Source organism: Phragmites australis, chromosome 16 (assembly GCF_958298935.1).
Source record: "Phragmites australis chromosome 16, lpPhrAust1.1, whole genome shotgun sequence".
NCBI classification, from domain to species: Eukaryota; Viridiplantae; Streptophyta; class Magnoliopsida; order Poales; family Poaceae; genus Phragmites; species Phragmites australis.
This window is the reverse complement of record NC_084936.1, coordinates 614835-754776: the sequence shown is the minus strand read 5'-3', so window position 1 is coordinate 754776 and position 139942 is coordinate 614835. Positions and strand designations below refer to the sequence as shown.

The following is a 139942-nucleotide window of genomic DNA, read 5'->3' as shown; positions in this document are numbered from 1 at the left end:
AAAAAAATTAGTACAATACAATGATATATAGATAAAGTAGTTACAGAAAGTAAATTATTATCACGTCCCAAAAATGTTAATTACATAATTAAGCATGCGTAATCCTTATCGCATGTATTTATGCGTATTCATCTATCGAAAACTAGTTAAACATGTTCTAAATACCTTGAAGATGGTTTAGAGAACCTTGGAGACTCCCTAAACACTTTGGAGAAGGAAGAGAATATAAGGAGGATGGTGAGGGGAGACTTAGGAAAATTTTAGCAAAATAACTTCCTCGTGGTCTGACCGGGGTCACCCACGGTCTAACCGTCAGTTGTGCTGCCATGGGGTTGCCACATGGATTTCCCCGCGGTCCGACCGTAGCTATCCGTGGTCTGACTGCCAGCATATAAAGGCTTTGGTTAAGTGGTCAATCGCCTCCCTCTCTCTCTCTCACTCTCTCATTAGCTCTCACACACACATCGACTTAATGATTAATTAGAATAATGTTTAGATGGTTCCTCACAATTATCATCACCTTCAGTACCACCAGCTTTGTCGAGGGTAAATATCTGACAGTGATTCCGGGGTATGCTGGACAGTGGGTGCGTGAACCATATTTCAGAAACTGGGCGTGTCTATATGTAGGCAATGGGTTCGGAGACACAAGGGGTTATACAGGTTTGGGTTTCCCGGAGAATAACAGCCCTACGTCTTATGTTTGTGTTATTGTAGATCTCAATTAGTTACAGATGATGTTCTAGCTGGTTGTTCGTAGCCCTCTCCTCCTTGAATGGGGTCCTCATCCCTTTATATAGTAGATCTCAATTAGTTACAGATGAGGACTTACATGTGGGCCCTACAACATGGCCTCTGCTTGTTCTAATATCTAACTCAAATCATCATTATGGAGGATCAGGCATGCCCACCTGCCCGGTTGGCATAGTATGCCATACCGTCGTGCGCTGTCGTGACCAGACCTGAAGAGTCCTCATTCGTAGCATTTAATGCGACGAGATGGATCGATACCCTTCTGCACCGTTATTGTCCACTTGCATATCCACACCGTTCCCAATAACGTCCTACCTACCACCCGGCATTGCGCCAGCATGCGAAGCCTCACCTCGTAGCCTTTTATCTCTACGGGATGGGACAATACTACCTCCCTTGTACCACCCATGACTTTATCCATTGGAGCCGGCGCCTGGTGACGAAATGCATTTGAGCGCATTCCAGCAACGGCGCCTCGGATGGGTGTATCAAATCTGGCCCTGTGACTAGTGGGGCTAGTCACGGGAGGTCTTGTCCTAGCCACATTAATCCTATCTTAGTCGCCCGAATGACCAGTTTTCCAAAAGTGTGTTCCCCTGTTGCTTACACCCTTTGTGGGATCCGTTTAGTTAAGGTACTTCTTTACTTAATACGCTGACAGTAGCCCCCAAACTTTCCCGTGACTGCGGCCTGGCCTGATCTCACCATTTGGGCCTCAGGCAAAACATAGTTTGCCCAGGGAGTGGTCATTGACGTCGTCTGTTCACAAAGTTTAGCTTTGAGCTCTGCATCACGTGGGGAGGGTTTTAAATGTCCAAGGGGAAGAGAGAGAGAGAGAGAGAGAGAGAGAGAGAGTGTCGTTGGCTGTCGTTGGTCCTGAAGGACTCTTGGTTCCCTCTGCGTACCCCCTCGGGTTTCGAGCAATTTGAATTTTGTGGGTTGTGGTGCTGTGCGGTCCTTTAAAGGATGGATGTTAGAGGGTTCTTCGAGTCATCCCCTTGTCTTCCTTCTTATCCTCAAGCTTTTTGCGCCAAGAACCCAGGTCCTCATCTCGTCCTGTATTCGACTTCATCGTGTAGGCAGACCCTGAGGCCATGGCACATTCCCCTCCTTCATAGCTGGGGAGGTTGATGATTTTGGATGAACCGGCGGAGGGAGATTTACCTTCCACCCAGGATCCTCCTGCCGCGGTGCTTCCGGACGAGGCTTTTGTCATGGTCACAATCGCAAGATCGAAGCTAATACTTGCCCAATTGGCGCCCGCGACAAGCTTACGCCGTTCTACAGAAAGCCATCCTCTGCAGGGCCGTCCCGCTCTCCTGCCCGGGCGGTTCCCCCGACTGATGTCATCGATATTTCTGATGATGAGGAGGGGATCAATTTGGACCTTCTGGAGAAGGAGATCAATGAAGAGGAAGAGTGGGAGAAGCGGAAGGGGGGTCTTCAGGGCGCTACGATGGTCTTTATATGCCAACATCGCATTAATTACTAGAGTTAGAGAGGATAGGGTAGGTAAGTATTGGGATAGTTAGCCCGATCGGGTGTAACTAGTCGGCTTGTAACCTATCCTCCTCATGAATGAAAGTTATTGGGGTCATACGGTGTTCATCTTTGTTCTGGCCCCCTCCTAGGCCCTTGCCGATGGCCGAAGGATCCTAAGGGAGTCCCGCGGCTTCTTGGGCTGATTGGCTCAGGCCATTGTTTGGAGGCTTCCCTCCTGTGTTTGAAGTGATGAGTTGCCCCTGCTTGCCTCATCTCACTCGTCAGTCAAGTTCTGTGCATGTAGAGTGGGTCGTAGCCTGACAGGTTGTGGGTGGCGACCAGTGCTCAGCCTGAGCAAGGGCTGGTGGTCCTATCACCGCGTTTCAGGCCGCCTTGTTTTGTGGCACCCCTGGTCGCTAGGTTCGGTAGTGGTCGTTTTAAGCACGGTCGCGTATCGCTGTTGGGGGGCCAATCTACAAGGGCCCTATTACGAATAGGGAGGTCCTGCAAAATAGGGAGTCTTATTCATTTTTATTTTGAGAACTTACAGGTCATATTCCACGCTCATCTAGAAGGTCCTACAAAATAGAGAAACAAGCCCGTTTTCGAGCGACCATATACCCATAACCTACGCAACAGGGTGATATTTCAGGAGTTGTGTAGTTCAAGGCCGTTCTCCATGGCTAACCTGACCGCTCCAAGTTGGGTGATATCGACCACTTTGTAGAGTCCCTTCCATTTGGGGGAGAGTTTACTCTGACCGGCCTTATTCTGAATTTGCTTGAGGACGAGGTCGCCTACGGCCAGTGTTCGTTGTCGCACCTTCCGGTCGTGGTAGCGTCTGAGGCTCTGCTGATATCGGGCAGTTCGAATTAGAGCTCGGTCGTGGAACTCTTCGATCAGGTTTATGTCGTCCTCTCGTCGTGCCACCTGGTCGACGTCCGAGTAGTTGCTGACTTGGGTTGACTGGAGGGCGATTTTAGAGGGGAGCATGGCTTTCACGCCAAAGACCAAGAAGAAAGGGGTTTCGGCTGTGGCCCGGCTAGGGGTTGTTCGTAGCAACCGGAGTACTGCGGGGAGCTCGTCTACCCAACGTCTCAAATAGCTCATAAGCCGGTCGAACACCCGGGTTTTGAGACCTTACAGTATCATCCTGTTTGCCCTCTCGACTTGTCCATTGCTTTAGGGGTGAGCCACAGACGCTTAGCAAACCTTGGTCCCGATTTTATTGTAGTAGTCTTGGAAAGCACTACTGGTGAATTGAGTTCTGTTGTTCGTGGTTATACGGTTCGGACTACCAAACCGCACTACCAGCTCCCATATGAACTTAATCGCCGCTATGGCGGTGATCTTTCTAACGGGTTCAGCCTTAATCCACTCAGTGAACTTGTCGATTGCTACGAACAGGAACTCAAAACCACATGAAGTTTTAGAGAACGATCCCACGATATCGAGCTCCTAGACAGCGAACGGCCAAAAGAGTGGTATGGTTTGCAGTACCTGGACAGGCAGGTTGGTATTTTGGCCGTGGTACTGACACGACTAACACCGTTTCACCAGCTCGCGGGCATCCTGAAGAGCAGTGAGACAATAAAATCCATTTGATGTCCATGCCGTACACAGAGACGAGAATTAGTACCTATATTTATGTAATCTAGTTAATTTCTAGGATCTTTTTCAGATCAAGGTTGTAATCACTGTCATTACTTAAATATAATCATCGTTCTGTTCCGTAGAAAGCTTAAAAGTAGCATAAAACAATTAATTTGGATCGAGTAGAGTAGAACATCACGGCACAAGTGGCTTTTAGAAACGTGTGCTCAAACCGCGTGGCATTCTTAATCCATTTCCCCTATTAGATTATTCCATTACATTGATCCATTCCTGGCTTTGCTTGCTTAATTGCTTTCTTCTCCTCCGTTTTGTTGCCCGGTCGTCAATCCCCCTCTCTCCCCAATTGCTTAACGACACGCCCTCGCCTCCTCCTCGCTTCGCATCCCCCTCCCCACTGCTCCACCTCCCCATCCGAGGCACGATTGCTTCCTTCGCCGCAGCTTTCCAGTCCGTCCTCCGCGCCATTTTTTTCCTTCTCTCCAGGTATTGTCCCGGTGTTTCTTCTTTTCTTTTCTTTTCTTTTCCTTGGCGCATTCTTCAGCCTGTGCCGCGAGTGATTGATGAAGAAAGGAGTGTCCTTTTCTTGTTTCTTGACGCCGGATTCAGGTTTGGCGATGGGGGCGGATGTTGTATCGGGTTAGGGTGGGGTGGAACTGGGTGGATGCTGACTGTGGCCTGCTGATTTGCAGTTCTTGATCCGTGATTCCGCCGTTGTCCGCCGAGGTGTCAGTCGCCGGCGAGAAGAGAACTGGCCTTGATTGCCGCCGGATTCAGCCGCGATTTGTCGTTGCGCCAGCTCTGGATTGTGTGACAGACAAGGGCCCTGATTCCTATGCTGTTGAATTGGGGCAAGTTGCTGTTGCCTTGTTGGTGTCGGCAACAAAGGCGGGTGGGTTGATCCGGAGACTTTGATGAATCCTCGCCGATCCAAGTCAGTCAAGCTCGTGTCGGCGCGCGCCAACAAGCCCCTTGAGGTGGATATCGCCGAGGAGGACCCGCGGATGAGCTCGTCGGCCGACAACACAGTCTACTGCTGCATTGCCAAGGGGAGGAAGGTCATCTACTGCTACAACAGCAAGGATGGCGATCCGCAGATGGAGTCCACGGCCGCGCTCTGCCTGGAGAACGCGCCCTCGCACCACCGGCATTACATCCACACCTCGGGGTCAAGGAGCTTCGGCTACTTGATGGCTGACGGGCACACGTTCTTCGCGATCATTGACCCGAGTGTCGGGAATGTGGGTGCCTTGCAATTCCTGGAGCGCATGCGAGATGTATTCAGGAATGCGAATAGGAATGGCTTCCATGACTCGCTGGTACCAGCAGTCCAGAGGCTGGTGGCTTCGCTGGAGAAGATGCCCCGTGCCGCGTTCGTCCTCGAGGAAAGTGCAGACAGGGGAGGATCAAATGACAGTTCCACCTGCACGTCGTCGAAGGTGCCTTTGCTGGGGAAGAGTGGGAGCAGGAAGGAGAAGAGAAAGGCGAAGGATAAAGCGATGCCAGCTGGGGATGGCGATGATGAGCATCATGGGACTAGGGGGGTGAGAATAGATATGCCAACAGAGGAGGTCGGCGGCATGTCGTTGGAGCGGAGTTCAAGCCAATCCAGACTGCGACGGCAGCAGCCATCTCGGTCCTTGTGGATGCGCCATGTGAAGATCATCATCATTGTCGATGTCGTCATCTGCCTGGTGCTGTTTGCTGCTTGGCTGGCCATCTGCAAGGGTTTCCAGTGTGTTTCTGGGTGATGGCATGAGATCTTTGCATGAGTTGTATAGCTTTTGAGGAACTGAGAAGGCTTTGGATGTGGTGAGGTTTGATATCTTCCTTTTGAGAAAGGTAAATATAAGCTAAGTAGATGGCGAATGGAGAGATGGACCCGGTGAAAATTATGGTGGAAGCTAAATTACTAGACAACAATATGTTCACTGTCAGACAATGAAAATGGAGGCTTGATGTCATGGGCATGTACATATGCTTCACCTCTTGTACATGAGAAATTGGTAGGGTTTTTCATAAATTTTGTGCCCACGTGATCCTGGTGTATTAAAGTTTACAAATCTTGTGTAATTTATGATTCCTTTGGTACTATTTGTGCAGATGATATACCTTGCTGCAGTATATGCCTCAAAAACATGTCTTCATGTTGCCCTTTGCGGCTTTTCTGTAGATTTCTGCTCTCATGGAAAATTTAGTCGAGCTTTTGCAAAGTTGTGGTTCTGAACTTCTGATACAATGGATATTTTCACGCCTTATATATGTTTATACCAAAAGAATGCTTGTTGTTGGATGAGACAGCTTTGTATGAAGAAGATTTCTGCAAGAATGCTCGTGAATTTGTTATTTCTCACAGTGTTTTTTTCTAGATTGTTAGCTTCCAGGAATGAAGATAGCATTGTGCTCCGCAGTTGTGGAGAGTTCAATTAAATGCATCAGACTGCCTTCATGCTGCATCACAAGCAGCTCTTTTGTCTGCATTTTATCTGAATGGCGGGTTCCCTTCTTAGATTATCCATTGGGAGAAAGAATAGATTGGTTTGCCTTCACTACTGCGGTGTTCGCTTGTAATAGCATCCATATGGAGCTCAATATTGGAAGGAGTTTGATCATGTGATGATATCCTCCGCTCTATCAGTAGTGCATGGCAAATTGCAGTATCTGCAGGCTCAGTGTTCTTTGGCGAGGCTCGAAAACTACAGTACTGCAGGGGTTTCAAATCCATTGTACCAGCTGCGATTGCATTCGTCTCTTTGTAGTTGTCGCACCACCATGATTGGTGAAGCTTGGAAAGTGATGAGTAGTCCTCGTGTGCCTACAATCTTGACATGATCGTCTTGCTTTTCCATGAGATCCTGATACGATTGATATGAACAGCATTTCCCGGACATGGTGTCGTTGGGCTCAACCGTGTGGAGTAGAACCTGAACCTGCAGCATTAGCGTGTAATTACCACCTCAAAAAATCCTGGAACAATTAACCAACTAGCACTAATGCTTTCTTCAAGAACTCATCCAAGCGCCGCGCTTCCGGAGCTGCAGAACGTAGTGGCATCGGTCTGACGACGGCCATGCAGTGAAGAGTGAACCCTGCTCTGCTGCTCATGTCGTCAGTGGACGGCCAAGGCTGCAAGAGGCGACCGACGGCTGGAAAACGACGCCGGCGTGCGGCTCCTTCGACGACACCCTGATCGGCAGGAGCCGTAGGGCACCATAAATCGCATCCCATACGCTAAACTCTATCTACTGCATACCACCACGAACACCAGCAACAGCTAGATGTAAACTGGAAAGAGATATTAGCATGTAACTGGAAGAGATGTTTTCTGATCACTTTTCTTTTCTTTTCTTCTTTTTCATGTAACTGGAAGAGTCGAAGAGTGGAGGAGTGATCAGAAAGCGAAAGCAAAAGTAAAGAAAAGGGAGTCGACCTCCATCAGAATGGGTTGGGCTGAAATAGTAGGAGAGAGCTAGGCCTCCATTCCAGCCGAAGCACAGCAAACTCGAGCCTGTCCTCTTTTTCTCCCCTTTTCGCCCTACATGTCATCGAAAGCCTATACTGGATCTCAAAAAACAAAGCCTATACTATATACACTCCTTTTCCGTATGATCTTGGTGCTTTGTCCGAGTAACTACTCCATTTGTTAGGATATACTGCATGCACCCACAAATAAGATATGTTTTAGCATTTATTCATGTAGCCAAACTATTTTGAATTTGATGTCAGGTAACTTCATATGTAGTTCCTAGGGCGGTAGATATATCCGTGGTCAGAGTCAGATACTAAGATTGTACTTTGGAGACCGCGCCCATATCTGACCATATGTAGTTCTTTTGTGTCTGGAGGGTTTAGCTAGGAACCAATTTCTCTGTTTAGAATTCGGATATACATTTTTATAGCAGGAAAGGATACTGGCAAATTTCAATATTTCTCGGAGTTGTGAAATTTATGCACTCCATTCCTCTGCAAGACTGCAAGGATATTCCTGACCGAACGCACCAGGAGAGACGGAATGCGAGTGTATTGTATTGCTTTAGAGAGATGTATGACGCCATTGAAATATGGGTTGTCTCTACTCCATTGATCTGCATAGTATACTACTACTTTAGCTAGCGTTGCTTAATCATCAAAGACAGCATGAACTGTCATGTTCCAATTCGTCCAAGACAAGAGTGTATGGATTAATGGATAGTCTGCTCAAATTTTAACATTGTTATTCTGCGGTTACACGTAGGCAACATGCGCACTGCCCACAGGTCACCTTGAGCACCCTCGCACCATCCAACCAACTAGTGAAAAACTCAAACCCTGAGCACCCTCGCACCAGAATACAGATTGGTGAAGTTAGAGGGAAACAGTAATCTGCGAGAGGATAAACAGTATTTTGCAGTTGGATACTGTAGCGAGTATTGTAGCAAGTGCGCTGTTCATAGTGGCATCAAATCATAGTATTTGATCAAACAATTCGAGTTACAACTCATAATATCATGAATTTCACAAGAGCGCACACCACTAAGTGAGTTACAATTGTATTTGATCAAACACTTCGAGTTACAACTCATGATATCATGAATTTCACAAGAGCGCACACCCCTAATTTTGATCCTAAAACTGGTGAGTTACGATGTCCCAAACAAGGAGTTGCGATTTGTCGTTAATTCACACTTTCTATTGCCATTATTTCATTACGAATGACCAGTTCATAACTAGCACTATAAATACGTCTTTGCCCAATGATTTTACACCAAAGGACATAAGTATGATCTTAATTATTGGGTTGAGGATTGTGATTTACTCATTGTCGGATTGTAATCATGTACTTCTAAACATAGATCGTAATTCATTATTTCTTTGATCGTTGTTACATACTTGTGATCATAATTGGACAGGGGTGAGCAGAGGTGAACTACTTCTTCATAGCAGATATGATCATATGACATAATTATAGTTTCCTGAATCTTCATTAAAACTCATCTGGTCGTAATAGACTGTAACTCATAGCGACACGATCTTAATTACAAAAATTCTGATCAAAATATTCTAAAACTTCGCCCAAACATAGCATTTATAGATCTTGTTTTGTAAGCATATTTTTCTAACAATATACTTAAAATGGATCGACAATTCGATTGGCTACTCTCAACTTGTTGGATTAGTGGGCAACAGGGCAATTGTTAGTTGGCTGGCTGCTTGATTTGGTGCATGCAGGAGGTGGAAAAGAGGTCGGGTGCATGCGCGCATGTGAAATGTGTACGACTAGATCCCGTAATCTTCAAGTTTGCTTGATCCAACATGCGGATCATCATGCCATTTTACTACTAGAAACAAACGCATGCAAAGTGGTTAAGAATCTCTTCACCTTTTTTCCTGTATTTATTCTTTTAAAACAAACACCTTTTTTCTTTTCTTGTACAGTTAGAATATATAAATTCCTCACAAACACGCACATCTCTCTCTCTCTCTCCTGCTGTATATGCATAGCATAATTCCTTTGTCTCTACGTGCTTTTTTGTCCTGGTGAGAAGAGTTGTTCTTGCAGAGAAAAGCAGACAATGACATGCACTGTGATTATCACTTATCAACAGCTTTTCAGCTCAGAGGGAAAGCTGCAAAATGGCAATTCAGATCCAGATTCTTGTAATCGAGTTGTCCTCTTCACATGATTGAACTTATTGACAAAGAGTCCTATACTCCTATGCAGTTTGCCTTTATACATGATGGGTTTTTACAAGGCTAGTAAAGAGTGGTTAAACAAAATTGAAAAAAAGTGTGCTACGTTTTTTACGGGATAATACTCCACAACAAAAAAAGATATCATATTGTGAATTGGGAATCAGTTACAACTCCAGTTGAATATGGTGGTTTAGAGGTAAAAGACTTGGAAGCTTTTAATTTTGCTTTACTAGAAAAATGGGGCTTTAAATTTCAGAACAATGATGGGGGAGACATGTGGACAGAAATCTTACAAAGTAAATATGTTAAGACTAAGAATGTAAATGTTTTTCAAATCCCCCATAGAAGCGGTGTTGAACAGTTACCTTGTCTGGCTTTGGTTTGTACTAATATACTGGTTAACAGGATGGTATATTGAAATGACGGGAGAACAGAACCTAGGTATCCTGAGGTGGAATGATACCCCAAAAAAATTATACTGAAAAACCATGATGCAGTTTTTTCCCAGTAAAATAAATTATACGGAAACAAAATAAAATGCTGCAATTTTTTAGAGTGTTAAGAATTTTTTTTTGAAAGCCGCAAAGTGGACGGTTATATTAGAAGAAGAAGCAATGGTTCTTACAACATCACAAACGAGAAAAAACTCGTCGGATGGACTAAGGAAAAGAAAAGGAAGCTAAACAACGGCATCTAAAACGGTCGGTTGGGAAACAACACAGACCGTAAGACCGTAAAACCACACCACCGCATCAGGCACCAAGGCACTAATATAGCCCACTGCATGTCATCGTTGCCAAGCTCGTTGTTAAAGCAATGTAGTAGCTCTGACTTCACCACAATTACCAAGACCACCTAGCTAAAACTAAGCTCAAAAAGTAACGTCGGGATACGATGGAACATAGCAACAACCCACCAACTAGCTAAACTAGGTCTATGAGGGCAAGACCTGCGCCGATTGAGCAACGCCATGCACAAAGCCGAAAGCCACCAAGACGCGGGGAAGGATCGCCAAGGTGACGCCTCCAAGGAGACCACGACGTCAGGAATGTCGCCATCGCCCGTCCGGAAGACCAACCTGAGTTTTCACCTAAGAATCCCCCAGAGCAGCAAGGGCAAGGAGAACTACGACAACGCCTCCAACAAGAGGAGTGTCGCCCTAAGACGGCACCGTCGTTGGCACCGGCAACAAGCCGCGCAAGACTTTCACTCAGCACCCTACACCACACGAGCCACGAGGAGCGAACCCCACGCAACCGAACCACATACGCCTCAAAGTGACAGGACACTATGTTGCCGCCCTCACGGCCCTCCGCCACGGCGATCCATGGCAACACACGCCAACACAGCTGCCCTTCACCGAAACCGGACGCCGTCATGCGAGACCAGCCGCCTTCGAGCCACCATGCCCTGCAGCACCACCACTCCTCAACCGAGCCCGTCGCCGTTGGCCGGCACCGCCACCATGCCTTTGCAATACCACTCACCGCCGTTCGCCACCACGCCACACCATACCACAACTTGTCTTGCCGCCTCGAGCCGCTGAGCACAGATTTGGACGCCGCCTTGCGCCCATTGTGGCCATCGCATAGGATCCCATCCGGCGACGCCCCTTCTAGCTGCTTGACTCCCCACGGACTCCGATCGACTCCCCTCCGGCGTCGCAGCGGCTGAGAGTGCTAAGAATTATAAGATGGTGAGTCCGGGAGATGCAGACCTGAATCGATCGAGTTTCTAAATCAGCATCTTCCAAGGGAATACAGGAGTATCAGAATACGGCAGTTGGTACCAGGATGATTGATTACTGGAAGGAGGAGCCTTGATTAGACAAATAGTCAAGTGAATCTCAGCCCATTTGATCATTATAAAAGTTCATCCAAGTTGAAAGATAAGCAGACGAAAGCAACATATATGCCGGCAAATATAAGCAAAAAGGGGGAAAAGAATAGAAAAGAGAGAAAAGGAGCTGGATGCATTGACAGTTAAAGATGTACACAGCACTGCCTCGATGTGTCTAGTATCTTGAGAATTCAGAGCAAGAAACGAGCAGGAAGCTACAGCAAAGCTGAAGGGGATATTATAACAATCATGCATGCATTTGTTTTCATCAGGAAAGTTAGAATTAAATTAAATAAACCAGATTGGATTACGACGTGGAAACGCGTTGCAGCTGCAGAATGGCTCTGATCTTCTCTTGGAGATGCGAATCCCTTTACAAGGGATCGTGTATTCGTGTGTCGCCAAAGCAGGAGGCCCATCGAGAATATCTTATGCACTGCATGGCTGCCTTCTTGTCGGTCAGGTTCGCCCTTTCTGTCGGGGTCACAACTGATCAGACTGTTTTGCAGTTCGTCCAGGATTCGCAACAACTGCTATGCTGCTAGTGATTTTTTCAGGAAGAAGGAAAAAATTGCATGATCGTTTGCTGTATATATTGATCTTACAGCCATCGATTCCTGTAATTTCTTCTCCCGCGCGCTATATAACAAGAATATTTAGAGTTCTCGCATGAAATGTACTTTTCTATTTATGTGAAATTCCCTCATCCAAACAGTGAAGAAATGACAACATATTCTGTTTGCCAACTATCGAGAAACCTAATTACTATACTAATTACTATAATGGCAATCTGGTTGCCAACTATTGAGCACCTAATTACTATACTAATCATCATTCTGCCATGGTGTTTTTCTGGTGGCTCCAAAGAACGGTGCGCAGGTTGTTAGTAGTTGAAGCGGCTGCTGTCGTCAGTTCAAGTCTCCGCTGACAAAAGGGATCGATAAAACAAATTGAACACCAAGGGAAGGACATCCTCTAAGTATTTCATTAAAATTATGTCATGCCTCGAACTCGAATTGAGTGAAATCTCCGTTAGCATCGTAAGAGGTTTGGTGACAACAGGGATCGATCATGTTCATAGATGTTGCCATCACCAACATCGCCATCAGAAGATTTATTATTTATTACTACTGCTAATTGCTGCTGAGGCTTCAGTAATAGTTAAGACAACACATGATGGCTATGTCTATTGAGAATGCATAGAGATTTTTAACACACAAAAAAGTACTTGTATTTCTTACCAGACGTGCCGTTACATCCGCGCTCAACTTATGATGGGTTAGGTTAGCTATACTTTGATGATTCGATTATGTTTGGTAGCAGAAGAAGCAGGAGTAGTAGTATAATACCAGTTTCTCTTGATGTCGTGTTGCTTTCTCATTAGCTACTAATTAAGCCACACTCTACAAATTTGGGACGTCCATTGCTCAAACCGAAGAGTCCTCTCTGGCAAGCCGAGGGGATCCAGCGCTTACTCGGTTGGTAGAAGGTGCCATCGAGCATCATTCTTATCTGGGCTTAAACCTGGGTGGCTACCTCCTATTTGTTTGATAAAAGAAGAATAAGCCGTGCTATTGCACATGTAGCTGTGTTTCTATTTGTTCCTCTAATAATCAACACCTTATATTTTTCTTAATTAACACGGCAAATGTTTAGGGAGTCATGGCTTGACATGGCATGTGCTACTTCCAACCTAGTAGAAACTTAGGAGTTGACAACACCTGATCGCACCCCAAAAAGGCAGGAAAATTGAACACAGCAGGTGATTTTTTTTAAAAGAAGAAGAAGAAGAAGGACCTGATGACTATCAAAGTCGAGTCATCTCTAGTATTCAAGCTTGTACAAAGACAGGACAAAATCACACATGTAGAGTAACTGCAGTCCTCGCACACCTGCATTTCATATCCTGCAGCACCATACTATTTCATCGCCATTTCAACGAATTTATGGGGGATTCCCTAAAAAAAACGAATTTATGGGGATGTTGAACGGAACGACGAGATAAAGAATTGCAAAGGACGACAAGGGCAAACAAAACGAATTAACTTCAACAGCGCTTCCTGATCCGTTCAACAGGTGGCGCTATTTTTTTCGCAAATCATAGGTGCAATCACAGTCAAATCAGGCTAGAGGAAATTCTGGAGCTCAAAAGTCAGACAAACACCTACCGACTTTTGCAGCTAATAACAATTGTGCGAATTATACCTGCTTATAATAAAAATGAGAAAGGCAGGGCCTGGATCTGAAAAAGGCAGACCAGGAATGAAAGAAAAACCAGAGGAAAAGAAGACAAAATAAGTATTGTTTCAGGGACCGAAAAGAAGCTGCCACTTTCATCTTTATCTACAGGATGGAGAAGACAAGGACAGGGTGGTGGTCAAAGGGCAGACTAAACAAGACAATCAGTGAAGGAGTACATATAAAATAGACGAAGTAAATAACAAAAAAGAAACTCTATTTCTTTCCTTTTTGTTTCTCTACTGAACAGAAGACAACAAGAGTAGAGAGAGCCAGAGAGGTGTACAACTAGTCTACACAATACACGCTAGCATAAGGATCAGACACAATTCCCTAGAAACCGCCCAAAAGCTTCCTGCTTCGGCTTTGGCCTTGTGATTATTATTATTATTGGCTCCCAAAGATTTTCTTTTCTTTTCTTTTCATCATTCAGAAGGAGCAGAGAGAAATAAATTCCCTTGGCGAGATTCTTGTGGAGATGAGTTAGGTGTCAGGACCAGTCATAAATTCTGCCTGTTCTTCCAGATCTGTTCCGTGCTGTGCTTCGCTTTGCAACGGGAAGAAATTCTCTCGGCCCAGGACAGGGCGCTCTCCCTGCTTCGAGTAGGAGGTTGTGAGCTTCGGTTCTTGGGAGAAATCTCTGGTCTAGGCATGGGTCGTCGCCAGAGCCCAATCTCGCCGCTCAGAGTTTCTTGATTTGTTCAGAGTTTCCATTTCTCGCGCAGAAAGTTTGTTCCTTACAAAAGTTGATTCTTTTTTCTTCAGGATTTTGTGTTTGAGTCGTGTTGATTTCTCCTTGTGCGAGTCCACTTCTAGCGGTGAGCTTGTTCCTGAATCCCGTAGTGTTCAAAGCAGAAATCGAGTTCGTGCTTAAAAATCCTCATTTTCCTTGGTTTCTGGGCAGCACAATCACATCTCCGTTCTTACTTAAATCTCGCGACAGCTCACAGCTTTCCATACTCGTTTCCTGTCTCGATTTCCTCGTATCTTCCAGGTCGGCTCTTGCTCATCTTTCCCGATTTGTTCCTGAGAGTGAGAGCCTATAAAAATTCCACCTTTTCCTCTTTCCACTCCACGGGGTGCTGTTTTGCTTGGTGATTTCTTCTCGCAATGGGCAACGTGTTCGCGTGCATGCCGCACAAGGAGCACCGGGGCGCGGCCGCGGTGTCGCGCAGCAAGCGGATGGGGAGCGCGCGGTCGGCGCGCGGCGCGCCGAAGCTGACGCCGGCGGAGGAAGAGCTGCTGCACCGCCAGGCGCTGGCCATGGCCATCCACCAGCACCTCGACGCCGGCGGCTCCATGTCGCGCCGCATCGACGCCGGAGCCTCCCTGTCCCGCCGCATGGGGCCTGGCTCCACCAGCTCCCGCCGCCGCGGCGACCTGCCGGATTCTGTCACGAATGCCAAGACCGTAAGGCTCCTACCTACCCCCCCCCCCCCTCTTTCAGCTCCAATGTTCACATGCTTCCTTGTTTGATTCAACCTTGCGTTGTGTTCTTGCATAGCAAATCCGATCTTAGAATCAAAAAGTTTTCATTGTTAATGCTACCATTACAATTGTACATTTTTGTGCTGCGAAACTTCTGTAACTCATAGTATGGTCATTTGCAATGTGCGCTTAGGTGTAGTGCCTTAGTTTTTGATTGGTAAGAATTCTTGCTGGATAATTCCTAGTGATTGTTACGGTAGCATCTTGTCATAGGTTTTTCTTGATTGAGGTGTTTGGTCGGTAGCATTCTGTTCTTAATATAGCATATTGCTGTTACCGCTGGATCGCTAAGGTTTCTTGCATGGTCAGTGGCATTTGGACCGTGACACGACTGGCCTGGACGTATTGATTCATATCTAACTGCTCTATGTTGAACTATTGACTTAAATTTGGTTGTTAGTTGGATTGCTTGTGATTGGGTGAGTTCAACTATTTGCCTATGCTGTACGTTTTCGTTTGTTGAAGAGTTTGTCTTCTTTTGTACATGGAAACTGTCCTAACCTTTTGAATTTTTTCTTCGTAGCTTCATTGGTTAGGTAAAGTTTTAGTTTATAATCATTTGGAGTTCCTGTTAATAGTTCCTGTTAATAGTTGAATATTGGCTTCCAGATTCTTAGTTATGTTAGAACTCAGCAGTAGTTCTGTTGGTGAAACTATACCTCACTAAACGGAAACTGAGGTCTGCGTGCTCGCTTGCTGCTTCTCAGTGACTAATAATATATGGTTCTAGTTAATGTTTCATGTTTTCTTTACATACTTACTTCAAAAATGAAATGAATATGAGGGGATGTATTTGTTTATGTTTTGTGATGTCAGGCTATGGATTGTAAGCGATAGACTTAATACTACTCTGTGCTACAACATGGAACTTTGTCTCATTTTTTTAATAAAATGGGGCTGGGTGTCACCCTGTTATAATGTTATTCTGAAAGAGAGCTATAATGAAAAAATTGTTAGCCTTAGCAATGTCATGCTGTTTCTTTCTGTGGTAGTTTTCACTTTAGATAGTTTCAGTTTCCTTTCAACTCCGGCTATCTTGATATGCTAGACATGTCTTAGTTTTGTCTTTTACTTCACATGCTTTTCATCTAAACTTCTAAAGCATAAATAAAAAGATTCTAACATTCATGCACTTGTTAATCATCTAAACGTTGTGAATTATTTTGTATCCTATAGATTATTGTCTATGGTTCTATACCACTATATGTCGAAAGTTATCTTTGTCTACAACTGTTGATTCATACATAAGTACAAGACAGGGATACATTTTCATGTGGAAGCCTATATACCATCAGGACTACAAGACAATGCTAGCACCTCAACAGCAGCGTCATTAGTTCGACACCATATCCCCCTTTCGAATATTCTTCTCTCATCTATGACAGTGCTTACTATTTTCTTGTTTTAGTAGCATTAGACTTGAACTATTTGTCATTGGCCAACTTTTTTGGTTTCTGTTGGTACCAACCTTTAAATAGCAACAAGGAGGGAACCATACTTTATTTCTTTGTCCTTAGTCTTGTCACTTTGTCAGCATTCAAATTAAGAAAAGGTCCCACATTCTCATACACACATATGTTTTGTGGTTACCCAAAAAAGAGTCTTTTTAATGGTACTGCCGGTATATGCTTTCAGGCCCAAATTGTTCTGGAGAACTTGGAAACAAAGAAAATTGTCCTTGTTCATGGAGAAGGATTTGGTGCTTGGTGTTGGTACAAGACCATCTCTCACTTGGAGGAAGCTGGTCTTGATCCTGTTGCCTTAGACCTCACAGGTTCTGGCATAGACCATACTGATACAAACAGCATAGCTACATTAGCAGATTACTCCAAGCCATTAATCGATTACCTTGAAAAACTTCCTGAGAATGAGAAGGTGACTATTACATCTGCTGTTTTTATGTATATAATTTTTTGGACCAAAAAAAAAAAAAATCATGTCTCTGAGCCCTGTGTTCATACACTAATGCAGGTTATTCTGGTCGGCCATAGTTGTGGAGGTGCAAGCGTGTCATATGCATTAGAACGCTGCCCCAAAAAGATATCAAAGGCTGTATTTCTTACTGCTACCATGGTAAAGGATGGCCAGCGGCCCTTTGACGTGTTCTCAGAGGAAGTATGTGTTCTCTCTTTATATGTTTGCACTCCCATGTGCATATCGAATGTAAACTCACGTTAACCTGCATTTGACAGCTTCGTTCAGCAGATGTTTTCTTGCAAGAATCGCAGTTTTTACATTATGGAAATGGAAAGGACAAGCCTCCTACTGGTCTCATGTTTGATAAACAGCAGATCAAGGGGCTCTATTTCAACCAAACTCCTTCCAAGGTACGTTGTGTTCTACTATTGTATAATTTACCCCAAAAATTAATATTGTGTAGCCAGTTGAAAGGGTGCTGTATTCACTTCCATTCCAGTTTCTATTTTCGGTGGACTTGCTAACAAGTTTGCACACGCTAAATTGTAGGATATGGCATTAGCCGCTGTATCGATGCGGCCCATCCCTCTAGCCCCAATCATGGAGAAGCTCTCCCTTACCCCTGAAAACTACGGCACTGTCCGCCGCTACTTCATCCAGACGCTTGACGACCATATGCTCTCGCCTGATGCCCAAGAGAAGCTGGTCCGCGAGAACCCACCTGATGGCATCTTCAAGATAAAGGGCGGCGACCACTGCCCCTTCTTCTCGAAGCCGCAATCCCTCAACAAGATCTTGCTCGAGATCGCACAGATCCAGGCTCCGGTGACACTGTTCCCAGGCAAAGCAGGCGCAGAGGAAACTGCCGTCGCGAAATCATGACTGCATGTATATGAAATGAGTAGCACATAGGTTGCAAAAGGCGATGCCGGGTTTAATTGAAATCAGCTGTCAGATAATAATTTAGGAAGGTGAAATGTTCATTTCTTCTGTGATCAAGTATAGAGAATGAGATATTGTCAGATAGTTGCCTTTTACCTTGTGAATCAAATATGAAGTCAGAACAAATCTTACAGTCTGTGATGTGCATGGCTGCCGAGCTACTTGTCCAATGAGCAATTATGCAAGCATTCTGTGCTGTTCTAGTCTCCATAGAATGAGCAATGCGCAGCTTTACCCCTCCTGACAAGGGGATTTGGACAAGAAATTTTAGGATTTAGTTCAAATCTGAACTAAAGTTTGGAGATTTCATGCAAATAACCGGCATCCAACAAAGGCTCGAATTAACGGATATGTGATCGGCTACAGATATCTGATCGGTTTTACTAATAAAAATAAAAATAAAAATTAGAAGAAAAATTAACAGATAATCTTCTTATCTATTTTCGGATCTCATTTGAAATCGAACTGTGACATCGCATCCGACATATTTGTTCGGCGTCACTCCCATAAAGTATCCATATTTTTATATTTTAAATTCGTTATTTATTATTATATTTAAAATTTTGTTTTGGTCGTAATACACGGTCACTTTAACTAGTTTGTGAGTTTGATGCGTGAGATGGATGAATCATAAGGCTCAAATCTCAATCGCTCCCGTAGTCCCAAGATCTCCAATGGGCTGAGAGCCGGCCCGGCCCATGTGGAAGACGACTCAACTCGGCCCATAAAATGAAATCCCATCGAAGAGGAGGTGGAGGAGGAGGAGAGAGGAGTCGAATTGCTGGAAGGGAATCGAGTCGAGGAGAGAGGGAGAGAGGGCGGCGGAGGAGGAGGCATGGAGGACCTCAGCGTGGAGGAGCTCGCCTCCAATCTCTCCACCTACAAGGAACAGCTCCGTGAGGTCTCGTCTCTCCCCTCCCCCCCTCTCTCACCTCGATCTCGCCTGGCTCCTTCTCTCCTCCAATTTCCCTTCCCTCGTGCTTGGTGAATTTTCTCTCTCTCTCAGATTTGGTGCGTCCTCGCGAGTGAGGATTCGGGTGCGGTTGTGTGCCGTTTCCTGGATTTCGGATGATGTTTTGCTACTGATTAGGGTTGGACGTTGCCCGGATTCTGATTCTAGGGTTTAATGGATAATTAATTAATTAACGGGTTTAATTCATTGTCAAGGTTGATAACGTTAGAGTTATTTTGTATCTTTTATGGTTTTGTAAGATCATGCTTAGCCTACCTTTAGAGTTAGCAGCATATACGTTCAATTTTTTGCTTCCCATCTGTCCATACAGGTTAGGGGATTAATTCGACTGCATCACTGCTGTATATCTTGCGCAGCTCCACACTAGAAAAATGTGGTTGCAACTGGAGGTCATTCAGTATACACGTGATGCAGTTTGATTGCCGTGATGGCATGGATTATATAATAGTTCTTGTGAAGTATCAATACTAGTTAGGTGACTGAAAGATTCACTGGACCTTTGATGCATTACAATTTACATGTGCTTTATTTGGTGAAGAAGGCATCGTGTTTATGCCTATATGTTTCACCAATCAAAGCATGTGTTAATATGGTTAATGGCACGCGGAATGTGTATCGTGGTCTAGTTAGAGACTTCGTGATATGCATTTTAAACTTGAGTCTTTGTTGTTGCGCTCAGTATTTAACATTAGAACATAAAACATGCTTGCTCTTTTTTGAATCCTTTGTCTGCCATCTCATTCTTATTTTTGACTTTGTTGAATTTTTTCTTTTTGAGACAGGAGAGGAAACCCCCCTCCCAGCTTTCATATTAAAACTGATAAACATTCACTACAAAATCTTCCTACTGAGGTAAACTAGCAAACATCTAGAGGAAACTGAGACCGAACAAAATAGCTGCCTACTCTACTGACTATCAAGAACGACTACTACTTATATTTTCAGTTGATTTAGCTTAAGAAATGATCAGATATTTGTCAAGCAACTGCATTGCACCATTTTGTTCTCCTGAAACGTATATTTTTTTTGCACAATTTGACCCTTTCTAAACTATTTCTGAAAATGAATGCCAGCCTTGTGGGCCATGAGGGTGAACATCTCAGCACCAATGGACCTCACCCCAGTGGTGTTGACACGGAGCTAGGACTTAGCTGCATCGGCATGATTCTCACCAAAATCGGTGGAACCTCTAGCCTGGAGATGTTCACCCTCAGTTGGCACAGACCCGAGGGGTCAAAACTAGAACTAGTTTTGGCAAGGATCCATTTTCAGAAAAAGTTTTTTAGAAGGGTCAAATTGTGCAAAAAATACTCTGGAAACTACCAAGGATACGCTATGGCAGCATCACACTTTGCGAATGGAATTGTTGATATCCGATCAGTGATGAAGTTTGCGCTAGTGCAGATCAGCATCCCTATTTCTCACTGCAGTTTCAAGCTACTTACCTCTTTTTCTTTACCAAATTAATTTTACTGTGGACCATTTCTTGTTATTCATATTATAGCAATTCAATTCATGACTCTATGTACTTTGGGATGTGTCTTATGTCCATGCATTGCAGGTTAGGAAACTTATCAAGGAGAAAAAGGATGACCCTGGAATTTCTGAATATCTTGATATGGAAAAAGAGCTCCAAGAGGTGAGTTAAGTTGCTGGTTTTATCTTATGCTGTGATGTGCTCATGCTGTATCAGCTAACTGTCAGATACTGCTTCTGTTGCTTCGATGCTGTCAAGTTAATGATTATTAGAAAAGGATGCTTGATTTCTCTGATTTTGGTGCCTGTTGCTATCGATTCCCTTTCTCTTCTTTGTTACAAGGAGCCATGCCCAGCAAGGTAGCATGAAAAGGCAGCTTGCAACAGAGGATTTATTTTTGGGGAATTTAGATTTTGTTGTAATGTTGAAAGGTGAGAAGGTTGATTATAACAATGGTAGGGTCTGAGCAACCATATTAATAGTAGTGAACACTATGTACAAAGTTTCATGGCTTCAAAGTTGTCCATTACCCTTTATCTTGATTGATTGCAGGTTTGTGTCTCATGCTAGGGTACCTCCTCCCGATTTTGGGTGTCGATGCTGCTGTTCTAAGTTGGATCTCAAAATATGGGCATATGTAATAATACTGGGAGGTTGATTATGTTTATGATGCTGAATTTAATTTTCTGTGACCACTGCAGGTTATTACGTTAACTGAAGAGCTTTTGACAACTGCAAAGCAAAGTGAGAGTGCCCAGAATGATGCAGGTCTATCACTACCAAATTATTCGGCTGGACTGCAGTCAGAGGTAGTTTTATTCTTCATTACAAGGCTCTAGTTTCTTGTTGCAGGCAGCAATGCTGAACTTTACTGTTGTTAGCTGCATAAGACAAATACATGTCAATTATTCCGCACATGAGCAGAACATGCTGATGAATTACTCGTTTTGAAATAATCGGACTTGTTATCTTTCTAAGTGTTTCACTAACATATTCAGTCTTGTGGTAGGGACTGGACGACCTTTCGCTTTCCCATAAGTTTGAGGTTGGGACTAGAGTGCAAGCTGTGTGGAGTGAAGATGGAGAGTGGTAAGTTTCTTTGATATACCTATCTCTCGTTTGCAAAATATGATCTTTTGTTTATGTTTTGTACATTGCTCCATTGCAACATGTTTGATTAGCTGAATTGCCAGGTATACTGCAACAGTTGAAGCTTTGACACCAAATGGATATTATGTAGCCTATGACGAGTGGGGAAATAAGGAAGAGGTATGCTACTTTTTCACTAGCAGAAAACTTAATGGTTTCTCATATTACTCATGAGATGGAGTGATTTCTCATATTTTTCAAATGGCCAATATATATAGTCACCCCGAAGTTTGTCTCTAAAATATATGAGTGATTGTAGTTGTCCTGTGAACATGCGTCATTCTAGCTAAAGGCGTTTCTTATGGCATTCTAGTTTTATCTTCACCCTGTCTTATCTTTTGTTTTATAAAATTGCTACCCTTTCAGAATTCATGTATTTTTCTTGACTTCTGGTAGTATATTGTTGGTTCAAACTGTTGATTCCGCTGCCTTATAATAGGTGGACCCAGATAATGTTAGGCTGCTTGAGGAGGAAGCGGCTGATACTTTGCTACAAGCTGAAAAGGAAGCTGAAGCTACGAAAATGGCATTAAAAAGGAAAATTGAACAAGCAGCAACATCTGATTTTCAGACGCGTAGCTTGCCTACCAAACTTCGTATTGATCCAAATGATCCTGAGGATGTTGTAAGTGAATTCACTTTTTTCTCTGAGCATATTTACAATTGCAGTCAACCATTCAGCGTTCTTCTGATCATGCAATTTATACAAACAATGTGCTTTGCACTTCTGTTTTAATCTACATCTTGTTGGGTAATGTGTTCTGACTAATCTCTGTGTTTGCACTTTGCAGAAAGCTGCGAAACGTAAGAAAATACATGCTTTCAAATCAAAAGCCCGCTTTGAGCAACTTGAATTTGCACAAAACAAGCGGCAGAATGCATGGCAGCAGTTTCAAACAACCAAAGGGAAAACTAAAAAGGTACCATCCCTGCCCCCACCTTCTCTTAACTTGGCTAGGCACTCATCAATTAAGTTACGAGTCTGAATCCCAAGGTACCAGCATATTCTCAGCATGGTGCAGCAGAGCACCATACCACTAATCCAGAACTGTACTCCCTTTTCATTTGACAGAATGGGCTGAATTTTGGATTTCCCTTTCAGGTTGGGTTCTTTTCCGGTCGCAAAAAGGAGAGCATCTTCAAGTCACCAGATGATCACCGAGGTAAGGTGGGTGTCACTGGGAGCGGCAAAGGCCTGACCGATTTCCAGAGGAGGGAGAAGCATTTGCATCCCAAGGGTGGCTCTGCAGACACATTGGATGACGAGGAATAAATAAGTGTGTTACTTTGTTAGCTCGTGAGCTTATCACACATTGCCGTGTCTGGTGCTTATCGCCAGACGTACTCTCTATGCTTGTCGAAACTAGAAATCACACAGATATATCAACATTATTTCCCCCTCATGTTTGTGACGTTCTGTATGCTAACTGCCTACTGGTTTCCTCCGCTTGTGTTGTACAATGTGCATGCTCCACTTTTCCAAGCCATCTTCCACTGTCTGAATTCCCATCCTTTGAATGCTTATTTATTTTTATTTTTAACTGTAATTAGTTGAAAGAAATTGAAGTCAGGAAAGGGACGACACACAGTGCCGTGGCCGTGTATACTGAACTAGAGACTTGTTGCAGTTGAAATTCTTGACCTGAATCTTGAAGTCTGAACATTCATCATACTGGACTTGGGATGTCACTTGAACATGAAGGCACCGAATTCTGGAAAAAGCACCAGCTGCTGACACGGTTGTGTTCTTGCAACTCTCACTGATTCAAACAAATTGCCACATAAACATGTATGAAATTTGTGCATCTCGATGCCCAAATTTTCTAGAAATGCCGTCATCCCTGGAGCGTTTCTGCTCCTGCTGCTTCTCCTGAATTGCTTCTGTTTCTGAGCGGAGCTGATGATGCCGTCGTTGCCACTTTGTCAACCCCACAATTTTGGAAATGGAGAATCGAATCCACCAGTGTTTGTCATCCTGTTTACTTGTAGGATAATTACCTTCCCCTTTGTTTCTTCTTGGCCACTTGCTCTCAAGTCTTCAGTGTGTTTCTCTGACATCTAGAAGACAATAACCTGTAGCCAATCTACACTATTGTCAAACAAACAACTTGCAGTTTACTCGTAGTAGCCAAATCTTGCCATTCCTGAGCTTGATCACTAGCAGGCAACATCTAAAAGTTAATTGTCACACGTGCAACGCGTCGCCGTGATGCAGCCAAGCCAGCTCTTCCATAAAATTGATGACGCTGCGAATCGAAGAAAAAAGTGTTGTTCTTGTCTAAATTTGTCACATGATCCCCGTGAAAGGTTGAGGAGTTGGATGGTCAATTCCAGAGCCCGTGAAAAGAGGAAAGCTTTGCACCAGCACGACCTGCAAAACTGCACACTCACACACGTTTCTGAAAGATCCTTCTTTTTATTTTCAGTACTCTCATACCTCAACTCACATTCAGTTGACAAAAAAACCCTGCAATTGACTTGATACCAATAGCTAAGTAGGTTGACAATAAACTTCGATTCCTTGTCATAGATACATAAGTACGTAAGGATTAGTAGAAGTTGGAACATGAAGTGGTCAAAGGTGCAATGAGCTAAGAACTAACCATTGTCAGCATTTCCCTTGGTTTGGCTTATATTTCTAGCCACTAGCTATCAAACTTAATGTCTCTGCTTGCAAACGCTGCAAGAAATCTAGAATTAGTACAATGCTTCCACAAGCCGGCTACTACGAAACCTTAGCCCTTTTTTCTTTTGAGGCAAGGCTATTACCTACCCTTGAGATGTGGCCCTCTTAATAACCTGGAAAATCATGTTGAAACCTTCTCTTTAATTTCTCTATCGTCTTACGCCACCGACGCCCCTTTTCGCAGGTCACTCGGTAACTGAATTTTCGCTATCTTCTCCAGATTGGTCGCGACAGTTTAGTTTCATTCAGATTGTAATGTTGCTGTTAGTTTCTCTTCTAATATTGTTGTACTGCACATTTTCTTTTAACGTCGCCATCTTATAATGTTGTTGTACTACACATTTTCTCTTTTAATGTTGTTGTACTGCACATTTTCTAGAGCTGTAGTTCCCTTTGTTTTCCCTTGGATGATAAGCGAAACAAAGCATCGCATGTTCTCGACAGCCTTCTTTATCATTCATGATCATTCTACTGGTTTGGTAGAGATCGTGTGTGTGTGTTTGCAGAGTTGACACGACGAAAACTTGATCGACACATTGCTTAACTTTCTTTCCCCCAGCCGTCAAATCTTGTCATGATCTTCATTCACATCAGAAAGGGAGGCATCCGACAGCAGGTTAAAGAATTCCTTTCTGAGAAGAAATGCAAATCACGGAGAGCTTTCAGTAACTTCACCTGTGTAGAAAGGCATGATCTGTCAGAGGTTCAGAGCTGCTTTTCAGAAGCTTACATTAGCTTTGGTAAGTTTGCTGTGTGGTTAGCCGATCGCCGTTAACTGTTGCATGAGCTCACGGTCAGAATTCATATGACATTTGCAGCTACGTACCACTGATTGTCGTGGAGGCTTCGCAAACAAGCTGCCGGGACAAAAACCAGGGACTTGGCGGTCACCTAACTAGAGAGAGATGTTCCTCTCGAGAAAAAGAAAAAAAACTAGAGAGAGAGATTTATTTATCACCTCACCCCATAATATATCTGAAGCAACAAAGTCTTGTTTCCCATGAGGAAGTTGTGTTGTTATTATGGTGATTTCTTTCTGTTTAAGAAATATTCGGACAAACATGCATGGGATCTCGGTGCTGAATAAATGGAAAAAACTTTTCATTTTTCCTGAGGAAACAATACTTTTGTGCTGCAATTCAGAGAGATGAGATTTAGGAGAAATCGAAGTACACCTTAGCTTGTTGACAATTCAGTATGGTACCACAGGCATGATACAGCATCTTTTTTGTCCCGACAAATCAACGGAGGGCAAAGCGCCCACCTATCTATGATACAGCATCTTGAAATGTCAGTTTCAGTGTTTTATGTGCTGTAACTAATTGAACTCGTGTCATATACCTTTTCAGCACAAATGGATTGCAGAATTCGATGCGAAAGCTGCTGCAGCATCTGCTGCTTCTGAGCTTCTTCTTATACCTGTTGTTGGATATTGATTGGAATGACTTTACCATGCAAATTGCAAAGCATCTATTGATTAGGATCGATGTCTGAACTCTACGCCACCTCGATGGATCCAGTCGGCGCAGTCGTCTTCCTTCTGTCCTTGTCGCGCGGATGCTTGGATCGTTTCACGGTTCTTTCCCGGTGCAATCTGCAGCCTAGAATTTGTTGCATGTTCTTACTTATCTCAGCTCTGAACCATGCAACTTGCATGCAGTTGGCAACAAGCTAGGTGCAGGTCAGGACTCAGTCACGGTTACTATGGAAGTGTTGACCCTGTTAATTATATTCTTAATTATTTTTCTCAGTGTTCATTAATTCGCCACTACTGAATGAATCAGGCATAATGAACTAACCGGAGGTGCAAGTTAATTTCAAGACATGAGAATTTTTTATCTGGCCAGTACATCAAGTAATGTACACGCATGCTTGCAGCTTGCTCGATCAGAGTAGGCTAGCTCTGACGACATCAGTTGAACAAGTACGTACTGGCAGCTCTGATGTCAGAGTTCAGACTTGTGGCGCAATGCCAATGCATATGCATGGTCAAGTAATAATGAATTGAGTTAGTTATTTGTTCATCTTCCTTGGACTGACTCCATCCATACCATATGAACAGCATGCATGCGTACGCGGACGCGGCAAGGCAGCAGCGTGATCGACATCGTCAACGCGTACCACGACGTACGGCTTCATTTCGTTCAGATAAATCTCAGCTCAGGCCACGTGGGAACTGGCTGACTTATCGCATATGGATTATGGATGGCAGATCTCCCGCGCGTTTTCCGGGACGCCAAGTTTAATTTCAATCGGTTGCAGAATGAAGACAGGTAGGTCACTAGGAAGCTTGCTTGCCTTTTAGCTGTCTGGCTGGCAGCAAGGCTCTAGATAGAATGCTACTGCATACATAGCTTTTCCTGAAACTGACGCCCACTAGCACTGCTGCGTATTCATACTAAGAGACTCGGAGAGCAGCTAGCTACCTCAATTATTTTTTTGTTGGAAAAAATATTTAGCTCAATTTGTTTCTTGAAAAAATTAACCGGGGTACATTGATACCTGTCTCAATCCACCATCCTTATCTAGCATGATATTTGGAATGGAAATTATCTAAAAGTGTAACTTTCCAGACTGTATTCCTATGCCAAGCACAGAAACATCTCCATTGCTCAAATCAGGGAAGACAAACACAGCACAGTTACACTTTCATACACCGTTATCCATTCGGGCATTTGAGGAGCTTCACGTCTTACAGGAGAAAATAGCCTCTATTCAAAACAGCAATCACCGGGACGCTTGGGTTTATTGCTGGGGAAACTCTAATTATCATTCACAAAAGTTCTATGCTCTGCCATACAAATCTATTTCACCTGCGGCCCCGATTCTCTGGATCTGAAAGTCTAAATGCTCTAAGAAATTAAAAGTCTTCATGTGGCTGTGTTTCAAAGACAAACTCAATTCCAAAAACCTTTTAAGAAGGAAAAATATGAGAATTGAAGGCAATGATTACAATTGTGTTCTCTGCAACCAAGACGAGGAAGAAACTATGTTTCACTTATTTTTCAGATGCTCCTTCAATACACGGTATTGGTCTTCTATAGGCTTTTCTTGTGATCATTCGAGAGATTTCTTCAGCATGCTACATGAAGCTAAGAACACCTAACAGTATTCTTTCTTTTTGGAAATCTTCATGATTGTGTCATGGGAAATCTGAAGGCAAAGGAATATGAAACTCTTCAAGCATTTGACGTCGAGCTTCAACAATTGAAAAATAAACTTTATGGAAATAGTCAACCTACAACTTCATAGAATGAACTCCTATCAACGATTGATGAACCGTCGATCTTATGAACTTGCAGAAAAGATGGATGGTGCTTTGAGTAGACGAATCAAAGGAACACACAAAATGATTTTTATACAGGTGTGGGTCTCCCTTAGGATACTAGCTCTAAGTCCTATTTATCTTGTATTGATATCTGGGACTGTTAAAGGGGACACGTGGTTAGCTTAGATAGATCTAACCTAGTCGAGCGACTTCTAATGTAGTCGAAGAAGATCTAGCTGCGAAAGGCTTGATGGATGCAGAGCTTCTGCAGGCATGCGATAGCTTGTGTCTTGACTTCTAATGACCTCTCTTCCATAGGATCCCCAAGCTCTGTATATATAAGGGAGCATCATACGTCCTCTGGAGTCTTCCTTTCCATTCTTGGAGATAAACTTATCTGTTTACGAGATATACTGTTTCCATACGAGCAGTTTCGATTCATCCAGGGATCTCCTTCCCGGAGATAGAGATATGTCCCGAGAATAACTGAAAACACTGGGATATCCAGATATGGTAGTTACCTTAGGGTACTATCTGATCTATTTGTGGCAGAGGGAAAGCGTCCTTAGGGCAAGCTTTGTTGATATCAATGAAGTCCACACACATTCTCCACTTGTCATTTGATTTTTTTTTACCATGACAAGGTTGGCGAGCCACTCGGGGTGATCCACCTCTCAGATGAATCCTACCTTGGTGAGCCTTTCGATTTCCTATTTGATGGCTTTCTTTTGGCCAGGCGTGAACTGCCGGAGTTTCTGCTTGATTGGCTTTGCATTGGGCCAGATAGCTAGTTTGTGCTCAATCACCTCCCTGAGGATACTGGACATGTCAGACGGTTGTCATGCGAACACATCGGCATTTGATTGGAGGAATGTGGCGAGCATGAGTTCCTATTTAGGACTCAGGTTGGAGCCTATCCGAACGGTCTTAGAGGGCTCCGCCGGGTCCGAGGAACTGCTTTGACTTCGCCATGGGACTTTACGACCGCCTTAGGCCTCGAGTTTTTCATTTCCTTGTCGGGTTGATGCTGTGTAGTCATGTCTAGACTTCGCTTGCCGCAGCGTAGACCTACTTTTGGGTAGCCCCGGACAATAATAACTCCATCGGGTCATGGGATCTTCACGCATTGGTAAGCGTAGTACGCGATGGCCATGAGCATGGCCAAAGTCAGTCGTCCTAAGATTGCATTGTACGCCATCTTGAAGTCGACCACGTCGAACATAATCTTTTATGTTCGAAAGTTGTCATGCTTCCTAAAGGTAACAAAGAGCGATATCTGGTCGATGGGAGTGGCTAAGGATCTAGGTACTATACCATGGAAGACTTGCGCAACCAGCTTGATGGTAAATCGGGATATTTGCATCACTTCAAATGCGCTCGCAAAGAGGATATTCAAGGAACTCCCTCCGTCGATGAGCACTCGAAAAATCTTGCAGTTGTTTATCGTAGGCTCGACCACTATCGGGGAGCGACCTGGCCGTACAAAGTTCTCTAGGCAATCGTCTTGGCCGAAAGAAATCTCAACATTTGACCATTTCATGGCATGGTGACCCTTAGGGACGGCATCTAAGACTTCCCGGGCCATCGTTTTGTATTGCCGCTTGGATTCGTAGGGTGTGGAACCACCAAACATATGGTCCATGGTCCTCTCATTCGACTGGAAGAACATCGGATCCGAGTCATCCTCACTGCTGCTGGAGGTGGAGTCCCTGCTCTGGGCTACGACATGGGTCTTCTTTCTCTTGGCCATTTTCTCGATCTCCGCTTTGACTATCTTCTTTTAGAGATGGCACTCGTGGAGGCTATAGTTGTCGGTCTGGTGGAGATCGCACCAAGACTTACCGTCACATTCGTCGGAGCCTGTTATAAAGCTCCTGCCCTGGGATGAACCGTAGCGCTTGTTGGGATGGGTGTCGAGAAAATCTACAAAAACTTCGTCAGTTTTGGTTTTCTTGCCCTTACCTCCCTTAGTGTTCTTCTTGCACTTGATCTTAGCTGTGTCGCTGGCGAGCCCAGGTTGAGGGTGCTTGATGCTTTGTGCCTTCTCCTTCACGAAGAGGAGCGTCTCTTCGATCTTAGCGGACATATCGACAATCTTCATGAACTCTTTGACCATCTCAGGCTCCTTCCTAGCAACTTCTTCAACACATTATCGGTTCCTGACCCCTTGAGTGAACGCTTGGATGACGTCGTAGTCATTGATCTTGGGGATAGTGTTTCGGGTGTTGCTGAAGCGACAAACAAACTTGCGTAGTGTTTCTTTCTTTGTCTTCTCGCAATGGTAGAGATCATTTTTCGTGCCAGGGTGAACATCCGTACCCTGGAAGTTCGCTTTGAATACACCACAAAGTTGTTCCCACGAGTAGATTGTCTGACGATAAGTTGGTAAGCCATGTCCTTGTTGTCCCTTCAAGGGTTGTGGGGTGGTAATTCGCCATTACCTTCTCGTCCCCACTGGCCACTTGGATTGTCATGGTATAGATCTTGAGGAACTTAACTTCTCGATCGACCCAGGACAGAACCTTACAGGACAGTTCACGCTCCATAGATCTGGGGAGAAGGCTTGGCACCCGTTAATGGTACCTTGCTTGGTCCGGACGATCTCGTGTGTATTGTCCACGGGAGTCGGAGATCGGCCCCGGCTAAAGTTGTGTCGGGACGTCCTCCGATCAGATCATCGAGGGGTGGTTGATACCTCCTCAGGGTTCTTCGAGCGTCTCCGCTCATTGATGAACTCGCGCAAGTTGTTGATTAGATGACCTTTGACCGGCGAGGTTCTGCGGCGGTTAGTTACTCGGTTGCCTTCCCAGTTCATCTTGTTTCGTGGATTACGTCTATCTGAGTCTGATTCATCTCTAGAAGGGATGGTGTGAGACTTCCACCGATTAGCACTATTCCTAGCGGTGGCCAGATGAGAGTTCTTGACCTGAATGAGAACCTCCTTCGTCATGCCGGTCATCGAGTTCATTCAGCCCTTACCGGCGAGGGTTGTTAGATCTATAGTCGAAGGACGCATAAGAGCCTCTTGTAGAAGGAGGAGAATATACGCCGTTGCAGATCTATAACGCCGAGCCTCTTACTAATGGTTAGGAGATGATAAACCCTATGCTCTATTAGGGTTTTGGTCCTGAGGAGGTGTGGCCAATGGAAGCTGTTCGTCACCCGGACCCAGAGCGGGAGGGATATGAGAGTTTTTAGGATCTTCACCATGATTGACCAGATCGTCACCCCATCTCCAATGATGAAGACTTCTCAAGGGTAACCTCCACTAGAGGTAGAGTCCAAATCCATCATGGATTTTTCATCGGATTGCTCAAGGTAGCCATCTCAACAATCCATATTGTCAGAAGCTGTGGGGGTGGATCCTGACTTGTGATGAATAGCGCATTCGCGGTTGTCTTGGTAGTCGAGTGGTTTGAACTTGATGCCGTAGTCATTGGCGCATTGATCCATGAAGCAGCTTACCTCATCGCTAGAATCGTCGCCAGACAATTCTTCGTCAAAGTTTACCCGATCGATCACCGGTTCATCAGGGGAAGGGGTGAAGTTGTCATAGAACCCTTCATCTGAGAAACTGGTCCTCAATGCAGGCTTGGGCGAAGTCAACGGCATGTCGTGTGCAGAATCTTCAACGTCTATTGTCATGATCCCTACGGCCGGTGCCAGCTATCAACGATTGGTGAACCGCCAATCTTACAAACTTGTAGAACAAATGGGGGATGCATCTTGTTTGTCTTGTATTGATCTCAGTGACTGTTACAAAAGGGTGTGTGGCTAGCTTAGATAGATCTAACCTAGTCGGGCGGCTTCCTTACCTGTAGTCGAAGAAGATATAGCTGATGGATGCAGAGCTTCCACAAGTGTGTGATTAAGGGTGGCAACGGGGCGGGGCGGGTTCGGATGTAGAAACTGCCTCGTGAGGCTATCGGGTCGGGGGTCCGACCCGAGTCAGGTTTGGGTCTGGGTATGATTTTGCACCTGTGGGTGCCTAATAGGCCCCAAAATCCCAAGACTCGTTACCCATTTATCCCACGGGTGCCCACATGACACACGAAGCTGTGCGTCGAGCACCTGGAAACACATTTACACATTGCCTTCAGCTACTATGTTGACCACTCCATCTCCATGGTGCTCACCAGCCACATCTTCCCCTATCGCTGATCTGGAGATGCGACCATGGTGGCCACAGTGGCCATGGCGACAAATCTGCAGGAGGCGTGGCGTGGCCTCGGCGGCAAATTTGGACGGCGACAGCATGGCCATGGCGACGGATCTATAGGAGGCGCAACGCGTCCATGGCGGCGGATCTGCAGGAGGCGCAGTGCGGCCATGGTGCGTTAGCGTGGCCACGATGGTGGATCTGGATGGCCACGACACGTCCATGACAACGGATTTGGACAGCCATGGCGTGGCCATGGTGGTGGATCTGTAGGAGGCGCGGCACATCGGCACAGCGCCACGACACGACCACAGCAGCCACGGCGTGGAAACGGCAGCCGTCGCTCATTGATGGGGACATATTTGGAGGGGGCATGGAAACGGCGGCCGTCACTCGCCGTGGAGGCCTACACCTCTGCATCCACCTTCCTCCCCATGCGTGTGCCTTCCTCACCAGTCGCCGCGCGTCCACCTTCCTCGTTGTGCGTGCAGTGCACGCCTATGGCTTCAAGAACGTAGTCAGGGTTCAAGCTGCAGGTGGTCGGGCTACTCGTCGACATCGCCGCCTCCAGTGTGGAGTCTAAGCACTGTGTGAATAAAAATCATCAGGTTTCAGGTCCCTCGCCGGGGCCAGGGGTGGATTTGCACCCAGTTTAATCTTCAGGTTCGGGTTGGGTTTCGAGTTAGGTGCATTCTTACTCTACTCGGTCCGACCCGCCCTGTTGTCACCCCTACGTGTGATGGCTTGTGTCTTGACTTCTAATGACCTCTCTTTCGTAGGGTCCTTAGGCTCCGTATATATAAGGGGCGTCGTGCGTTCTCTGGAGTCTTCCTTCCCGTTCTTGAAGATAAACTTCTCTGTTTACGAGATATTCTGGGTGCCTACGAGCAGTTTACATTCATCTAGGGATCCCCTTCTCGGAGATAGATATATGCCCCGAGAATAACTGAAAACTCTGGGATATCCAGATATGATAGTTACCTACTAGTCATAGTCAACTCCACTCTTTCTTCTATGATTTCTTCTTGGCTCTCTTCCGTTGTATAGTGTTCCCCCTGTCTTTGGCTCCTTAGTTTTTTTAGGGTTCTACTTCTTCCTTCTTGAGTGCCCGACGTGTTGGGTTTTGTACAGTGCTTAGTTCTTGCCTTTAGTTGTTTATTAATTATATACAATAGTAGAGGCTTCCCTCACCAGTGGTGGATCTAGAGGCAAAAACTAGAGAGGCTTTCTTCTTCCTCCTCCTCCTTTTCCATCCTTTCTCTTCTTCTTACTTCTTTTCCTTCTCTTCTTCTCTTCTTTTCTCTTTCATGCCAAAAAAAATGAGAGGGGTGAGAATGAGGGCTTGGTGGGTTCCCAAGTGCACCGGAGGTAGGGGTTGAGCCCCAGCCCCCCAGTGGATTCGCCACAGTCCCCTACTATACTCCTTCCAAAAAAAATCTCAAGCATAACAGCATAAACCTGTAAATTAACTTTGTTACTGATGAGTCAATATACCTACCTATATATAAATCTACTAATACCTACTTCCATCCATGTCTAAATTAGATATTTCCTTGGATCAACCAATTCTATGCACTACATGTGAACCTGCAGAGAAGAGAGAGAGCAGGCCTGGGGAGAATGATGATGAGATCAAAGGCATGCATAGGCATGGCACTGATGGCAGCAGGTAAACGTTGTAATCAAGACTGCAGTGTCAAACAGTATTATAAGCAGCAGCAAATTTTGACATACATATGTACATGCTTATTCATCAGTCTACACTATGTACGGCCGACACGGTCTGGTCTCACCCATATGTATATACGGGTGTGTTTGGTTTCCTATCTCTTTCATTATGGTTCAGTCGATACGTGTAAAATCTTGGAAAAATAATTTGTTTAGTTATCTATATTTGTTGTTACAGTCTGATCTAGCAGGTGCAAAAATACAGTCTCATTTTAGCCCCGTAGTCTGGTCCGACAGATGCAAGCTCTGCATCCGCTCATACAGATGGATTCACTTATCAGTGTCACAAAATCATCTTCATAGGAGTAGATTCACTTATCAGTGTCACAAAATCATCTTCATAGGAGTAATCAATTACAATCTCAATTTTTGCTTCCGCTCATGTAACTTTATATTTAATCAAATAAATAGAAACTCAATTCAGACTGTGCAGACAGATACAACTCAATTACTGATGTGTGAGCAGTACGTTCAGTGGATAAGTGTACGCTTGTACTATTTGCATGCACCACACAATTGCTCGTACGTTGTTGTAATTAAAAAGATTTCATTCACTTGTCTGTCATCGATGGATGTCAATGTTCGATCGGCTTATCTACCGATTGCTGCCGAGTGCCAACCTAACGGTAGTTAAATTTCTCCTTTTCTTCTTCACGTACGTGCGTCCCACATACAACTCGAGAACAAATGGCTCAAAGCACTCGGACAAATCACTTGGGCTGCTGTGCAGGGGCGCCGCGGTGTGAGAGGCTTACCGAGATGCCTCTGACGGCGATGGCTTCCAATCCTGCAAGGGCGACGTCCTTTCGAGCAGTGGCGACATCAGATTTGGCAGTGGAAACCGCAAGCCACACACCAATGGGATCGGAGAACCAATGAGGTCCGTCTCCATCGTTGTCCTAGAGGGGTCGTCTCCTGTTCCCAGGGCCCCGGCCGACGATCGAGGAGCATCATATATCCTTTGGAGCCGCTCCTGCTAGGCCACAGGGACATGAACTCTAACGGCCTGCCAAACCTTGCTGGCGGCGGTTGGTTCCACAGCTAGAACTGCCTATGAGTAGAGCAAAGAGGAGGTCGAGGGTGATGGACGACGGCCGGCGGGGTGAGGATGGTCGGGACCGGAGCCACGCCATGGAGGAAGGGCAACCACCACAAAGGGGCAACAATTCACTTTGAGAACTTGATTTAGAGGCTAATAGGTAATAAAACTTGAAAGTAGATTCAAGAAGGAAATTTTACAAGACCTATCTTTTTAAAAGATCCATATGCTCAGCGTGACACGTGTTCTCTGCTTCTCTCCCTCGCACGCACAGTCATTGGACCAGGAGAAAAATGACGTGGATCAAAATCCTACGAGGAGTTTTCACCAAATAGTCTTATAAAATTTTCTTCTGATTCCCCGCTTCTTCTCACTGTTGATGAGATCGTCAAAGGGGAGAAAGGAGTGAGATCCCAAGTAACAGCACGGCGGAAACCCTAGCGGAGAGGAGGTTAGGGTCACGAGAGCGAGCGATCGGTCCGGAGATACACGGAGCTCCTCCGTTTGAGGTTTGATCTCCCTCTTTGTAGATACTGTCATACTGACATTGCAGTAGTTGGTGACCCAATTAACGAGGCGATCGACCGCCATCCACGGATGGAACCCTTCGTGCAACGAACTATTGTTAAGTCAATGATTAGTAGCAGCATTAACTGGATTAACCGGACGAGAACCTAGCTATATAGCTGATCACGGATCGAGGATGATACCGTGCATGCATGTACCGCTATCCTATAGTCTGGCCCACCAACCAGCCTCACGGGCTTGACAAATGACGCGATAACAGCAGGCAGACGCATCGATCAAGTCGTATTCATGTAATGGAGAATAGGATGGATAGCCTACCTACAGGCCACGAATAACATTACTTCTGCTGATTGTAAATGTGTAGTGTTTTAGATTTGTACATTAGAATTAAAGAAGTAGATCAAATTACCTTATTGCGTTTTTTTATATCATGTTGAGAAAAATGACTCTTTATTTGTAAGAGGAGTAGCGTTTACTAAGCAAGAGCAGAAAAAAAAGAGAAAAAATGTGCATAAAAGTTATAGGACGACTTACGTTTAATTAGATAAGAGTTAAGATCTAATACTAAAATGACTACACTTGCAATCGGATGGAATACTGATCAAGCAGTAGTGTCTTGCTTATTTGATCACGGTTCAGCCAAATTGATCTCATGCTTTTGAGAACTTCAGTTATAAATCCTACGCTGGTCGGCATCGGTTCTACCGCTTTCATTCAATGTAAATTATCATGCCTAGAAATAAATGTTACTTCAGCTATGCAACTTGCGCAAAAGCACTCCGAATTGCATGTGCCATATAGGATCACTTCTACACATAACAAGATTAAACTTTTGTCATCGTCGGATATAAAATCACTAAAACTGTGTAAAGCATAAACCCCCACTAGAGCCAGGTGCATATATCCGAGAAATGGCACTAAAATAACTCGATATATAGCATCCACCATAGATGAAAAAGGATTGTAGTTGAGAGTTTAAAACCAGAATCTGCAGATGTGAAACTGAAACAGACGCTTGTTGTAAAAGCCATGTGAAAGAAAGAAAGAAAGAAAGGAGAAGAAAGAAAGGAGAAGAAGAGTAGGACCAGAAGGTTCCAAATTCCGAAAGCACATAAAAGGGAGTGGCTACTAGGAAGAAGCTAAAAGAACCTTGTAAGTTGCTTGATACGACAAAATTCCCAATACGTGGCAACACTCACACTACCAGCTAGCTTGGCATCTATCTTGCCAAAGAACACAAATTAAAGCAACACTCGTTTTCTCTCTCTTTCCTCGTTTTGTTCTCTTGTGGTTGTTCTTATCTTGGTCTTCGTCAGTATGTATGGGCCATGTATCCAGAGAGAGAGAGAGAGAGAGAGAGAGAGAGAGAGAGAGAGAGAGATTGCATATATATGACTGGGAACCGCGTGGAGCAGAAAACGAAGGAACAGTTCAATTCTCCGATTACAGCTAGAGTTGACTTGCTCAAAGAGCCCTGAATCTGAGGAGCTGACCTTGCCAACAAGAATTATCAACAACAACCTGTTCTTTCCATCATCTTTTTTGTTTCCTTGTATTTGTTTGGAATTGGTCAAGTGTCGATGGAATCCGGCGCCTCGATCCTAATCCTGTTTTCATGCGCTGAAGCGACGGGTGCCATACCAGTTGGACTAAAAATGTCGGAAAATACGGGCAAGACCGCTTCCTATGCATCATGCATGCGTCTGTTTGGCGGCCTGCTGAATTATGTCTGCTTTGATCCTCTCTCTCTCTCTCTCTCTCTCTAGAGCGTTTGGTAAGCAGTTAGAGCCTTCACCAAATGGCTCTTGATATTTGTTACCAAGAATAATTGGTATCATGGAGCCTTGGTATTCAATTCCATGAGTAAACAAATTGCTACCTTCTAGTGGTATCTCCTAATTTGCTGTGTGGACTTTTATAGGCAGATTGGTAGACTATTACACTTGCAAAATCAACCATCTCGAATAGAGTGGACTCCTACTAAAACTAGTATGACAGAAACAAAAGGGGAAAAGGGTATTTTCCTGCCATTCTTTTTTAATTTTATGACTATTCAAAATGTTCTGGATATTAGTTGGAGGAGACAAGGAAAAGACATAATTATATCCATATGCACGATTCAACTAGTTGCTGGAAATGAGAAACAACAGCAAGCAAGGAGAAGGAGTATTGCCATACAAGACAGTTGTGAGAATCAAACAAAATCATTGTACATGTATTTGTATAACATCAGTTGGTTGGATCAAGTACAGTTGGTACATCTCCACAGCCCACAAGTCACAGCTTAGCTTCTCTAACCTACCAACCCCAAGAAAATGTAAACAAAAAATTAAGAATTAGCTCCTCTACTTACAGACCTTCCACTACTCAGATCTTACTCTTTGTCAAGCTCTACATATGTCAGATCTTGTCAAACACTGAGGTTTCTTTTTCTATCTTTACAAATCAAAACTTTAAATTGTATAACAATTAATATGAAACGCCGTTGGATAAAGAAGATTTTCTCTCTCTGTTTTTTCCTTTTAAAAATGTTTATGGACAGCAAGTCAGCAACTAATTAATCATATACCAACCACGAAGAAAAATGGAGAAAAAAAGATTTACATTGTTGAGTGGGACCTGCCATGCGTGACGGCTCGGCTCGAGCTGAAGCCGAAGCCGAGCTCGCGCGTGTGGAACGGGCTCGGGTCGTCGGACTCGGAGCGCGACAAGTCGGAGCCGCCGTGCCGGGAGCTGTGCTGCGCGCCGGCGGCAGCGGCGACGGACTCCTCGCAGAGTGTGACGGCCCACTCCAGCTCGGCGACGACCTCGGACATAATAGGCCGGGCGCGCCCCCGCCGCCGGACGCACTCAGAGGCAATCTTGGCGACGCGCGCCACCGCCTCGACCTCGTGGCCGCGCGGCGGGGGCACGCGGCCGTCGAGGATCTTGGTGATGTTGCCTGTGTCTACGGCTGGCACAGCGAACTCGATGACGTTCCGGGGCGATCCGCTGCCATCCTGGTTCGTCCGGTGGATGGCCTTCCTGCCGGTGACGAGCTCCAGCAGCACGACGCCGAAGCTGTACACGTCGCTCCGCTCGGTGAGCTCCTGCAGCCGGTAGTACTCCGGGTCCATGTACCCGACCGTGCCGGCCGTGGCCGACGTCGAGCACGCCGCGCCTCCGCTGGCGAGCGAGAGGCCGAAGTCGGAGACCTTGGCCGTCCATTCGTCGTCGAGGAGGATGTTGGACGGCTTGACGTCGCGGTGGATGATGGGCGGCACAGCGTAGCAATGCAGGTACTCAATGCCGCGCGCCGCGTCCAGCGCCACGCGGAGCCGCGCCTCCCACGACGCGAAGAGCGGGGAGTAGCCGGCGCCGTCGCGGCTGCCATGGAGGTGGTCGTGGAGCGCGCCGTGGGGCATGAACTCGAACACGAGGATGCGCTCGCCGCGCTCCTCGCAGAAGCCGAGGAGCTGTACCAGGTTGCGGTGGTTGACGCGCGACAGCAGTCGCAGCTCCGCCCGGAACGCGCACTCCGCGTCGAAGCGCCGCCGCCGCCGCCCGCCGCGCTCGGCCCTCTTTATGGCGACCTCGCGCCCGTCGGGGAGCTTCGCGCGGTACACCGACCCGAAGCTGCCGCTCCCGATCTTCCTCTCCTCCGCGAAGCCGTTCGTCAGGCGCGACAGATCCTTGAGCGTGAACTCCTCGCACCCGAGCGGCCGCGCCGGCCGCAGCGGCGAGACCAGCGGCGCCGGCATGATCATGTCCCCCGCGTCGCGGCACAGACGCCGCGACGAGGACTCCCCGAGCCGGACGGTGACGTGCACCTTCCTGTCCCACTTCCTGAACACCACGAGGTAGAACGCCGTCCCCACCGCCGCGAGCACCGCAGCGCCGATGCCGGCCGCACTGAGCGCGACCGCCAGGGCCTTCTTCTTCCCGCTATCGTCGTTGGCTGGCGGCGCCGAGTTCTTGGTCATCCCGTTGGCGATGACGATCCTCGACGCGTTCAACGGCAGCGAGCAGGGCTGGCACACCGCGAGCTCGTCGCTACCCACGCCGCCGCCGTTGCCGCAGAGAGCACCTGATCCCGGAATAATGTCGCAGGGGCAGCTCCCCTTGGGCGCGCAGGCGCCGGGCATGGTGTCGTTGTAAACGAGATGGCCGCCGTCGAATCGGTCGCTCTTCCCCCAGCACACGACGGAGTAGTTGCTCTTCATGATGCCGCAGACCGCATCGCCATCGGCCTCGACGGCCACGAAGTTCGTGCGCGCGTACTGCTCCGGCACCCGCACGGCGCCCCAGCACCGCACCGTGCCGTCGCCAGCTAGGATGCACGTCGTGTTGTGACCGAGCGCCATGGCCAACATATTGTCTGGCAGCTCGGCGGCCGGCACCGCTGGGACGCCGTCGCCCCAGCAGACAAAGCCGCCCTTCTCGTCCACCGCGCACGCGTGCCGGTGGCCGGCGGCAACGGTCTTGAAGGAAGCCGGTGTAGGAAGCGGCGACGGCGCCTTCATGCCGCCGTAGCAGCTCATGCCGGTGTCGTCGCCGGAGACGATGCCGCAGAGGAAGTCATGGCCGAGCGCGATGCGGGAAAAGTCGAGGCCTTTGGGGAGCTTGAGGTTCGGCCACTCCCAGCAGGCGGGGTCATGGTCGTCGGAGAGGCCGCAGACGTGGGGGCCGCCGGCGGAGAGCGCGCGGAGGGAGGGGCCCCAATAGAGGCGGCGGCCGACGGGGCTGGACCGGTTGGCGGCGGCCTCCTCAGAGAAGGACCACCAGCGCATGGCGGCGTGGCCGCCGGCGGGGGCCATGAGTCCGCAGAGGAAGTCGGTGCCGGCGGCGATGGCGTTGTAGGGGATGTCGGCGGAGGGGTATACGAATTGCTCGCCGCCGGGCAGCTTGGTGCAGTGCAGCTTGGAATTGGAACCGGAGTCCGCCTCATCGCCGGTGCGAACGAGCGCGCAGACGAGGGTAGCGTTGGGCGCGTGGGAGATGGCCACCGTGGAGAACTGCGGCGACGCCGAGCACACGTCGAGGACGCTGACGAGGAGGAGGAGAAGGATCGTTCTTGTCACAACGAGGAGGACAGGGCGGTGGCTGTCATGGGCATGGCGAGACATTGGCGTCCGGAGGGAGAAGACGACATGGGCGCGCGAGGCACCCGTTTCTTGCCTCCCAAACGATGGACGGCGGTAGCGGGACGCGAGGGGGAGAGAATCGGTCGGGAGGAGGGAGAAGGAAGGAGTGGGTGGAGAGGCGGTCGCTTTGGTTGCTGCTCTCTTTCCTTCTGTTTCTAACGCGTTTGCTTGGATTTTATAATAATTTAAAATTGTTCATGATGAGTTGAGGTTGAGGTTGTTCTCTTGTGTTCTGGACTTGGTTTCCTAGACTTGACTAGGTCCGTTGAAATTCAAGTGTCAATTGGAGAAGCTAGCTTAACTATAAAAAGGATGGAAGAGAGTGGTGATGGTGTGAATTTTTGGCTTACTCGATTTTCAGTGGTGGTACTCAATTTTCAACTATTCGTTCTTTTTTTTTGTTGCAATTTCAAACCTTTCATATAAAGTATGGAAACAATTCCAAATCAACTCGGATTTAGCTTAAGTGTACATAATGTTGAATTTAGATTTACTACACGTGTACATAATGTTGAATTTAGTTGTACTATGTACCAACTCGCCATACACTTGGTTTAAATTTACTATGACAGTCACTAAAGTTTTTCTTCCACAGGAAAAAAACAAACCTGCGTTAACAAGAATAATTCTTACAAATGGAAAATGTTGGAACTTACTCAGCCGCACTAAGCTCAAGTATTACCAGGGATGGTAATTGGACATGCGAGTCCAAGTACCCATAGGTTCTGCATCCGATAAGTTTAGATTTAGGTTTAGATTTTCATCCATAGGTTTAGCGAGTTGGGTTAGGCTTCGGTTTTCAGTTTCACCCGTGAGTGCCTACAGGTCGCGGAGTAGGCTTAGCCCAACTCAGCCCATCAAACGCACATGCCCGGCCTCCCCGTTGCCGCCCCTCCGCGGCCTCCTCGTGTAGCTTGGCTTCCAGCTCCGCGGTGGTCTCCTTCTTTATGTTGTTGAGCGCCGCCGCAATCTCAGCGCGCGCCACCTTCATGACAGCGTCTGCCTGCTCCTTGACGTTGTCGAGCTCGATGCGGACCTTGGAGTCCCGCTCACCCATGAACTTGCTCAGTGACGTGAAGTAGAGCTTGTCTGTCACCACCATCAGCAGCAGGGCAGGGAGGCCGAGCAGCAGGACAAGCTCTGGTGAGCGAGGCTTCCCGATCTGACAGGCACCCGACGGGTGCAAGTTTAGATCCTAAATTCCGTCTGTTTGTCATTTTGAGCTTTGGTTAGGTTGAGAATGTCTGGTTTAAGTCAGGCATGATTTTACTCCACCCAGCTCCGACTTGACCCATTGCTATCTCTAAGTATTACCTAGAGGTTTACTAATTCAATAAGGAAAAAACCAAGCGCTCACAAAAAGACATTCAATTTCACCTAGATATAACTTTGCTCTTCATTAGAAACAAAACTAGCACAATTTCACCAAATATGTATAAAGTGCGAAGCGTAAAGCGAAAAAAAATAAAGCAGAGGTTTTATCACCAATAGATCAGAGAAACAATACAGGATGTGCCACTTGCCCAGACATCATTCTTATCACAAATAATAATCGTAAGGCACCTCAGGGGAGTAGGTGACAGTTTTAGGACCGAGTAACTGATTGGAGAATGTGTTAAATATTCACTGCCAATATTCAATTCCGAATTATGAATTCGGATCGAACTTTTGTTTTGAGTTCTCAGGTCAGGTAGCAGTTGGGGACAAGAATTTGCCCGGGACACTAAACAAATCCTTCTTCAGATCATCCAATTATTATAGGGGTTTCAGTTCAGGCCAACCCTATGCCAGGGCGGCAAGCAAGGAAACAACATGTGGTTGTCACAAGAGGCCTGATACAAAAATGAAGTGTACACCAAGAGAATTCTGAAATCCATGTCGCGTAGATAGGCATCCCTCAACTAATGTCACACACCTACATTATACCAGATCCTGAGCTCAAAGAAAATTTTCTACACTAATCAGCTTTGTTCCAACCAGCTTCCATGTCTTCAGCGTACAGCTTTGCTAAAGTCAGAACGCTGCCTGGAGCTTCTCTTGCACGAAACCACTGCCAAGTAGCCAAACTGCAAAATTCCTACCGTTTCATTATCGCTGTCATCGCGGCATGTAGGGGGCTTTCCTTGAATAAAACTTGGCGTCGTCGACGGAACAAAGAATGGCGCCCCCTGAAAATGGAACTCTGGTCTCTGGGGAAAAGGCGCGCACACAGTTGCAAGAATGAGGGGTTCTCCTGCTGAATGGGATAGTCCTCCATTTCAACCTCTTGGCTGCTATCTATCTGTGCCTGTGATGAAATGACACAAAACCTGATCTTAGCCTTTTTCACAAATTCATAGGCATGCAACAGTGAATTTGCTGCCCACTAAGATGCCTGCTGGTAGTAGTTATTAAGATGTGGTGCGGGCAATAACAAAGAGAAACTGCACAAAGTGCAGTAAGCCACTGACAGGTGTACCGACAGGGCATGTGAGTGGGACCCAAACCAAATTGCCCTGGTGGCACAGGAGCAGTCATAGGACTAGATGATGAAATTAAGTCAGAATGTGAATCAATTGATCCCAACCACTACACGATATAACTTATAAAGAACCTTCCTGCCTCTGTTAATCCTAGCCATATAGTCAAATAATGGCATCATATACATGGAAACAAAACGCTGAAACTGCCCTAGCAGTCTGGTTACAGTTACCTTGTGGTGGTGACGCTCGACTTCGACTTCAGAGTAATCATTAGGCTGAGTGGGAGTATGTTCTTCCTGATTGTTCATATCTCTATACTCAACCCGTTCTTTTTCCTCAAAGTATTGTCTGGAGCCCTCGTCTTCATAGTCAGGATGTGGCAAACTAGACAGCTGGCCACTGGAAAATTTTCCAAGATATTCCATCTGAATATCTGAATCATTTGCTTCTGCTGTCTCTTTGTACACACCAGTTTTTGGTGGTTGCTCCTGACTAGAGGATGTATCATGACTACCAGGATTATTAGCGCCAGAGTTTCCCTGACATTCAAAGCATACATTAGTTCAAGGCGAAGATGGTCTGCATTCTGGAAAACAGTTTTACATTCTGAGAATAAGAACACCCCTAATATCTAGATTAAAAACACATCTATTCCATGATAAATCAATGGTGAGAAAAGCTTCGGCTGCGACACTTGGAACACTTATAAAAGATGTAATACACACCAAGCATCATCTCGATATAGTAAGAACTACTTTGATGTGAACAGACACAAAAATGCAGATAACACAGGAAGGGTAGCTCCATTGAACACAGTGTCATATGAGTCTATGGAAAGGGATCAAGGGCAGTAGAAAGATGGAGAAATAAAACTATTGCGCATTAGGCAACACCCCTGGCCCAAAAAACAACAAAAGAGAAGGCAAGCAGAGTGCAATAGCATGCGGACCAAGGATTTAGATGGCCATGCTAACCTCCATGTTGTTCTGGTCAGAAGTGTTACTATTCATGATAGCAGTTTCATTATCTACGACAGCCAATATTTCATCCCTTTCCTTCTTACGTCGTGTAACTTGACAAACAGCACATACACAGTCATTTTTGTGGCGATCATTCCTGCATTTCAAACACATCATGTAAGACCACAGAACAACATCTCTTGTAGTAACACAGAGAATCACAGAGGCAACTGCAAGGCTTACAGTGTTATTGCACTTTCGCCACAATAGGAACAATATTCAAAAGAGTTCCTGTGTTTCTAAGAGGAACAACTAAGGTAAATTGTAAATGTATGCTACTAATGTTGATTGGTGATGGTCCACCACTTGGCCAACCAAATAAGCATATTCATTTTAGCAAATACTAGCTCAATGCCCCAGCTCACACATTGCAAGAAAGGTAATGTTGGCTAAGTAACAATTAATTGACCCAATATCTGACATGTAAAAGGGATAGAATTGATAGCCCCTGAAGAGCTGCACCAATTCCAAAGAAAAGATATGCATAGTTCTCTTACGACCTTCGAATATTATAGCTCTCTCCTTTAAAAAAAAATAAAAAATAAAAAATAACATGCATAAGCATCCCAAAACCAAAACCAAAACCAAAATCCGATATCAACACTTGACATAAGACTAACAGTATAAGTTGTAAAATGTCAAATTGTTAATGTTGCAGAATTTCTAGTATATGCTCTAGTGGGCTGGATCATATCTTTTCCATATAGAATTCTTCATTCCAATCTCTTCCTATCAGCATAGGATTATTTCACAAATGTTCCACTTGATATGATCGCTGAAGTTGCATGGCATGTCAGATTCTTGATCACACAATAGTTTAGCCTCCAGAAAATATCAACACAATTTGAATGCAGCAGTAAGGCAAGATTGATAACATACCCTGGGCGTCGCCGTTTGTTCTTAGACTTGCTTTTTGAGTGTCCTTTGGCATCCTCATCGCCAGTGTTGTCATTGCCACCTACATAATATTTGAGTTATCAAATACTTAAACACATGTACATGTGGAGGTAAAGAAAAACTATAAATGACTCAAATTGAGTGCCAGCAATGTGTACAGGATTGTTTTCCGTAGCAATCAAATTTGGAAGGACAGTGGCGTAACAGCATTAGTAATTCATTATAGCTTTTAGGTTCCAAATTTTCCTGGCTACATATATAATAAATGTGTCTTATGAAACAATACGCCAATTTTTCTTTGTATATCTCACTGCACATCCAATCATTTTAAGATAAATCATAAATGTGCTATAATTGAATCAAGTATACTAAAAATTCTCCTTTGTTGCCTTTTTTCAGTTTACAGAGCTTACTACTTGAAACGGTAGCTGTTGAAAAAAGTCGGATTCAATTCAAATATTAAACAAACGCATGAATCAAGGACAAATGATAGCAGTCAGCTGTTCCACACTTACCACTCTCTGGTGCATCAGTATACAAACTTGCTGCCAACCAATTTTTCATGAAGGCCTTCTTCACCCGTTTCATAAGCTCGATTATGTAATCACCTTTACTGTTGTACTTGGTACAGTTATCCCATATAAATTGAACGTCCTTATAGACATCCTCTGAGTTCATATACTTGTTACCACGTTCTAAATCTTGACATATTGTGCCAAAATCCATAGGAGTGTTGATGATATCAAAATAATCCTACAAAGTTTGCTAAGTGTCAGGGGCAAGCAGGTGTAAGTTGGGACACAGACAAAGTGAAAGAAAAGGTAAGAAATATCTTCTCCAACAACAGTACATCTAGGAGCATAGAGTTAGGTTCTTGGGTTAAGACAAAGACCATGAAGACTGTTACAGAAATGAACATGACGAACGGCAGCTGAAGTGATCTACATTTGCAAACTACGATAGTTGTTTCCTACCCTCTTATCTATGTTCAAGATGTGAAAAAGTGCACTGGGATGCAGAACTATTGTTACAAGCAAGGTAATCCACCTGACGGTGTTTAGCCCCAAGAGTCATAGAATCAGGTAGATTTTCATTTTAGCTACAAAGAAGCCCTGTCATATTTATTGATAAAAATTTAATTACTAAGAATGGAAAAAATGTATTAGCCGAATATTTAGATGTTCGAATATAGAATTAGTGATACATGTAAGGCAGGCAACCACTGATAGACATAGTTACCCAAGAAAAGTAATTAATTGAATACGGTTTATGGATATTGTATCTGAATCCATCAGTGTAAGTGATAAATAATACATCAGAAGTTGTGAGGGGATGAGACAAGTGTAAAGGATTATTATTCAGTCATTAGGAAGGAATATAGTCCTTGGTGAAGCTTGCCGAAAGGTTCTGATCATTTCAAATGAGAGAAACCACCATGTGTCGCAGAAATACTCACAGGTATTCCTAATGCAACAGGGTCCACCGGGGTGTTGAACGGTTCAGCAGCGTCCATCTTCATGACTTTCTTGATAGCCTGAGAGCAAAAGACAAGTACACACAACTTTTAGCACAGCCTTAAAGTAGATTCAGATCTCTTTTAGGTGAAATTTAGAGGGTCAGAAGACCACATATAGTCATATGAAGTTAAGCCAAATTCCACTCACTTCAAGTGCAGCAGCCAGATCTTTCTCATCACGCTGACGTTCTGGAGTAGATTGCTTTTCCTCCAACTCCTGAGAGCTCCTTGGCTCCAATGTGTCCTCAATTTCTTTGTTTTCCGAGATAGTTTCCTGCTTGCTCGGAGGAGGCTCATCTATGGAATCAGCTTTCCTATCTGGGGTCTTATTTTCTACAGAAGATAATCCCGCAGACTTGATTTTGATGCCTCCTACTTTCCTCGCCCCCTTTTCCTTATCAGAACCACTCAACTCCGATGCTTTCCCGTCTGTTTGCTGCCCATCCGTTAATACAGTAGTCTTCTCCGCAGCAAATTCTTCTTTGATTACTTCAGGGACAGCAGCGCTTCCAGATTTGCCAGCATCGGCAGCAGGTGGTTGCACTTCCGAAGAACTCTGCTGCAGTGGTGGCTCTACCACTTTCGAAGATTTAAACTTCAATTTCACACGGCCGTACACAGCTCCCACTTTAGGCTTGGCGTATGGTATATCGGCAGGATTAACTGGTGCGGCAGCGCTGGGCTTCTGAGGTGGATCCGGAGGAGGCGGCGGTGGTGGTTCAGGCACTGCTACTACTGCAGAGGTAACAGGCGCATCATCCTCTGCCTGCTGTGCCGGGCTGTTTGCTGCTTCGGTGCTTGGACTGGACGGTGACTCCGACGAGGAGGCCTCCGCCACGGCGATCACCGGAGCAGTCTTCTTGCCTGGTTTGCGGACACGCTTGCGCTTCATCCTCCTGTCCTAACCTACCAGCAGCAGCCGAGATCGATCGACGAAGCGAAGGAATCCGCTGCAAATCGATGGGGGAGAAACGGGAACACTTCGGTTCAAATTGCGCGCAGAAGCTATAGAATCCCCGGAGCGAAACGAATTGGCTCGTGGAAAAATCCATCGATGCGAAGCAAGCTAGGGTTCCTTACCACCAGAGGAATTCAATCCCGTGTCCCGATGGATCTCCCCTCGGCGCCGGTCCAGCAGCAGCGGAGCGCGGTGGGCGGGCGCGGCGGTCGGGGAAGGGAACGAGGCCTCGGCGGACGGAGGCGGAGACGAAGACGGGGGGAGAGACAGAGAGAGAGAGAGAGAGAGAGAGAGAGAGAGCCCAAGCTCGGAGACGGACGGAGCCACCAGCGACCGCCTTGTACATTAGTAGTGGGCCTTGATGGGCCCTGATCAATGGGTTTCTGGGCCTCATGGGCTCCTGGCCTCGCTGCGGATGGGCCCTTAGTGGGCTGTTGACTTTGTCAGCTTTTCTGTGACTTTTGTCGACTGCCTGAATATTCTTAAAAAAAAGAAAAGAAAAGATATTTTTAAATAGAGGTTGCTTCTTGTCACACCAACATATATTTTTCGATCATGCAACATATACTTTTCGGTTGCGACAACATGTATTTTTCTAATCATGTAAACATATATTTTTCGGTCACTCCGACATACGTTTTTCAGTCACAACAATATATATATATTCTAGTTGCGACAACATATATTTTTCATTACGGAATTGGTTTTTCTGATAAGGAATAGAGGTTTCCAGTTTCTTAATTGGTATTTTCCGATCACTAGATGGGGATTTTTCGGTCATCAGACTTCTAGTCTTTGAGTGGTTATTTTCCGGTCGCAAGCTGATTTGGCGAGGTTGGGTTGGCTAGCACGTTAAATACTTATTTAAAGCCCTTGGTGTTAATATATATCCATCAGCATTAGCTAATTAATAATTCACCAAGCCTGGGTTACACAAGCAAAACTTCCTATGCTAACTGCACTGGCACTGGCACTAGCACCAGCAGCAGTGTATAAAGCTAGTTGCTCTTGTTCTGCGCCCGAGGGTCCTGTGCAATGTAGAGCCTCTTCACCGAGGCGATGAACAACCTGCAAGCAGCTCTCCCATGTTACCAATGTCCAGTTAGCAGAGAGATCTACAAGGAAGGACTTACTCCCACGGCACGTCGCCGACGAGCATCCGGTCGCCCTCGTTGTCCTCGTACAGGAGGATGTACGCCTTGGGGCCCTTCCTCGTCTCCGGCTGCTGCTGCTGCTGCTGCCGGTCGTCGTCGTCGTCATTTTTAGCTGTGATCCTCCAGTGGAAATCTGAAGAAGAAAACACGATCACACGGTCAGTTTCAGCTCACACGTATCGAGTATGATGAACAAGATCATGGAGTATTGGAGCTCGAAGTTCGATCCTGACCTGAGAGGAAGCCATGGAACATGCTCTGGAGCGCGCGGGACAGCGACCCGTACCCGCGGTGCGCCTGCAGGTCGACCTTCCTCCCGACGGCGCAGCCCTCCAGGTTCACCTTCACGAACATGGTCGCCGCCGGCCTCTTGCCGCCGCAATGGTCTTCGGAGCCTGGTTTCAACTCTGCCAAGTCTGCAGACTTCGCGGTGGACAGGTTCTTGCGGAACGCGCGCACCGGCGGCCATCCGACCGGTTGAGGTGGTGCGGCGGCGCGGCTGTCTCTGCACATTGTTGGCAAGACTTCAACTTGGTGAGCCAAAAATTCAGTTTTCTTTTCCTTTTTCTGAGACTACAAAATTTCAGTTCATGACAGCAACTCAGCATGTTACAAGGTCCTGTTCAGCATGTTGTTTTTACATGCAAGTTCTGTCTCTGAACATATGGTGCAGTGTTTTATTCCATTTAATCTGTTGACTCTGCTTCTATGCTATTCCAAAATAAGCTCCGAGTAGAAAACTGCGAACAATCATGTTCTGATGGCACAACTGCGAACAGAAAGTTATAAGTTGGTAGTAAACAGTAACCGATAACCGAACCTTGGGAGAGCACACTCATCAGGCCTCTGGTGAGCTTGCTCCAAGGCTGCCTTCTCTTGCCTGGCAGCAAGGCTCCAAGAGTCCACTCCAACACCAAGCCATGAACTAGTGCCATTGTCTGAAGAGATGCCGAGCCTGAGCTCGAGACCGTTCAGACCACTTCCCTGCAGCCTACCATCATCTGCCTGCTCCTGTTTCAGTTTCAGGCTTGGCGCAACCGATGCGCTATGCTTCATGGCTCTGCCAAGCTGCAGCTCTAGCACATACCACTAAGGGGTGAGTGTTTAGGAGAGAGGAGCTTGTGGGTCTTTATGCTGTTGGGGTGACTGTAATGGAATAATTAAAGGGGAGGCAGATGATGAGAAAGGCAGGTGGCTTTGTGGTAAGTACTGCTAAAGTGAGCTAGTGGGGGACTAACTAAAAGGACGAGCAATGATAGCCATACACAACTAAAAGTTAATCCTCTGAGGTTAATCACACAACTCCTAGCACCAATTGTGATCTGAACCTGCATGGATCATAAATTGTGGTGTTTGTTGATAGAAGAAGAGAAATACGGCATATTTCGGGTAAGTTTAAACGTGAAGGGACAAATGGAAACACGTGTCCACAACAGTTCATATACTGTCAGTGGGAGTTGAGTGCATGAAACTCAGAATTTTTTTTTCTAGCCGCGTATTTTTATATTAAGAAGAAGAAGGGTGTGCGGTACATGACGATCCTATCGGGTTACGGTTTCGACCACTGAACACAAGATGATTACACGAGAATAATGCAACAGGACGGTCCCAAAGCCAGCTCTAAACTAGATAACTGACACGAAACTACGCAGCCGCTCCTTGAGGATGGATAGATTCTTTGCCCCGACATCACACCAGCGGTCAATGTCATCCTGGATAAGGGCCACCAGAAAATTTGGCAGGCACTTTTACATAACTTTAACACTGAACATGAACATATGTCTCAAGATGCTTTCTTTTGCTCCATTGAATTAATATATATATAAGCTTTTATAGAGAGCTATTGAGCCTAAAATAATATTATTTGCTGCTTGTGTACTCCCAGCGTAGTGGATGTCTTGTTCGATCTTGAAAGAAAACTTTGAAATTAGATGTTAGTTCTTTATGCAGTGCAAAATACTGACATAGATGGTGATGTTACTGCGCATAGTTATCTAATTACAAATGAACTATGCACTACTTCCTTATGTATCAACATATTTTGGGATGCTAGTGTAACGTAGCTACCAGCGTATTAGTAAATTAACCACAGACAACCACAAAAGGCCGCAAATTTCAGGTAAGTTGAAACGCAAGGAGAAATGTTGGAGCGTGAGGAGGGCAAAGGGCGACACGTGTCCAGAGCAGCTCATATACTTTCAGTGAGAGTTTGAGTGCATGAAACTGATCAATCTGCAAGTGGTTCGTGTGGATGGACATCGATCTCCTTATCGTTTGCAAGAGTTGCTTGTGTGGTTTTGTCTGACCTTGTGGGGGGGACGGAGTGGCTATTGGAGCTCCAGCTGAAACTTCAGTCTTTTTTCCTGAAAGTGATGTTTGGAGCTCTGCTTTTCCCTTGTGCTGCAGAAAATTTGACAGGCACTTTTGGATCACTGTAACACCGAGCATAAACATGTGTCATAAGATGCTTTATTTCTTTTGCTCCATTGCATTATATGAACTTTAAGAGAGAGCTAGTGATCCTGAATTATATGTTCTGGGTTTCCAGTCCAGAAAACAATCCACGGAGTGGCTATTGTGAAGAATCTTTAATTCCATAGTTTTTATTCCATCTGTAGAGATATTACTGTTTGTGTTAGGATATGTGTTGAATATGTGTACAGAGTCAGTTACGGATATACTTTAGTTGTAATTGGGTGGAGTAGGAATAGAGTTATAGTCAGACTCTTATTTTCATGTCTATAAATATTGGATACCACCATTGTAATCACGGATTGATAGAAACAGAATATGGGGAGGAGCATTCGTAGTCATACCCCGAAAGTGAAAAGTCTTATGGTGAAGTATGATTGTTAGATTCTGCAAGTTCATATCATGCAACATTTAAAAAGGAGCATACTCTGAAGGTGACTTTGGTATTGCTCACTTGTGAGATGACATGAGTTATCGTATTATAGGAATCTGATTTCGCTTGAAATTCTGCATACAGAATATTGGTTGTATCAGGCAGTGCTAGATAAGAAGACCATGAAGGTGATGTAGGATGGTAAGATTGTGATGATATGTGAAAAGACGAGTGCTCATCGGTATAAGCTGAAGGACAGACTCATGGAGGTGGGAGCTGCAAATTCTGTGGAATTTATTCCTAGCAGTGAGGCATCCTTGTCGGGCTGTTTGAGGTGAGCAGTAGAGTTGGATTGATGAGCACACGGAGGTTTGCACATGACAACTTCAAGTTGACGTGCATATTCGTCTAAGGTGGAGTTTATTGGGATATGTGTCGAATATATGTACATGGTCGGTTACGGATATACTTAAGTTGTAATTGGATAGGATTAGGAATAGAGTTGTAGTCGGACTCCTATTTCCGAGCAGATAAAAATTAGGCATCACCATTATAACCGTTGATCGATGAAAACAGAATATAGGGAGGAACACTTGTAGTCATGTTCCGAGAATATAGGCAAGATGACCGAAACTCGTTAAAAAAATATCACACCTTAGTGTGTTGATCTTATACATAGCTTATCGATTCTAGTGATGTTTCCGCTAAAATCTAACAACTTGTATTTCCACCATAGTGAATGTCATCTTCTTGAAAACAAAAACTCCAAAATTAGATGGTAATTCTTTCCACAATGGGAGGTGTTGACATGCATAGAATGGGAGGTGTTGACATGCATAGATGTGATGTTACTGCACATACGTGGTTATCCGACAACAAATGAACTATGCACTAGTTCCTAATGTATCAGCATATTAGTCAACCAGGCAATTCTTACAGAGACCAAAGAAACCGTAAATTTTCCCAACCATCGAAATGTTAGTGCTTGTTGTGAGCCACAATGAAAAGCACATTTCTCACTACACCTTTTACTCAACTATAGGAATAAAGTAAAAGCCATTTACAAAGTAGTGAAATTGAATAACTAAACTTTAGGTAAAGAATTTTTGCATGATTCTTGAGTTGTACACGGCCTACAACTCTCACTAAACCAAAGACCTTTCTACATACATGAGACCTTTCTAAGATAACTAAGAGGGTCATTTGGTACCTTATAAATAAGCTAACAAATACATCTTGATTTTTTCTGCATGTAAAAAATACATTTTGATTTTCTAACCAAATATTTACCTTTTTATCAAACCCAACAATTTGGATTATCTATTGTTACTCAATTTGCTTTAGATAAACGAAGAAGCAAGTCATATGATTCCATGATGCCTACATATGCCTCAAAATCCACACTTGAAAAAAGGGACTCCTAATAATCAATCGAGTCGGACTATCTTCTACGTAACCTAGAAAAAAAATCACATTGTTCTTGATCCTCTCTATACAATGACAGCTCCTCACATACCATGTGAAGATAATGTCCAGCATCTATTCTTTACATGCAATACCAAAAAAGCTTTACTAAAAAGACGGTCATCTTTTCACCAATTAGATGCTCATAACACGGTGGTAAGTCCTCCAGTTGTGAGGCGATCAACCGGGGATCAAACCTCAGTTCTTGCAAAAAAAAAAAAAGCCTTTTGTTGTGTGTCACTTTCAATGTGGTCCTAGGCGGCTGTTGAGGGTAAATCCCTGACAATGATTCTAGAGTATGCTGGACAGTGGGTGCGTGATCGACGTCCCAGATGTGCCTATAGAATATGTGTGTTTGCTACTCAAGAACATCAGAGTTATCCAAGTTCAGCCTCTCGTGAGGTAATAGGTCTACATTCTATGTATTCTTCTTCATCCTCCTTTTTTATAGAAGACATTCCCTTTATATTGCAGGAGGGAGAAGTCTTACAAGTGGACCCAACCGGCAGATCCATACCTATCTTAAGAAACGATATAAACAATCATTACAAGCCTATATTCGTTGTGCCTGCCCTGGGTCTCTGTGACGGCCGTCCTGTCCATCGGTTGCACCCCCGTTTTTCACGCCCAAAGTGTCTGGCCTACCCTGTCCTGTTGCAGGCTTCGCACGTGCGCCTGCTGCATCCCCTGTCACGCCTGTGCGCCCGTCCCGTAACAATCAATATATGCGGGACGGGATAAGGTAACTTTGCGCCGACCATGCCATCTCAGCCGGAGTGGACTACCTAGGAAAGGAAAACGGCGTGAGTAGTGGTATTAAATGAGGTTTGACGGGCCTAGACGAGCACTTACTGGTCGCAGGGAACCCTGTGGAGACCCTGGTCGTGGTCGTGTTGGCGTCGGCTGGTCGCGCGGGGGTCATGGGTCAAAGAACGAAAGTGTGTACTGCCAAGGCTGACCGTCGCGAGCCATCCTGGTGGGAGACCCTATATTCTTTACCTAAAAAAAATCACATTGTTCTTGATCCTCTCTATACAATGACAGCTCCTCACATACCATGTTAACATAATGTCCAGTATCTATTATTTACATGAAATACTAGAAAAGCTTTACTAGAAAGATAGTCATATTTTCACCAATCAGCATGCTCATAACATGCTGATAAGTCACTCAGTTGTGAGGCGACCGACCAGAGATCGAACCTCAGTTCTTGCAAAAAAAGCCTTTTGTTGTGTGTTGCTTTCAATATGATCCTGGAGGGCTGTGAAGCCGCTTCCAGAGATGCCCTTGGGTGACCGGCCTTCGGGCCTTTTGCTCGACCTATAGCTGAGAACACCTTCGGGATGTCTCTCCCCTGGGTCGAGTTTTTTTATTTTCACCAATCAGCTTTACCAATTGCATGCATCTGCTTTAGCTGTAGAACATCTCTTAATCTCTATATATCAAGGATGCAGAGATCTAATCAATGCATCAATGCAAAGTGCAAGCCTATAAGGGTAGCTAGCCCTATGTAAGTTCCATTCCATCATGATTGGCCTCCCTAATTGCATGCGAAAGCGAGCGTATCATGATCCCTTGTTTACCCAAGAGTATCTTGTCCCATCAGAAAATCATGATAGAATAGTCACTGGAATAACAACACTTTAGCAAAGATTTCTTACTTAGTGCTTAAGGAGTAGGCAGTTTGGTAAGTGTTGCAGCAATATGTCCTGTCTGCTCTCTACATGCTATATATGCCATTTTCAGGACACAAAGTGGAATTTATCAGAAGCTTTTGTTGACTTGTGTTAAACACTGCCTAAGATTCAAGGTCAGCATGATACATGATGAGTCAGGCTCCTTTAATTGCTCCTGCTCCTGATTTGATTTCTCATATTTTTATAACTGTAATACAACAGAGGCAACCAATTATTGGAGAGAACATGAGAAGTTTCAGGCACTAATTGACAAGAGATACCTCACACATGTATAGATTGGTGGAGATGGGGGTTATGGTGACGCGACACCCCAAAAAATTTCAGTCGCAGACGAATCTCTCAGAGGAAGAAGTAACAGACAAATGTTCACGGTTCCTGGTCGTTATTTCACACTCCGACCATGGCCAAAAATCGTCTCCCCACGATCCAATTCACCACAAAAAGATCTAAAACAATTCACAGAGTTTGGGAGCAAAGTTTCAAGCCATCCTGAAAAATTCCATACTCAAATAAATCCGGTCTAGGGAGCAGTAAAAAAGTGAAATGGTGATGGCGCAGGGTCGTTGTCTGAAACTCTGATCACTCTTCAGTTCGTCTGAATTTGGTCAGGTTCGCCACTGCCCTTGAAAGATGGTTTGTGAGCACCAAGCATCCATCCAATATTTGAGCTCCATTTCTCACCTGAAAGTCCGTTTAATTCATGTGAGCCATGCAATGTAAGCTTCTTTCTTTCTTTCTTTCTTTCTTTCTTTCTTCCCCCCTAACACATGACATGAAGGGTCCAATCCAACTCTGAAACCTGCTCTTATAATTCAGGTTGAGTGACTACCACTGGTGGTGCAACTTGCTGTGTCGTCGATCGTATCTACCGAAATCTACGAAAAGGATTGAGCGGTTTTGCTCTTTCAATTCCACTGGTGCTACAGCATTGTTGCTGCACAATTTCTATGAACTGGTTGAGTGGTAGACGCGACTTTTCGAATGTCAACCTCAACCATGTTTGTTTCTATCCTGTTCTGCATATTTTTTCCCTAGATAAATACAGCTACCTTAATATTTAGATTAATTTGAGCCTTCACTTGATCCACCATTTCAAGAATAATTTGTCTAGGTAATAGTCTCATGCAGGTGCGAGTATGCAACCAATTTAAATCAAATAAATTACTGACACATGCCATGCTCATTTTTATCTTTTTTTTTTGCGATAAGCTTCATGGGTGGAGATTTGATCTTGATAAGATCCATTTTGCTAACTAACTCCTTATAAATATTGAGAAAAGTTAGTGGTAAAGTGACAGTAACTGAATCACGAACTGATCATTGAACAACCGAAAAACTGAAAATCTAACCAAGATCTTCCAGCCTTTCCAGTTCCCTTTTTTTCTCTTTTCCTAAAAGTCAATAGCTTTGCAAGTTTCAACTGCTCCTGTCCAATGCATGCACCTTCCAGCATGTACAACGACCTGCAATACTCGGAGGCGGCAGCCTTGTAGACAGACATCTACTGCCACTCAACCAATTGCTCATCACTGAAACAGAATAACGAGAACATAGAGAGATCATACATCGAGGGTTGACACAAGGTTCATGATGACTGAAACATCAGGATCTGAAAATGTTGCAGTTCAGATCATTAGGCAGGCCCAATAGTAGTAACTAGGTGGATTGGCGTGCTACGCTGCGCCCGTGGAGGTTCATTTGAATCTCAAAACACTGCTGGTCAGACCATTGGTGCATTAAACATCATTTATTTGAACCATAATCATTGAGAAATGAATTGGAAATTCGGTTAAAAAGAAAAAGCTCAAAAATCCGGTCTTTCGGCCCAAAAAACGCACGCCAGCCCACTTCTTTCCCTCGCGTGCTTGTCAGCTCGGGGAAACAGCACAGCGCACCCGGTCCATGTCTCACGAGCGCGGTCCAGTCCAACGTTCCGGCCCGACCAACACGGATCGCCGTCGTTTTCGCGAGATCAAAACCAGGCCTCCCTCCCCGGAACCCTAACTATATCTTCTCATTTTCCTATCTCCTCCGGTAAAAATGCGGCGGCTGAGAGCGTAAGTTGAAACGACAGTCGACCCTAAGTGAACTCCGGCGACATAGTGTAGCCGGCCGAGAGAGAGAGAGAGAGAGAGAGAGAGAGAGAGAGAGAGAGAGAGAGAGAGAGAGAGAGAGAGAGAGAGAGAGAGAAGCGGCGTTGACTCGGAACCTCATCGGTGTCGGCAGCGACTTGTGTGACGCGGTGGCGTGCGATGGAGGCGCGTGGGGCCTTGCAGCAGCCCCCACGTGGACGTGCTCGTGAAGCAAGGGGGGTCTTGTCGTCCGTTGGTGGGGCCCCTAGATCAGTTAGAGGCGAAGGAGAAGGTGGCGGAGGCCTCGGTTGGCCTCCGCACGTGAAGAAGGTCGGCGGGTGCCGCCAGAGTAGACCGTCAACACCGTCCCTCTTGACATCGACGTCGGAGTAGACCGGCGACGCTGCCATGCTTGACATCTCCCAGGCGGCCGTGGCGAGGGGCTCGTCCATTTCCTTGTCAGTCGCGATTGTTCGTCTCATTGGTACGTGATGGCCCCAAATCCTCGGGGCCAGATCCACTGCTGTGCGGCTTGTCGGAGCTGCGTGGACCACCACTGGCGCCGCCCATTGCGCGCCTCAAAGCTGCATGTGTTGGTGAGCCCCTCGTCGGCGCACTTGCAGGGACCAGTGGGGAGGTTGATGGGCTCGGGCCCCTGCGGGCTTTGGTGGGGGGCAGCTGTGGTGATGTCGGGGAACTCGGCGGTGGCTCCTGCGTCGAAATGAAGGATGGGGTCACGTTGACTTCTCGTCGGCGGTGGTGACGACCACCACACGGTGCGCCTCTTCTCGGGTGTCGTGCGGCATTCGCGTTCAATGCGGTGAGCAGCAGAGCAGATCCGTCAGGAGGGAGGAGGCAGAAGGGAGGAGGGATGGATCTGGCAAGATTCAACCAGTGGCAACCACGGGGAGATCCGGCCTCTCCATCGGTTTCTTTTTTTTTTAGCGCCGGCTATACGTGCCACGTGTAGCGCTGTGATTGGTGTACAGTAGCTACAATACTTGATGCCATGAGAGGCCGTCAATTCTTGGCCCTTTAATATATGTTACAGACTATAGTTGTACTACTCGCAAACAAATAATTATAGGCCGAAAAAGACAAAGAAAATAGTTGTGCTACTGCTCTCTGTAACCTGTTTCTGCTCCAAAAAAACAGCTCTGCTGATGGCTCTCCATGAAAGAAAGAAAGTAACAGTAGGTAAATTTTGTTGGTTTCAGTTCCATGCTCTGAGTCCTGGCACTAGTCAGATGAAAGAAAACCAATGTTTCCATTACCATTATGCAACTGATACATACAATTGTTAATCAGTTATTACAAACAATCAAGAATGCATACGGTTTTGCTTCAGGTTTCTTCGGTCAGTCAAAATAAGCTGGATAGGAAGCAAAGAACCATGTGGTGTTGTGTTTCTCCGGGTAAGAAACATGTGCTGTTTGATGAAGGAAAGGAAAGCAGAGCAAAGGGACCAATCCAAGATGAAGAGATGTTCACTTCAGGCAAGATGAAGTGAGAAATTTGTTTCTGATGGACTTTCTGTGTTGCCATGCGAATGGACTGTTGGTAATTGGGATTCAGATTCAGTTTTTTTATTCCCTTTTTCTACCTGACTACTGCAGATTGCAGTCTTCTGCAAACGCTGACCATGAGGAGTTGGAAATTGAATGGAATGCTAGGTAGAGATGGGCTGGGCTGGCTTGGCCCAGCCTGATCTGTCACAGGTCCAGGATTCAATTAAAGGAGGAAAAACATTTTTTTAAGAAACATATTGTTCACTGAACAAAACAGATAAAATTTATGAAACATGCCTAATAAAAATCAGTATCAGCACACCTTAAGCTTGTGAAACATGCCTACTTAATAGGAACTTTTTTGTCTTGCATTGTGCCTAACCAAATCAATGAAACAACGAAAACCATAAGCTCACCAGAAAAACAAACACCAGTACAGGAGAGAAGAAAACATGAGGCCCCAAAAATCTAAATTAAATTGATATTCCAAAAAATCTAAACAAATAATCAGAAAACACACATAAAAAGTCTTCCTTTATTTCCTGTCCACTGTCCCTCCTGCGTTTGCTGCTTCGCTTCGCCGGCGCCGCCCATGGCTTCCTCCATGGCCGCCGCCGCCTCCTACCTCTCCCCGCCGCCTGTGACGGCCGAGAGGCCAACGGCCCGCGGCTGCCTCCATTTCCCCAGCGCGCCCGCCAGCTCCCGCTTTCTCCGGCTCCACTCCGCCGGCGGCCGCTCGCCGGCCAATAGAAAACCGCGCTACTTGCGTAGAGCGGCCAAGGTCCGCCCTTTGCTCTGTATAAAGTTCGGTCAGTTTGCATTTTGTGGTGCAGGAGTTGCTAATTTTCTTGTATTACTAGTGATTTGGCCACAACAGTTACAAAGTTAGTCTTCCTTCTTCTTGGGTAGCTTTCTGTTAAAAAAGTTGGAATATCAAATCGTATTAGTCTAGTTTTACTACCTTGTTGGCAAACTATTTCTATTAGTTTAGTTCACTTTAGTAATTTTAGTCTAAATATCAATGCATCAGTCGAGTCTCCGTTCTCTATCAGATCATAGATCTCGATAACCCTAGCCATTCCATCTTCCTAACGCTTGGGACTTGCACAGCTATACGAATTTACCGAAATGTTCTTATTTGTTGGTTCTTTATTTCAGGTTGTGGTGGCAGCGATGGCTGATCCTCTAAAGGTCATGATAGCAGGGGCTCCGGCGTCCGGTAAGGGCACACAGTGTGAGCTCATCAAGGCCAAAGTATGTGATTTGTGAATTGAGATTATCCTTGGATACTATTTCAGTATTCTTTATAACGCTTGGTATCATACTCATGTGATATGCGTATGTTGTGTAATGAGGGCACTGATGTAGAGCTTAACAGTTGTAACGCTTGGGTGATAGATATAGACTGTTTTTCTTAATTGTACCAAGTAATTGACACTTATAAACTGTAAAATTGCAGTATGGTGTGGTGCACATCTCTGCTGGAGATTTGCTAAGGGCGGAGATCGCTGCTGGGACTGAGAATGGGAAGCGGGCCAAGGAATTCATGGAGAAGGGACAGCTGGTTCCCGATGATATCGTTGTTAATGTGGGTGCCATTTTTTGGGGTTCCATTGATGTGATTCAAAGTTATTTGGTAATGCTCCTGAAAACAAAGTTTGGGTTTCTGCCAGATGGTTAAGGAACGCCTTCTGCAACCAGATGCTCAGGAAAATGGTTGGTTATTGGATGGGTACCCAAGAAGCTATTCGCAGGCTATGGCACTGGAAACTCTTGGAATCCGACCTGATATTTTCATTCTATTAGATGTAAGTGCCCATTTAGATCAAACTATTAAGATGTAAGTAAAGTCATATGTTGCCTTAGGACTATTTGTCACCACTATTCTGTAGCACTAGTAGTATTGATTAGACTTCTTGGAACACTCCTTCCATGCCTTGAAACGGTGCTGTTGACTATCCTAAGGTTAATAAATAGGTTGAAAACAAAATGCTGCCAACTGTGACCAATACTACAGTTTTTCTACAGTAAGTTAACATAACAAAATTTAGAAATTCACCCTATTCAAAAGGGAAAAAAGAATTGCATTTAATGTATTTGTCATGCTTCTCCTGTTGCAATGAAATGTACTGTAACTTAGCAATTAGGCCTCAGAAATGGAGCATGTGTATTTTTAGTTCATTCTTTGTCAATTTAGGTTCCAGATGAAATTCTTGTTGAAAGGGTGGTTGGGAGACGGCTTGATCCTGTAACAGGGAGAATATATCATGTAAAGTATTCTCCACCAGAGAATGAAGAAATTGCTGCAAGGCTTACGCAACGATTTGATGATACAGAAGAAAAGGTACATGTCTCTACAGGTTATTGGTAAAGAGAAATGACAAACATAGTTGTGCATTTTTTTATTAGACAATATGAAAGTGCTTAGGAAGGTCTTAACAGTGTTACTTGAGCATGTCTTTCTTTGGTCTTTTAATAACTCAAAGAAGATTAACATACTTTATCATGTGCCTACGGGCTGTATCTATCATGCTTTGTGCATTTATGTTGAAATCCACTGAAACACTTGGCATTTTCCTTTGAAATGCCAAAACATGCAACATTGACGATGTAAATATTGTAAACTTGTAGTGGGCAAGGCCTTGAAATGTTGCTCGAGGGCTAATTTTAGCTGTCAGTGTGCTGTGATTCTTGTGATTACAAAGAATTTTAAATCGATGTGGTAGCAGTAGTTGCTAATATGGGGTGCTAGTTCTTTAACTGCATACTGTGATGATGGATCTTTATGCTGTTCTAGTTCTTCAACTGCATATTTCTCATCAACTGTTTATCTATTTATGTAGACTGAAAATCATGAACATGGTGTTAGAATCTACTTCTCACATGTGTTGCTTTTGTTGTTTTACAGGTTAAGCTGAGGTTGCAGACTCATTATCAAAATGTTGAGTCCTTGCTATCAATATATGAGGATGTTATAGTTAAAGTAAGCAGTCCATCTCTTTTAAATTGAAAATTCTCTTTCCCATTGGTTGTCTCAAGGCTGATATACTATTCTGCATGATGTTGTCTATATTTCATGAAGTTATCCTATCACAGATTAACCTGACGACATGAACAATTGCAAATAGTTATATTTTTTTTGACAAGAAGAAGAAAAACAAACCTGTCTGCTGAGAGAGCAAAGAAGTAAGGAAAGCTAAGCTGCAAATAGCTCTATTATTCTGATACTTAGATAGTTTGATGGAGTACCACTTACCATTGTTGATATTTGTCACTTAGACTCTGCACCACTCCTGTGTTTTTGTTGAACTGTTCTAGTTATTCTTGAGCCTATGTGTTGTTGAGTTCAACTACACATTCATTTTGCCTTTTATTTGATATGCGTTAGTACGGTATTCACTATCTAGTTTAATGTGCCATTATCAAATTTCGATGCAGTCACAGCCTCATAGGTAATATAAGCTTAATCGCTTCTAGCCATGTAGGACAAAAGTAACTGAAATTCGTCCATTGTCTGCTTCTCATGCTAAATTGTACCGTTGAATGATGATGATGTATTCAGTTACCTGTATCTCCCACTACTATACCTGCATATCGGTGTACTAACCTTCAAACTTTCTTTTTCAATGGCCTCGGTAATCTAGGTAAAAGGAGATGCCACAGTGGAAGGTGTGTTTGCCGAGATCGACAAGCTACTGAATTCTAGTGTGGACAAGAAAGAAGAAATGGTGGCCAGCGCGTGAGCGGGAAAAGACTCTGCGCTGGTAGACATGTTCATGTAAGCTGTCTGACATGATATATTTCTCCATCTGTCTGTGGTTGAAGCATGGGGGAATTTTGGTCCAAAGTGCCCCACTTCTTGTTGTAAGTGACAAGTCAATGAATCATTGGTAGGATGAACATTAGAAATCCTTTTATCATACGATGATGTACATGTGATATTCCTATCCTGTAAACATACAGATCCGCATTGAAAATATGGAAATTGCATTGTTTTTCATCCCAAATGAATTTGTTGTCTTAGTGTTCTCATTTTTTTTGTCTTAAGTTCTCTGTATGAGCAGCCTAATTACACCTACGGAGCCAATAAGCAACCTTAATCTCATCATAATTATGAGCCTCTTTGGAACACAGATTCTCGAAATGAACGAATACGAAAAACGTGGGATTGAAGTGTCCTGGCACTTGGAATACAACAGGAATTTAAAGCGTGGAAGAGTTTTAAAAAGAGGCTTTTGGATGCTACACATGAAAAGCGCTGGAATAATCCAGGACACGAAGGAAACAAAACATGAGGGATTTTTCCCTCCAAAATTCGTATGGAATCGCCTACTCCATAGGAGGCATTTCAAAGAAATTTGTGAGTGGAAATCCTTTGTTCCAGGAGACCTCGTAGGAAAATTTTCCTATAAGAATTGAACCCTCCAAAACTCCTCTACCTAAACGCATCAAAGTTTTTCTATACCATTGTATTTTTTTCCATAACCATGGTGTTGTCCAAATACTCTAAAATACTTTGTATCCAAACAACCCCTAGCATTTGTCCTCTTTTTTTTTCGAAAAAGAAACAAAATATTGAAGCAAATTGATATGTTTTCCCTAAGCATCAGTTTTCTAAGTCTTATGTAAGTGAATTGCATTTTTTTTCATCCACTTAAGCTTTTAAGATCAACTTGTAGACAACTACATGGCGTATGCAATTCGGCAGTATGAGAGTCCCGTCCAACTCACTAGCCCAATGCAACTCAATAGGAAAGTTTTCCTATAGGAATTGGATCCCGTTGAATAACGTTATCGGTGGATAGAACATCTCCTTCTCCGACTCTCCAACATAGTCCAATCTTGAAATAGAACACAATAACAAGAGACAAATCTAGTGGATACTTCTTTCTTTATTGCAATCAAGCTTGCAAATAGCAGAGATTTAGTGGCGATATGATAACTATAGCGTCAAAATAGTGGCTGGTGCCAAAAGAATGCAAGAATATCGCAATTCACGCTTTTTGCCGATTTATCGTTAATTATAGCGATATATCATCTTGGTACTCAGACTGATATATCATTGATATATGTCAAGTTGTGTTTGAGTCTGAATTTAGGCCATTTTGGCCCAATAGAGCTCAACCCAATAGTGATATATATAAAGGTGAAGTGCAATAAAAAACCCTAGCTGTCAAAAACTGAGCTAGCACCTGATCAAGTGGCTGAATTTGCACATGTGACACACGTCCAACAAGGAAAATTTCCTGTTCCAGCCAAGCAAAGAGAAGAAAGAAACTTATTCAAGTCGAGGAGGAAGAAGATATTGAGATGGAAATGAATATATTGAGATGGAGTCATCATGGACTCAGGGGAGTTCATCCTCTGAATCAGGAGGTGTTGAATCAGGACATAGATTGTAACTTAGATACTTGATTATTTAGTGCTTGCTATCTACCTTATTTGTGAGACTTTAAGCTGATGCATTGTTATATTGGTGAAGTTGAGCTTAAAAGGACAATAGACCATATTTGTCTACTTTTATTGATAATATTTTCTTTGCTACTATATGTCTCATACTTTATCAATATGCTTTGTGTGCTGATTAGCAAATATGACTACTCAAAATTATGGTAAAATAGGTAAATATTCATAATATATTTTAACCTTTATCGGTCGATATATCACTCTATAACGCTAAGCTTTGACTTATTCATTCAAGGATATATCTATTCTTCAGGAGAGGATTTCTTTTCTATGAGAGGCTCTTCTTGAGACTTTTAATATTCATTCAAGAATATATTCTACATTAGACTTCTTAATACTTGGTATGAGATTTAATTTCTATATGTTGCGGTTTATTATCTTCAGGAATTAGTAAGTCCTTCAAGGATCTCTTCATATGGATTTTTAAAATCTACTGATTAACTACATATTCTTTATTCATGCAATTTGCCAGAGATGTAACAGAACATAATTCATTCATAATAGAAGAGTATAAGTCTTTACAGAGACCTATGAGCCATAACCTTTCACCATATCACTATTTTCATAATTCTAGTTTTCCAGACTTTCTTTAGTAATTATAGTTCATCCTCAATTGCTTTCTTCATTGACCCCGCTACAAGTGACTTTGCCATAGACTTTGTTTCCGAATATGGGTTCTGGTAAGAGAAACATTAGCAATCATAGAGGTAGCATTGTCGATAACTATTCTTTTCTCCCATATTCTTAAATATTTCATCATTTCCCTAACAAAAGATACTTGGTTGTTTTGTCACCCTAACACTAAGATTGCACGCGCTTTATGTGCTGGGTTTTCTTTTTCATGATGATCCTCTTTCACGAGGTGTTGAACCTTCTTCATGAGGTATTTCTCTTTATGAGACTTGAGGAGTTTCTTCATGATTGATTTGACAAGTATGCGTTGATCTAGAACACACAAGGGTCCTCATAGATTTTAGATCAATGATTAACAAATCATGCTACCTAGGTGATATACCCTTAGGCGTCCCTGGGATATACCACACTTGGTATTTAATTTACTACAAGTAAATATAACTTTTAGTTTATAACTTCAAGTTACTCCTCTTTACTTTATTTCAAAATTATCTAGCATCATTTACTCTGCAGGAGCATTAGTTAAATTATTGTTTAACTTGACTTAGTGCGTGATTCTATTCCTGCTTCAAGCATTCTAGGAATGTTAATTGAAGATCATTTTCTAGCTTCTAGCTTCAATAAAAAATAATAAGGTATTCAAACAATACGGGCTTTCTCTCCCCCTAATGTTGATATTAGATCTTCTTTATTAGCATACTTCAAAATCTCCTATTATGAGCTATCTTCAAGTGGGGGCTTATAGATGTATGCTATCATGGTGAAATTATGTGGCAAATATTGGCGCATTTATTCAAATTCGGGGATTATTCATTATATGTAGTGAGGTAGATTTTACTAATGTAGTGGCATGAAAACTACATGTATTTTGGGATTGTGCAGTCAGGCATGTTCTTGCATTCCTGCTTAGTTAGGAATGTTCTCCCCTTGATCTCTGCACATCTTTAAGTCCACAAAATTATTCTATTATCTAGCTTCTTTTATTCTTTGCCCAAAAATTTATCCGATTACTCATATCATATACTTAAAATTAATTTGTATCATGAAACTATAGTTTTATAATTACGCAGTATCTAATCTGCATGCAATTTCTACTAGAATATTTAATTACTATAAATTCTAAGTTCCCTAAATGCCTTTCTGCATATATCATGAACCCTCACAAATACTATCAAATATAAATGTTTATCTGCCAACTGTATAAAGTCATATAATCTCCCAAATTCTCGGTAGTCTAGGCCTTTTGTTTTAATTGCTACTAAGATCCAACCCATTTTCAATTGGGAAGGTTCACTATTGGGCCAATTACAGATCAGCCTGCTCCCCCTGATATTTGCCTGCTCGGCCCGAGACTAATCCATTACGTATGCATGCAGTGCAAAACAAGCAATAGAGGATTATGGGAGTGGCACAGAGGCGACAAGCCAACACATTAATGAGAGTAGCAACAGACAAATAGTTCTGAGCTAACATCCATGTGAGAGAAGGGAATGTTGGTGTTTAAGCCAACATGGATGGCAACAGCAACACATAGAGCTACAAGCTTGCATGTGGGAAGTGTGGTGCAGAGATACAAACTCAGCTGAAAGGGGCGCAACTGAGACTTCAAATCCTCATATGTGCGCTCAAGAGAGGTTTAGGAAGGCTATGACTATTAGATGTTCTTTATCTACATTTTCTTATACCTCTAATGTCCTAAATTCCTCCCCCTTTTCACGCCAATCATTAAACTTTAATGCCAATCATTAAACTTCAATCATACTTCTTGAACAATCTTATTTGTCGTGAAACCCATATCTATTTGTACTATTCAGTATAAAACCATGTGGTCAAGGTGTAATTATATAAACTACAAGTCCCAGGGCTTAAGTATTCATAACTTGTTTTAAGAATTATACTTCTTTTCTTGGCTAAACTGATTCTTCTAAAATCAATCATAAAGCCAGTATATTCCATTTGTTCATGTGCTGCTAGGAAATTTAATTTCCCTTCTATCTACTTGGTAGTAGTGCACAATTTTTTTTAAATAACCTATATGGTTAATTGAGGCTCTTTAGTGGATAATATCATTGCAAGTGATTATGTTTAATAGGCAAGATAATGATTTATAATGTCCAACATATAGTTCATATTTATTTCATGCAAGATTAATAGATATACTACAGGTAAAAACTTTACAATGTTCTATATTAAAGCAATTCATAGATGAGAGATAGAAAAATAAGCTTTAAAATAGAACAAATTTATTTGAATTGAGAATATAAATGCTTCATTTTAGTCATCAAGCAAATAATATGATAATGGTTTGCTCTTCTAAGAGCTTACACAATCCACTTAATTCATTGCAGGAATTAAAAACTAAATGAATCACCACCACCACTAATACTACTAGATAGCTTATGATAAATTGGAAGACTACATTGAGTCCCCATGCACATCTTCATCATCAGAGATTACAATGGTTTCATCTTCAGAAATCTCCATAACTTCGTTTGCCTCTTCTTCAACAAGGTCATCATAGATATTTTCTTCTTCAAGATCCATGTCTAATAATCCTGTATTGATAGCTTCATGTTGTTTAGTGTAGTTGTGATATGCATTCACAAGTCTTCTAGGAGTTCAAAAAATGCGAGACATTGGTGATAGCCTGGATTGTATGTAGTGATGCTGCCTAAAAATTCTATTTCGGTCTCTGCGTGATCCAAAATAAGTGATCTTGATAGTTCTAAATACCTCTTGTATTCATTTGTCATGATCTTCTGATCCATGATATCTTCTATATGATTGATTGTAGACAGGGTCTTCGGAAGACAATACCAGATGCAAGAAAGTTGTTGTCCTTTACCTTCTCATCATAAATAATATCGCAACTCAAGGCTTTCCCCCTGTCTTATGTAGTAATCTGTACCGCGCAAGTGTTCTCCTTACCTTCTCTACGAACTTCTCTAGTAACTTATACTGTGCTGGTGTTCTCCTTGGCTTCTATACCAACAACTGGCTAGTTTGGTTGATTAGCAACACCATCATTATGTTTTCGCTCCAGATCACTGCCTGATGCCACACTTGCTTTCTTTGTCCTTACTGGAGAAACAAGGGGAGGCGGATCTGTACCGTATGGACTGTGGAAATCTATTGTCGTTTTATTAATTTTCTCAACTTTGACATTAAACACACTACCAGGAAGGAAAACAACAAAATTTAGTGTCACTTTAATGATCTCATCATCCTGAGTATACAAGGGACCATGTACAACATCTTTCCTTTGCCTGATCTGTGATGTTTCAATAGAATCTACATAATCAAGCATATAGGACTTTAGTTTTATCTACATGAATAAAATTATGCGTCCAGCAATCGTCACGCAGAACATTTATTCAAAATCTCAATCCTCCACATTGGAAGCTTTTTTCGGGAATCTCCATAAATTGTGAATTTAACAGATCGTTTGGAGTATAATTTGGGGACAAAGTCCAACGTATCAAGGAATATCCTTTCAGTGGATTGTGAAGCATCATCATGTAAGTACCATCCAACAAAACTACACCAAGGCCTGTATGATCAATTTCCTTATTAGACCAATGGAACATGTCCTACTCTGTTCATATCTCACGACTAAACGTGCATGACCAGATCAGTTGATAGAGAACACCAGAAAAAAAATTCTCCCCAACTTGGTACACATTGCAGTAAATTCGATGCCCTGGAATGACTCTGCCAAAGCAACACAAATAGACTTGAACCAAAGTATGTCTGCCAATCCCACTCATCTGCTCCTTTGTGATTAGTTGGACACATGTCTCAACCTTCCATCCTCTCATAGTAAAGAAGGAAAGCCTCGTACTTCAGAACTTCTAGAGAGACTTCTCTGATGTCACTTGGACGAAACCATGAGGAAGAGCAACTGCTCAATCGCTGGTGACTTCCAATTCAAGGAGTTTTTGACATGCTCAATGACACCAACTCAACCATAGGTTGACTTATCTTTGTCCTCAGAGCTGAAGATTAGAGAAATAAAAACAATCAAACCAAATGTAAGGCCATCTGGCATGCATTCTTGATGTTATATCGTCACAACTGAACATCATTAACAATAAGCCACTGTCAGATGAACAGGTATCATGCATCTCAAGTGACTAATAAGCGAATAATCCAAATTTTAAAAAATAAAATTTCACAATGATATTAGAAAATGATAGGTTTATTTATATCCATCTAAGATTGAAATCCTACCACTAGAACTATAGCAAATAATTAAAAATTTCAATACAAAAGGTCTCCAGGTTAGGCATTCCAAGGCACCTGCAAACAATAAAATATCGAGTCCACTCCGCTCGAGAAAAAAAGTCCCCTGAAGTTTAGTAAATACAGAAAAGGTTCTGTATTTTTGCAAAACACACCCTACTCTATTTCTTTACGTTGGCTGCTGTTCTGTTTGATTGTTCATGAGTCCCCTGGCCTCAGATACAAATACAACTTTACCAATTTTTTATCACATTATCTTTTTTTAGGTAAAGAGAGTTTTATTTCGTCATGCAAATGAAAATATCCTGACCTCTACACCATGATGTGCATTTGGCCAATTATTACAACTAATTCAGCTATGTTGTAGACTCAGTCTACCACATGAGCCACCAACACAAATAAAAGGTAGGAAATTTAACACAAAGAACATATCCTTTTTAAACACTTAATCTATTGCTAAACCTCCACCTAAATTTTGTGAAGATGTCCATTGTTGTAGTCTCCAACTGACGACATCCTGATTGCATTGTGGTACGGTTCTCCTCCTTTTGAAGCAACGACAAAAACCTGATCCAATATGTAGTCCTGTAGATAACTTGCATAGAAAAGTGTATATTTGTCTTATCAAAAATCATATCATTCTGGCTAAGTCACAGCGTCCAACAAATGGCAGCGGCTCCAACAAAAATTTGTCTCTTAAGCCTCTTCCCTAACCCATTTAGCCAGGATCCAAACATATTGGATACACTACTAGGAGGATGAAGGCCAAAAGTAACCTGAAATGTTCTTCTAATGAACTTAGCAAAATTGCAATGGAACAAAAGATGTTGAATTGTCTCATTATAGTTATGATAATCTCTTCAACGCATCCATTAGATTAATCGTATGATTATAGAGGGAGCACAATTTTTCGCATCCAAAAGAAATCAGTACCACATGATCATCTCTTCAACGTGGCATGACAACCATGCTTGCACCTCATGGTATTCTGGAGTGGATCTAGAAAAATCAGCTCTTGGTGTCACCGATATTCATATTATCGGTGGCAACATCTGGAAGCGTGGTCACTACCTGCAACTGGTATATGGTTTAGACAAATCTTGGTCAAAATTTGGAGTTTTGCCAAATCTTGATCAAATTTAATAAAAAAAAATCAAATATTATTTGTGCGCTTTGGGACAAAACCTAACTGCAGAGATGGTACATCGCATGAATTATCTAACATTACAATCTTTATGTGGAAAGGTAAGTTTTCTTGCATAAAAATCACAGGAAGAAGGAATGGACACTTGAATTTTGCTCGGCCAGTAATATCAACGGAGTATTCGATTCATGGAGCAATGGGGGTGGGGTCACCTTGTTTAGAGAACGAGCATTGATCGAGGGTCATTGGTGTCAGTTGACACCAGTGAGACTAAGCTGTAGATCCGCTTCCGCTCAGTGAGACTGATCCGCTCATTGCGACTAAATTTGTTTGAGTTCTTGATTATTTCACACTTTATCTTGTGCTACTTGAAGTCTTGAACTGTTGTAACAGTTCAAAGCTTCATGGGTTTTTTATTGTTATTTTTATTTCATTTTTTGGTTGTTCCTTCTGGATTTTGGTCACTCCTGGTGACTCAAGTGTGATCTTAGTAGAATCTGCATGAAAAAGTGCCGCAATATTGGAAGGTGTGAGAATGCAAGAAATGCCACACAACAAAGATTCTTATAAAAGTTTGTGTACATCTTTTGAGACTCAGACTGCATCTTGTAAATAGGGGAATGGACCACTAGCATTTGGTACTTTCATTATATGCTAGTTGGAAGTCTAATTGAATTGTGAAGGTCTCTTACATATGCCATAGGCAACAAATCTAAGAAAAGGTGTATTTGTCAATGCCTATGTGGCCCTTTCAGTAATTTTGAACGGCTAAGGATCTTTTATTTTACTTTTGTGCACAGGAAAAAATGAAACATGAGTGACTATGCATGCAGTCCTACTCTATAATTAATTATGATTTGAATATGAGAATGAACTGAATTTAAATGTTGGTCTGAGAAGAAACTGAAATTGAATGTTTTTTTTACAACCTAATTTGGAACCCTACCTATCCTAATCTGGCCTTTAATTGGTTGAAAAGAGACAAATGCATAGTAGGTCCCTAAACTTGTGTAGTTGTCTCACCTAGACCCCCGAATTTGCATTTTACTTTCTCTGCCCTTGAACTTGTGTGGTTGTCTCACTTAGCCCCCCAAACTTGTAGTTTACTTACTCGGCGCCTTAAACTTGAGTGATTGTCTCGCCTAACCCCCTGAACTTGCTTTCGTTTGGATGGCTAGGTGGGACAACTGTGCAATTTCAAGGGGCTAGGTGAGACAAGCATGCTGGTTCAAGGGACTGATGAAGTAAAGTACAAATTTAGGGTGCTAGGTGAGACAATCATGCAAGTTTGAGGGCCTGATGAAGTAAATTGCAAGTTCTAGGGCTAGGTGAGGGGCGTACAGTGCAATTTTCTCTGTTCAAAACTTGTTTCAGTGCATTGTGATTTGAGTTTGTTTATAGAAATATCACCTATCATATTTGCATATCTATGGAACACACAGGTCACTACTACAAACTCGCCGTAGCAGTGTATCACTGACTACCTAGTGGATATTCGATTTTTTTTCTCGAAGTGGGGTGGAGTTGATACTTTATTGTTTGTATGTGCCTTGAAAAGCCTAACTTGGAGACCTTTTTGTATTAAAATCTTTAATTATTTGCTATAGTTATAGTGGTAGGATTTCAATCTTAGATGGATATGAATAAACATATCATTTTCTAATATCATTGGAAAATAATTATAGGTCCTTTATATTTTAAAATTTGGATTATTTGCTTATTAGTCACTTGAGATGCATGATACCTGTTCATCTAACAGTGGTTTATTATTAACAATATTCAGTTGTGACGATATAACATCAAGAATGCATGCCAGATGGCCTTACATTTGGTTTAATTGTTTTTATTTCTCTAATCTTCAGCTTTGAGGACAAAGATAAGTCCACCTATGGTCTAGTTGGTGTCATTGAGCATGTCGAAAACTCCTTGGATTGTAAGTCACCAACGATTGATAAATTAAAAAGAAAAGGAAACAGGCTGGGCCGTACTTCTGAAAATTCAGAGAAAATTCCAGAAAAAAATCTGAAATTTTGCGGAAACCCCTTGGAATTTAGTAAATACCAAAAAGGTTCTGTATTTTTGCAAAACACACCCTGCTTTGTTTCTTTGTGTTGCCTACTGTTCTATTCGACTGTTTCATGAGTCCCCTCCCCTAGCCTCAGATACGAATACAACTGTACCAATTTTGTATTACAATGTCTATAAATGGTTAGGCAATCACCAAGTTTGAATCTAGAGATATGTGCAGTCTTATAGAAAAAGGGGAGAATTAGCTATGTTTATTTTAGGAAAAACGACAGTGAGCACTGCAATAGTTAAACATATATTTTCCCCCCTAAAACCATGAAATGTATGGTAATGATAAATTGTGGTATTTCATTGCCGTGGCAACGAAGACCACAAAGTTACATCTCAATAGGGTAATACACCCTCCGTTCAAAAATAAATGTATATTTTATCAAACTTTGTATATTTTTACCAACAATTAGTCAGGTTATAAGTATGCTTAGTGTATAAAACTTATACACCTAGATTAATGTATCAAAATGCTTTCCAAAACAAATAAGGATCACATGATCATCTCTTCAACGCATCCATTAGATTAACCGTATGATTATGAAGGGAGCACAGTTTATCGCATCCAAAAGAAATCAGGACCACATGATCATCTCTTCAACACAGCATGACAGTCATGCTTGCATCTCATGGTATTCTGGAGGGCGGATCTAGAAAAATTAGCTGTTGGTGTCACCGGTATTCATATTACTGGTGGCAACCTCCGAAAGCGTGGTCACTACTAGCAACTATTATATGGTTTAGACAAATCTTGGTTAAAATTTGAAGTTTTTGCCAAATTTTGTTCAAATTTAATAAAAAATCGAATATCATTTGTGCGCTTTGGGACAAAACCTAACTGCAGAGATGGTGCATCGTATGAATTACCTAACATTACAATCTTTATCTGGAAAGGCAAGTTTTGTTGCATAAAAATCACATGAAGAAGGAATGGCCACTTGGATTTTGCTCAGCCAGTTAAAAGGTAGAGCAAAATCAATGGAGTATTTGATTCATGGAGCAATGGGGTGGGTCACCTTCTTAAAAAATGAGCATTGATCGAGGGTTGTTGGTGTTAGTTGACACCAGTGAGACTAAGTTGTAAATCCACATCCACTTAGAGAGTGATCCCTCTTTGGCCACCGCCTTTTTCCCCGGCTCGCTCGCCCACTCGGCCCCGTCGGCAGCATGCTAGGAAGGCGCGCTCCTGTGATTTGAACAACCTGGTGGACGAATGCACCTCCTCAAGTAGCTAACCATATGATTATAATGCACATCATCAACTTATACACACTATGGATGGAGTACTGAAGGATTAGGGGTGAGCCGTCCCGAAAAAGTAATACACACTATGCACCTCCTCTTGCAGCACAACGAATAAAGAACTTGACCGTCAGGATGGAGCTATGTTAAAGCTTAGTTGGTGTTACAGTTTGAGTCCTAGAGACTTTCAGTGCACGACATTTCTTTATTATAGAAGGGAGTTCATTGATGATCCTTCATTTGCTACAAGATGAGAATTCATTTCAAGGTGGAGTTTGTTAAATATGGTCCGAATTCTAAGCCTCGTTGGGACGCCCCCGGGGTGGTGCGGGAGGCGGAGTCCTCCCGCGGTACGGATTGTATTGATTAGTGGATTTGTTTCCGTATTTGATGCGTCATCTTTTACTACCTATATATACCTTTTGTAAGCCGCACGGTAAGAGTTGATGACTCATTATTATTCCTCTGTGTTGTAACAATGGTTCATGAGATATTTAACTATTTGCCAATCTTATTAGGTGTCAATTCACGCTCTCACTGATATGTGGGGTCACTGAGTCACTGACAATGGGCCAGGGTGGCAAATTTGTTGTCACTCACCTATAAGAGTGGCAAATAGTTAAATGCCCCGATCTTTAGCTCTGAGAACAAAGATAACTCCACCTATGGTCTAGTTGGTGTCATTGAGCACGTTGGAAAATCCTTGGATTGGAAGTCACCAGCAGTTGAGCAGAGGTTCCTTCCCATGGTTTCGTGGAAGTGATGAAGACATCAGAGAAGTCTCCAGAAGAAGTTCTCAAGCGCGAGGCTTTCCTTCTTTTCTATGAGAGGATGGAAGGTTAAGACATGTGTCCAACTAATCACAAAGGAGCAGATGAGTGGGATTGGCAGACATGCTTTGGTTCGACTCCATTTGTGTTGCTTTGGCAAAGTCATTATAGGGCATCGAATTTGCTACAATGTGTAACAAGTTGGGGAGTTTTTTTTCTGGTGTTCTTGATCAGCTGATCTGGTCACGCACATTTAGTCACCAGTTATGAACAGAGTAGGACATGTTGCATTGCTCTAATAAGGAAATTGATCATACAGGTCTTGGCGTGGTTTTGTTGGATGGTACTCTTACATGCTGATGCTTCACAATCCACTGAAAGGATGCCCCAAATTTTAGTGTGATGGGCAAGCAAAAATTGTGTATTGGAAGCTTTATGATTTGGTTCCTCAATACGTTGAGCTTTGACCTTGTTTTCTGGATGAACAGAGATGTTCTTTGCTCCCCTTCATCTTGTGGTTTCAGAGTTGATAATTGGTTATGGAAGCTTTTCGTTGTTTTCTGGATGATGGTTGGCAATGAAATTACTCACACAATGTGCACCGGTAAGGTTTTTTTGCGAACACGCCAGTAAGATGTTTCCATGTAAGCGATGAATCATTCATTGATAGGATGAACTTTAGATATCCTTTTATCATACGTACAGATCTCCATTGAACAGATGTTATGAAATGATTTACAGGTCAAATGAAATGATTGTCTTGAAGTTTGCATTCCTGATGCTTGTTGAAACAGGTTTTGTCCTGTCTTCAGCCAGTGCTCCTGTTTTTTTTTAAAAAAAATTCCAGTAGGGGAATCCCTACTGATTGAGAAATTTTTATTATTAAAAGCACAGAAAAAGACTGTACATGGTTAAAAAGCCTAAAAGAAGGCGAGCCATGAGCAGGCATGGAGAGAGCTAGAAACTGAAAAAAAAGATCAAGCCATTGAAAAAACAAGTCGTGGAGAGAATTATTTATTTTGTGCAGCTGTAAGCGCACATAATCCATAAAGTTGGAGCGCCACCGCCACCGCCACCGCCACCGGTGAAAGAAGGGGTTTGCCTGTTGAAAGATTTTTACATTTCTTTGTTTCCAAGTTTCTCACGCTGCAATGGCAAAAACTTTCATGAAAAACGGTGGTGAAAGTCCTGCGCTTGCTTGCGCCGCTTCACCAATCATATCAAATTTCCTAGTGCTCCTGTTGGGTTGGTCCGGGACTGCCTATAAAAGGGCTCAATTCGGCCCACCAAGCAAGAGGATACGAAGTCCCAAACCTCTCGGCCTCGCCGCGAACGCCATTCCCGCCGCTCGCTCCGAATCGCGGTAAGATTTCCCTCCGCATTCCCCTCCTGCGATTCTATGTTCTTGGTTTCTTGGTCCCCGAACCCGTGGTGCTGCTCTTGCTCTGCTCCTCGCGACAACGTGCGACTTCGTATCCTCTTGCTTGGTGGGTTTCGCTGCTGCTGCTTCCCCGCTTCGTTGGCTTTCTTTGTCGTCCTCGCCAGAACGCTCGGTTTCTTGATGGGTTTTCTCTATGCCGCTTCTCCGACTCTTGGTCATTTCTCGTCGCGGTTCATGATCCTCTCCAGGTTGTTCGATTTCTTTGTCCTCCTTGCGGAATTTCCTCTGCTGGGTCTCTGCTTCTTTGGCTTTCTTGGTCCATCCCCAGTCGGTGCAGTTCTTGCGCGCCGTTCGTGATCGACTCCTCTCCAGGACGTGCGATGATGGATTTCTTTGCTGCATCTCCGCTTCCTTGGCATTTCTTGGTCGTCCTCGCCAGAACGCTCGGTTTCTTGTCTTGTTGATGGCAGCATTTCTTGATTTTTTTTCTATGCTGCGTCTCCGCTTCAATTCTATGACGTTTCTTGCGCGCCGTTCGTGATCGAGTCCTCGCCAGGTTGTTCGATTTCTTGCCCTCTTGATGCCATTTTCGCTGCTTCATTACCTTTCTTGGTCCATCCCCACCCCGTGCGTTTCTTGCTTGCTTGAATTTTGATGGATTTATGCGATTCTTTATTGTGGTTCCAGACGCGATGGGAGATAAGAAGGAGAAGGGAGCGAGGGCGGTGGAGACGGACAACAGCCCACGGAAAGCCCCGCGCATGGATCCTGGACGCGGCGACTCGATGGAGGAAGCGGTCAGCAGCGACACCAGCAGCGAAGGATGCTCCCACTTCCTCGTCAACGGGGAGGAGATGGAGTTGCTCCTCGTAAAGATCGAGTCCCTCAAGTCCAGCGCTGCCCCTGCATGCCAGTACTGCGTGCTCGAGTCCTTGAGAAGGACTGCTGCTGGTGCCGGCAAGGAGGACCCTCACAAGCAGCAGCAGCAGCAGCAGCAACTGATCATGGTGTGCTCGCAGTGCGACCAGTGTTTGTGCGCGGGAGTGGCGACCAGGGAGGATAATCCATGGGGACACGCCGGGCTGCACGCCCACAAGAAGAAACACTGGGTTGCTCTGTGGCTTGATAAGCCCCAAAAAGGGTATTGCTTCTTCTTGAAATGGAGCAGACTCGATACTTTCTTGTTTGTAGGCACCTTGAAATGCCTAACCCGTGAACTTTTTCATATCAAAATTTTGGATCGTGCTATAATTCTGGTGTTAGTATTTCAATCTTAGATGGATATGAATAAATCTAGCCTTACATTTGGTTTGATTGTTTTTGTTTCTCTAATCTTCAGCTCTGAGGACAAAGATAATGCCACCTATAGTCTCGTTGGTGTCATTGTGCACATCGGAGACAAGGTGCGTTTTGGGCACTATGTTGCTTATGTGAGAGCAAGCAGGATTGGAAGTGACCAGCAGTTGAGCAGTGCTTCTTCCTCATGGTTTCGCGCAAACGATGATAAGATCAGAGAAGTTTCTCTAGAAGAAGTTCTCAAGTGCGAGGCTTACATTCTTTTCTATGAGAGGATGGAAGGCACCGTGTCCAACTCATCAGAACAACAATCACTAAGGAGCAGATGAGTTCTTTGGTTGTGCTGCTTTGGCCGAGTCATTGCAGTGTACCCAGTACCCAGTTGGGGATATTTTGCTGGTGTTGTTGATCAGCTGATCTGGCCATGCACATTCATATCCAGTTTTATTTTCTCCTTTTAGGAACTAAGTAGGACATGTTTTGAACAGCCTGCAACATGATATAGTAGATGTTCTTCATTGTATGGGTCTCAGCGTTGATGCTTGGTTATGGAAGCTTGCTTTTCGTTGTTTTCTATATGATGATTGGTGATGAATTAATCGTACGTGCCTTTTTGATTGATCAAAATTTTCGCAGTGCTGATTGGTTAAACAATGCGAATAATGTTGTTTTATTGGCATATGCCCTTGGAACAAAACCAGTTATAAAGGGCTCTACAGGTGATCTCGTAGACTGTGATCATAATCTGTAAATTAAAATAAATATGCTGATTATGCAATCTAGTTTTAAACAATCTAGCTTTCAGAGTGTAATAATCTATCAATCTGTCTTCCACCAATTTATACAAATGATGCAATTCAGTTTTTACAATCCAATTTTTTATAATCTACAAACTGTTTTTTATAGTCTTCAACTGAAACAAATAATCCCTTAAGCGTGAATAGGCTCGAGCTCGCCTAGAGATTGAAGACCCAGGAAATAGTATGTAGAGGAAACAAATAAACTTGCTTCAGTAATTTATTTTTTCCCATTAAAAAATTATTCTAAAAAAGATAAAATAAAATAGAAAAAAAGGCAAAATGCTGATTCCAGTAACACACTGAAAGGCAGGATCGTAAAGGAAGATTAAACTGAGAAAGGCAAAATGCTGATTCCATAAATACTTCAGTCATCTTGACTCGCGATTGAAGATTCAGGAAATGGTATCTAGAGGAAACAAATAAGCTTGCTTCAGTAAAAAAAATTTTTCTGCTATTCAAAAAATTCTTTTCCAAAAGATAAAAATAAAATAGGAAGAAAAAAAGCAATATGCTAGTAATTCCAGTGACACGCTTCAAGGCAGGCTAAGCAGGATCATCTCCATAAATACTCCAGTTGAGTTCACTCATCAACGCCGCCCCCTTCCCTCTCTCCGCCGCCCGTGTCCTCTTCCCCAGCTCCGCCGCGCCGGCGACTAGGAAGCCGCGCTCCTTGCCTCGAGCGGCCAAGGTCTGCCCTTTCCGTCCCGGACTTGCTCCATGCAGTTTGGTTCAGTTACTGATTACGATTTTGCGGAGGGGGGCGCCGTGTATATTGCCCAATTTTGGATCTTCGTGTTAACGTCATTGGAGTATCAGTTTGCAGTATTGGTTTAGGTTTACTGCCGCATTAGAGTAACATTTTGTTTTTTTATTTTTCTTCCTCAGATTAGGTTTACTAGTTTTGGTCTGGACTAGAATTCCTCATCAACGCATCTCTCCAAACATGATATGAGGGTCTAGATCTCGATCGTCTAGCCATTCCATCTTCCTAACGCTTTGGACTTGCACAATTATTCGAATCTATGACAAATTCAGGCTGTGGTGGCAGTGTTTCGGGAATTGGGATTTAGCCTAGCACATTACTTCAGTATTCGTCATAATGCTTGATATCATACTGATGTGCTGTGTGTATGCTGTGTAATGAGGGCGTTCAGTTAAAGCTTAACACCTCTGTAAGCGTTTGTGTAACAAACATAGACCTTTTTTTCCCTGATTATGTCAAGTAGTAGGCTCTCATACACTGCAAATTTGCTGCTCAGGAATCTCTATTGGATGGGTACCCAAGAAGATATTCGCGGGCAATGCCACTGGAAACTCTTGGAATCCAACCTGATATTTTTATTCTATGTAAGTGCCCAGCAAGATCAACTTATTGACTGCACATTTTTTTGTTTGAAAGGACGGCAGGAGCTCTGCTAAAATACATCATATCAAATGGGAAAACCATAATGACTGTAGTTTTGTGATTAGATTTCAGAAATGGAGTCTGTATCCTTAGCTCATTATATGCCAATGTAGGTTCCAGATGGAATCCTCGTTGAAAGGGTGGTAGGGAGACGGCTTGATCCTGTAATGAGAAGAATATATCGTTTGGCGTATTCTCCACCAGAGAATGAAGAGATAGTTTCAAGGCTTACACAAATATTCGATGATACTGAAGAGAAGGTACATGTTCCTACTGGTTATTGGTAAAGACTAGTGTGAAACATAGTTGTGCATTTATCATTAGACAGGAGGGACGTGCTTATGAAGGCGTTACACTGTACTGCAACACATCTTTCTTTGGTCCTTTACTAACTCAAACAAGATTGACAAACTTTATCATGCGCCTACAGGCCATATCTATCATTTTCATTGCATCAATGTTGTGATGATGGAGAATCGTGAATTCAGGTGTTATGATTTTTCTTCTTCCACCTGGAATTCGGGTGGTAGAGCTGCTGATATAGGATGCTATAGTTCTTGAACTGTGTATTATGATGATTGAACTTTATGTACAGGGTCTATTGAGTTGGTTTATTCTTTGTCTGTTATTTGATATGCTGGTGTTAGTATGATATACATTCAGTTTAATGTAACAATATTAAATTTGCATGCAGTTGTAGGTAAAATTATAAGCTTAATAGCTTATATCATGTATGGCAAAATAAAAACAAAACATGAAATTCATGCTGCATTGAAGAGATGTTATGAATTGATTTGCAGCTCAAATGAAATGGTTGTCTGAAATTCTGATGCCTGTTGAAACAGCTATCAAGCCTGTTGGGCCGCCAACGGGCCGAAATCAGGCACAGTGAAGGCTATAAAGAAGGACTCGAACAACCTCTCGGCCCACCGCCTCTCCACCGTCCCCAACCCGCCGCGAACGCCATTCGCGCCTCTCGCTCGTGCGCTGCCCCGCCCGAATCGCGGTAAGGTTTTCCTCGCGCATTCCCCTTCCCCCAATTCTGCGGTCTTCGCCGCTCGATCCCCGAACCCGCGGTGCTGCTCTTGCTCTGTTCCTCGCCAGAACTCGCTGATTTGTTTGTGTCTTCTTGGTTTGTGGCTTTCTCCCCGCTTCGTTAGCTTTCTTGGTCGTCCTCGCCAGAAGGTTCGGTTTCTTGATGGGTTTTGCTATCCTGCTTCTCTGGTTCTTCGTCGTTTCGCGCGGGGGCTCATGACCCTTGCCCAGGTTGTTCTGATTTCTTGTCCTCTTGACTGAATTTCCTCTGCTGGTTCTCTGCTTCGTTGGCATTTCTTGGCTCATCCCTAGTCCGTGCAGTTCTTGCGCGCCGTTCGTCAGTCCTCTCCAGGACGTGCGGTCCCTTGTCTTCTTGGTGGATTCTCTGCTGCATCTCCGCTTCTTTGGCATTTCTTTGTCGTCCTCGACAGAACGCTCGCTTTCTGGCATTTCTTGCCGGGTTGTTCGATTTCTTGTCATCTTGAAGGAATTTTCTCTGCCTCTTTAGCATTCTCGGTTCATCGCTAGTCCATGCGTTTCTTGCTTGGTAGGTTCTTTGGGTTTTGTTGGATTCAGGCGATTCTTTCTTGTGGTTCCAGACGCGATGGGGAAGAAGGAGGAGAAGGGAGCGAGGCTGGCCGTGATGGACTCTGGGCGCGGCGACTCACCTTCCCCGGAGGTGGTCACCAGCAGCGAAGAGTGCGAACACTTCTGCTATGACACAGAGGAGATGGGTACGCTTTTAGCAAAGATCAGGTCCTTGAAGCACGACCCAGCGTGCGATGATTGCTGGAACAAGGCTGCCGGAAGGAGAGCGAGAGCAGCTGGTGGCGGCAAGAAGGATCCCCTAAAGCAAAAGCTCGAGAAATCCAATGCTCATATCATGATGTGCTCGGAATGCAGCCGGTGTTTCTGCTCCGATGTGAGGACCAAGGAAGATGAGCCGGGGGGCCACGCCAGGCGGCACGCCCACCAGGCAGATCACCAGGTTGCTATGTGGATCGACCAACCCAATGCTGCGTACTGCTTCGAGTGTGGCTGCAGCCTGTGCCTCCAAGCGATCGTAGAGGCTGTTGATGATGAGGCAGGTGGTCGTGCATCCGGGTCAGCTGATGGGCTTGGCTATGTTGTCAGAGGGATGACAAATCTGCGAAACACATGCTACGCGAATGCACTGGTGCAGTGCCTCCTTGTGCTTGATAAGCTGCGGATGTGGATGCTAGGACCCGATGCCCCGACCGGGTCCATTGGTATGGCACTGAAGGAGCTCTTTATGCAGACAAGGGCCGGGAATGATGCAGGAGCGATGCTGAATCTAGAGGAACTCTTGGAAAGTGTAGGCGCATTGAATTCAAAGTACAAAGGCCGTGATATGGAAGATAGCCAAGAATTTCTTAACTATCTGCGTCAAGGTTTGAATGAGGAAGAGAAACTGAAGAGGCCTCCTAACATGCCAGGGGGTGTTCCTACAGTTGTTGATTTTATTTTTGGTGGTCAGCTGTCTATTACATATACCTGCAAATATTGCCCGTATAATTTTGCTTCCCATACTCTATTCTATGAGCTCCAACCGACACTGCCAGCAAAGGAGCATCCAACCAAAAGTGTTGTATCACCACAAAGGGGTCACAGATCTCGGGGGAAAAGGCCTGCTGTTAAACGACTGTTTCCAGCAATTGAGCAGTGTAACTCGGAGAAGGTTCAAACAATTGCTGGTGGCGGTGATTCTCACATTTATGGTACAAAATTGGAATTTGTGGCCATGGATAAGGCGCCTAAGCCTTTGGAAGTGGGTAAGTTTACATGCTCCTGTACCTAATCAAAAGCCTGACAAAAAAAAAATTGGTTAACAGATCTGCAAATACGCGGGGGTGTCCCAGACCATAGCTCTGTTGAGGAATGCATGCAAGAAGCTGTGGAACATTCATATGACCACTGTTATTGGCTCCAACCACTAACTAAATGTTGAATTTTGTTTAAGGACTGGTTACATGCATGGATTGAAGAAATTTCACAAAAAGAATCTTCAGGATGACTACATAAAACTGAGCGGGATGTTTGAGCAGTCTTAACATGGCAAGCTGTTTCTTGTAGTGTAGTAGTTCGAATTGCCATTGGGATATAGCTCAGGGTATTGAGTCCTTATCTTCATAAAATAATTTTACTCCAAACGGTCTGTTAAATTAACAGTTTATGGGGATTAACAGAAAAAAGCAGCTTCCAATGTGGAGGATTGAGATTCTGAAAAAAAATTGTAGCATAATGTTGTTCATGCAGATAAATCTAAAGTCCTATATGCTTGATCATGCAGACTCTACTAAAGCAGAACAGATCAGGCAAAGCAAAAATGCTGTACAAGTTACTACAGAAGACAAGGAGAAAGCCTTGAGTAGTGATATTGTTTATGAGAAGAAGGTAGAGGACAGAAACTCTCTTGCATCAATTAAGGACTGCCTGGCATTTTATTTTAAAGAAAAGGTTGTAGACTGGCGCTGTGGAAAATGTTCCAACAAGGTTCCTGAGCAGCCAAGAACCGCCAGAAGTAAAGATGGTGGGCAGATGGTGGCAAGTACAGATAAAAACATAAAGTTGGGTAATAGTGCACACCAAGTGGGAGAAAACCAAAATGAGAAGAGATACATGAGTGGACATGCAATTGAAAGAACTCTTATTAGCAAGCTGCCACCTGTATTAACTGTTCATTTGCTGAGATTCGACAGGGATAGCAATCTTAAGCATTTTAAAAAGAGTGGACATGTGAGCTTTGAGGAAAATCTTGATCTAGGATCATTTGTGGACCCCAGGTATGGACAGTTCTACACAGCAATATCTAATACTTATATGCAGTTCCAAGTTTCTGGTTTGCATTAGCTACTTTTGTCCATAGTAGCTTTAAACAAAAATGCTTGAAGAAGACATGGTATTTTAGTTCAAGGAGTTATTTAGACTGTCTATGTTTCAATTATGTTCATAAGAGATATACTCTTATGTCTCTAAAAGAGTTTTCAAAGGCCATCAATTATCCTGGAGTAGTGGTAGAAGTAATTTTGTTTGAGTTCTTGTTGATTTCTCACTTCTTGTGCTACTTGAACTGCTTTAACAGTTCAAAGCTTCACAGGTTTCTTTTATTCTTCTCTTTTCTTTTTCTTGTTTTTTTTTTCTGCCGGGCTTTGGTCACTCCTGGTGACTCAAGCGTGATCTCAGTAGGATCTGCATTAAAAATGTTGCAGTTGGAAGTCTAATTGAATGGTGAAGGTGTGTCCTACAGATGCCATATGTAGAAAGTAACATTTCTAAGAAAACTATATTTATCAAAGTGTCAACATTTCCCTAAAAAAAGTAAGTGTCAACATCTTTTTCTTTTTTGTGCACAGGAAAAATAAAACGAGATTTCCCCTAAAAAAAGACGAGGTAACAATGCATACAATTCAACTTTTATTCTGAAATTAGTTGTAATTTGAATGTCAGTTTTGAGTGTTTTTTGACAGCCTGATTTGGACCAGAACCATTTCTATCTTCTACCAGTCTTAGTCTGGTCTTTGATTGAAAACAGCTTCAATGAATTGTGATTTGTGTTTTTTTATAGAAAAAATACCCATCGTATTTGAATATTTATGGAACACACAGGTCATCTGCTACACACTCACTGCACCAGTGTATCACTGACAACCGAATGAATATTCAATTTCTTTCTTGAAATGGAGTGGACCCAATACTTCACTGTTTGTAGGTGCCTTTGAATGCCTAATCTGGCAACCTTTTTATAGTAAAGTTATGAATTGTTTTCTATAATTCTGGTGATAGTATTTCAATCTTTGATGGATATGAACAAACATAGCATTTTCTAATGGCATTTTGAAATAATTGTAGGGCTTCTGTTGGTTAAAATGTGTGTTATGTGCTGATTGGTCACTAGAGATACATCATACCTGTTCATCTGATAGTGGTTTCTTGTCAACAATGTTCTTGTGACGATATAATATCAAGAAATGCATGCCAGATAGCCTTACATTTGGTTTTATTTCTCTAATCTTCAGGTCTGAGGACAAAGGTAATTCCACCTATAGTCTAGTTGGTGTCGTTGAGCACGTCGGAACCTTGGATTGTGGGCACTATGTTGCTTATGTGAGAGCAAGCAGGATTAGAAGTCACCAGCAGTTGAGCAGTGGCTCTTCCTCCTGGTTTCGTGCGAGCGATCTAAACATCAAAGAAGTCTCTCTAGAAGAAGTTCTCAAGTGCGAGGCTTTTCTTCTTTTCTATGAGAGGATGGAAGGTTAGGAAATGTCTGTCATTATGTCCAACTAATCAGAATAACAATCACAGTGGAAGCAGCTGAGTGAGACTAGCAAGCATGCTTTGGATGGTCCAGGATGCAGTGTGTACATACTAACATAGAGTCCATTTGTGTTGCTTTGGCAGAGTCATTGCAGAGATTTTGGCTTGTGTTCTTGATCAGATGATCTGGTCATGCACATTCATATCATATCCACCTATGGTTTTATTGGATGGTACTGTTACATACTGATGCTTCACATTCCATTGTGACAAACTTAGATGCCTTGGCACCTTGAGCTTGTCCGAGAACTTTTGGGATAGGGAAATTGTGTGTAACATGCTTCAGATACTGATGTAACAGGCTCGCTTTTTTCAACCTTGTTTTCCCCTCAATTTATGGTTTCAGCGGTGATGATTGGTTTGTGGAGGCTTTTTATTTTGTTTCTGGATGATGATCGATAAGGAAATTGGTTGTTGTCCATGCTGACTTTAATTTCTCGCGGCTTACATGCGAGTATTTGAAGCAAGAAAATATGATTGGTGGAATACCCTGTTTTATTGGTGTAGGGTCATGCTGATTTGGGTAGCTTCCTTGGAACAAGATCAGTGAAGGTGAAAAGGCTCAATGGGTGATCTGATTTGGGGATTCCTTTTTCTCTTTTAAAAGTTTGTAACTACAGCTGCTTATGTCTGTAAGCGCATGTATTTGACTATTTGAGTATGTTACTATAGGCTTGAATAGGCTCAAACTCTACTCGAGAAGGCTCAGGAACTGGTATTTAGAGGAAATGTCAGCTTTGTACAACAAAATTCTTTTAAAAATACAAGAAAGGAAAATGATAATTCCGGTAACAAACACAAAGGAACGCTACGCAGGATCAAGAAGGATGATTAAACTGAGAAAGGCATCTCCATATTGCTTCTCATCAGCAGCTTCTGGCATCCAGAACAAGTCAAGTGAGGATTAAGACAATGCCGGGCAATGCTATGCTGTAAGAACAAGAGAACACGCACTTATTGGTCGACCCAGACAGACTTGGAACCACAGGATCATCTCGTTCTCATCAGCGCTACATGATTTCAACCACAGCTCGACCGACGATCTTTCCCTGATTGAGATCCTCATAGGCGCTGTTCGCCTCTTCGAACTTGCATTTCCTCGATACGGTATTCTGGAGATTGAAGGCACCACTCTCAGCAAGCTTCACTATCTGAGGAAGATCTTGCCTGGCCCTCGCACCGTACGATCCAATGATTTTCACCTGGTTCCAAGTAAACATGTAAGGACTAAGAAGCAACCAAGCATATAATTCAAGGGAAGCAACAGAAGCCAGACAAATATTAGCACCTGCTGGCATATTACATCATGGTATGGTCTGTCAGTGAGGCTATAATAATAAACTTAATTTGTGATATCAACATAACAGTATGTTGCAGTTAATCCCTAAGTTAAAGGTACTATGATATTTACTTTACAAGCATAAGATCAAGAACATGGCTGCACTTAGACTAAATGAGTAATCAGGAAAGGCATTTTTACGAAGAACACAAGTTTGACTGTTTGAGCACAGCAACCAACACCTCAAGGTCTGGACTAACATTCTTTTCTAGCAGCTTATTGGAAGGAAGTTCTTTTTTTTTTTTGTTGTTGAGAAAAACAAACCAACGGTACTCAGTGGAGCTCGATTGTGTACCTGTCGTCGAACGAGACGGGTTATATCAACCTCCCCCACTACATTCGTTGCAGCAAGTCCAATCATAACAGCTTTGCCTCCATCTCGTACACTCTTGGTGCACTGGGCAAACGTCAATGCCTTACCAAGTGCCTCTACAGCCACATCCACACCCCTTCCATCAGTAATTTCCTACAAAAAGTAAGACATCGACATTTGAATGGGAACACCAGCTGACATGTTCAACATGCGCGTCAGAATGCATCCCACATACAGAAAAGAAACTGAAATACCAAGATAGGCAACCTCAACACTCATAACAAAGTGGATAGGAGTAGTTTCTGAAAGTCATTGGTTACATTGATGAACCACAAAACTTGACCATCGGTGCATACCTTTATCCTTTCAACAGCATCCTCTTTTGCTGCGTTTACAGTGTGGGTTGCTCCAAGTGTTCTAGCATTCTGGAGTTTCTCATCAAGAACATCCACTGCAATGACTTCAGAAGCTCCAAAGGCTTTTGCTATCTGTAAACAGCTGCAATGTTGACTTATGAGGACATGTTGACAAAAGATTTACCTTTAAGCTACTAGTAAGAGAGAAGAAGTATAGTCATGTTTATATTTTTCATAGTCAAAATTAAATGGAGAAACATGGATGGGAAACATCCTTATATCAAGCATCAGCTAACCTTGATCCAACCCCGCCAACTCCGATCACAGCTACTGAATCACCAGCACGCATTTCAGCAGCATGCCTCAGGGCACCATACGCGGTAAACACGGCACATCCTAGGATTGCTGACTCTGTGTATGGCAATGTGTTAGGAAGAACTGCTAGTGCATTGGCTGGCACGACACAGTACTCTGCAAGGCCACCCATGCTGTACATGTACACCGGTTTCCCTGTAGATAGAAAAATTCTTGAAACTTTGAGCAAAACACGATTATACTGCGGCATTACTGATGAATGATGCAAAGACATACTCTCAGATTACCATTGCCACGTAGAAACAGTCTAGTTTCACCATCGTATAGAGTACCTTTAGCACGATTATACGCAAAGAAAGACTCACACAGATCTTCTTGGCCCTGTATCAAATTAATGCACATTGAAGCACTAGCGAAAAGGGATGTCATGATCCAAAGAAATTGTACCTTAACACAGTAAAAGCAGTTCCCGCAGGGCATTATGAACGCACCAACTACATGACTTCCAACTGGGAACCTGGAATATTTTCAGGAAAGAACCAATCAATTCCAAAACAACACACTGTGTCAGAAAATTGACAAAACTGAATCAACGGCCACTTGTTAAATGATTGCAATGACACCATGCTGATAACACATCTATCAAGACAGGCAGTAGTTCTTTCTCGAGCATATCAAGTCGGTTGCATTGCATCGATAAAAATACCTATTGGTGATCTCAACAGGAGTGTGCGCACCATGGTCGACAACCTCCCCGGTGATCTCATGGCCCACAACACAAGGGCTTGAGAAAGGGAGTTCGCCTTTCATAACATGAAGATCAGAGTGGCAAACTCCGCAAGCTGCACAGATTTTTTAAGCCCATGTCAGATAAAAAACTTAGAGGATCAAACTGATTCATGAAAGTAACCCCACAAACTCCAATCTGCCACACCCCACATTGCCCTCGCAGAATGCAGGCTCTCAAGTTAAGCATCAGAGCAGATACTGTGCAATCAACCAACTTTGGCATTTGATTATCCAACCCTTTATCAATTGAATTGAGACTCCGAATCAGTTCTAATTCATAGATTCTACATGCCCATCCAGCAACATCTACATGAGAATTCTTTTTTTTTTTTGCAAGGAATGAGAATTCTAATCTCAATATCTAAACCCCCCAGGAAAGCGAGGCCTCCCGGGGCACTCCCGCGCGCTGGGAGCGCTCGTGCCGCCGGCGCGTGTCCCCGTTCCGGCCTTACGGCGTTCTGTCGACCGTCCGATAAATCCCGTCGCGGGCGGTGACCGGGTGTTCGGCCACGTCGTCTCTCTACAACCCCCGTCGCCCTTCGCTGTGCCGTCGCCGCGCCCTGGCTGGTGCCGGTTTCGTGCTCACCGCCTGCGCGTGCCATGGACGCGCTGCCGTGTGTCCTCCGCTCTCTTCCTCTCTTTTCCCCTCACACCCGCGGTCATCTCTTCCCTTCCGTTGCCGCTGCAGTGAGACCGGAGCACCGGCGTCGACGGCCAAATCCGCCTGCGTTTTCCGAGTCCGAGCCCAGATACGGCGACCCACAGCCGTGAACGATAAGCCGCAAGGTCGCGTTCCTTCTCTCCGGCCAGGCCTCCCTGTCTCCCCGCCGGATTTAACACGCCATCGATTTGTTCTCCAGGTCCAACACCGCTCTTCTCCTCTTGCTCTCTGTGTCGTCGTCTCGGTCGGCTGGTGCCAGTTCTGTGCGCATGCCATTGCCGCGCTGCCGCGTGCCTAGGCCTCTCATTCTCTCTTTTCCCCTCACACCACTGCTTACCTTTTTTCCCCGTCGCCGCTCCAGTGAGATCCGGCCACCACCTCTGGCCAAATCCGGCGGCGTCTGTCAACCGCCCGCCCAGATCCGGTGTACCAGTGCTGTTGAGGGTAAGGAGGAACTCCGTCCCGTTGTCCTTCTCTATTTTCCCCTCACACACCTGCTCACCTCTTTCCTCCCGTCGCTGCTGCAGTGAGGGCCGACCACCTCCGCCGGACCCGTGGCCTAGCAGCGCCGTCGTGTCGTGGGCCGTGCTCCTCGCCGCCTTGACGGACCGCGCTCTGGCTCCACCGTGTGTCCTCCTGCTGCTGCCGTAGAGCCGGGCCTGCCAGAGCCACTGTTGGTCGCTGCCTCTGTGTTTCGCCATGTCTCCATTGGTCAACCACTCCACCAGGTACGCGTTTGTGTTCCGGTCGCCATACTGTTGAAGTTCATCTGCTACTGCTAGGCGCCTAATGGTTTTGCAGGTGATGCTGTGTTATTGTTAGCTATTCGGTACCTTTGCCGGCTACCCTGTGTTCTTGCCGACTACTTGCCAATGTAGTTAAATTTATTAACACTATTTGATCATCATACTGTGATGAACCAGTGTAACTTACAAACTACATGTTTACCATTGCAGTTTTTGTTATTGATTAATTCATTCTTTTTTCAGATATGTAGTCCTTCACATGCATCAACTCTAGCAACTTCCAGTCGAATAGAAATTCCTGAAGTTCAGTCCGGACAAGGGCAGGACCTTCGTTCTCCCACATCAGGCTGCCCCTTTTAGACTGAATGTATTTTATTAAGCTCACCACATGATGCTTATTCTCTCTTTCACTGCTTTCAACCTCATACAGTTCAAGATGCCGGCCATGAAGTGAACAGAGGAGATTCACGCGCAAATCCTGGCAATGTTCGAGCACAATGTCTTCTGAGCTATCCATTGAGACACTTTCACGGAATCCTTTATCATTTTCATAAGCAATTTCAACTAGGATAATCAAAGCGCTGTCAGCACGTGAAAGCAAGTGCTGGTGCCCCTGTGATGCTGACTGGAGCTCATTAGCATGTTTATTTCCTTTGAGGTAATATTCTAACTGTTTTTAGTTCCTTCATGTTGCACTGATATGGTATTCAACGCATCCTACCTTTGGTATACTGCCCTCTTTCCCTGAAATTGTAGGAAACCCTGAAGTAACTTGGGAGAAACATTAAGCATCAAGCTTGCATTTGGGCTGCTAACACTCTGTGATATTTGTCGTGGTAGTGGCAGCCCACTGAAGATACCTATGTTACCTTATGGGATGATACAGAAATTAAGGTGCATCAAATCGGTTGGACAAAAAAAAAGATCAAATATACAGTGCCTTGTGTCTTTGCTTTAATTATATCTGTACCAAAATTGGAGTTGGCTAGATACATATGGTTCTAATTGGTCTGGCTTTAGTTGCTTCCTAAGACAATTTACCATAAGTTTTTTTTCATTACTTATATTGATTTAGCTTCGATCATGGCAAGGCTGCTTCATGGCATCTACAATAGCGAAAATACTAACCTACGGTCTGTGTAAGCTATCATCTGTTTGTTTATTTTGAAGGATATTTAGCCTTTGGTTATCATGCAGCCTATTTTTTTTCCAGCACATCAGCACACATATACAGTATTCTCTCCATGCCGCACCTCCATTGCGCATCAATTTGCTTTAGGCTTTTGCATGTATTCCTATGTAGAACCTCATAGAGATGCTTCCATTTTAAATAGTACGTGTATTATACTGCTCCATTATATGGTTCCTCTATCTATATATCAGTCTAAACCTTTTTGGGATGGTGGTTACCGTATATTTCCTTGATTTATTCATAGCTGCTCTGTTTGGGCATTCTTTATTATTCAGTAAAAGTTAGGCTTTGTTGGTTACAGCCATGTGCAAGAATGTTGCTTAGGGTGGATAGAGATTGATATTCATACAACACGGATTGGAGGAGGTTTGTGCCAACAAGGCTTTTTGTGTGAAATATTGTTAAGCATTTCTTAATATGAAAAACAAATGTTTAGACCCAACATCGATGTTCTTCATGCATTGGAACGATATTGACCCATGAGCGGTGATGTCATGTGAAACCGTCATATTTGCTTACAACAGGTAGATATTGTTGGCCTCTTACAATTTGTACATGTTCTTACCATGCCTAAATTTTAGACGATTCATTCTGTTCAGATTAACCAGGTATATTATAGAGGCTTACAGTGATGTTAGACCATAGCATTATGCCATTAAATCTAGCCAGGAGATCGAATTTGTGTGTTCTCATACATGTTCTTTTTTTTTTGTTAATTAGGATATTTTTCATTGCAATGTGCCATCCTAATACTTGATAATTTTTCTGTCACTTGTGTGGTGTTGAAAAGACCAGAGACATTTAGACTCTCTAGACTTTTGTGGAGTCATTTGAGTGCTCCACGCATTTATTTGAGCATGGTGCAGCTTGCCTGTGCATAGGTAATGTATTTGACCAGCAAATGGTTCAAGAAGAGGTGCTACTACAAGCTACCCTTCCCTTTGTACTATGATGGCTGCATTTTTTTTGGTTACTGTCACGATATTTGTTTTTAGCTATGTGTGGCACAGTAAATAAAATTTGAGATGCTTTGAATACAGACGCATGATACTGAACTTTTGGGGGTTTCCTCCCCTTATAGCCATTCTCTTTATTATTTATTTAATATAATTGTTATAATAGGGCTTTTTCGTGTTGTTTCCCCCTTAAAAGAATACTGAACTTTTGCTTTGTTTCCCAGTTTTTACAGGTCTTTATCGATGGTTCCATTCCTAATTATGCCTCTTGCGGTGAGCATTTGTGCTTAGTGCCTTCTGTGTATTTTTTAGGCTAAGTTAGACTCTTCATCTTCGTTTTTGCTAGAATTTGTCTACATTGCAAACAAACCAGTAACATGTGACTTCAGATGCTAGATATTTTAGTTATTATTTATGCAAATTTCTAGGGAAATTTGTATCCAACCTATTTGACAATTATTGAATGCTTATTGTCTACTATGTTGCTTTCTGAATTGGAAAGAGATGTTTTTATGTCTATTGGGCTATTGATGGCGGCTACATTTGTTTCATCGTAGTTCTGTCTAGGTGCTTTTTGCCTCCCAGGCGCGCAACGCGCGCTTCTCGGTCTAGTTGTAATTGAAAGTTGAAACGTAGCGACAGGGAGAGGGGGGGGGGGGGGGGGAAGGCGGAACCTTTGGTCTTGATGAGGATCTCGCCGGCCTTGGGTCGCGGCATGCGGAACTCCTCGAGCGTGAGCGGGCGGCCGGGCTCCCAGAAGACCGCGCCGCGCATGTAGCTGGGCCCGCCCGCCACGTGGTACCCCACGGCAGACCCGGACTCGGCTCCCGCCGACGCCGACGCGGAGAAGGAGCGGCGGCGGAGGGCCCCGCCGATCCGCCGGAGAAGGCCGCGGGAGGAGACAGACATGGCCATGGCCTCAAGCAGCTCAACTACCTAGTAGGGGAGGTGTCAACTGAACTGAAGTTACTCTCTGCTACTGGCTCTGCCTTGTTTACGCCAGTATGACAGAGCTCCAGCTTAAAAAAAATTAATTTTTTGAGTCAGGTATCTCTGATTTGGACTCCTTTCCTTGTTTATATAACACCAAAAAGAGAAGTAGTCATCATATTCCTTCTCTAACATAGGAGTAGTATAGTACACCAACTTGTTGTTTTGTTCCAAAAACTGCTCTAATAATATGACAATGTAGCACAGTAGTAGTAGTTGTTGTTGTTTTGTTCCATTACAATGCAATACAGCGATGTCAGGCAATTATGCCGTCTAATTTATTCGTGGAGACAAGGACAAAATATTTATAAATAAACACTCTGGTTATCCATAGTCGATATGGATAAGGATGCGTGCGTTATGATGCTTCACATCACATGTCTTGGTCGACTTCTTCTCCTACAAATTAGTAATGCAATGCAGACATAAGCAAACTGACACTAGGCTTTGGTTAAGCTGTAGATCCATGACAGAGTTATGCACAACTCCTTGGAATCGATCACTCATCGAGAGTAGAGCTGCATCAGTGTTTTTCCATGGAAAGTTAAAACCACAGTAGGAGAAGAAGTTAAAACCACAGTGAAAATGGCGATCGGCCGATGCTGTTGGCACAACCATGCATGCAATTGACAACTAATCAAGTTACCAGATTCTGATCTGCTTCGATTATTTTGTTTGTATATTTAGGGCTTCCAACCGCCATGGTGAACCTCGATTGCATTCTCTTTTTCGAGGCAGGAAAAGATTGCGAAGCCGGAGGGCGTCTCCAGCAGCAGCCAAATGAGCCCCCTAAGATGACGGACTGCACGCATGCAGTCCATCCTTGTTTGATACATGTACCAACAATGAATGAATAAATTGCACTGCATGTAGACACACATTATACATCATCCTTCGCTTCCCTATTCCCTTCTCATTCCAATCCAACTGAACACACAACACAGACAGAGGCTTAGCTTACCACCAACAATGATTATTTGGATATGTGCTCCCAGAAAAATGGCTAAATACAGCGGGTAATTCGTTTAGAGAACACAACACTTTTATTTATTATATACACAAACGCTGAGTCGGTGAATGAATCACAAGTTGATTTCTAGCAACCTGTACTGCACAGCCCTTCCACAAAAACCGAGCTACTGTGCAGTGCCAACGCGCAGCTTCTCATCTCCAATGATCCACCTCGTCAGCTGGCTTGGATCCTCGGCAAGTGTTCCGCATGAAGGGATGATGCTGAGGTCCGACCCTATGATCTGGTAGTCATCCAGTGCGGCTTGCATTTCTGTCTCTACCTGCGCATCATTTGTAATGTCAATATCCACGCTAAGGGCCTCTGCATAATGCCGCTCTTTCTCCGGATCATGCTCGAAAGGATCCATGACAGGTCCCTACAATATCAGGAACATGAATATGTGAACTTACAGATTCAAAAGTAAGATGAGATTTTAGCATGCCGCGACAATGTGAATCATTTGAGTTGCTTACCTGGCAAAGTTCAGAATAATGTTTGTAAGCCCCACTTTTTTCATCTTGGTCATATATCAGTGTTCCACCATACCAGCCGTTCTCTACATCCGCTGTTGTGAAGGCAAGATACCTGCATAATTAAGAGTTAACAAAATTTCAGACTTATCACGATAGATTGTGGGCATGATGGGTATCAAAACCACCAAAAAAAGAGAGAGAGAGAGAACCATTTGTACAGAGCTATAGTAATTTCTGGAGTCACCTTCTGAAAATGTCCTCCTCGCATGAGTCAGCTGAGGAGGATAGCCAAGTCAGTTCCCCACAAAGAGAGACACTCGAGTCATCTTTGTTTCCCTCGTTCGAATTTTCAACCGGGGCAAGTCTTGTAGTTGGAATTGTCGCCGTGTGTTTTCTTTGACCAAACAACCAGTTTGGGCTTTTAAGCTGTATCTCACTGAATCATAAACACATACTGTAAGGACAACATCAAAAAAATAAATGCAATCAAGAACCATGAGTGATTAAAAAAAATTGCATACGCTGCATCTGGAGCCATTCCAGAAGTTCCAACACCTAAAATTGGCCTTAAATCAGCATCACAGTGAAGCCTTACATTCCTTATTGAACTACATGTCCTTTCTATAAGTTTGTCAAATGAAGTAAGTTTCATCCTTGAGAAATCCTCCTTACATGCTGGAACAGGGCTCAATGTGGTTCCAGGGTTCAATGCAGCTCCAGATCCCGCAAACACATTTCCAGGTGCGGAACTGTCAGTAAACATGAATGACACCAATTTATGGCGGAGAACTTTATGTCAAGTGCTACATCTTGTCGTGTTAAGGGACTAAAATCGGTATGTCACATAACAACTGAACGGTATAGCCACTAAAACTTGCCTCAAATGGTAGCTATCAAACATAAGATCATCCCCAGCTGTTGTCACATGAAGATAATAATCAGTATCCAGCTCCCAAAGAGCTGGTTTTCCTTCTTGAGGTTGAAAATATCCCAGAAATCTGATAATATCACCAAACTAAGAATCAGCGAAGGTAATACATTGCACTCAATTGGCAATCAACAGCTCATCCACTACCTTGTATGGTTAATATATTCAAGATGACAAAGCCACATGATAGACTTACAGATTTATAGCATCTTGTTTCTCACCATCAGTGTAGGCATTACTGTAATACCGTTTAATTGATTTCAGGAACTCCCGAGACTGAGTAGTAGCCTTCCACTTCCCTTGCCTCTCAGTGAAAACCTGAAAAGAAACAAATGGATGCAATTTGTGTTCAGTGGAAAGTACTGAATCACCCCCACCCCTAAAAAAAAGAGTTTTCCATGAGGGCCCTATGAACATTACAAATGACTCTTGAACCAACATATACACATAATAAAGAAAATATACTGACTGTGTTATGTGCCGCAGATCCTCCATACTGATGAGCAAGTGCATCACCCATGCTCTGGTACATTTCCATTAAAGCTGAAGCAATGCTGCTATCAGGGTGGATTTTTGGAACATCTGTCAGTCCCATTGCATGAAGTTGCCTCCCCAAAGCAGCAAGGCCATAAGCATACTGTGCAACATTTGTGCGATCCAGGCAGTCTATGCAATTTGTACGAAGAACTCCAGTTTGATAACAAGGAGTATCACCAAGAGGCTCTTGTTTGTTAGCCTCATTCCTCATATCCTGAAAGGCTGTAGAACTAAGTGCATCAGCATTACTCGAGAGCCTTGAAAGATCTCCAGAACTAGCTCTTATTTCAAGGGAACCATCCCTGTGCAGAAAGAGGAAAAACATTGTCAGTTTACAGTTAGGATATGTGATATTGTGCTCTCTTGAAAAGAGTTGATTTTGCTGCATATTCATATTCTTTATTCAAAACTTCAGTGCTTCATCAGTACCTTGCAGTGCTAGTTTGACTAAGCTGAGTTGTCCTTCTTTTCTGGACTTTTGGCTTTCCACTGTAGTAAAAGCCAGTAAGGTCCAGTGCTTCACCAGCTACACCTCCTAAAACACCCAGTACATTTGCAGATTTGCTGACAAAGCAGAGTGGGAAACATTCGTGAGCAAGCACTAACTTGCACAAATTTGAAGTTAACAAGAAGCCAAGAATCACTTGAAAACCTTTTAGCAAATTTATGAAAATCCCAGTGAATGAATCTCAATTTCCTCTCTTCTGGGACATTTTGATTAAGATATCCAACCGCATTAAAATATTCACGCCTGAGCATCATTTCGCGTGGCCTTTTTTCAACAGTCTACACAGAGAACACAAAATTTGATGAGTAAGATATTGAGGACAAAAGGTAATATATTCGCTGTCAACAAACAAGTAAAAGTGGAATAGCCAACTACTTACATCGTTACACCACAAATTAAACCAACATGTTCAAGCAAAACTTAATCGGGATAAAGATACAAATTGCTCGGTTCAGTTTTGACTCCACGTGGCATAGTACATATAGTGTGACTTATCCTGGAAAGATCTTTGCACACAAAGAGAATATTGCATTTCTCAATAGGCCAATACATCTGAAGGGTGTAACTACAGCAATCAATTCTTAAGTGCAATGCATGAGTTCGAATTTAAGCCTCAAATACCTAAGGGAAAAGAGATAATTATCTTTCCTCTGTCTCACACACAGGAGTCATTAGCTTCATCTCGAAGCTAATGATTCAGGAGAATCATGACTACATCAACATATGAAGATAATTTGGGATTGCAAGATCAAGTTGCAAATACATACCTTTATCAAATTGAGTATTATGATAGGATGTCCATATCGCTGGGCAAGGTCATCAAAATGCATTTTGGTTGCTTCATATGTAGGATCGTATCTCTGAACTGCAGTGAAATCTGAAGGTGAAAGTACTGAAAAAAAATATGCATTTCAAGTTTCTAGAAGCATGGTCAGATTAAAGGTTGAGGAGGTGGGCAAGCATCAAATAGCCAAAACCCAAGACCTTTCTCAGATGTGCAAGTCCTATACTCTATCCAATTCACCCCCCCCCCCCCCCCGGAACTAGTCAGAGTCTGATCTTCACCCCCGAATTTGAAAACAAGGAATCTTACATCCCTCAACTCTCAAAACCGGACAAATTACCCCCCTCCTCTCTTTTGAGCCTGGTTTTGCGCCACATCACCCAGTTTGTACCACGTCATTCAGATCGAGCCCACATGTCAGCATCCTTATATTCTTCCTTGTCTCCTTTCTCTCCCAATTGTTTTCATGTCACCCCCTCCATCACATCCCCCTACTCCGGCACCTCCACCTCCAGGACCTGCTCCTCCGACCCCGCTGCGCCCTGCTCCCCCTCTGTGTGCCCTCCACAACGCCGATGGCGAGGTCGCCTCCTGCGCAGCGCACATCTCCTGGTTGACCATCCCGAGCCATGAGCAGCAGCAGCACAGGTAGTCAACCGCGTGCATGACACTGATGTCCATCACCTGCCCGGACTGCTCCGGCTTATTGTGCACCTCCTTGGCCTGGTCCCTAGTCGTGGGCCCTGACCGAGTCGACAAAGCAGCAGCCCATCGTGCCGCCAGTGTGAAAGAAGAAAGAGGGATAAGAAGACCTATTAGAGGTGAAGGTGGATTATGGCATGTGGGGCCCACTGCCGCATGTAAGCCACATCAGCTAAAACCACCTTAGAAACTACTTTCAAACGGTGCAGGGGGTAATTTGTCCAGTTTTGAGAGATGAGGGATGTGGGGGAGGGGGAGGGTTGGACTTGTTCCATATGAATATCCTGCAAACAAACCATTTCTGTTGGTTTGAGACTATAAGCAATTCTTCACAAAATCTACTAACCAAAAATATCAGGCTTAGGACTAAATCGTGAAGCCTCTTGTGACCAAAAGAGAGGGATTGATCCTCGCATCTGTACTACAGCACTCATTCTTCCCTTACAGGAACCAGCTTCCTCTTCAAATACTATCTGCTCGGTTTCGACATCATTAGCAACTTTTCCATGGTCATTCACGCCTCTTTTTAAATACCTACAGGCACCATGTGGAAGGTAGTAAATTGTCAACTGAAAAAATAACATATAACCTGCAGGGCAATGAAACATGATATCAAGTGGCAAAGTGGATGAAATATAATAGCAGATGACCGTCGAATGTTGATTTAAAAAGTAATACATGAGCACTGATTCACCCAATAAAAGAACTTAGATATGCTCATGATAAGTTTTCTGAGACAAGAGTACAAGACATGCATGTGATAACTCAACACTCAACAGCAAATTCCTTTTTCTTTTTTTATTTAAAATATCATGCTCAATGGAAGAGGGCATAATCCTCAATGATGAATCCAGCTTATACAATGGCAAAAGGACATCCAGCAATACATCATAATCTTAAAGCACATGAAAACCTACCGTGTCCCAGCAAAGTGTCGGGATCTTCTAGAGATGAGGACAACGTTTATCTCCCTGCCAAAAATTGACAGCTTCACCTGGAAAATAAATGGGAAACACATTATATTAGTTATGCTATATGCAAGGATTCAAAAATAGTTCAACCAGCACTCATCAGCAACGAATTAAACCCTAATTTCCAAACTCTCAACAATTGAAATCGAAACATTAACAAAACAAAACAAAAATGTGGCAGGCAGTTTTTTATTCATAACCTGCTTGAAGTGCCCATGGACAAGAGCTACTGTCCAGAGGGTATTGTGGCACCTTGATCGAATTGGCTCTGTCAGGAAAGTATTCCAGACAAATAAATTTTCATAAGGCATTGCCTTCATCCCAGCAGAAGTGACATTCTGTTGCAAGCTCTGCATGATGGAATACGTGTAGCTATAGAAGAAATCCTTGGTGAGATCAACACTAGCCAAAAGCTTCTTGTACCTATTACAGAGGCAATGATATTCCTCAAATTCAGTAAATATACACTAGTACATGCAAATTCAAAACTGTGAAACAGTGCAGAGAATGCTTGTTCTTATACCTCAGCTCATTCTTAGAGGTTGCGATATCCGTCTGCACCGATGAGTGTGGGATGGTTATCATCTGGCTCTCATCTATACAATATATAGCTTGTCCACAAATGCAACCAATTTGGCGGCGCTTGGTAACTAAAATCAGGTAATATGACTCCAGGAACTTGATGCAGCCTACGTGTTAAAGAAAACAAAAACAAGCATCTTGAGAAATAACCGCAAAAGGATAAGAACCTTTTGTTCAAGAAGCTAGTCACCAAATTCTTTTGTTCATGATCTACACTGTTTGGAACTACTCCCCACGTCTGATTCAGAAACTCAGATCAGTAAGCAACAAGCGAATTGTCAGCAAGAGATTTTAGGGGAATTCCTAGCACAAAAAAAAAACTCAACCATGGGGATAAGATATCCCCCTGGCTTTGTCTTTAAGAGAGGAGAGTACTGAACCCTTTAGGGAGGTGTACTCACACGACCTATGAGCACCGGGGAATTCCTAGCACAGAGTAACAGAGTTATTTCTATTCTGAATTCAGTAATGGTACTATTCTTCTAAAACAATCGAAATGAACTCTGTCAATCACTAGCAATCATCAACTCAAAAGAAAATTCAGCAACCCCGACAAAACAGGTCTGATGAACTATATCGAAGTTAATTTAGAAGAGAAGCTGCCGTGGAACGGAACTAGGGTTAACAATCCAATCCAACGCAATAGAGATGAGTGAATGAATGAATGCGGCAGGTAATTGGTCACTGGAAACAGGGACCTGCGATGCCGTACGCCTTGGTGACGAAGGTGAGCCCCCCGGTGGAGCGGTTGCCCTCGTCGATGCGCTGGAGGAGGCTCTTAACCTCCTGCAGCGAGTACCAGACGAGGTCCTCGCTGACGTTGAGCTCCGACGGCTCGGAGCGGTCGATCTTGAGCACCCGGAACCACCGCTTCTCGCGCGAGCTCCCGATCACGTAGAACCTCTGCAATCCCACCAGCCAGGCAACCAAACAAACAATCCGGATGGATGAATGAATTCATTCAGCGAGCGATTCCACCAAGCTCCCAAATCGGGGATGGGGGAATGGAATGAGTCGCTGTACTCACGGCGCGGGTCTCGTAGAGGCGGAACTTCTCCAGCGTCGCCGCCGCTGCCGACGGGTCGTCCGCCTCCGCCCCCGCCGCCATCTCGCGATGTCGCGCGTTCGAGAGATCGATCGATCGAAGGAAGGAAGGAAGGAAGGAAGGAGACGAGAAGAAAGGGGAACAAGGCGTACTCGCGGGACTCACGCAAAGAGAGCGTAACTCAACTGTGCTAGCGTACTAAAGAAATACGTGACCATGTGCGAAAGGCGTTGTCTTTGGCATCCGCATCCGCGACCTTAGAGTCCTCATCATCCAAGGCGCAACTCCGACTGCCACGGGAATACAATCAGGTAAACTGAAGATATCTGTTAACCATCTAAGTCGTTGTGTGTTGCAATAAAAATATAAATATTAGATATAATAGTATTAAATATAAACTTAAATGTAAAGTTATAGATGCGTCATAAGAACGTCGTCGATCGAATACGTCGAGAGTGATACTACTGTTTGATTTCAGATGAGATCTGAAAAAAGAGGAGAGGATTGTAAACTAATTTCCATTTTAATTAATTTATTTATTTTTATTAATAAAACAGATCATATATCTGTAGCCAGTAATAAAATGGAAAAAATGGATAGCAGAAGTAGATAAATTATTCGAATTTTAGAGATTTCTATCATATGAAAGGAGAGTGAGAAAAAAGATTACGCAAAAACTACTCGTATTTTATACAGTAGAGATTTCCAATTTTAGCCTCACATTCGGCTAAGAAAGAAACTTGTGCTAACACACCCTTCATTTGCTCGAATCATGCTAACGCGTGAGATCGATGTTGAACAGAGGCCTGTTTTATACCATCATCGAGGTTTCGTTTATGTTTTTGTTTTGAACATGTCCAATGTCCAGTCGCAAGAGAAATCAAAATCGAAATCGACAGTGCTGTGTCCAAAACGTCAGAGGAAGCACAGCAGCTCTAGTGGGCATTGCACGGTAGCTTTTCCCAAAGATAATGACCGACCATTTTCCTAAAGCTGCATAGCACGCACGCCTCCGACACGACCACGTAACAAACAGAAAGCCAAAAGGGGAAAGCACAAGAATGCTTCAAGCAGAAGTATACCCCATGCAGATGCAGATGCATCACAATCATCTATAGATCTGAAAAGTGAAAACCCAACAACACCACACCGACAATGTATGTCATCAGCCAAAGAAGCAAAAAAAAAAAAAAGAAGAAGAAGAAGAAGAATTAGCAAGCCAAGTGTAAGTGTACACAGGTCAGCAAGAAGATGACGCCGCTGAGGCTGAGGCTGAGGCGGCCTCTCTGGACATCACATCAATTGATCAATGTGTCACTGCTCGGTGAGCTGAGGGAGGATCAGCTCCAAGATGGAAACCCTGTATGAACTGCCGCCAAGCTTCCCCTCAGTCGCCGTAATCCGTGCTGCCGCTACACGAGCTGCTGCCATCCGGGCTGTGCAGCGACAGGCCCCTGAGGTGGCTCGGCAGGTTGGTGACGCCGTCCATGCTCTTCTCCCTGAAGAACCTCTCCCTCTCGGCGTGCTTGGCAGGGGGCGGCGGGATCACTGGAGCAGGTTCGGATCTCGCCTCTCGATCTGGCGAACGGATGTTCAGCGCGCCCAGTTTCTTGTCGGGCTGAGGCGGTTGGATGGTGAGCGGGCGCCGCATCTTGTCCTCGGGTATGGATCGGAACGATGGCATGGAGTCGTCCGGGTAATCTTGTGATAAAGCCTTCCCCTTCCGCAGTCTGTTGTTTCAGAAGGGGAAGAATTCTGTAAGAGCCAACCTTCCACCATTGACAAGAGAAGGGATGATAGATACCTACCTCCGATACAGACTTTCAGCATCTTCTTCCTCCTCTTCCTTCAGATTAGAAGCTACTGTTGTGGTCGGGTGAACCGAAAGCAATGTGTCGTGCTGGACAAGGACCTTCTGTAGCTCTTCATTTAGCTCGATAGCTTGTGATACCACCAGTTCATCCCTAACAAAATAGTAACATCAGTTTAAATTATAGCAGCTTATGAGAAATCAATTACTAAGGAACGAATCCAAACCCACACGTCACACCCTTCTAGTATAGTAATATGGACAAATATAAACCAGAAAAATTGCAAACCATGACAAGTGCAGCACTATGCAAAAGCAGCGGAAAAATCTTAAACATGGTAATCAAAGCTTAACCTGTACCTTGATGTCATAACCAGGTGCATTATACGTTGCTTTTGAAATGTACATTGCTCTACAAGATCCAACACAAATTCATCTGTTGCTCCCTACAAGAACACAGCACTAGGACATGAGAGTTCAAGTAGGTTATCTTTACAGATATGAAACAAGCTGGCTTCCCCAGAATAAAAAGATATGAAATAAGTGAAATCTAGCCACAATCAAAATTAAAAAAGACACAGATATAAATAACATAATTGATGATGAAAGCAGTGGTTTCATCCTGTCATCCATACCTCAGGGTGTCTAGGATCCATGGAATTAAGCACATCCCTTAAAACTTCCATCACACTTGAGGCTTTCCGGATTATACTGAAATACACCAATTGTACCATTAGAACGCTTGAAGATCCAATATGTCTAATGTATTTGGACAGCCAATACAGATAAAGCGATATTTGTTTCATCCAGTTATCTTGTCTGTAAATACTAACCAACACTGTAGGGTACCATAGACGTTAATCAAGCATCATAAGGATGAATGCACTGAGCAAAAACTAGTATGCCATTAAGCTCCACTGGAAGGAAATAAAGATGAAGGAAGAAATGCATGATAACTAATACAGAGTAAAGTCACATATAAAAATATACTTTGCTCCATGGTGTTCATTGCAGCACCCACTTCCTCTATGAACATCATACAACTGGCTCAGTGGCTCCTACCACAGTAGGTCAACAAGGATCGCTCAGAGCAAACAAAAATGGCACAGAGAACAACTCATCAATTCCCTTAACTCTGGAGGGTCATACCGATTCTAGACCTCGATGTTACACTTAAATGCTTAATGTGGTTACTTTACAACATAGTTTAAATGCTTAATGTGGTTACTTTACAACGTAGTTTAAATGCTTAGTGCGGTTACTTTACAACATAGTGCAACTCCATACTGCGGCACTATACTGTCATAGGAATATAGCATCAAGGCATGGGCGCTACAAATCTACAATACCGTTGCTTAAGAAATGAGAATGGAGGGCATTTATACACTATGCACCAGGAAAGAGCTAAACAAGAGTGTCTTCATGGAACTTTAGACTCGAATGTTGACATGCTAGCATAATTTACAGCATAACAAACAAGATTCAAACCAAAAGATATAGCAAAGGCCAATTCAGAATGAATCTTGAGAAAGAACAGGTTAAAATTTAACATATAGCACGAGAAGCATGCCATCAATGGCAAGAAAGTACCTTGTGTCAGGAGCAGGCTGAGTGTGAGCTTCCCTCTGACCTTCATTCAATCTGGTAGATAAACTGTCCTTATTTGGTTCTGTTCTCGTTTCTGGGACTGGAACGTCTGCCCGTGTGACAACAATGTTTGGACGATTTGAAAATTGTACACCAGCAGACTACAAAAGCAAAGAAAACAACAGCTTCAGCTATATATCAAAATAAATGTGCAACGCCAAAAAGGTAAATACTTTCTATTATAAGCTAACAAGGATGACTAATGAGAAGAAAATTTTGTTGCTCATATTGGAGTCACAAAAGTGGTCTGGCCACAAATCCTACAGCTACCAAACGAACAACATCATCAGAAAATTTTGTGCCCCATTTTATGACTCAGATATTATTAAAAAAAAATAACTAAAAGATGAGCAAATCCATTTCTCTAGGTGCAGGAAAACAATATACCATACATATTCAATTAGAGCTATTGAAACTCTCAACATGATACCATGGAAGAAAAGGAAGGACCGAAGGAAATCAAGCGAAAAGAATCTAAATGTAAATGGTTGTACCTACCACCAGGTCATAGTATGCCTCATAATACTGAGGGAACTTTGCTTTAGCGCCACCCAGGGATGTTTGTGTGGCATCTAGCAAAAGGAATATTTTTTCTCGAACTGGTAATTCTGTCTGCAACCAAGATAGTGTGTGATGTCAATACCAATTAGTAAAGTTTCACAACTGTCTTCCAACATTCAGCAGAAAATAAAGAAGTTACCTTTTTCTTCACTATCTTCACAAGTATCAGGAGAAGCCCGTTATCAATTACCTGTCTGTGGACAGGCTCTCCGCAGTTATTCATGAGCATCTCCAATAGCTGGAACAAATAGCGCAGTGAGAAACCCAATATTAAATTTTCCCCAAGGAAAATGACAGATCATTTAGGAATGGTGTTAGCAGGAACTTTATACCAAGCCCTAAATTTAAGAGTTTAAAGATCCAGGCATAATGCATAAAGCACTAAATTAACCCCGCAGACAAGAAAACATCTTAAGTATTTATATCCTCCCGTTTAGATCAAAGGCATGGTTGACGGACTGATTTGCACCAAACCATTAGCAACAACAAGATTTCTTCGGATTTATGCAGTTTTCTTCTGTGGGTGGGTAAAAGGCGCAAATACTTCCTCTCTTCTTACAGGTCCCTGATATGAGCTATTGATTGGCAATGTTCGTGTGACTAATCTAGATAGGAATATGTTCGTGTGGCTAATCTAGATACACACAACGCAGCAGTTGATTGGCAAGACAAAAGGGAGCTGCTTATGTGCATATAACTCACCATAACAGCATAGAGTTGAGTATTCTTGCTCCTGCCCCCTATACACTTCTTTATGGACTTGATCACATCCTTCGCTTTCCTGGTGACAGTAACAGGAACAAAAAAATTAACAGATAATTCAAGAAACAAAAAACACTTTCCAACGATAAACTGATATCCCCTCCAGATCAACTCGTTGTGCACTCAAAAGAAATCATGAAAAAATAGTGTGTTATCGAACTCATTATCCGAACCTTCAACAAGCAAAGTTGCAATGCTACTTGCACAACCAATTATTTCGAATGAAAAATCTGGAGGAAGAGAGGGAACAGAAGGGAATGGTAAGCATACCCAGGATCCCGCGCCACGAGCTCGCAGATTTCGATGTTCTTTCCCCAATCCATCTCCTTGAGCTTCTCGCTCGTCGCCGCCTTCACCATTTCCGATGCCATCTTCTCCCCCGCCTCCTTCACTCTATTATCCCTTTCCTCTCCCCAGCAGATCCAAGCCTGTATTCCACAACACAAGATGAGTAAAAAAACAAGAAAACAATCCCTCTTTTCCAACAGATACGCCATCCTGAGCGTAAAAATCGCGCCTTTCAGCATAAACCACAACCGGCGAGCACGAAAAGAACATTCTTTCCGGGCGAAAGAAGAAGAGATGCAATCTAGGACCAGAAGATCGCATCGAGGGGGCAAAAGGGGAAGAAGCGATAGCACGCACGTACCCACCCGGATCGGCCGCAGCTGCCTCAAGGAGCGTTTCTAGTGTCTTGTAGCCGACGGCAGTGGCGGCGGCGGCGAGGCCATGGCGCGGGAGGCACGCGCAGCGATCTCAGTTGGAAGCGAGAACACGGCTGGAGAGAGAGGAGTCCGGAAGAGAGAGAGGGGGGATTATTTCAATATAACAATTTCTTCTCCCTTCTATAGATTGCACCCTGTATTTTCTGGCAACGGCGACTCTCTGACTCGCTATCAAAGATATTGCCACCTCGACGGCACCACCTGCCCTCAGTGCATTTTTTTTACATTGAACTTTTAAATTACTAGTTGAATATATGTAAGTTATAACAAAAATTAAAATTTGTATACAATAATATTATTTATTTCTCTAAAATCAACAATTATCATCTAAGTATCTTGATGTGATTATATATGAAGTTACCAACAAAATTCAAGTATATAAAGTTACAACACTAAAAATATAACATTGTTAATAATACTGAAGCACTGCAAACACTAATGGCATTATTCGTCACAGACTTACATAACATGTAGTAGCAACAATAGTGATAAGTAATAGTGAGATAACTACACTAATTGAAATAGCATCGGACCTGAATTCAACCATCCTTAAGCCAAAAGAAAAAAAAAATAACTACGCTTCTAAAATTTACAACATACCTGCGTGCAATGATCCTCGACAGCGGCAGGTGGGCGAACGATGCAGTCCATCACGCGGTCCTCCAGCCGCACATGTCGATGCAGAGGACGCACACCTAAATGAGGAGATCTTGCCCAACATTGCAGTGCTTCTCTTTTTCATATCTTTTTTTATACTAAAGATATGATGGCAAATAAATGCATATTTAAGAACTAAAAAATGAGAGCTACATTGTGAAAACATAATTTTATCATGTCTCTAAGGTCACCTAAACGTCCTCTAAAGACAACACTGAAAATTGTCGCAATCAAACAACTGACATACAAACCCAAATATCTCCAAAACTATTAAAAAAATTCTAAAATTGGGTGTAAATAGAGACAACAACAAGAGATACAACTTTGATATAAAATTGATATGCGAAAAAAGGTCATTAACAAGGCTCCATGATCTTCATCGCACCAGGTGTTTAATCCTTATTCTGTCACACAAGCACTTGACATAATGCACCCATAAAAACGGAAGTACAAAAGCATCCTCTGAGAGAACATAACAGAATGACGGTTAAGATTCATGCTATACATCCTTTATAACATTCCAGTCCACTACGACACACCATTTGATATTAAAGTATTGCCTTAATCTTAACATTTATACCAACATTTCTATCCAATGATTAGCACCCTTTCAACTCATACCAGTGTTTACCATTTTATGGCTATCACCCCAGCAATCAAAACATGAAATTATCCTAGAGGAATTCTCATCCAGATAAATGATAATATGCATCGCATTACAGTGGCAAGCATTCCTCATTCAAAGTTTCAAACTACACCATAAAACTTCCATTCTAGACCTTTTCCCCCTTGACGATTGCAGAACTGCATAAGCCAAGGATTTATAGCTAAATGTGCAAACAACCACCAACACTTCCACTCATACAAGAACGTACATTTTGCTTGTTCCAACATTACACCCTAAACTGAAAATCCAGAGTTCACAAATTCAATCAATGTGTTCCTCTATTAAAATACTTCCATTTCGGGTCAACTTCCAACTCTCTCCTTATTAAAGTTATTAAACAATGAGAACATAAGGAGAAGCAGACAATCGACAAAGCCTTTATCTAATCAAAATTAACACATCAAAAAAGAGTAGCTTACAGCCCACCAGAACAGCAACGAATAGCACACAGCAAGCTAAAGCGATTAGCCCTTCAGGACCGAAACCCACCTCCATGAGCTCAATAAGTAAACACTCTATTCGAACTCGCAACAATATTGATAGCATGCAGGTAGCCTCCCATAAACGGGGAATGAGAAGAGAAACCGAGGCAATCACCTTGAGCGCGAGAACGAGGATGAGGAACACATGCACCACCAGATTCACCAACAGCGTGATGGTCACTCGCGACCGCAGCACGGCCGCGAGCCATTCCCCGTCCCCACCCGCCCGGGCCTCATTGTTGAGGAGCGACGCCGCCCACCACTGCAGCACGGTGGCGCTAGCCTCCGTGGAGGCAACCACGACGTAGAGGCAATTCACCGCCATCATGCGTGGTGCATCAGCGTCGGGGTTGGCGCGGTGACTGAGCCAAGCCAAACCCTAACCCTAGCTTCGACCGAGGCAAGCGTCATGATCCAGCACGTCGGAGGCAAGTACAGGGCCTTTGCTTGGGCCGCACGCCTCCGGCTTTATTCACGTGGGATGGGAAAGCGGAGGGGCGGAGGCGATGTCGCGATGGCGAGGGCGGCGCTGTGACGGGGACGCGACGGGGAGGAAGATGAGAGATCGAGATTGGTGTTGGGCAGGAAAGAGGGACCACCTGTCAGAGCTCAGGAAAAGAATAGTAGGACGTCCTGTCTGTTATGAAAACCTACATATTTTTTAAGTAGTAGAGGTTCTTAATTATACATCTTTGTTGCAAGAGAATATGTCGTTTTGCGATATCATAATATGACAATTTGCGATGGTCCATCCGCTGATAAAACGACTACGGTTGCCCCTGTCTTTTAGCTGGCTTGCTTTCTACGTATTGTCGTCGTATCTAGTCAATTTGATACATGCGAGTGGCAGCATTTGTCAAGGGCCATCTATCTTTTTTGTCACCACTTGTATGTCGTCTTATCGTCCTTGCCAAAATAACTAATATTATGGATGGTTTATAGTGAGTACCTTTGTAGAAGTAAATTTTGTAGTACTTGTCCTACGAAATATTCTCTCTTTTATGATGATATGTGTCTATTTTTTTATTTCTTCTTTTCAGTCTAGCTATTGAATTACGGGATGAATTATATAAATAGAGTCTCATAGAGATTTTTCTAAATAGTATCCTATATAATTTGCTTTCACACTTATGTGCTCTCCTCGGTTGATGTTTGCTTCCCTCTCTCACGAGTTAAGCATAAATAATACATAAATAATAAACATCCTGAATTATAACATGCTAAACACTTTATACTTTGAATATGTAAATAATACCCGCTTGTTGTCGTTATCTAAGTGCAAGCCTCCAAAGTGTATACAGTTGCGAGGCACTGAAACTTAGAATAAATTGTGAACATCTCTGTTAAGCAAAAATAGATCTAATTCGCTAAGAACACAGAACAATCCGAGTGAGTAATTTTGATTTGAAATAAAGTCTGTCAAAGAATCTGAAGTTGGTCCAATATGCAGCCGTGTTTACCAGTCCCGGCGGAGCCTAGGCAGGAAGAAAAAGTTGGCCTTGTGGACCGGGGCCATTGGAGCATGAAAATAACAGAAACTACAGGGACCTATAGAAAAAACGTTGGGCAGGCCGGGCCTCACCGGATGCGGCGGGGCCAACATGTGGGCCACCCGCGGTCATCATGGACTCGGTCCACTCCAGCCGGCCTCGGCTCGGCGGCGATTAGGGGTCCGAGGGCCCCACATGAGTGGGACCCGTGTGGCTTTGCTAACAGGTTTAATGGAAAAAAGCCTATCAGACCTACTGTATCATAAGTGTTTATGAAACGTCCCGTCTTATATGGATCGTGTCTAGGTATGGATCGTGTCTAGGTTAAATACTCAATATAATTCGTTTAGCTAACAGGTCAAATCGGATCGTGTAGGCCAAGCCGTTCATTTTTCCAGCACTAATTTTCACTCATAGGGAGGGTTTTTTAAAATAAATAGAAAAATCTACTTTAACCAACATGTCCTTAGTCACAGCTATAGTAACATCGAAATCACATACGAAAGAGATGGGCGATTATCTAGAGTAGCGGGTGGTGTAGCGAAGGAACTCCATTAATGCAGCAGCGGTGGATCCACATCCTTCTTCTTGGAGTTGTTAACACAAGGATTAGTTAGGTCAAATCGGGAGCAGTTGCATTGGCACAACTGTCGTCTTCCCGTTGGAAAATGATGGAGCAAATTAACTGAAGTCGTAAAGAATTTAAACATGCAGTCAACTTATGTTAGCAGAGTAATTTGACATTTGACTACCTGCTAGTGCTGCCTGCAAGCAAGATCATTTGTGCTGCTGCTGCTGCTGCTACCTCCTTACTTATCTAAACTACACGATCGATGATGATGGTCAAAAAGGAAAAAAAGGAAAGGAAATACTACTCCAACCATATACTCTAACTGACTTTCTTTACCCGTCTAAGGATGTTAGGTGTTTTCTCTCTCTTTTAGCTAAGAGGTTGTAAAGTTGTAAGCGGATATCTTTTTTTAATCTTGTTTCTGGTAAGCTCTAGATTTCTCTCCTGTAGTGAATAAAAAACTAGCTAGACTGTTTATTTGTTCTTATTTCATCTCTTAATATATCTCGGCAATCTTTAGCAGTCCTTAAAAAAAGAAATACTACTCCAACTGAAGCTTGCCGTGCAGTTCCCACTACAAAATGGAAATTTCAGTGGCTGATCCATTTATGGGCTGGGCCTCATATGAACAAACTCTGGGTCCTTCGCATGGACCCGAACAAAGGATGCTACTGGAGAAACAAATGGAAATTGTTCATACATATCCATGTCCATCCACACTTGTACTTCTTCAGAGTATAATTATCTACTGCCTGCCTGTTCCTTTCTTCTTCATCCAGATGTCCCCAACAAACAGAGTCTGCATTATATTGCATAACCACATCCACATGCATCTCCCCCGGCCCTCCTCCATTGTTTTAAAAACGGAGCACCATTGCCTCGTTGTCTCATTTTGTAAGGTTTCCAAACATGAAACACAGCGGTGATTTGGTCAAAAAACGAATCTGAATGCTGAAAATTGCGAACACAATATTCATATATATGTTTCTCTAATCTTATCACAATGTTGTCTTACACAGGCACACATAGATGCATCCAAGTCAAACTCTCTTAGCTTCTCTCAGGACGCAAGCGTGCTCGATCGTAGGCTACATATATACTAACTGATGAAGTCATGTGACGCACATATCATATTCTAGGCCTGTAAAGACAGACCACTGTACTGTTGATTCTCATGTACAAGTGCCGTGCAGGGAACACCTATATGTGCATGCATGCTTACATGCTCTGATTGCTGACATACATGCGTACATGATAGATGATATTTGTTTGAGCAGTCATGATCGATGGTTTTTCTCTGATTGATTAAGTCCTATTGTTGGTTGTCTTTGCTTTGGCAAATCTGTGCATGGTAGTTAATGTGAAATCAGGAGCAGATTCTGTGGGTTCAGCTAGTTTAACCTGCAGGTTTAACATTTTGTAAGTTTTAATCATCCACAAGTCACAGTCTCTCATGCCACTATTATCTCTCTTTTGACTGGAGAAAGTGAGAAACACATGATCAGAGAGATTATATAAGGAGTTACTAACTATCAGTGTCAATTATCCCTCCTTTGAGCCTGCATTAGCCTAGCCCACTGATTGAAGTGTGTAACGATCGGGGTTAGATGCATAGATGTCACGTCATAACGTCCGTGGATGGATCAGCAGCTCAAGAAACTGTTTCTGGAGACATGCATGAACGCATGGATCTGATCTGCCCGTGGTTATCCTGAGCAGGAAAGGATGTTGGAAAAGACAAGGGCTAACATTGTAAACACTCTGGATTCTGGAAGAACCAAAGCTCAATTTTTATTTGATTCCCACTGGCCAATGGCAAAATGCAAGAATTTTTTTGCACAGCTTATGGACCATGGTAGCCTCAACAGTAGTATCAATATAACAATATTAGACTTTAAAAAACAATAGTCATGATGGTGACATTAAGATGATATTCTAATCAAGTAGAACACTTATCAGCGATAAGCATGCTGTTCACCAACATTAGCTAGCTTATGCCTGTCGTTCGATATAAAAAAATGAATGCCTAGGATTAAGCAGGAGCGGTAAGGTTTGAATCTTGATAATTTGTTATATATGTTTGATTTCAAATGGTTATTTTCTTGTCAGATGATATCTATATTGACTTGTAACTGTAAGAAATTGAGATCTACTGGTAAGCAATTTATGCCATACTCCTTTGCAGTTTAATCGAGCATATTAAATTTTAGGAAAGAGTAACTTTAGTAGTTCACTAGTTTTCTCCCCGTGTGTTGCAACGGACGCAAAAAATCTGTTAAACAAAAGTGACGTGACACCATGGCAAGCGTGACACAACTTTGGCAAAAGAGCATTTAGGTTTTGTTGGACTGAAAACAACGTCAAGGTGCCAAAAAGATGTACATCATACTTACACGTGGACTCACGGGAATGCAAATATTCTACCGAACACTTCCACAATTGCATCCCTTACCAACATAAGATCTCGGCCTGAAATTCCCTAATTCAACACCCCAACAGAGAGATCGCAGCAGTCTACCTGGGGCAGATATCTCAATATTATTCGTGGGGCAGAGGACTAACCAGTTAAGGTAGAGATCATATGCACGCCGGTGCCACAAGACAGACGGCCTCAGACACCTTGTCCACCAGCGGCAGCTCCTCGGCTAGCATCTCCTCCACGTCGGCCCGGATCGCGTCGCCCTCACCCTCTCCCTACACAACACCCGCCCCCACTGCGGCCTCCACCGACGCGTACCCCTGTGGTGCCATAGCCCTCTAACACTGATGCTCATAGAAGTTCTTCCCTTCAATTCAAAAACCTAAGCTAGAGACGAAAGGAAAAAAAGTTGTTAAGAGCATTCAAATTTCAGAACAAATAACACTCCAAAAACAACAGTTATTATCATATCCCGAGCCCCCACATATACTTGAGCCGCCCATTGGGTTTGTTACAGTTTTGGCCATGAATGCTGGATGCTCAAAGCAGCACCCTCCAAGCTATCTATTTTTTGAAGCAAATCTATGAGTTTAATGTTTGCACGAAAAGAGAAAGATGAAGACTATTCAAATAGGTGAAAGATCAATACCAAAATAATTTAAGAGATTGCCTACCTGCCATTAAGCAGAGAGCTCCTTGTACAATCGCTTAGCATGCAGAGAGACTGCTACAGAAGAAAGAATCCGATTAGCTTAAGCTCTCCAGATATTGAAAACTCCATTGCTTCATAAGCTCTCCAAATATTGACAACTGCATTAAGGCACTGTCAGAGAAAAACAGAGGGACAAAAATAAAAGGATTGTATTGTCCAGAATGTCAATTTTTCATAAAAGATAGCATTAAAAACCTACTACACGATGGTCTTGTTGCTGAAAAAAAATCATTTTGTCCCTGGTTAGCTTAGGCGTTATGGTCCACAGTGATTGTGTTGTATTTTTCTAGTTTTCTGAAACTCAAATGTCGATAAAAAGAAGAATCTGGAAAGCCAAACAAAACCTTTGCAAAGATAATTCAAAACTATTGTAATGTGAACAGACAGTACATAAAAATGTAGTGAATCCATAGACGCGATGGTGCAATGAAAGTACAATTATTTAATCTATAATGATGTGAGTTATGCACATGCAACCATAAAGCACAACTTAGGATTTGATGTGAGGTATTGAGTTTGAGCAGAGATTGGAGTCCGACGAGGAATCATCTCGCGGAATGGACAGATAGAGGCAAGCGACTTGCTGACCGCGTACTCGGATGTCCATCCCAACCCTAAATCCGGCACAGAGGAGGACAACCCCAGGCAAGAAGCGAGTGCACGAAGATTTCTAGGAGAGACACGCGGGGGGGGGGGTACCGGTGGGCCGCCGTTTTTGGGCGCCTGGATCGCGGACAGGAAGGGAGGAGCAGAACACGGGGATTAGAAAGCACATTCAAATCAAGCAAATAAATAAATTAGAAGAATTTTTTTATAGGTAACTAACCTGCATTGAAAAATTAAATGTCATAAACTCTACTATAGGTCGAAGACCATGGTAAGCAGCACCGGCACCAATGCCAGTAAAACCAGCCTGAACAGAAACAAAGCAGTTCAATATTAATATGTAATGACATCAAACTGACAGCTTATGAATGGACAATGATGATTAATCATTTTGCATATTTATAACCTTAGTGATTGGTGTATTAAGAACCCTATCAGGGTCATACTTGTCTAGCAATCCCTTTGATATCTGCAAAGAGCACCAATGAAGAGAAGCTCAACACCAATAGCATTCGTATATTTATTTTCAGTTGCCACAAGGAGATAGAAGGAAGCATAAATCTTTAGAAATATTACCGACCTTATATTCACCTTGGTACTCCCCAACCTACCACAGAAGTAACAATTATTAGACCAAAAGAAACAAAGGGGAGAAAAATAGACAAGTTGGCTACTGGTAGTACCTCTTCTCCCATCAAGAAAACAGAAGGATCTGTAGACATTTCCTCATCTAAGGAGGAATTCAACGCTTCTCGCACAATCATCTAAAAGCAAAAGAATAGTTGTGTAAACTCAAGTCATGCATAACAGAGAAGTAATTATCTAGAGAAGCATGATATTTTCTTGAACTAACAACCTAAAAGGTCATCTAACTATACCAGATGCCCCGGAGATCCTAAGGCATATGGAAAATTGGATTTCAGATATTTTGGCTGTACAGAAGTAGAGATCCCACTAGATACTTACCTATACTATCGACCAAAAATGTTCAATCACCAAGATCAACTTATTCCACCACAGTTTGGTTCAATCATTCCAATTTGGTAAAAAAAAAAAAAGATTTACCAGTGCCAATGTTTCCAAAGAGCATGCATTGCATCTTCCAATTTAGAGTTGAAATGTCACAAAAACTGAAGACAATGCCACCTCTTCAGGAGCAGGTATCGAAACAGGTAAGTGCATATGATAAGATGATAATGATCTTCCAACATAACCAAATCAAGTCTTCTAGTGTACACACTAAGCATCCACCACCATATAGTGAGCATACTGTTTGGTCCCCCGGGATAACCACCATACAGCACACCCTAATGTCAGGTGTCCTCCATAACATACATCTAAACAATAGCTGCACTGAAGTACAATCCATAATCTATAACTGCCGCTGGTTTTCACCGTGAGCTTACTAATTATCAGTCTCATACGTAGCTGCTTCATCACCCAACCACTTAGATGCCACCTAACCGTTTCCTGGTACAGCTACCATCGAATCCATCAAGCTCAACAACAAACACCATTCACGAGCACGAAGTTTCTGTCATTTGGAGACGCTCATAGCAAGAGCATCTATGAATCCCACGCTGACCAGCCATTTTCGGAACTGAACCACCACAACACAAAATAGGCACAACACAACGCGTTTCATCGTCTAACCCCAACGCTGGCCGATCAGATAACACTCTACCGGACCGCCGGAGGCGCAGACACCTACAGGGGAAGGCGAGAACTGGCAAGGAGACAGTTCCCATTCCCCACTGAAGAAAAAATCCAGAGGAGATGGATTTGACACCACGAGCGCGCGTGACATGCAGAATCACAGGAGCCAACTGGGGTACGGCGGCAAAACGCTCACCTCCACGGCGGCGGAGTAGGTCCTCGCTGCCGCCGCCGGGCGAAAACTTTGCATCAGCTGCCCAGCACCTGCACCGACCAGAACGGATCGCAGTCAAACAACGTCAGAATGGGAAAAACCCCGAGGAGAAATCTTAATGAGCAAGCAGAGAAGGGAGAGCACTCATGCATCCGAATCTGAGCTGCCTCCGCGCGACACCCAGCACATTCGAAGGCGATCAGGGCTTGGATCAGGGGAGCTGGGCGCGGGGGGTTGCAACGCACAGGAAGCGGCACGGTATGTCAAGGGGGGGGGGCAGCGGTGAGGGGTGCGGAGGTGCGGAGGCGCGGTTAGGCGCGGAGGAGTGGGGGAGCGGAGGGCCCCACAGAGGAGTGGTGGCGCCGTCTGCCGTGCAGAGCGGAGGGCCGTGACAGACGAAGGCTTCGACGCGCAGGTGGACCAGGGCCGTGGGAGGGCTGCGCGGCTTCAGCATGAGGGCGGTACACGGCTTTGGCGTGAGGGCGGCGAGCGGATTGGGCGACCGGAGGCGCACGGGGACGCATGAAGGTGGGGTGGAGGGAGCAGCATTAATTCGGTTGAGATGTGCTAGCGGCGGTGACGTAGAGGGGGGGGGGCGGTGACGCAGAGGGGGGGGGGGCGACGGCGCCGTCGGCCGTGCGGAGCGGAGGGCCACGACAGACGACGACTTCGACACGCAGGCGGACCAGGGCCGCGGGAGGATTGCGCGGCTTCAGCATGAGGGTGGCGCGCGGTTTTGGCGTGAGGGCGGCGAGCGGATTGGGTGACCGGAGGCGCATAGGTATGCAAAAAGGTGGGGTGGAAGGAGCGGCATTAATTCGGTTGAGATGTGCCAGCGGCGGTGGCGCAGGTGAGGGGGGGCGGCTGCGTAGGGAGGGGTGAAGGGTGGCAACGGTTCACGTGCGCAGGTGTGGGGCGGGGGGACGATTGAGTATTTAACGAGTGGTATGGGGTGAGTAATTTCTGTAAAGTTTGAGATAGTTTGCAGGACATCGAGGCAAGACGTCATGCCTAGTACAGAAACCACTACATACTTTTTGAATAGTAGAGATTATATATTTCACTTATCACAAACTCTCAAGCATTTTCCTTGAACTGATCACACAGCGTTAATTCTAACAAAAAGAAAAGACACAACTTAATTGTCATGTGGAAAAGTCTAATACTAGTTACTTTACAACTTCTCCTTAAAGAATCTGTATTTTTACAAACTGGAGTTGGATGTAGATTGGCAGTGGTTTTCACTAATAATATTTAACAAGGGATTCCTATAACAAGTACACACGGCAATGTGTAAACTGTTAAACAAGTCCTTGGACAACTGCATCAAGTAATTAAATCATCTGCCGAGTAAGGACCTGAACCATCACCCATATTTTACTCTCAATAATAAGCCATTTGCTCTTCTGACTTCATATAGAGGGATGCCAAGAACAACACCAAGAGAGATCACTGATTAAAAAAATGCAACAAGAAGTTGACCCCATCATTTATCCCAAGAAATGGCAGCTAAAGAGCTTGTATGCGTGTGTATAAATAGTGGATTAGTTGAGCCTAGGGGTTCAGGTAAGGTAGTAGGAGGATAGATGGAGAGGAAAAGAGAGGAGATGGAGAACGGGAAGTCTGAGCTGAGGTTGGCCATGGAGGAGCTCTCTCTCTTCCGTTCAGGAGATGGGGACGAGCAGCAGGTGCAGGAGAAGCAGAGGTCATCCACCATGGATCTCATCTGTGTCTCCAAGAAACTCATCCATGTTCTTGGTTTGTAACTGATGTAGTGTTCTTCTTAATACACCGAATTATTTTCTTTTCAGCTGGGATTGATTAATTTTCAGGAAGGTTCAGCTGGTCTGATGTTCTTATCAGAAAGTATTGTTGTTTTTTATTTTGTTTAAATATTATGATCTTGTGAGGGGTAATTGAATAGAGTGAGATAGGTTCATGTGTTCAGGAAAAATGCTGTTCTTCTTCGGAGTTTTACTTGCATTGGGCATGTGCAGTACATGCTAGAGAACAGAGAAATTGTGTCATTTGTGTATGCAGGTGCTGTCTGTGTGCGTGTGTTGTGGGTCAGGTTTAACACTCATCATTGTGTTGCCATATTTGATTTGAAAATTTGGTTCAGACCCTTTGATTTATGCTTTGTTTGATTCTTAGAGGCAGTGTACTTGTCAGTTCTGTAGCCACTCACTATGTGGCCCAGAGACCTTAAACTTCTTTCTGTCATGCTTCCATGAGGTTATAAATGGAAATACCCATGTACATTTGGGGAGGGGAAAATTTCGGTAGTGACTTTTGCAAAAATTTGTTTATGGATGGCACAAATAATGTAGTGGAAAACCTCCAAAATTACTTTCTTTTCAGATGCCATATCACTGGTTATTAACTTGGCACCAGTATATACTCTGATGCACTCCATTCAGTTATTCCTTCTTTTTTTTAACCCCATTTGCTACTCACTCCATTTGTATCTAAAAAATCATGTTGAACTGACAAGTGCTTCCTTTTGTCGATGAAGACGGGATTGGACCCACGTTGCTAGTCCTGAGGCAAGACATTCAGAAAAATGTTCAGGTAAGTGCTGATGTCTGACTGCAAGAAGCCCTTATGCCCTGAACATGCCATTCCATATTTCTCTACACTTGCTATGGACTCATTCCAATTGTTCCAATCAGTAATCATGAATGACAATATGCGATTTTCTCCCAGAGATTACAAGATCTGCATTCAAGAGACCCTTCCAAACACGAGAGCTTGACGGCGATAGTCACCGATGAAGTGGAGGAAGGGACATCAAAGAAGACCAACAGCTGCACCAGAGCTATTATATGGCTTGGCAGGTACATGAACATCAATTGTGTTTTGATATTCATCATGCCTACCATGTCAGTTGTCCACCATGTCCATGGTGTTGCAAGCCTTCATTCCGAAATGTTGTGATATGTGCTCATTTCAGGTCAATAAATTTCTCAAAATATTTATTGGAGAGGCTACTGAAAACCCCTGAGTCGAGCCTGGAAGAGGTTGTGGAAGAAGCATATAAATGTACTCTGAAGCCATGGCATGGCTGGATCTCATCAGCTGCTTACAAGGTATCACTTGATTTATTCTGCATTCTGAGCCGGTACAACAAGAGAATTTCTAGAAAATAAAAATAAATTTGTTTAGCACATACAGTTCTCTGTAGTTATATTTATGATCATGACTTCTGAATTAGCTTTGCAATTAGTAGGTTTGTTTCGTCCACTGACCTAATTTTCTCAGCATAGTTGCAAACTGTCAGGTGGCACTGAAGCTCATCCCAGAAAGAGAGACCTTCATAGCGCTGCTGATGGGGAGCTGTCAAAATTTTGAGGATCTTGCAGAAGATGTGAAGATCTTGATCTGTGTTGTTCAGCCCCTGTTAGAGGAGATCGATGCCATTTTGGTACCAATTTGGTTTCCAAATAATTAACCACACATATGTTTACAGAGATTGATCATGTTGCAATGTTTGATCAGAATTTGCTCATAACAGTCTGTATACGGTTTGCAGGCTACGCACAACTTGAACAAGCTGAAATCCAATTAAACACAAGGGATTTCCGATCACCTGATGGACGTCTATACATACCTGCAGAATCTAACCTTGCTTTGTCCTTGTAAAACTGAAAAGGTCTTAGTTTTGGGTGTTTGCTTGTAGATTTCAAGTGACAAAATGAATGTGAAAAAAGTGTTTGTGTTCTTGTCGTCGTAGTTTTAGTGGATGTACGTACAGCCTGCTCGAATTTGAGTGTTTTTTCCCTTCATAATACAAAATTACCTAGCTAGTTCTGCCTGGCTAGGTAGTCTGGTGTTCGTGTCCTTGTAGTTTTATTCTGTCCCGTTTCTCATTAAGGATGTATCTTTCTCATGACTAGAAAGACTGCAAGAAGATGAAAATGGTCAAATTTTCCCTAATAATCTTTCGAACATCAATAATCACCTAGAAATTAAAGTGGAAGCTGTATATTATCCTCTTAATAAAAAGAGTAGAATTCGGTAAAAAAAAATAACAAGAAAGGAGTAGAAACTACTGAAACGTGGCATCTCGATTCATGCTTGACGGCACCAACCGCCAATAATTTTCTCTTGTTTTTTTGTTCCTTTGCTCTTTCTGGATGCAAGATACAAAGTTGCAAACTGAAGAAAGTATGAGTTGCACCTAATCTCTTTTTTTCAGATAATGGAAAAAAACGTTTCCGGCCTAATCTCTGGATGACAATTAGCTCCATCACCCACTTGCACTCTCACAACAACAATAATACAAATAATTGAAGGTCTCGTTTGTTTCTTAGCTGTTTAATTTTTCTTGCCGCTGGTCGGCACAAAGCTGCAAGATATTTTACCTTATTAACTGAAATTATATATATTAATTGAGCATGTCTTTATCCCTGCTCTTATCTATTGTGCAACTTTGATCGTCGTTTGCTATGCATGGAGATATATAGTGCAACTTGTTGGACCATCCGTGCTCCATGTTTTTATTTTTACACTCAATTGCATTGTCAAATTTTGAAAATTAATTAAGTAAATCTCAAGGGAGTCGCGACTGAATTTAAAGACCAGGACAAGAGGTTGACAAGTACAAAAGTTCAGACCAGGGCCCAGAAAAATTATCTACGCTTTTGGGCTCAAAGGTAGTGAGCTTTGTGGGCCCAGAAAGCGGATTTATCTCTGCGCTTTTTGGCTGAGTTTTTTTATCTCTTTTTTAGGAAAATAACAGGAGAGATGCTATTAAGAGTTTATTAACATTTTAAGCTTTTTTAGATAATGGAACAATAGGATTAAAATTTTGAGTGCTTAAACCTTTTCTTTTTATTTTTTATAATATTATTTCCCATTACCTTAACAAAGCACCTTATCTGTAAGCATCTTAGATCATATTGTTGCTTACTACTAGCACCTTTAACTTGATTTCACAATACCTGAATATTTATTCCCTAGCACATATTGTCATAACTCATAAGGGTAATGCTACACTTACAAATAGTTGTACAAAAAATCCACTTACACGCTGACGTGGTAATTCATATGTGCAGTTAATAGCAACTGATATACTTTGAATTCATATATGCAGCTAATAGATACTACTCCCACGTAGCAGTTGCTGTAAAAAATACGATAATAAAAGCATTAATATTATTCTATATATATAAAAATAAGAGCATAACATACAAATTCAAATATACATGACCTTTGAATGAAATAATAGGAAAAGTGCAGGACAACAGGAAAATAAATTGAATAATTGTGCTCTCATATATATTATAACAATTGGCCTCAAGATTTTTATGATTCTGCTCCCTAATTCTCCTAGCAAGAATATCATCAATTGAGCAGTGTTACTAAGATCTCAACTAGTAAAATAACGTGTACTTAATTCTAGAGTTCTAGAGGCTTATTAACAGTGCAATGCCAAAAATATAAAATCAACACAGAGGAGCAATATAGCCGAGACAAAGATGAAATAGAACTATAAATTGCAACTACAGTGAAAGCAACTTGAGCTATCAATCCAGCTAGAGTAGATATATGAAAATACTTGGATATCACTGCAGCACTAGATCAAAGATAATGCTAACCAACAGTAGGCTGGTGATCCAACTCAACAAGAGTATCACAAGGTGTTTCAACTAAGTAACACTCAATGTCCAGCCTACAGATTCCTCAAGATTCAACCAAACAACATGAGAATTTACACGTATGTGCTAGTGTGTTCAGCGAACACGCCCAATTTCAGAATTTAAACACATCATCGAGCAACACGTATAAGTACCTATTGTTCATATCACATAAAGGGAAATACTCACAGAGAGAGCAGCTCAAATGCACTGAGAACCAAGGCAAGTTATGACACTTTTGTCGCTGTCCTAGAAGTACTATTCGCTGTTGTTGCCGCTGGCGAGAAAGACGGAGATAAAGACCTCAACGCACCGCATTGGCACGTGCGAGCGAGGCTCGACAATCACAGCTTCGACGAGCACGAACAAGAGAGTTCCTCCGTCGAATCCCTCCACACACCAAAGCTCCATAAACAAAGCACAAGCTCCCCTCGGCTCCTGCGGAGATGGCAAACAAAACAGTGAGAAATCCATAGAGAACAGAGGGGAAACAAAGGGAAAAACTATTTTTTTTTTCACACTGAGAGAAGGAGTCGGTCTCCATCGTATAGGCGACGATGACACCATCCAATCCCCCACGCACCCGAAAGAAGTGGAGGGGGGTTGCGCTGCCGCCTCCCATGCGCCGCCGCTCGCCCCTCTCTCCCTTTCACGTGTTTTTCCCAACTGCGAGCCTTAGCTACCCTGATGCTGCCCCATGAGACCATCAAGTGAGCTTGGACCGCACACAAGCGAATGGGCCACAAGAGAACCCGGGAAAATGGCCCAAAACAGTAAAAAAAAATTACGCAATTCTCAACAGCAGTAACATATAGTGCTGCTGTACATTATTCCAGGCGAATGCTATCAAAATGAAGAATCGAAGATGCACATACACTTCAGTCTTCTTCTGCAGGGGTCCAATCCACACAATTTGACATGTTTCTGTTGTTCTCCTTGCACACCGTGCTGATTGCTGAATACTGACTGAGAAGTCTGATTGGTTAGCCTCACCTCAGTGCTCTACCCTGCATATGGTCAGCAGTCAGTCACTCCAAGTTCCCAGCTGCTGAGCGAAGTCCATGCATTGCATTGCCCTGCATGCAGAAAGAAGCCATGATGATAATGATATGCTCTATGTAGCTTAGGCGTATAGGGAGTAGAGTACGTGGTGAACAGCAATGCTACTCCTATCCTATGCATGTAGGACTAGATCGATAGGTTCTCTAGCTAGGCCTGCAGTTTCAAAGTGTTGGATTCTTGGGTCCAAAAGCAGTTACGAGTTGTTCGGCAGAGGCAGAGGCAGAGAGGGTCTCAGTCCAGCTGCTGCAGCTGCTGATCTGAGGCTGAGGCATTTGCTTAACCAATATTCTCCTCTTGAGTTTGATCAGGGCTTCAGGGCATCTCCATGTCCATCTCAGACATCACCACCTCAGCCCTCACCTTGTCTTGGGAAACCAAATACGGAACTCTTTTTGGTTTCTGCATGCTCACTCAGCTCATCAGCAAGGAAGGCTTTATTCACTCTGTCCTAGCTAGCTCGTAGTACTACTGTACTTCACCGACTGCACCATGGTCATGGATGCCCCTGGCCCTCTTTGACATCATGGCCTCTGCACCTGCGCACTGAATCCATGAACTGCACCTTTCATTTGGCTTTTCATCTCTACCGGTTCCATCGACAAAAACTCCATGCTATCAGAGAAAGCTCACGAGGAACTTTGCAGTAGCATTTATCCAGATCTCAAATTTACAGTATCGGCCGGCCGGTGTTATTTTGCGAGAGCAAAGATAATGGAGTACTGAATATATTGTAGCTAGTTCAGATTCTTTGATAGATGATCCATGCATGCATGGCATGCAATGCAAAATCTGAAGCGGGAAGCTAGGCTGGCCGGTCAGGCATTCGATTTAGTGCCCCGCTTGCCTGCAGATGCAATCCTTCCTGCACCGTTCATCACCACACATCGCCATCACACCCGGAAACGCCACAGCCTTTTACAACTGCAACCCACAAGTACTCTCTCTCTCTCTCTAATAATATCCATCCAGACATGGTTAAATGGGTGACCCGGCATAACATGGCCCGGGCCCGTTTGGGCCCAGCCTAGTTGGGCCCATTAGCCAAGAGAGGCAGGCCCTGTCGGCCCGTGACACAGCAGCAGCTGGATGGGGCGGCATAGCCGGGCCGATCCGGGCCAAGCTGGCACCACGTGTCATAACCTCGACTCAGGCACATGTCGTGTCAGCCCAATCTGGCTAGATCTCAGGCCGTACCGTGCATATAGTAACTAGCCTCAACCCAGAAGACACGGTCTAATTAACCAGCTTTAGATCCATCTTTACATCTCTCTCACACACTCATCACTCATAGTGCAGGACTGCAGGGCAGGGCAGAGTAGTGGTACTGCACACATGCATGCATGCATGCTGCTGAGCTGAGAGGCAGCTGATCGATCGAGTCTCTCTCTGGCTCTGCTGCCGCGGAAGAACTTAACAAGTACACTGCCTTGGGACTAGCTCTAGCTGCATCATCGGCAGCAACAAAGCCCTCCTCCTCCTGCTAAAAGTACACTGCTGTGTGCATTGCTGCAGGCCACTTGGACCACCCAGCATGATGCAGCTAGCAACAAGAAGAAGAACCTGCATGCACAGTTACCCTTCATTTATCTCAACTGATCGATCCGTCGATGGCATGAGTTGCTAAGTTGATAACGATATATTAATGATGCTAGCTCTCCTTACATCATCGATCGTGTAATTGTTTATCTGACAATGCTATTAGTATCCTGAGCTAGCTCGACAATTTGCATGAGCTAGCTCCTGTTAGCATTTGCTTTGACAAAATAAACTGCATAAAAATATAGCTACGGCAAATGAATCTTTCGGCATTTTAAAGTTGCTTTAAAGCTTGCAGATCTTTGCGCCACACACAACGTGAAAAACAAATAAGGAAGACACAAACTTATGTTAAAAGTGACGGGTCGTAGTTGTGAACTGTCACAAATCATCAGTGACGAATCATTTTAGATCAGTTATAAGTGACGGATCATCTAAAAGAGTCATCCTAGACCAATCATAAGTGACGGATTACACTAATGATAAATTTTGACCCGTGAGAACAGATAAAGGAATCTTAATTAGTCAATCATTAGATTTATTAGTCAATCAATTTGATGAAATATTAGATGTATTAGTCCATCAACTATTCAGTTTTTTTACGTAGTTGTGACATATCTAATATATCCTTCATAATATATTAATTATAAATCTAGCTAGTATTAATTAAAAATAATAACTATATAATTTCTTGTATCAAATAGTAAAATTTGCATTGATTTGCAAACCATGAAATATGTAGTAAAATGGTAAAAGAAAATATCATTTTTCTAAAGCAATTTGATCTATATTAGTGTATTCACAAATATTTTTTATTTTTATTTTATTTTTCTCTTATTTTTTCTCACCTCACAATCACTAGAATACTAATCATTGTATATTTCTGCTCAAATTTGATGTAAGGGATGATGGCTATGAACACAAATGCATGTTTTGAAAATGGTGCAGAAATTTTCGGTGGTGAGAACTCAATCTTTCAATCCGTTTTAGGCCTCGAAAAATTCGCTGAACTTGACAACGTCGGGAGGAAACGGATATACTTTTTTTATAGATATCCATAGAATAAAAAAATATCGAAATAGGAGTTTGTATACAAAAGTTATGCCCGTTTAATCAAAGATATTCCGGATCAACTGTTTTGTGTGTCTATTATACAAAGCTCAAAAGTGACGGGTCATAACTATGACCCGTCACTTATTACAAGTCAAAAGTAACAGGTCACAATTATAACCCGTCACTTATGACCTTCGGCAAAAAGGTTACAAGAATAAAATATCCTACTCCCTTCAGAATGCGAGCGAGGGCGAAGTGGTATGGCGGAGACGCGCATGAGGATAGATCATGAGTTCAATTCCCACGGTACGCACATTACGAAAACAGCTTAAAAAAATAGCAAGGGACACATGACGAGTTGGGTTGGCTCAGATGAAAAATATTTTTTTGACTTTTTTCGTATCAAAAAGCGCAAAAACTGTTCATCAGTTATAAATGACGGGTCATAACTGTGATCCGTCACTTATGACTTGTAATAAGTAATGGATCATAACCGTGATAAGTGACGGGTCATAAGTAGGCGGTTATGAAGGTTATAAGTGACCGATTAAGTTTTAATCCATCACTAATGATCTTATTGATGACGGATTCTTACCCGTCACCTATGACAGGCCATTAGTGACACGTTCGGGGTGACGAATGCGAGACCCATCACCCATGACAATTATGAACCGTCACTTTTGAGCTTTTTTCACGTAGTGACATGGGCTCGAATGCGCCTTTCAGAATTTGTGGCGGAACGTGCAGCGCCGTGGTCCCAAGGTTGTTCATAAGGGACTAAATTATTTGATAATCCTAGTGGCTTGGTCTATTTGGAAGATTCGCAACCGCTATATCTTTGATGGCATTCGGCCTAGGATGATGGGGCTTCTACTAGAGATTTTCAAAGAGGCCCGTCTATGGGGGCGGCGGGAGCAAAGGGTTGCGTTCGCTGCTAGAGTGAGCGTTTTGTTTGCGGTCATTCCCTTAGTTTGTGGCATGCATGTATCCAAAAACTAACCTGACCTTTGACACGGTTTTGTATTCAGATGACTCTTTTACTTAATATAATGACACAGCTCTCCTACGCTTATGAGATAAAAAAATATTTAGTATATATGCTCATCACTACTTAGAACACCAAGTCGGGAGTACATTTCTTTTCTTTTTTACCTTATTTAAAAAACCAAAAGGCGCCTTTCGGGTATGTAGGCTGGAGCCTAGGCATGGACCGAATGTGCATGAGAGCGTCGAGAACATGCCATTTCTTGGCAAGTCTCTCTCCATGCATGATGGCCGGATCGATCGATGGACTTATCTGATCACATCTTTATGCAGAGTAGTTATTCATCACTGCTACTATATAAATTAATATTGTGAGTTGTCGACATATATGCATGCATTGATCCTTGCAAACTTTGCTTTCCCGGCCCCATCATGCATTGCATTTCTGCTGCTGCATTATGATCGATCGATCTGCCCTGCGATATATATATAAATAATTTGCATGAGCTTTGGATCGATCTGCAAGCACGATGGATCGACGCATGCACACAGAGAAGCTAGGCCGAAAGAAAGATTGCATATGTATACAAGATGCGATTTTATCTTTGTTGTTTCGTGTCTGTCCTAATCGCAAGGTGTCTAGTAGTGTTGTTGTAGTGTCAGGCAGATGCAGGCAGGCAGGCATATGCTTGCATGCATGCACACCACAGGCCAGTGGATTTAGCTATGCGATAAGAAATTTTGGAGCTTTCCTTGCAGCTCCGCTCCAGCTTTACAAGTACTAACATTCCCTTGCTGTTACTGATCAGTAACTTCTTCGATCTTCTAGTACTTTGCTAATGCATGCAGTGCCTTTGTATATATGTATACAGCATGCATGAGCATATATACTCAAACTGCACATAAGTATTTATTAACTTGGTGTGCTTACAAACTAATGCATGATCAGATGTTTCCTCTGCGTTGGTAACATGCATTATTCCTCCCAGTACCTAACTCTTACTTCCACTTCAGGAAATGCTAGTATTAAACAAACATTTGAGGTAATTGAATAAGCTAGCTTCTGTTGACCTTTAGAAGGTTTATGTATACATATATGTTCATGCATTACTTTTGCCTCGTGCTTGTCTGCTAAACAAGGAGAAGGCAGGGGTGAGTTGGTTGGCAGAGATACAAGCTTGAGATGTTAGTGGGGTTCCAACTTGATAATGATATCTCTTCTTAAAATTTAATTTTGGCCTCCCAGATGAAATATATCAATATCTTCTGCCCTAGCTATAGTAAACTGTCTTTCTGCTTCCTAATAGTTTTATGCATCCATGTGCAGAGGTATCCACACAAATCTGAGCTAGCTGACTGCCCATAGACATGTATACAGTCTAGCATGCACAATCTAGCTGGATACATATATATAATACTACATGCTGGGTGCCATGCATGTGATACCCTAGCTATATTGGGATTGTGTTTCCTAGATTCCAACTTGCAATGGATCAATGCTGGCAGTACTGGTAACATCAACAGAAGGGAAAGGAAAGAAAACAGAATCCAGCAATATTGGTTGTGCTTCAAGAATATATATGCGTACATCACAAACACAATGGATACAAAGTTTTATTCTGTGCATACCTATTAATTTGTATGTGTCTAGCTAGCTAGGTATGGACATGTAGCAAGACATTATCTTCCCCCATTTATATAGACCAAGTTACATATTGCTAAAATTGAATGGAAGCAATTCAATGACCACAAATTGGGTTTATATATCAGATCCACATTATCCTTCCTATATACAGTACCAAGCTGAAATATATTGAGAAGGTGGTGAAAAGGGGAAAAAGAAAAGGAAGATACCACTGTAGCTAGAGCAACTTAACTAGGTTCCATGCTGCTTTGCTTAAATTAAATAAGGAACAACTTGCCTTAAAAGAGGCAAATAAGAATACTATTTTAGATGCCATTCTTTTAGAGGAAGCGCATTAGCAATATAATGTGAAAGTGAAGTACATACATACATAGATAGAACTTTAATAATTTTCATACGATCGAATTCATGCATTGTTTCTTCGGTGCATATTCATATATCAGACAGAAATTGCATGGTCGTCATGCATAGAGCTAGTTAAGAGCAGTGCATGCAAGGTTATCTGTGGATTGAATCCAGCGATCGACATGATGTGTTGTACGTGTCAGTTATGTTCAAGTGAAGGTAGATGTCTTGTTGACTTGACTACACCTTCTCCTACAGCTGCTGCTGCAGAAAGCTGAGATAAGAAATTAAACTAATCCTGCGAGATGCAGCAGAGGTGATTAATATAATAATGTCCTGCATCTGCATGCAGAGAACCCAACCAGGGTGTGATGGCCACGTTTGTCCTGATTCCAAATTGCTCCAACACTTTGAAATTAGATCCCTTGTAAGTACTACCTGCATCCCCGCAGGATAACGTTGTTAATTTTTTTTCGATGAAAGATAACATTGTTAATTACTTGGTCAAGTGGTAATTGATTGATTTATTCTCCCAAAGTCCAAGAGATAGTCACGCAATCAATAGATAGTCAATTATATTCAATCAAAAAGCACATCTGCCATTTGTTTAATTAAGCTAACACAAAGCCTTGAATGTATATCTTGTCTGCATGTTTTTTTATACCTTGTTTCTATCTGAGGAAACAGCAGAATGTATCTCTATTTAGATATAAAAGCAGTCTAGAGGTTACTGTATATATATTTAAGATGCTTTGATGCTTAAGACAAATTTATTGAGATGTGGAATAGGAGTGATCGATAATTTTTTATTTAAACTGTGCCGGTTAGGACTTGAACTCACGACATGTGGCTCTATGATACTATGTACAAATCAGTTGATCCCTAAATCCTAAGCTGATATAGACATTAAAGGCGACTAATTCACTTATACTTTAGTAAAACTTCATTATGGAGTACAAGATAATTGCATTATGGGGCTAACATGGAAACTTGAAAAGAACGGTGATTAGAGGGGTAGCAGGAGGTGGCTATCTGTAGGAAGCAACTGCTTGTCTACCCACGGTGGGAAGGTGTACATTGGCTGTAGCAGGAAACATAGGGGTACAATGCTTGCATTCGTGACACATTCATGAGAGAGAGAGAGAGAGAGTTCTAGCTAACACCACTGCCAATACAATTGATACGACTAGTTTCATAAGTAAAATGCTAGAATAAACTGTAAATTAAGAGAGAAATTTTCAGCGAGAAACTATGTATTAGGTCAGCCTGTTAATTTGGAACGACGTATCGCAGGAGTTCCACATGAATCTTAACAAATTTCACAAGAAATTGGTCAATTCTATTCCCGTAGGCATCGAGAAAATACAAACGTGCCCCCAATTGAATTCCAGGCTTCCAGCATCCCCAACGGTGTCTTAAATTGGATCTACTTTGTACCATGAGCAAGATTGCAAGAAGTGACAAGGGAAGGGAGATGAAACCCTGAAAGGAAGGGAGAGAGAAGGGGGGAGAGAGAGAGAACCTAGGGATGTGTGAAAGCCTGCAGGTCCTTCACGAGGGTGCAGGCTCTTTGATTGAAACTGATACTGGTACTGCTACTAGCACACACATCAGCCTTGCATATGCATGCGTCCTCTGCCTTCTTCTTCCTCCTGCTAGCTGCAGTGCAAGGTGCCTCATTATTCTATTGCTCTCCTGCATCACCATTGCCATATTTAGTAACCACCATATCCATCATGAGTTGACCCCACCCTACTTACCACGCATGACTACCTTCCATCTTCTCCTACCTGACCCCATCCATCGACTCCTCCCCAATAAACACGACACGAATTCTTCGGGCAAGAGAAAGGATCGATGTGCCGTACAAGATCCGTGATCCATCCATCGTCTGCAGGGGATTCAACATAATGTCCACAAGTTTATTAGATGTGCTATCTTGCATCAAAGAATGTAGATTGCCACATGAAATCTACCGAATTATATTACAGTAATATTTCGCTGTTATATCTAAGCTAGAGTACATGCATGGCTTTAAGCAGTCGACTAGAAAAAACAATATGGCTTTTATTGGGACTGTACATTTACAACATGCTTCTACATCCATGCAGATTGTACAAAAATATAAATGCTTTTGAGAATCAATTGCAATACGAGACGGAGGAGCCTGAGTAATGGATAAATAATGTTCAAATGATAATAAAGCACCCACTTCATCCAAACTTACAAGGCGCACATGTCTTTTAAGCTTCAAATTAACTTTGTAAGTTTTGACACACGACTCTGCTAATTGTATATTGGTTCTGTGATATCAAATTGGCGCCGTTAGATTTGTATTTCAACATTCATTCAGTGGTCGTGGTAAAATGTTGGTTAAAGTTGAACCAGAAACGGACACCCCAAATCAGTCCGCGCCTTATAAAAATGGACGGAGGGAGTAACAATTAGTGAAAACGGATTGGATTAAGTAAAGGGCTACACCCTTGTTTTGTATTCGTGCACATTGTGAAGTGCTCGTAGCAATACATACTTGTTACTATTTGTTATTCAGGGCCTAGCTGCACAGGTGTAGCTGCTGGCTGACGGTGGTCAAATATAGTTGGCAAGAAAAAGAACAAACAGAAATGAGGAACCAAACAAGGATCTGTCCTCGAGAATCCTGATGGTGAGTAGTATATATAATTTGCAGAAACTTATAACCGGACATGATAATTAGTGCTAAAAGAGATTATATTACACTGAAAACTAGCAAGCACATGTAGGACAAGCTATGAAAAGTGATAACATGGGACAAGAGCTACACTATTTCTTTATATATATGGAGAAACTGTCAATTAGCTAGCTAGTGGAGTAACTAACTGTGGAGGCAAACTTTTCTACACCCTCTCTCTAAGCATGCAATGCATATAGCCAACCTGATCTACATACAGATCCATCTCCAATGACAAGTGTTTGACAGTTTCTATATATCTCTTGAGCCCTTTTGCCTGTGCCCGGCCTTAACATTAGCTGAAACCATATCTAGCTAGTACCTCTTGCACATGACATTTATCACCTCGATCAGCCTTCTCCTTCCTTGAGCTAGCTCTCTTCCTCCCTCTCCCCTCCATTCCCCTATAAAGCCTTCCCTTATGTGACCACTCATGGGCTCTCTCTCTCTCTCTCTCTCTGAGTCTGAGCTAGGCAACACCAGCTTGTCATGCATGCTAGGTAGTAGGTAGGTAGGTTGCCGGGTCACAGCTGCACTTGGGAGGAGGAGCTCGCCATCTCGATCATCTACTGCATCTAGCTTGCTAGTACTGTGCGTGGTGTGACTTGTGAGTAGTGCACTACTGTTGTGCTTCTGCTGTTGCTGCTGAGCAGGGGGGGAGCGAGCTGAGGCAGCGCGTGGCGCCGGCATGGACAACATCACGCACAACTCCAGCAGCAGCAGCTCATGGGATCTGGACATGAGCCTCGGCAGCCACCACCACCCTCTCCTCTTTGACAGCCACCCCACCTCGGATCCACCTCCGCCGCCGCCGCCATTACCCTTCCACGTCCCCTCCTCTCACCACCACCCTCCTCTCCGTCCTCCTCATCACTATCACCAACATCATCCCAGCTTAGAACCTTCTCCTTCTTCCTCCCTCTTCCCGCCTCACCACCGCCTCCACGCTTTTGGCCTTGACGTCGATCCCTCTTCTCATCACCGGCATCATGAGTACGACGGCGGCGGCCACGAGCAGCACGAACACCATCACGACCAGGAGGAGATGAGGCAGGAGGCGGCTGGGGGACAGGAGGAGCGCGGTGTCGGCGCCGAGGACGTCGAGGAGGAGCTCGGCGCCATGAAGGAGATGATGTACCGGATCGCCGCCATGCAGCCAGTCGACATCGACCCGGCCACCATCAAGAAGCCGCGCCGCCGCAACGTCCGCATCAGCGAGGACCCCCAGAGCGTCGCCGCCCGCCACCGTCGCGAGCGGATCAGCGAGCGCATCCGCATCATGCAGCGCCTCGTCCCTGGGGGCACCAAAATGGACACCGCGTCCATGCTCGACGAGGCCATCCGCTACATCAAGTTCCTCAAGCGCCAGGTCCAGGATCTCCAGCACCAGCCGCCCCAGCAGTTCCCCACCGGGGCGGCCGGTCCCGGTGGAGCTCCAGCTGGCCCCAGCACCTCGGTCGTCGGCCAGCCAGGGCGACCAGGCGGGCCATTCTTCCCACCGGGCCCCGGGCCGTTCATCGATTGGGCCGGGCTCGTTAGGCCCGTGGATATCCACGGGCCAACATCTTCGTCGTCCTCGTCGTCGATGGGCGGCGCACATGCTGCCCTAGGTTTCGGGTTCAGCAGCGCCGGCCAAAGCAGCCATGGAATGCGCTGATCATGAGCTGCATGGGAGATTAAAGCTTGTAGCGGATTGATCGATTAACTAGGGATCGGATGGATGACTAGAGAGGTAATAATTTTGATTTGATCTTAATTATTGTTCTTGTTGTGAGGATAGCTATAGCCAGTATGTGTTCGTTCTATCTGGTGCTGATGTTTTATCAAAGTAAAACTGATTAATAAGATTAGCTAGGGTTTGTGCCGATTTTACCACCATGTCTCTTTCTCGATCAGGATTTAATTCGTACCGTTCTTTAAGTTTTCATCCGTGAAATTTCAAGCCATGCAGGAACCAAAAAATCATGGGGACAGTAGTACCATATAAAATTATCCATGCATGGATATGCATGATGTGGCTTGCGTGTTGTGTCATGGTGGCATGCAGATGCAGATGCAGCCCAAGTCTGTCACAAGCTTGCTGCTGACTACTACTATACTACAGCTATTGGTTGAGCATGTGATCAATCGAATAAGAGCCAGAGATGCACTCACATTTATTGGTTGGTTACTTGTTAGCAGTTTGTCACTAACTACTTGTACATTTTTTTTGGATTATTCAAGCTATATATAAACATATGAAGGAAAGAAAACTAGTTTTCTCTCACTTGTTTTAGAAAAGAGAGTTTTATAAACTCTCAGTTGAGTCGTTGTTACATCAATCTGATATAACCATACAAGAATTTATCTTGACCTCTATAGTACTAGAGATGCACACGGTCAACTAGTTTTCTCATATATATTGAGAATTGTTCAGATATATATATATATTCTGCTGAGATGGAGTAATATATATTGAGAATTGTTCAGATATACAGAGCTGGTAGCTAGCTATAGGAGGGAAGCTAGGAATTATTGGTGCAAGGTATTCAGTGCCATGATCAGTCATGAGTGGTGAGGTGCTGAATTCTATGCATCAAGAGGGCAAAAAATAATTCAGGATTTGGGGTTGGAGAGGAGAGGACACTGCGTCTGCGGCCAAACCAACCATCGAAAAGCAAAAGCTAGCTGTGCTGTGCTTGCATGACGACCTCTATCGTCTCCGGCCACCATCGCGAGCTCTATGGCTCTATGCCTAGTGTACGTACGTGCATATCTTGCTTAGCTAAGCAACCTATATAGATAAGAGTGGTAGCCTGGCAGCCTGCTCCTGCAGTCATGTACTGATTCTTAGCATGAAAAAAGGAAACACGAATTATTTTCTTATTCTTGTGTTTTCCTTCTCAACTCTAGTGGCCTGCTAGCTCTGGCAAAAATTCGATTGCATGTGTGCGTCATTAAGAATGCAATGTACATGTTTCTGTTTGTGAAGTAATATATATTGGTCAGTAGATGTATATGTATTATGCTAAAGTAGATTAGAAAAGCGTCATTAACTGTGTTAATTAGATATATGGGCTGAAATTCCATTTGCACTGGTATTTCATGTAAACTGTGATGCAGAGATGTTGATTATTGTCATTATTTTTTTCTTTGAGAGCATGTTTATTGCATTAGTGTTGATCATGGGCTTTCTATGCTTAATCCAGATTTTTTTTTATGTGTCTATGGTTTCTGCAGACCATGCCTTACAGTGGTACATACATGTTTTTTTAAGAGGGGTATAAATCAGGACGCACGCATATGCGTACATGTTCTAAGCACACAAACTATATACAGAAACTCGCTAAGCGCGCACGCGTGTGCTACCTCGGAAAAAATAGGCTCACGCCCCGGTGAGGCTTGAGAGCTGATCTCAGGGATCGAAATCCCGACTGGCCCGTTCCTGCCACTGGAATGAAACCAACCGTGCTATCCCTCAGTCCTCGTGGTACATGCATATTCACATTTAGATGTCATGAACATATTTTAGTTGTTCTTTGTCCTCTTAATCGATATGTGTAAAAATAATTATGATGCTCAAATTAGAACTTGAAGTATGGAGCATATAGCTGACCATATTTTTCTTCTGATAGTTGACATTTCCTGACATGATATTCAGTTTGTGCCTTCCCAAAGCCTAGTTGTTTTCTTTCACTGCTTGGACCCCTTGTTTCTCCATCTTTTCTTTTTTATAATAGTATTAGTTAAGTGTGCATCCTTATATTCATGGATGTTATATTATTTTCTTTGTGTTGCAAGCTTTGGTAAGAGGCAACATACTCACATTAAAAATTGACTACTTTGGCACATGTAATCAATTTGGTTAATTTATTTGGATGCTTTTTATGTCCTCAAATTGCAAGGCGATTATTTGTTCAAGACCCCTGAAATTTTCTATGAAATTGTTGTTATATAGTTATTCCTAATTAAGGTCAGCTGGTTACGTAAAATTTGCACATGGTAACCTAATATAACAGGTCTTGTGCGTCAAGGACATTCACCATGATCTTGGAATGGAGTAAAATTGTAAAACAGTGAATCATGTATTTTTGATACCACAAAAAGATAATTCATGTAACCTCTAGTGAAGTTTGCTTTATCTCAGAATATATAGAATGACAAGTACTAATAAATCGTACACATATCTTATCTAATTGTTGTAGTTAAAATTATTTAGCTTAGTCCAAAATGTAACGTTGACCCATCACTTTTCATATATAGTTGGTTCTAGACATTATATTATCGAAGGACAATGATAAGGAATGAATCAAATTATTGACATCATCAATCAATCAATACAAGTATACATTACAAGTTTCATAATATACGACATCTCGCCACACCCCCAATGAGTTTCCGATTCCGATATTATGTTTGTTTTCAGTATATAAGGATGTGTATTCCTAGTTTCACATTCTAAGATTCCTATATAGAACTAAAACCATGCTTTATTACTACTCACTGGGTCTCTCTGTCTCTCTCTCTATATATAGTACAAGCTATGTATGTTATTAATTGTTGCTCTGCCTGATTGATTTCATGTCAAAAGTTCTATTCAAATTACTACATATTTTGCTTAACTTCCTAGACCTCTTTGATTTTTTATTCCCTCTTTGCAAAGTGAAGATGGAAGGAACATATATACATATCAAACAGCTAGAAAGAAATACAGTAATTTTTTATCAGTTTGGGCTAAAACTCCCAATCATTTTCCTCATTTAATATCGATTGGGAGAATGCGTGCATGAGATACATCACAAGTAGATATTTCACCAAATGAAATTTTACTTGAACTAATTTAGTGCAAATTGACCTAAAATGACACATTTCTACCAGAAGTAGATGTAGTTTCATATATTGCAAGCTACGTATAAACCAATTTAATCTTTACATGCAGCACCAATTAACACATAAGTTGTAGTGAATACACACTCATAAGATGAACTCCTTCAATTCTGTATTTGCATGCATGTACGAGTAGCATAATTAATTATGGGAAATAAACCTGCATGCTGTCTGTACGCATCTGAACAAGCGATGTTGTACAGTAGCCGGAGCATAAAATGCTGCAAGTTTATCTATCTGGTAGCTAGCCTAATAAGAAATAACATTGCACTTCTGACATTGATATAACTTATGTCTACCTGGTTCAGTTAAATTTATTTTTCTGGTCCTTGCGCAGTATATCCCACTACCACTGTTTCAATCTCCACATCCACATGGACATATGCAGCTACAATTAAAAAAAAATCTGCATATCGTGAACTCTGTAATAAGCTACTCAGCTCGTTGGAGATTTCGTTCTAGTGTGTTACATGTGTGTCATGCATCTTCAGAGACGTATAGTTATATAAAAAAACTGTAACGGTTTTAGATACTTAATTTCCTATTGCGTCCACTTGGTCACATTTTTTCTAAAGTTAAGCTATAGTGTGTTTAAAATTTTTCCTATTCCAATGCGGTGTGACTGCTTAGTGTTGCAACATTGTGATAATGGATGGCTATACGCATCTTAGGATGCAGACACTGGGATAATATTATTCCTTAATCTAAAGAAGCTATAGTGTATTGTCAAAAATCAATCCATTTAATTTTCAGGTGTGCAATATTGTTCTAATCATGGACAATGAGTGCACATGTTTAATGTGTGTAAGATGCGTGATCACCCATGTTTATTGTCTGTTATGATGAATCGAATTTGCTATATGCGCATGCGCTGTGAGCATTGGATCATAAAGAGATTTGTAAGCCCTTCCCTCGCGTCTTGTTCTTGAATTGTAAATGCAGGCTCCGGTGCTCATCTCCTCTTTGAAAACAGTGTGCCTCCATTGTAGCACACTACCTCAGGGTACAACCGTCGGAGCCGCCATCAATGTCTTGCTGCTGCTAGCTGCTTCACCACTAGTGTCTAGAGGCACCCTCGCCACTCTGTGTCCCTTTCCCTCTAGGGTTCCATAAACATCTGACCCTGCACTTGACCCTCACCTAGTCTTTTTTTCTCTCTATTTGACAAGTTCTGACTCGTTAGCTATCTAGTGAATGGTCACTAGGTGGAAAGAGCACAAATCAATTGCTGTCATACCCGATTTTAAAAAAACAAACCAGATGCATTCCACATGTATACAGGATCAAGTTTCATATATACGGTGACTTCATAAGTGATAATATAACAATGCTATTACATAACGATAAGATTCATTACAAAAGGATTTGTAGGTCTTAAAGAAAATACTAAGATAACTTCCAGCGATAGTGGGATCTCCATCCATCCACATGTGTTGTCCGGGGGAGCGCCATCCTAGAATATGATCTTCAGGTCGAAATCTTCCTTTGTCTAAAACTTAGCTCTATTGGCCAGAATGTCCTCGAAGTCCTCACCTTCTGAGCAGCATCAAGAGGTTAGGAGAAGACAAGCGTGAGTACATGAAGTACTCAGCAAGTGTGAAAAAAATATGACATGAAGGCTTAAGGCAAGAAAGACTTAAATCAGATTTACTGTATCTATATCATCCTATTCTAGAACTCAAAAAAGACTTAGTAATCATATTTACTATGTGTGACAAGACCAACATTAAAAGAATAGCTCATCGAATTCTGTCCAACTAATAGACCCATTAGATATTCTATATTCGGCTACCAACTCATCAAGGTACCACCACCCGACTACCCAAAATCAATCATCCAAGATCCCCACTAATTATGAAGAAGTTCACGCCCGCTCTTGATTGTGAGCATGACTAATCGATCAGTTTATACTCTCTAGAGGTTGCACACTTAATTCATGAGTCGTGATTCTCGGTTTGATTCACACTTCCAGGGTGTAGAGCCGGTGTCTCACTACAAGACCTTGACAAAGAGCCTCCAAATCCATATACATGCACTAAGGTTTTACCGCAAACAGGAATTTTATCCACTGCAGAGGCCATCTCTTGTGCCACTCAACTATCCACTAGTGTGTACAGAATAAGGAGGATATCTAATTAATTGGTCAGGCCGTACCTATATAAGCCTTATGGTTGCGTTGTTCAACCGAATTATAGGATTCAAGAAACGGTCCTTAGGATCTAAAGTAGGTACTCGCACAATCTCAATACGCACATAGCAGTCGTACCAACCAAACCAACCTGTATAGATTCCTATGATCCATGTTGCTACAAAAGATTACCCAATCCGGTTCATGTTGAATAGACCATGAATGAGATTAACACTTAACCCACCTGACTCGACAGCATGACTACGTATTGCTACCCCTGGCAAATAGACTACAACACAAGCGACAAGGATAATCATGAAAAGTACTAATAAACCCTAAACATGGGATTCATATTGACAAGCATATATCTAGAAAGTAAAAGATACACTTTCCTACAATAAGATCAATGTGATCAAGGACACTTATCTTCAACAGTGGGTTGCTCAAACTCTTCAAAAGTCTGACTTGCAGGTTCACGAACTGCTCATCTCATATTGCAATCGCACACATAAAAAATAAACAAGCACAAGCATCTAAGAACAGTACACCAAATAGTAGCAAGGCACTATAAAAAGTCTACTAACGGAAAGTACTCGCTGTTACGATCGCGTGAGCATAAAAATCACCTAAAACAGAGCTATAACAGAAAAGTTATGAGGGTTTAAAGCTTTAGGAGCCTTTCTGTAAAAGAAAAAGGGTTATTTAGTAAAAAAGAAAGTTCCATGGACTTATTTGTAAAATTGTAGTGATATATTTGTAATTATATAAAAGTTTAAGGGGCTAAAAGTAAAATAATAGTACTGACATGGGCATTTTGTGAAAATAGAAAAGTTTAGAGACCTAAATGTAAGATTACCTAATTTAAGAAAATAAAAGAGTTTTTTTTTATATTGAAACCTATTTATTATGTAAGAATGATGTCATTGTTGACTGGGCCTGTTGACCGGGCTCAGGTGTGTTGACGTGGCTTGCCACGTCGGACAAGGTTGCTAATGTGGCTGTGACACGAGGCATTGACGTGGCAATGCTGACTGGGCTACCTCTATTAAATCTAACTAAGGTCGGAGCTCAGCGGGGCCTCGACTGCGGTGTCGGAGAAGCAAGAACAGGGGTCGGGGAAGCTTCCTCGAGAACCTGCGGTGCTGAAGAACCGGTCAGTGGGCCTCGGAGCATAGCAGAGAAGACGGGTGACGGTGCGCAGTGGGGAAACTCACTGAAGCTTGGCGGAGGGCGGCTTGTAGCAATGGAACATCGTCGAGGAGCGGCGGAGAAGATCCCCGTGCTCCTATGTAGCCAATGGCGGGCTCGGAATCACCGAGGAGAGCTCAGACACAGCAGACGATGCACGACGGTGCTCTGTGCATCAGCAATGGCGGTGGCGAGGCTGCGGGGCTGGGGGAACAGGAGTGCGGCAGGGTGCTGCGGAGGCCATTTTATAGCACGAAGATGGAGCAGGGCCGTTGCGGAGTCGTGGGGCGTGGAGGCGGAACACTGGCGTGGTAGTTTAGGCCGGGCGGTTGCTGCCACGGTGCACCAGCGCGGGCACGAAGGGAGCAGGAGGTTGGGGCTGACAGGCGGGCCTGGCTTACCAGTGAGAGAGAGTTGGGGAGTGGGTAGGGCTTCGAGCACAGGGAAATAGGCCGGACCGACAGTAAAGAACGGGCGTCACAATTGCGCAATGCATGTAATATCATAAACGGAAGAGCTAAAAGGGAAATATTTAGATCGTGCAATAATGGTAGTTTTATCTACCTCTCGTCCTTAATTTCTTCTTCTTTCGGTACTTGAAAAGGTGCAATATGTGATGGTCATATGATGCGGGGCAGACCAAATAAATGTATTGCAAATTGAGCTCTCTTTCTTCTTCTTCTTTTCCCAGACGAGAAGATGAAAGAAAGGATCAACTAAAGAAGCCAGAGTAGGAAAGAAGGCATCTATATGCAGTATATGTAGAATAGAAAAAGTTATCTATGGTGGGGAGGCACGCACTGATTTCATATATAGCTGACAGGAGCCAATCATGCAGCAGAGATGGATCGTATGAATGCGTACGCATGGCCGTCGCTGAGCATTGCGTGTCATCCATGTTCACTCACTACTGCAGCATGCTTCTGCTGTGCTATAGTACTCTCTCCTTGGATCTCGCACAAAAATAAATACATGGATCAGTATTATATATATGTCGATGTATCGAGTTTTTTTTATCGCTGCTGTACGAAAGGTTTGCTTTTACCTTCTTCCAAGACACCAGCTTTGGTATCATGCATACCCATGAAGAAACCAGTTTTTCAAGGGACGCTTCGGTGTGATCGCCATTCGCGCGCTAATAAGCAAGATGGATTGACCTTGTGATCCTTGCTACTTTGACGACGCCGATGCATGAATAAACAAAGTTAATAATGATTTGACAGGAACATAGCAGTATATATGTACTTACATGCATGCTGGCCGGCTCTGCATGCATGTGGCAAATATTTATATATGAGAGATAAACGAAGAAGATCTGAGCACAGTGTCATATTGTACGGTAGTAGGCAGGCAGCGCTGGCGTGCTCCCCGCAAATGCAACAACTTTACGGTGAGAGATGATCATATTTTTTAAAACAGTAGGATTTATTTTTATAGTCTTCATGATAGATAAGATCATATGAGACTGTGGGTTTGAACCCCGACCGATTTAATTCTGTCTAGAATTTTGCCACTGAGCCTGTTCCTAAGAAACGATCATATTATTGGGGCGCACCGGATCGATCGGGGCAGACATGCATCATGTGTCGTACGTACGTTGAGCAGTTACCATCAGTGCCAAACACGCTCGTGGCTACCTATAGGTCGACTAGGTCGACACACGGCTTAATTTTTAATTTACCCACGTACACGCTAACACGCTCCAGTACTGTTCAGCTGTGGTAGTACTATATATATACACGTTATATATATGTGATGATACCACACAAAAAGAACGTAGGATCAGATGTTGGTCGCTTTTTAAAATGGCCATTTGCCTAGAAAAAGAAGGGCAACTAAATCGCATGCCCACGGTACTCTCCCATGTGTGTGTGTATGGAAGTTGAAGTTTCTCAGAGATTATGCGGATTAGAACTGCATGCATGCATTGGAGACCTAGCTAGTATATATAAGTAACCAATAGGAACTATTCATCTTCGGAACGCATGTAGGAATGAAAAAACTAGGAATTTAATATGAAAAACTCAAGATCGATTCTGATTGGAATGCAAGAACTAACTACAAAAGTTTACTGTGCCACTGAGAGTAACCAAAATATAAAAGTATATGCCACGCATGCGTGATGCATGGACCCCATCATCTGGCAGAAGTAATTGAAACAGGCCCCACCCGATCACTTCAGTGTGGGACCCAATGGAACTAGGATCTTTGTATCTTTCTAGTCGACAGGCAGGTTGATCATTGAGATGCATGTTTGCTGTCATATGATGCATGCAAGCATATACTCTCAACCAACATGATCGATCCAGTATAGTATAGTGTAGTACAGCAGGTTGTCCATTATAATATTACATTGAGGACAAAATGAAAGGCTCGCAAACCGTTTGACACGACACTAGCTAGCGTGCTGCATGCATGCTTGTTAGTGTAATTCAGCTCCTCAACGGGCAACGTCGTCTTAACTTGGAGCGCATGCATGCATGTACGGTACGGTACAGCTTTCCACGTACATGCCACTCTTTTGTTTTCCTATGCATATGTACACCTTAATTTTATTGTCCTTATAAATTGGAGCATCAGGGGCGATCTCAAGTCAATGACAACATGACTGTGGATCCGCTTCTGACAGAGCTGAACCCATTTCTCGAGTCTCCATCCTTGTGCCCATCACGTAAACCAGCTAGAGTCATGCATGAAATTAAAGATCCTTGGGTGGGGGAAGTTGGCGATATGATGTATATATTAAGTGGCAACAGAGGGGTTTCCCGGTGCAACAAGAGCAAAATATATTTCCAAATGTTGTAGTGATCGGCTTTCCTTAGTTACATGAAAGCTCAAAGAATCAGACTAATAAATTTAATCAAGTGGCGTTCGCGTCCTCAAGGTAAACAGCAGAATATGGTAGCTCGTAAACTAGCCCAACACGCTATATATGTGTGTTATGTTTGGCCGCCTGGAGTTCCACGTTATATCCAACACCTAGTCTAGCATATATATCCCATGAATGTAATGAAGCAAATGATTATTTGTTGTTTGAAAATGCAGCAGTGTAAACAACTAATTTCTCTGGACATTATGGGTGTCCCGCGCGTTGTACATGCGTTATGGGCCCGTAGAA

At 43.2% G+C, this 139942-nt stretch overlaps 13 protein-coding genes and 1 long non-coding RNA gene across 25 annotated transcripts; 8 read left to right on the top strand and 6 right to left on the bottom strand.

The window, feature by feature from the left end:
* Nucleotides 1-4038: 4038 nt before the first annotated feature.
* Nucleotides 4039-5991, top strand: LOC133896195 (phytolongin Phyl1.1-like). 2 transcript variants are annotated; one of them, XM_062336745.1, is made up of 2 exons: nucleotides 4039-4332; nucleotides 4539-5991. In XM_062336745.1, the coding sequence occupies exon 2, from the start codon at nucleotides 4761-4763 to the stop codon at nucleotides 5595-5597; it is 837 nt and encodes a 278-aa protein (XP_062192729.1). In that variant the 5' UTR covers nucleotides 4039-4332; nucleotides 4539-4760; the 3' UTR covers nucleotides 5598-5991. The 2 variants fall into 2 exon arrangements, with proteins under 2 accessions (XP_062192729.1, XP_062192730.1); XM_062336746.1 differs by having other exon boundaries at nucleotides 4039-4455.
* A 7816-nt stretch (nucleotides 5992-13807) lies between these two features.
* Nucleotides 13808-18106, top strand: LOC133895432 (putative methylesterase 14, chloroplastic). Its single transcript, XM_062335738.1, has 5 exons — nucleotides 13808-15006; nucleotides 16720-16959; nucleotides 17056-17199; nucleotides 17277-17411; nucleotides 17551-18106. Exons 1-5 carry the CDS (start codon nucleotides 14707-14709, stop codon nucleotides 17881-17883), a joined length of 1152 nt encoding a protein of 383 aa, XP_062191722.1. The 5' UTR covers nucleotides 13808-14706; the 3' UTR covers nucleotides 17884-18106.
* Nucleotides 18107-18698: 592 nt separating this feature from the next.
* LOC133895514 (uncharacterized) lies at nucleotides 18699-22988 on the top strand. The gene is made up of 8 exons (XM_062335904.1): nucleotides 18699-18844; nucleotides 20478-20555; nucleotides 21095-21202; nucleotides 21403-21482; nucleotides 21587-21662; nucleotides 21982-22167; nucleotides 22334-22462; nucleotides 22645-22988. Exons 1-8 carry the CDS (start codon nucleotides 18779-18781, stop codon nucleotides 22813-22815), a joined length of 894 nt encoding a protein of 297 aa, XP_062191888.1. The 5' UTR covers nucleotides 18699-18778; the 3' UTR covers nucleotides 22816-22988.
* A 14147-nt stretch (nucleotides 22989-37135) lies between these two features.
* Nucleotides 37136-40297, bottom strand: LOC133895649 (serine/threonine-protein kinase-like protein CCR4). The gene has a single exon (XM_062336112.1). The coding sequence runs from the start codon at nucleotides 40053-40055 to the stop codon at nucleotides 37551-37553; it is 2505 nt and encodes an 834-aa protein (XP_062192096.1). The 5' UTR covers nucleotides 40056-40297; the 3' UTR covers nucleotides 37136-37550.
* Nucleotides 40298-41797: 1500 nt separating this feature from the next.
* On the bottom strand, nucleotides 41798-47626 carry LOC133894977 (uncharacterized). The gene is made up of 8 exons (XM_062335198.1): nucleotides 47048-47626; nucleotides 46116-46917; nucleotides 45908-45985; nucleotides 44967-45204; nucleotides 44434-44512; nucleotides 43510-43651; nucleotides 42766-43074; nucleotides 41798-42360 (listed from the first exon to the last, which is right to left on the bottom strand). The coding sequence occupies exons 2-8, from the start codon at nucleotides 46857-46859 to the stop codon at nucleotides 42151-42153; spliced, it is 1800 nt and encodes a 599-aa protein (XP_062191182.1). The 5' UTR covers nucleotides 46860-46917; nucleotides 47048-47626; the 3' UTR covers nucleotides 41798-42150.
* A 139-nt stretch (nucleotides 47627-47765) lies between these two features.
* LOC133894978 (auxin-responsive protein IAA25-like) lies at nucleotides 47766-49229 on the bottom strand. Its single transcript, XM_062335200.1, has 4 exons — nucleotides 48900-49229; nucleotides 48313-48584; nucleotides 48059-48212; nucleotides 47766-47993 (listed from the first exon to the last, which is right to left on the bottom strand). Exons 1-4 carry the CDS (start codon nucleotides 49133-49135, stop codon nucleotides 47924-47926), a joined length of 732 nt encoding a protein of 243 aa, XP_062191184.1. The 5' UTR covers nucleotides 49136-49229; the 3' UTR covers nucleotides 47766-47923.
* Nucleotides 49230-58182: 8953 nt separating this feature from the next.
* LOC133895913 (adenylate kinase, chloroplastic) lies at nucleotides 58183-61672 on the top strand. The gene is made up of 7 exons (XM_062336439.1): nucleotides 58183-58446; nucleotides 58824-58919; nucleotides 59125-59253; nucleotides 59339-59473; nucleotides 59863-60009; nucleotides 60574-60648; nucleotides 61310-61672. Exons 1-7 carry the CDS (start codon nucleotides 58258-58260, stop codon nucleotides 61406-61408), a joined length of 870 nt encoding a protein of 289 aa, XP_062192423.1. The 5' UTR covers nucleotides 58183-58257; the 3' UTR covers nucleotides 61409-61672.
* Nucleotides 61673-77306: 15634 nt separating this feature from the next.
* LOC133895797 (ubiquitin carboxyl-terminal hydrolase 2-like) lies at nucleotides 77307-84054 on the top strand. The gene is made up of 7 exons (XM_062336313.1): nucleotides 77307-77403; nucleotides 77975-78062; nucleotides 78234-78380; nucleotides 78966-79126; nucleotides 79755-80948; nucleotides 81467-81959; nucleotides 83193-84054. Exons 3-7 carry the CDS (start codon nucleotides 78364-78366, stop codon nucleotides 83431-83433), a joined length of 2106 nt encoding a protein of 701 aa, XP_062192297.1. The 5' UTR covers nucleotides 77307-77403; nucleotides 77975-78062; nucleotides 78234-78363; the 3' UTR covers nucleotides 83434-84054.
* Nucleotides 84055-84182: 128 nt separating this feature from the next.
* LOC133895798 (uncharacterized) lies at nucleotides 84183-91142 on the bottom strand. 2 transcript variants are annotated; one of them, XR_009905653.1, is made up of 9 exons: nucleotides 90832-91142; nucleotides 86520-86655; nucleotides 86261-86330; nucleotides 86101-86194; nucleotides 85795-86008; nucleotides 85499-85640; nucleotides 85125-85295; nucleotides 84445-84692; nucleotides 84183-84366 (listed from the first exon to the last, which is right to left on the bottom strand). XR_009905653.1 is itself a non-coding variant. In XM_062336314.1 (8 exons), exons 1-8 carry the CDS (start codon nucleotides 91070-91072, stop codon nucleotides 84501-84503), a joined length of 1260 nt encoding a protein of 419 aa, XP_062192298.1. In that variant the 5' UTR covers nucleotides 91073-91142; the 3' UTR covers nucleotides 84183-84500. The 2 variants fall into 2 exon arrangements, 1 of the variants encoding a protein (XP_062192298.1); XM_062336314.1 differs by having other exon boundaries at nucleotides 84183-84692.
* LOC133896183 (uncharacterized) lies at nucleotides 86959-90674 on the top strand. 4 transcript variants are annotated; one of them, XR_009905722.1, is made up of 5 exons: nucleotides 86959-87707; nucleotides 87791-87991; nucleotides 88253-88667; nucleotides 88766-89725; nucleotides 90391-90674. It is a non-coding gene; the product is annotated as an uncharacterized LOC133896183 (long non-coding RNA). The 4 variants fall into 4 exon arrangements; XR_009905719.1 differs by having other exon boundaries at nucleotides 88766-90082; nucleotides 90382-90674; XR_009905720.1 differs by lacking the exon at nucleotides 90391-90674 and having other exon boundaries at nucleotides 88766-88903; nucleotides 89503-90375.
* An 842-nt stretch (nucleotides 91143-91984) lies between the features above and the next one.
* On the bottom strand, nucleotides 91985-98830 carry LOC133896441 (phosphatidylinositol-3-phosphatase SAC1-like). 3 transcript variants are annotated; one of them, XM_062337049.1, is made up of 17 exons: nucleotides 98672-98830; nucleotides 98343-98547; nucleotides 97586-97751; nucleotides 97263-97485; nucleotides 97009-97085; nucleotides 96438-96625; nucleotides 95373-95470; nucleotides 94750-94883; nucleotides 94527-94661; nucleotides 94030-94399; nucleotides 93757-93878; nucleotides 93511-93630; nucleotides 93305-93381; nucleotides 93154-93187; nucleotides 92877-93068; nucleotides 92633-92744; nucleotides 91985-92535 (listed from the first exon to the last, which is right to left on the bottom strand). In XM_062337049.1, exons 1-17 carry the CDS (start codon nucleotides 98750-98752, stop codon nucleotides 92284-92286), a joined length of 2586 nt encoding a protein of 861 aa, XP_062193033.1. In that variant the 5' UTR covers nucleotides 98753-98830; the 3' UTR covers nucleotides 91985-92283. The 3 variants fall into 3 exon arrangements, with proteins under 3 accessions (XP_062193033.1, XP_062193032.1, XP_062193034.1); XM_062337048.1 differs by having other exon boundaries at nucleotides 93154-93381; XM_062337050.1 differs by lacking the exons at nucleotides 91985-92535; nucleotides 93154-93187.
* A 924-nt stretch (nucleotides 98831-99754) lies between these two features.
* On the bottom strand, nucleotides 99755-104292 carry LOC133895909 (TOM1-like protein 5). 3 transcript variants are annotated; one of them, XM_062336433.1, is made up of 10 exons: nucleotides 104119-104291; nucleotides 103740-103897; nucleotides 103410-103488; nucleotides 102847-102945; nucleotides 102645-102758; nucleotides 102090-102247; nucleotides 101135-101210; nucleotides 100860-100945; nucleotides 100498-100653; nucleotides 99755-100419 (listed from the first exon to the last, which is right to left on the bottom strand). In XM_062336433.1, the coding sequence occupies exons 2-10, from the start codon at nucleotides 103838-103840 to the stop codon at nucleotides 100077-100079; spliced, it is 1212 nt and encodes a 403-aa protein (XP_062192417.1). In that variant the 5' UTR covers nucleotides 103841-103897; nucleotides 104119-104291; the 3' UTR covers nucleotides 99755-100076. The 3 variants fall into 3 exon arrangements, with proteins under 3 accessions (XP_062192417.1, XP_062192418.1, XP_062192419.1); XM_062336434.1 differs by having other exon boundaries at nucleotides 104123-104291; XM_062336435.1 differs by having other exon boundaries at nucleotides 100135-100419; nucleotides 100511-100653; nucleotides 104119-104292.
* A 10776-nt stretch (nucleotides 104293-115068) lies between these two features.
* Nucleotides 115069-117390, top strand: LOC133895740 (glycolipid transfer protein 2-like). Of its 3 annotated transcripts, none has more exons than XR_009905641.1 (6): nucleotides 115069-115426; nucleotides 116184-116239; nucleotides 116375-116505; nucleotides 116622-116757; nucleotides 116930-117092; nucleotides 117201-117390. XR_009905641.1 is itself a non-coding variant. In XM_062336239.1 (6 exons), the coding sequence occupies exons 1-6, from the start codon at nucleotides 115255-115257 to the stop codon at nucleotides 117234-117236; spliced, it is 675 nt and encodes a 224-aa protein (XP_062192223.1). In that variant the 5' UTR covers nucleotides 115071-115254; the 3' UTR covers nucleotides 117237-117390. The 3 variants fall into 3 exon arrangements, 2 of the variants coding, with proteins under 2 accessions (XP_062192224.1, XP_062192223.1); XM_062336239.1 differs by having other exon boundaries at nucleotides 115071-115426; nucleotides 116949-117092; XM_062336240.1 differs by having other exon boundaries at nucleotides 116930-117390.
* An 11940-nt stretch (nucleotides 117391-129330) lies between these two features.
* On the top strand, nucleotides 129331-130299 carry LOC133895940 (transcription factor HEC2-like). The gene has a single exon (XM_062336467.1). It carries the CDS (start codon nucleotides 129331-129333, stop codon nucleotides 130297-130299), a length of 969 nt encoding a protein of 322 aa, XP_062192451.1.
* The last annotated feature ends 9643 nt before the right edge of the window (nucleotides 130300-139942 follow it).

Coding starts and splice junctions, on each gene's coding strand:
- LOC133895913 (XM_062336439.1), top strand. CDS start 58,258: ATGGCTTCCTCCATGGCCGCCGCCGCCTCCTACCTCTCCCCGCCGCCT. Junction 59,474..59,862: donor ATATTTTCATTCTATTAGAT/GTAAGTGCCCAT, acceptor TTGTCAATTTAG/GTTCCAGATGAAATTCTTGT. Junction 60,649..61,309: donor ATGAGGATGTTATAGTTAAA/GTAAGCAGTCCA, acceptor TCGGTAATCTAG/GTAAAAGGAGATGCCACAGT.
- LOC133896195 (XM_062336745.1), top strand. CDS start 4,761: ATGAATCCTCGCCGATCCAAGTCAGTCAAGCTCGTGTCGGCGCGCGCC.
- LOC133895514 (XM_062335904.1), top strand. CDS start 18,779: ATGGAGGACCTCAGCGTGGAGGAGCTCGCCTCCAATCTCTCCACCTAC. Junction 21,663..21,981: donor AGTGGGGAAATAAGGAAGAG/GTATGCTACTTT, acceptor GCCTTATAATAG/GTGGACCCAGATAATGTTAG. Junction 22,463..22,644: donor CCAAAGGGAAAACTAAAAAG/GTACCATCCCTG, acceptor TTTCCCTTTCAG/GTTGGGTTCTTTTCCGGTCG.
- LOC133894977 (XM_062335198.1), bottom strand. CDS start 46,859: ATGAAGCGCAAGCGTGTCCGCAAACCAGGCAAGAAGACTGCTCCGGTG. Junction 45,205..45,907: donor CTGTTGCATTAGGAATACCT/GTGAGTATTTCT, acceptor CAAACTTTGTAG/GATTATTTTGATATCATCAA. Junction 42,361..42,765: donor TCGAGCGTCACCACCACAAG/GTAACTGTAACC, acceptor ATTTCATCACAG/GCACAGATAGATAGCAGCCA.
- LOC133895649 (XM_062336112.1), bottom strand. CDS start 40,055: ATGTCTCGCCATGCCCATGACAGCCACCGCCCTGTCCTCCTCGTTGTG.
- LOC133895797 (XM_062336313.1), top strand. Junction 80,949..81,466: donor GCCTAAGCCTTTGGAAGTGG/GTAAGTTTACAT, acceptor TTGATCATGCAG/ACTCTACTAAAGCAGAACAG. Junction 81,960..83,192: donor GGATCATTTGTGGACCCCAG/GTATGGACAGTT, acceptor TCTAATCTTCAG/GTCTGAGGACAAAGGTAATT.
- LOC133895432 (XM_062335738.1), top strand. CDS start 14,707: ATGGGCAACGTGTTCGCGTGCATGCCGCACAAGGAGCACCGGGGCGCG. Junction 15,007..16,719: donor CTGTCACGAATGCCAAGACC/GTAAGGCTCCTA, acceptor ATATGCTTTCAG/GCCCAAATTGTTCTGGAGAA. Junction 17,412..17,550: donor TCAACCAAACTCCTTCCAAG/GTACGTTGTGTT, acceptor GCTAAATTGTAG/GATATGGCATTAGCCGCTGT.
- LOC133896441 (XM_062337048.1), bottom strand. CDS start 98,752: ATGGCGGCGGGGGCGGAGGCGGACGACCCGTCGGCAGCGGCGGCGACG. Junction 95,471..96,437: donor TCCTAAGCCTGATATTTTTG/GTTAGTAGATTT, acceptor ATTTCACTGCAG/TTCAGAGATACGATCCTACA. Junction 93,069..93,153: donor GGAATGGCTCCAGATGCAGC/GTATGCAATTTT, acceptor TTTATGATTCAG/TGAGATACAGCTTAAAAGCC.
- LOC133895940 (XM_062336467.1), top strand. CDS start 129,331: ATGGACAACATCACGCACAACTCCAGCAGCAGCAGCTCATGGGATCTG.
- LOC133894978 (XM_062335200.1), bottom strand. CDS start 49,135: ATGAAGCATAGCGCATCGGTTGCGCCAAGCCTGAAACTGAAACAGGAG. Junction 48,213..48,312: donor GTTCCATGGCTTCCTCTCAG/GTCAGGATCGAA, acceptor TTTCTTCTTCAG/ATTTCCACTGGAGGATCACA. Junction 47,994..48,058: donor GTCGGCGACGTGCCGTGGGA/GTAAGTCCTTCC, acceptor AGCTGCTTGCAG/GTTGTTCATCGCCTCGGTGA.
- LOC133895740 (XM_062336239.1), top strand. CDS start 115,255: ATGGAGAGGAAAAGAGAGGAGATGGAGAACGGGAAGTCTGAGCTGAGG. Junction 116,506..116,621: donor GCTATTATATGGCTTGGCAG/GTACATGAACAT, acceptor TGCTCATTTCAG/GTCAATAAATTTCTCAAAAT. Junction 116,758..116,948: donor TCTCATCAGCTGCTTACAAG/GTATCACTTGAT, acceptor GCAAACTGTCAG/GTGGCACTGAAGCTCATCCC.
- LOC133895909 (XM_062336433.1), bottom strand. CDS start 103,840: ATGGCATCGGAAATGGTGAAGGCGGCGACGAGCGAGAAGCTCAAGGAG. Junction 102,248..102,644: donor AGGCATACTATGACCTGGTG/GTAGGTACAACC, acceptor TTGCTTTTGTAG/TCTGCTGGTGTACAATTTTC. Junction 101,211..102,089: donor CAGCCTGCTCCTGACACAAG/GTACTTTCTTGC, acceptor GGTGTATTTCAG/TATAATCCGGAAAGCCTCAA.
- LOC133895798 (XM_062336314.1), bottom strand. CDS start 91,072: ATGGCCATGTCTGTCTCCTCCCGCGGCCTTCTCCGGCGGATCGGCGGG. Junction 86,656..90,831: donor GATCCTCATCAAGACCAAAG/GTTCCGCCTTCC, acceptor AAATCTGTGCAG/CTTGCGGAGTTTGCCACTCT. Junction 86,331..86,519: donor CCTGTTGAGATCACCAATAG/GTATTTTTATCG, acceptor AAAATATTCCAG/GTTCCCAGTTGGAAGTCATG.